The sequence below is a fragment of the Scyliorhinus torazame genome, chromosome 5 (genome assembly GCF_047496885.1).
Source record: "Scyliorhinus torazame isolate Kashiwa2021f chromosome 5, sScyTor2.1, whole genome shotgun sequence".
In the NCBI taxonomy this organism is placed as follows: Eukaryota; Metazoa; Chordata; class Chondrichthyes; order Carcharhiniformes; family Scyliorhinidae; genus Scyliorhinus; species Scyliorhinus torazame.
In genome coordinates, this window is record NC_092711.1 from 295,803,755 (window position 1) to 295,947,933 (window position 144,179).

Below are 144,179 nucleotides of genomic sequence, written 5' to 3' on the forward strand. Positions count from 1 at the left end.
AGTGGGGTGGGTCGAGACGGGGGTATGCCGCTGTGGGGAACGGGCCGGGTGTGGGGTGCGGGCGCGTGGCTGGCCGAGGAGGGGTCATGGCTAGTCAGCGGGGGAGGGGGGTGGGTAGACCCCTGATCCGGCTGGTAACCTGGAATGTAAGGGGACTGAATGGGCCGGTTAAGCGGGCCCGCGTGTTCACGCACCTGAAGGGGCTCAAGGCGGATGTGGTTATGCTCCAGGAGACACACCTGAAGGTGGCAGATCAGGTAAGACTGAGGAAAGGGTGGGTAGGTCAGGTGTTTCACTCGGGGCTAGATGCCAAAAATCGAGGGGTGGCGATCTTGGTGGGAAAGAAGGTGTCATTCGAGGCGTCGAGCATTGTGGCAGATAATGGCGGTAGGTACATAATGGTAAGTGGTAAGTTGCAGGGAGAGAGGGTGGTACTGGTCAATGTGTATGCTCCGAACTGGGACGATGCGGGTTTTATGCGGCGTATGTTGGGTCGGATCCCAGACTTGGAAGTGGGGGGGCCTGATAATGGGGGGGAGACGTTAACACGGTGTTGGATCCTGCACTGGATCACTCCAGGTCTAGGACGGGTAGGAAGCCGGCGGCGGCTAGAGTGTTGAGGGGATTTATGGACCAAATGGGAGGGGTGGACCCTTGGAGATTTGCAAGGCCAGGGGCTAGGGAATTTTCATTCTTCTCACATGTCCATAAGGCTTATTCTCGAATCGACTTTTTCATTTTGAGTAGGGCGCTGATAGCGAGAGTAGAGGATACCGAGTATTCGGCAATAGCCATTTCGGACCACGCCCTGCATTGGGTGGACTTGGAGATGGGGGAGGAGAGGGACCAGCGCCCGCTGTGGCGCTTGGAGGTGGGGCTGTTGGCGGACGAGCAGGTCCGAGGAAGTATAGAGAGGTACTTGGAGACCAACGACAACGGGGAGGTCCGAGTGGGGATGGTATGGGAGGCACTGAAGGCGGTGGTGAGGGGAGAGCTGATCTCCATCAGGGCCCACAAGGAGAGGAGGGAGCGGGGGGAGAGGGAGAGGCTGGTGGGGGAGATGGTAAGGGTAGACAGGAGGTATGCGGAAGAACCTGAGGAAGGATTGTTGAGGAAGAGGCGCAGCTCCAGGCCGTATTCGACCTGGTGACCACCAGGAAGGCGGAGGTGCAGTGGAGGAAGGCCCAGGGGGCGATCTACGAGTATGGGGAAAAGGCAAGCCGGATGCTGGCGCATCAGCTTCGGAAGCGGGACGCAGCTAGGGAGATTGGGGGAGTTAAGGACAGGGGAGGGAGCGTGGTGCGGAGTGGGGTTTGCATCAATGGGGTCTTCAGGGACTTCTACGAGGAATTGTACCGATCCGAGCCCCCACGGGAGGAGGGAGGGATGGGCTGTTTCCTGGACCAATTGAGGTTTCCAAAGGTGGAAGAGGGACTGGTGGCAGGACTGGGGGCCCCGATTGGGCTGGAGGAGCTGATCAAAGGGATAGGAAGCATGGAGGCGGGGAAGGCACCGGGGCCGGACGGTTTCCCGGTCGAGTTCTATAAAAAAATATATGGACCTGTTGGGCCCGCTGTTAGTTAGGACCTTCAATGAGGCAAGGGAGGGGGGGCGTTACCCCCGACGATGTCCTGGGCACTGATCTCCTTGATCCTGAAGCGGGACAAGGATCCCCTGCAATGTGGGTCTGACAGACCGATTTCCTTGCTAAATATAGATGCCAAGGTGCTGGCGAAGGTCTTAGCCACGAGGATTGAGGATTGTGTGCTGCAGATCATCCATGAAGACCAGACGGGGTTTGTGAAGGGGAGACAGTTGAACGCGAATGTGCGGAGACTTTTGAACGTTATCATGATGCCGGCGAGGGAGGGGTAGGCGGAGATAGTGGTGGCGATGGACGCTGAGAAAGCCTTCGATAGGGTAGAGTGGGGGTACCTGTGGGAGGTGCTGAAGAGGTTCGGGTTTGGGGAGGGGTTTGTCAGGTGGGTTAGGCTGTTGTATGAGGTCCCGATGCCGAGTGTGGCCACAAATAGGAGGAGGTCCGAGTACTTTCGGTTGCCCCGAGGGACGAGACAGGGGTGTCCCCCGTCCCCCCCTGCTCTTCGCACTGGCGATTGAAGCCCTGGCTATGGCACTGAGAGAGTCGAGGAACTGGAAGGGGTTGGTGCGGGGTGGGGAGGAGCATAGGGTGTCGCTTTATGCGGACGACCTGCTGCTGTATGTGGCGGACCCGGTGGGAGGAATGCCAGAGGTAATGAGGATCCTTAGGGAATTCGGGGACTTTTTGGGGTACAAGCTCAATATGGGGAAGAGCGAGCTGTTCGTAGTTCAGCTAGGGGACCAGGAGAGGGGGATTGGCGAGCTCCCACTAAAAAGGACGGAGAGGAGTTTCAGATATTTGGGGGTCCAGGTGGCCAGGAGCTGGGGTGCCCTGCATAGGCTTAACTTTACAAGGCTGGTGGAGCAAATGGAGGAGGAGTTCAAGAGGTGGGGTGCGTTGCCGCTGTCCCTGGCGGGTAGGGTGCAGTCAATCAAAATGACGGTGCTCCCAAGGTTTTTGTTCCTGTTCCAGTGCTTCCCCGTGTTTATCCCGAAGGTTTTTTTCAGGCGGGTTAACAGGAGTATAATGGGGTTTGTGTGGGCGCGAGGGACTCCGAGGGTGAGAAGGGTGTTCCTAGAGTGGAGTAGAGATAGGGGGGGGGCTGGCGCTGCCCAACCTCTGTGGGTACTACTGGGCCGCCAATGCGACAATGGTGCGCAAGTGGGTGATGGAGGGGGAGGGGGCTGCATGGAAGAGGCTGGAGACGGCGTCCTGTGTGGGTACGAGTCTGGGGGCGCTGGCAACGGCGCCGCTGCCGCTCCCTCCAAGGAGGTGTACCACGAGCCCGGTGGTGGTGGCGGCCCTCAAAATTTGGGGGCAGTGGAGGCGGCATCGGGGGGAAGTTAGGGCCTCGGCGTGGACCCCATTACGGGGGAACCACCGGTTCGCCCCAGGAAGAACAGGTGGAGGGTTTTCGGGGTGGCACAGGGCAGGCATATGAAAGTTGGGGGACCTGTTTGTGGACGGGTCGTTCGCGAGCTTGGGTGAGCTGAAGGAGAAGTACGGGCTCCCCCCGGGGAACACCTTCAGGTACTTACAGTAAGGGCATTTGCCAGACGGCAGGTGATGGAATTCCCACGGCTACTGCCACACACAGTACAGGGCAGGGTGCTCTCGGGGGGGAGTGGGTGGGAGTGGGGAAGATCTCGGAAACTTACCAGGTGATGCAGGAGGAGGAGGAGGAGGCCTCGGTGGTGGAGTTGAAAGGTAAGTGGGAGGAGGAGTTGGGAGAGGAGATCGAAGAGGGGACGTGGGCAGATGCCCTAGGGAGGGTGAACTCTTCCTCTTCATGCGCGAGGCTCAGCCTCATACAGTTTAAGGTGCTGCACAGGGCACACATGACCGGGACAAGGATGAGCAGGTTCTTTGGGGGTGAGGACAGGTGTGTTAGGTGCTCAGGGAGCCCAGCAAATCACACCCATATGTTCTGGGCATGCCCAGCGCTGGAGGAATTTTGGAAGGGCATAGCGAGGACGGTGTCGAGGGTGCTAGGATCCAGGGTCAAACCGGGCTGGGGGCTCGCAATATTTGGGGTGGCAGAGGAGCCGGGAGTGCAGGAGGCGAAAGAGGCCGGAATTCAGGCCTTTGCGTCCCTGGTAGCCCGGCGAAGGATTCCCCTTCAGTGGAAAGATACGAGGCCCCCAAGCGTGGAATCCTGGATCAGCAATATGGCAGGGTTCATTAAATTGGAGAGGGTGAAATTCGCCTTGAGAGGGTCGGTACAAGGGTTCTTTAGGCAGTGGCAACCGTTCTTAGACTTTCTGGCAGAACGATAGACATTGGTCAATGGCAGCAGCAGCTCGGGGGGTGGGGTTTACTTTATTTTTGTTTATGTTATTTACACTGGAAGGGTCTGAGGGGGTGTATACACCTGTTGTCTTAAGTCGGGGTGTTAATGTTAATTTATTATTTAGGTACGGGGGGGGGGGGAGGGGTTTGGGGGGTTGCTTTTTTAGATTGTGTTTTGTACTTAACCCTGTTGGGTTCTTTTTTCTTTCTCATTTTGTTATTGATATTTTATGAAAACCTTTAATAAAAATTATTGTTTTTAAAAACACTGTAAAGCTATTCTCCATCTAAAAATTCTTCACCATCTCTTCACTTGTATCTTTGCTGATGCACTTTTTGTTCACCACCCAAAGCTCAGATTACTGCCCCCTATTAGGACAGTTTGGTACAGCACCTCTATTGTACATGGAGTTAGCACTAAACTCTGTTCTTGACTTTAGTCACTGCCAGACATAAACTTAGAAGCTGGTTCAATGTCCTGAACTGTTTGTCCATTCTTAGTGTCAGCTTTGACAAAAAGTCATCCAGGCTCGAAACGTTAGTTTCCTTTTATCTCCACAGATGGTGTCAGACCTGCTGGGATTGTCCAGTATTTTCTGTTTTTGTTTCAGATTCCAGCATCCACAGTAATTTGCTTTTATCTTAGTGTTTTCAGCTTCACTTTACTCCTTCAGTGTTCTGTCGGTACATCCTGTAGCCATCTGGGATGGCCATTCCAACTAAGTACAGAGCAACTCACAAAGACTGATGGGTAAAATGGACAAGCCAAGAGTCAGGCAAGCTCAGAGCCTGAAATGCATATTTGTCAGCAAAGTCCAGACGGCATCGAAACTCCGTCCCATTAGCATGGTGAATCAGGCCGATTAGCAGGTGATGGCCCATCTCCCCCAACACAAAGGACTGGTACTCCAGCAACCAGGACAGTCCCAGACATTTCGGCACCACTCCCCGTCCAAGGTAAACGCAAACAACGGGGTCAATGACCGTTTGAGACACGCCCAGTCATCCAGATCCCCGCCCACTTATTGGTTAAGGAATCGAACGGAGTGATCAGGGATCACCCAATTAGTAAGGTCCAAATCGAAGGACCGCCCAAAAGAGCGTGAAACCCCCCCTCCCCCCCAGAGTATAAAGGAAGAGTTTGCCATATGTTCGCTCTCTTTTGGCCTTGGTACCCCGGTCACGGCCATCGCCAACTGCAGCAACACCAGAAGCAAGTTTGAGTTAAACGCCCACTACCAGACGGATGAGCCTAGCTGAGCAGCAGTTACCCCTTCGAACCCAAGAGATCCAGAATTGAACAGTGGCCACTGTTTCCTGACCTAAACTGGGTGCCCAAAATTAAGTACAGCTTGTCTTAGTAATAGGTGTAGTTAACTAGCAGTGTTTATGTTGCATGATGGATTGTTTGTAAATAAAGTACCCTTGACCTTGAACTAACTGGTGTTTGGCTCTTTGATCGATAGACGGTTGAAACTTGTGGTGGTATCATTCGATACCTGTCGACTCTAAGCATTCGGACATAGGCAATATAGAAAGGCAAATCCACTGATTGCCCTAATTGGAACAGAGCCACAGAAAAGACCAAGCTGAAGAGATAAATCGACAAGTTATGTATGTACTCTCAATACTTGTACAGCCCATTCATTTCACGACCCTGTTGTCCGCTCATCGCACTCTCCAAACTAACACTCCATGACCATACACCCCAACAGACCACAAACCTCTTGGGTATAGCTAGCTAGTTCTTCAGTCCACTCAAATGTCTCTAGCTCCCACCCACCCATGATCTCAGCTTTCAAATCCCATATGTTCTCATGGTCTTGAGAGTAACACGCTACAAGGCATAAGTCAAGAGTGTAATGGAATACTCTCCACTTGCCTGGATGAGTCCAGCTCCAACAAGACTCAAGACGCTCGACACCATCCAGGACAAAGCAGCCCGCTTGATTGTTACCGCTTCCTCAAACATTCAAACCTTCCACCACCGACGAACAGTGGCAGCCGTCTGTACCATCTATAAGATGCACTACAGTAACTCGCCTTCTAAACCCACAACCAGTGCCATCGAGAAGGACAAGGGCAGCAAATATCTGGGAACCCCACTACCTGGATGGTCCCCTCCAAGTCACTCATCACTCTGATTTGGAAATATATCGCCGTTCCTTCACTGTCGTTGGGGCAAAATCGTGGAACTCCCTCCCTAACAGCACATATTATGCCTACGCATCAGGGACTGCAGCGGTTCAAGAAGGCAACTCACCACCACCTTCTGAAGGGCAACTAGGGATCGGCAATTAATGCTGGCCTAGCCAGCGATGCCCACATCCCGTAAATGAATTAACAAAAAATGTTCCAGATCCAAACACTCCCACTTCACTATGATTAATCTAAGCTCCAGCCTTCACCATTCTTTCAGGTATCACCCCTCTTCATTGCACCCCTCTTCATTGAATTACAAGCTTTTGTTTCCTCCATGCTTAACTCCTCACATGTCAATCCCGCCTCTCACCACCCATTTGCTTGCACCATTGCAGCAGCATCTTCTTACCCCCACTACCTTATCTCCAATCTCTCTTTCCTCTACATGTCCAAACAAGATGGAAAAAAGAGAGGCTGTGATTTTTTTTTTTTTTTTTAATTTAAAAAGCAAAAATGCTTTGTTTTAAGACTATTTTATTTCCAAGAGCAATGCCATGCAGCATCAGCTTTAATTCAATCACATTAAAATGGCTCAAAGAAAAGCAAAGCCAGTTCCAAAGAACTCATAATGGACTCAAAACATTAATTCTGTTTTTCTCCACAGATGCTGCCAGACCTGCTGAGTTTGTCCAGCACTTTGTTTACATTAATATAAATTTCCTCCAATCACTGAACAACTCAGCAGGTGAAACACTAATATACATATTATCTATCCGTTTTTATTAAAATTCTTAGATCTGCAAGCACTTTTGCTCTACAAAACTACTTGCCTGTTGTTGCACTTTTGTCTCGGTTTGTAAATTCCTTTATCCACAATTATAATGGAAACTGTATTTCTGACACTCAGTAATTGCATAATCTGATCTCTGGGTGGGACTGTATTATTTATCTTTTCTATCAAGTTCTAGAATGTTTGCCATTCCCATTTTTCCTTAGTAACTGAAATTTCTAAAAAGTGCAAACTTAAAGTTTAAACAAAGTTTAAGTTACATGTTCCACCATAACATGGTCTCCTTTGTCCACTGAATTTCCTTTTATAGCAGATATACCTTCGATAAATATTTTATGCGGAGGCTCACCTTCTCTGAAAGCCTTAGCTTGGAATTCATATTTTTTCCAGGAGCACTGATGCTATTAGCTGAATGTTAAGTGTGCAGCCTGGACAGGTGATGATTCTAGAATGATTCCAGCAGATTAGAAGTTAGCAAATGTAACACCGCTATTCAAGAAAGGATGCAGAGAGAAACACAGGCTAGTCAGCATGACATCAGTCAATGTGAAAATGTTGGAATCTATTATGAAGGAAGTCTTATAATCATATTTTGTTTTTTTATTGAAGAAACACGTTTGTAGCTCGAAGGCTAAATTTCAGTGTAACCTACATCTAAATATATATGGACTAACAATTCAAGTTAAAATCATGCAAGAATGTAACAATCATGTGATAACAAAAGTAGACAAACAATTTCAGGTGACAGGGAAGTGTGGACAAGATATTAAAAAGGTAATGTTCAGTTGAAATTATATTCAAATTACAAATACACCATTTCAACATTACTGAAGTACATATATCATTTGCGTACTTCATTAAGGACCCAAACCACGTAAGGAATATGGTTGCATCGGTTCCTTTCCGAACTGCATCTTACGGATTGAATTTAGTTGAAATACTGAATTGCACTGGGCTTGGTGGTGGTAACCAGTTCCAAAACTTGGTAGGTTGCAGAAGGGATTTTCCAAACTTTGCACTAATTTTAACTCTTCTTGTTTATAGAGTTTCAGATAGGTGTTATCATACAACTGGTACTGAGGGCCTTAGATCAATCTCAACACATGCTTCTGTAATCTTCTGGGCAGTTTGTGCGTGTGTGGGGCCAGGTTTGGCATAGTCAACCAAGGGATTGGTGTAGCCAGTATAGATCAACAACAGGTTATTAACAATGCAATTAGAAAATCATAGTATGATCAAAGTCAGCATAGTTTTACAAAAGGGAAATTGTGTTGAGCAAATTTAAAGAGTATTTTGAGGCTTAACTAGTTGGGTAAAGTGGAACCAGTAGATGTGGAAGACAGTAGTTGGATTTCAAAAATACATAGTACTACAAAAGGCAATCATGCAAGAGTACATGGAGTTGGGGGTAATATATTAGCATGGATGGACATTTCATTAACAGACATAAAACAAAGAAATGGTTTAAACAGTGCATTTTCAAGTTGGCAGGAGGTAACTAGTGGAGTATCACGAGGATCAGTGCTGGGGCCTGAACTATTTACAATCTATAATAATGACTTTGACAAAGACATTGAGAGTAACGTAACTAGGTTTGCTGACAATACAAAGCCAGGTGAAAATGCATGCTGTGAGGACATAGAGAAGCTATAAAGAGATATGGACAGGTTAAACAAATGGACGAGATGGCAGATGGAGCATAATGTAGGAAAGTGGTGGCAAGAATGGAAAGGGAGATTTTTAAGAAGGTGTGAAACTTGTAAATGTTCATGTTTAGAGGGACTGTGTACTTGCACAAGGAACACCGAAAGATGGCACACAGGTACAGCAAGCAATTTGGAATGCAGTGACATTTTTGCCTCTATTGCAAGTACAAGGTTAAGGAAGTCTTGCTGCATTATACAGGGCTTGAGAGTGGTCACAGCCAGGGCATTGTATGCAATGTTGGTTTCCATATTTAATGAAGGATATACTTGCATTGGAAGAGGTACAACAAACCTAGATTGGTTCCTGGGCTGAGTAAATTGGACCTTTACTTTCTGGAGTTTAGAAGAACGAGGTGATCTCATTGAAAGATACAAAATTCTGAAAGGACTTGAGAAGGTAGACACCAAGAGGTCGTCGCACCTGACCAGAGAATCTAGTGGTAGTAATCCTGTAATCTGTTACTAGTAATCCAGAGACCCAGGGTAATGCACTAGGGTCCCGAGTTCAAACCCCACCATGGCAGATGGTGACATTTGAATTCAATAAAAAATCTGAAATTAAATGTCTAATGATGACCGTGAAACTATTTCCAATTGTCGTAAAAAAGTCATCTGGTTCATTAATGTCCTTCAGGAAAGGAAATCTGCTGTCCTTATCCTGTCTGGTCTACATGTGACTCCAGATCCACACAGTGATGTGGTTGACTTTTAACTGCCCCCACTGAAGTGGCCTAGCAAGCCACTCAGTTCAAGGGCAATTAGGGATCGGCAACAAATGCTGGCCCAGCAATTTTATTTTAAAGTGGTTCCTGGACTGAGTAAGCTGGACATTTACTTTCTGGAGTTTAGTAGAACGAGAGGTGATCTCATTGAAAGATACAAAATTCTGAAAGGACTGGAGAAGGTAGACACCAAGAGGTTGTTGCCCCTGACTAGGGAATCCAGAACAAGTGGGCACAGTCTCAGGATAAGGGGTAAATCATTAAGAACTAAACTGATAATATATTTCACTCTAAGGGTTGTAACTGTTTGAAATGTCCTACTCCAGAGTATTATGGATGCTCCAACGATGAATATATTCAAGGCCAAGGTTGACAGACTTTTGGGCCCTCCAAGAATCAAGGGTTAAAGGGAGTGGACAGGAAAGTGAGTACGAACGGGATATGGCACTCGACTCATCGATCGACAGTTCCAACGCGCCACAGCGAAAAACCGGACCGACCTCCTCAGAAGACAAACATGGGACACAACCGACAGAATACCCTTCGTCGTCCAGTACTTCCCCGGAGCGGAGAAACTACGTAATCTTCTTCACAGCCTTCAACACGTCATTGATGACGATGAACATCTTGCCAAGGTCATCGCACACCCCCACTACTTGCCTTCAAACAACCGCGCAACCTCAAACGAACCATTGTTTGCAGCAAACTACCCAGTCTTCAGAACAGTGACCACGACACCACACAACCCTGTCATGGCAATCTCTGCAAGACGTGCCAGATCATTGACATGGATACCACTATTACACGTGAGAACACCACCCACCAGGTACGCGGTACATACTCGTGCGACTCGGCCAACGTTGTCTACCTCATACGCTGCAGGAAAGGATGTCCCGAAGCGTGGTACATTGGCGAGACCATGCAGACGCTGCGACAACGAATGAACGGACATCGCGCAACAATCACCAGGCAGGAATGTTCCCTTCCAGTCGGGGAACACTTCAGCAGTCAAGGGCATTCAGCCTCTGATCTCCGGGTAAGCGTTCTCCAAGGCGGCCTTCAGGACCCGCGACAACGCAGAATCGCCGAGCAGAAACCTATAGCCAAGTTCCGCACACATGAGTGCGGCCTCAACCGGGACCTGGGATTCATGTCGCATTACATTCATCCCCCACCATCTGGCGTGCAAAATCCTACCAACTGTCCTGGCTTGATACAATTTACACCTCTTTAACCTGGGGTTACCCCATCTCTGGATCTGTAAAGATTTAATCACCTACTAATGCTCGCATTCCTAGCATTGTTTGGCATCTTTGAATTTGTCTATATATGTGTTTCTGGAACAGACCTCTGCATTCACCTGAGGAAGGAGCAGCGCTCCGAAAGCAAATTAAAAGGAGCACTGCAGCATGCGTTTTGTGAATTTAAAAATATCAGCACACACTTACCCCAGAAGTAACGCAACATCTTTCACACAATCGCACATACATAAGTAGATACAGGTGAAGAAAAAACAATGATTACAATCTGAAATGATATCAGTCTCTTTTGCAGCAGGCCTGTAGCTTTGTGCGTGAATTTATGCTTTAGCTGGAGTAGAGGTCTTGTAAAAGCAGAGGATTCTCAGTAAGCTGTGCGGCTTATTGCAGTTGAATTGCCAAGCGGTTGGTTCTCAAATGTACTTGAAGTTGGAGGGATGGGGTGGAAAGAGTCCTTCTCCCATTTTCAAAGCATAGCTGGAAATGATCTTGGCTGCATAATTGTGATTGGTTCAATGGCTTAGATGATATCTTACTCTGATGATGTTCTGCTGTTAGGTTTTAAAAAGCAGGAAGCAAACATGGTTGTCTTACAAGTCCAAATCCTTTTCCAAATGAGGTGGTGTGTTTACCAGTTAATATCCGGTGTTGTGGCTTCTCACACCAAGAGTTTCAGACAGCCAAGATCTTTGTGTTTGGGATGAGGAACCATCACAATTTAATGGAAGGTCGATGAAACCCATTTCATATTTGTCTAGCGCCCATTAAGTTTTAAGGTCTCTACTATTGTCCATGGTTATTTCTATCGATGACATATACTCAACAAAGATGCAAATTTCACAAGGAGCCGTGTTTGTCTATATGTAATTAGTGGCAGGATTCTCCGGCTGCATTCGCCCAGCGACCGGAGAATCCCGCCCAAGGTCAATGGATATTTCCATTGTCGGCATCTCGCCAGTGGCATTCTTGAGGCGGGTGGGGCAGTAGAATCTAGCCCTAGGTACTTGTCAGTTTCCAGTCTGCCTGGAGATAATACTATCAAAAGCACATGATTTGCTACAGCCACCTTAAACAGGTTTAGGTGTCCATTCTTAAAATTACAGCTTTAAACTTTGTAATATACGAATACTTGTATTGAATCTGATGGGGTGGGGGGGTGACACAAGATGGTAATCAGCAGGAACATTTGCTGACTTTGGTTAAGCTAAAGTGCAGCTAAACTTGGACTCCTGTAGGTCCTCTTACTTGACTGTTTACCACTATTATTACCGTTCACAGGATCATCTTGCTGGTTACATGGCAAACATGGTATGTCTATGTTGTAACTATTCAGACCTCCTCCTCCCCATAGCTTTTAATCATTCTGAATGTAATTATCTCATTCCTTTTTCAGCCAATTTATGGGATGTGCCAGGGCAGCACAGTGGTTAGCACTATGGCTTCACAGATCCAGGGTCCCAGGTTCAATTTCCTGCTGGGTCGCTGTCTGTGTGGAGTCTGCGCGCTCTCGCGTGTCTGCGCGGGTTTCCTCCGGGTGCTCCGGTTTCCTCCCACTAGTCCTGAAGGACGGGCTTGTTAGGTGAATTGGACATTCTGAATTCTCCGTGTGTACCCGAACAGGCGCCGGAATGTGGCGACTAGGGGCTTTTCACATTAACTTCATTGCAATGTTAATGTAAGCCTACTTGTGACAATAAAGATTATTGTTATAGATTATTTAAACGGCCACTGATTAGTAACAAACTAATATGAAGAAATACAATACACTGATATAAAGGTATGCTTGCAAAATGTCAGAACTCAAATATAGTTGTTACATTACAATTCACATTTTTATGCAACGAAAAACTTCATCTATTTGCAAATTAGCTTCTTCAGAGATTGTTGATGTTGACAGCTGTCCTTGAAGCAAACGAGCGAAGCAGCCTGTTGTAGAATGTAGCATATGTGCATACATTTTGGGAATTAGAAATACAGGCCTCGTTCAATAAGGTAACAACTATTTTTACGAGTCACAGATCTGAAAAATATCCCAGGTTTACTACATGTATTTCATCAACCTGACGTTTTTTTTTAAAGTGGCTTACATGGGAATAACAGCCTATAAACAAGCGCTGTGCAATGCATATTTAAAGTTATCAATGAATCAATCATGTTAGAACAACCCTGGTGAAATAGTCATTCCATCCGCCCTTTCCTCCATTCGTTTGAACGCTAACCATTAAAAAAACACGTCAGAATGTACAATAGGCTGGGGTTAACAATGTAGAAATGATTCATCGTCCTGATTTCCAATAGATTGAAGTACGCTGGGAGGCAACAACATCCCTTTTCATTACATGCAGACACCAAATGCTTATTCATCTCGAATTCTGGTGTAAACAACACATGCGTTGGGGGAGGCGGTGGGAGGGAGGTGCAGGCAGCAGCAGCACGCATGCGTTTGCACGGCTTGTTGGCAAACGCCGTTTTCCTCAAAGGATTCCCTTCCGCGGGAAAAAGAAAACGTGTTTGTCGACTACAACTCTCCTGAGGGTTTAACACAGCGCGTCGTCCTCTTTATCCAAGCTGTGTACCGAAGAAAATTAAACCATCATATGTACCTATTATGGAGCAACTTAAGTAAAGCTGCACCCCCCCCCCCCACGCCCCGCCCGTCGAGACAGATTCCCCTTCAAACCTACATGTTGTGCCCAACTGACAGTTGGCTGTGCATATTATTCACTATTAACTACATTATTCACCTCCCTCCCCCCCCCCCCCCCATCAGTCTTCTTGATGATGGGGTGCGTACTGGATAAATATTAATTAGGGAAGGATTTTTTTTCTCTTGAATATAGAAGCTTCAGCACCGACCATTTGCCTAAAGAGCCAAGAAGTGAAATTGCACAATCAGAGACTGATTTACACAATACCTCGCCTCATCAGCAAAGCTTTGCGGGTCCAGAATGAAAAACACTGAGCCCAACGCACACCAGCAGCAGCAGCAGCAGCTCCCGCCCGCCTGTCACGCCATTGGCGCAGCCGCACGGTAAATATCCCGCCTCCGCCCTGGTCCGATTGGTCGCTGGGGCGTTACTGGCAGCGCACCTGGAGGCTGTCCCGCTGTCCCATTGGCCGGTCCTCCTGTCTGTCAACGGTCGGCCCCGTCCACCCACGTTCGGCTCAGCGAGTACGGTCCAACTCCATTAAGGGTACGTCACAGGTTGTTTTTTTTAATCGTGATTGAGAAGGCAGGTGGGGGGGGAGGGGGCTAGCGACCGGTCCCGTTTGAATGTTTGTTTTCACGACAAGTCAGAGAGATGTTTACGGAGCCGAAATCTTGAGAGGGAGGAAAAAGAAGGGACAGCCGCGTGATTGAGAGGTGGCGGGCTTCCCCTTCCACCAGCAGCAGGAGGAGGAGTGGTGGTGAGGGGAAGCACCCGGTACAATGGCGAGCTCGCCCAATTATTACCACCAGGAGCAGTTACTACTACACCGGCACTACAACAACAGAGGGGACAATGAAAACAACAGACACGCCGGGGAGACAGTAACGAGAAGGACGGCTGCAGCGGCGACAACAACCCCGCTGCCCGTGTTACCACCAGCAGCAGCGGCGGCACCAACGGTCAGAAAGGGACACGCGACGACGGAGAACTCGGTCAACCCCCCGCCAACGGCTCGGCTCGAGCGGGGGGTTTACGCGTCGGCACAGCGCGAGACGGTGCCTTGGAATGCGCGCGAAGCGCCGGCCGCCAGCAGCAGCGGCGGCGACAACAACAGCGGCGGCGGTTGCGCGCGCGAGCCGGCCGTTGGTTGGACCCAGCGCGAGACGGTTGCCCCCGCGGGGCGCGAGGTCTCGGCGGCGCGAGCGGCCACGACAACCGCCGCCACCTCGACGACGATGGACGGTTACCAAGACGTGAAGAAATACGGCTACTTGAGGAAGCAGAAGCACGGCCACAAGCGCTTCTTCGTCCTGAAGGGGCAGAGCCACCTGGGTCCGGCCAGGCTCGAGTACTACGACAGCGAGAAAAAATGGAGAAGCCGGTCGACCGCCCCCAAGAGGGTCATCCTGCTCTGTCAGTGCTTCACGGTCAGCAGGAGAGCAGATGCCAAAAGTAAATACCTCGTAGCCCTGTACACAAAAGATGAATACTTCGCTATGGTCGCAGAGAACGACCAGGAGCAAGAGAGCTGGTACCTGGCCATAAGCGATCTAATGAATGAAGGGAAGACGATACCGCTGGAGCCCGACGAAGCCGAGAGCTACGGCAATTTTACCCCTGGCACCGTTTTCAAAGAAGTGTGGCAGATTAACGTGAAGCCCAAAGGGCTGGGGCAAACCAAGAACCTGACGGGGGTGTACAGATTGTGTCTTTCCAGCAAGATGATCCATTTTGTTAAAATCAATTCTGACGTGCCTTCTGTGCATTTGCAGCTGATGAACATCAGGAGGTGTGGTCATTCTGAGAACTTTTTCTTTATTGAGGTTGGCCGTTCTGCCTCTATTGGCCCTGGTGAGTTGTGGATGCAGGTGGATGACTCGGTGGTGGCTCAGAACATGCATGAGACGATTTTAGAGACAATGCGAGCTCTAAAAGCTTTTGCTGAGTTTCGTCCCCGAAGTAAAAGCCAGTCCTCTGGGACAAACCCCATATCATTTTTAACTCGACGGCACCTTGGTAATCTGCCACCAAGTCAGACTGGATTGCAAAGACGCTCCAGAACTGAGAGCATGACTAGTACCTCTGCATCCAGGAGTGAAGCATATCGTTTTAGAACATCTAGTGAAGGTGAAGGTACAATGACAAGACCCTTTGGATCTGTTACTGGGAGTTTAATCCACTTAAATTCTGCAAGGATGGGATTAAGCAGAGGTGAAGGGTGTGGGAGGTATGTAAAGCCACCCTTTGGTCCCTCAAACCATAGTAGGTCGGTGTCTCTGCCTGTAACCTACTTGCCATCTACTACAAGCCCTGTGAGTGTTTCTTCCAGCAGTGGACATGGTTCTGCATCTGATCCTCTTACACGTCCGTCTAGTTCATCCATTTGTGGTTCTCCAAGTGATGGTGGATTTATTTCCTCTGATGAATATGGGTCTAGTCCTGGGGACTTCAGGTACTTCCGTGTTCGGAGTAATACACCAGATTCACTTGGGAACACCCCACCAATTCAAGAAGAAAATTGCTTGTGCGATTATATTTCAATGGACAAGCATATAAATGCTGCAAATCATGAAAGCAGAACAAGAGATGACAAAGGATACAGAAAGCGGACCCATTCTCTAACCAGCTCCGGTGCTGTAATAATGCATCAAAAAACCACACAGACAACTTCATCTTTGGATGAGTCTAACGTTGATTCAAACTGTGTGGGTATTAATAGCCAGTTATCATGTTCTGCATCACCAAAGTTTACCTGTAATCCTTACCATGAAGATTATAGTCATATTGAGATTGGATCCTCGGTTAACCAAAGCCAAAGCAGAGCAAGAGATGGTTATATGCCAATGATGCCTGGTGTTGCATCTGCTAGCCATAATAGAAACCATGATTATATGCCAATGAATCTTAAAAGCATTTCTGCTCCAAAGCAAATTGGTTCTTTGCCGTTAAGTCAAATGGACTCTAGGGGATACATGGTCATGTCCACCAATGATAGCAACTCTCCAGTGCGAAGCATGTTTACAGAATACAGTTCTAAACTACTAAGCAGCAGCAATGAAAAATTCACTAATAGTGAATATATGGACATGTCCCAGAGAAACCTGAATAGGCGGAAACTATCCAATGATTGCTTCTATAATCTCACTAGTCCTGATGCTCCTAAATCATACAGCTCGTATTATTCACTGCCTCGGTCATTCAAAACACCTTCACAGGAACATGGTGAGCACGATGAATATGTTCCTATGTGTTCACCAGGAAAATTGATGTATGGAGAGGCATCACTGTTTACTGGCAGTATTAGTAACAATGGTTTAGTTCATGAAACTTCTCCAAGGACACAAAACCAGGATGAACATGCTATACAGAAAGGAAGAGTTGAGCGACCCACAAGATTATCCCTAGGTACGCCAGAAGTAAACACTTTACAAAGACTGTTTGAACACAGCTTGCCACCTGAACCAAAAAGTCCAGGCGAATATATTAATATTGCTTTTAGTGACAAAACTAGTAATACACCATATTCTCTATCAGCGGAAGGATCCCCATCTTCACTTGGCTCCAGTGAACACAGAAGGTCTCCATTGTCAGACTACATGAGTGTAGATTTAGATGTACAGTCACCAAAGCCAGCTATTCATTCCTCAAATTCTTTGACTAGTATGACCATTGCTTCAGGTTCTAGCATACCCAGAAGCCAGCCAAATGATGCTTACATCAGCGTTCCTCTCGCTGCCACTTGTGTCAGCAAACCTACTGAAGTGGATGATTACACTGAAATGTCATTTAATTTGACAGCAACAGCCACTCATCCTGCTTTGCCAAAGGCAGACAATGTAGAGGTGACCAGTCCTACAGCCATTGTGAAGAGATTGTGCATTATTGATCAGTATCCTAGCATAAATACCTTTCCTGTCTCTAAACCTCCCTCTGATGCCAGTCAAGGTCCAAAGGTGATCCGAGCTGACCCACAGGGAAGAAGACGACACAGTTCAGAGACATTCTCCTCTACACCCACGGTGACACCTTCTTCTCCCTTTTTTGCTGATGGCGGTAAGAGGCACAGCTCTGCTTCATTTGATAATGTTTGGCTTAAGCCAAATGACTGCCTTAGTGATGAACACAGGAGTACCATGTGCAGAAATACTTCTGCTGGATTTCAGAATGGATTGAACTATATTGCTTTGGACTTGAGGGAAGATCACGGATGTTGTGAATCAAATGAAAGTGTGCAGACTCCAAATCACCTCCAAATCGCTAACAGTACAGATTCTCGAGGCTACGCCAGCATAGACTTCACCAAATCTGATGGGCTGAAATATACCTCTACATCTGAAGGTTTGGTCTATTTTTTGTTTTCCATATTTTGGATGATCTACAAAGTTGTGTGAGGACTGGGTGAAATGGAAGTTGGGAATTTTGTCAGGTTGCAGGAAGTGCAATAGTGATTTAGTGTGCAGTGTGGCATATATATTGCGCGGGTGGGGGGGTGGAAACTAAATTCTGACTTCTTTTAAAACACTCCTCTTTCCAAATCCTTGCCACTTTGCTCATTAAATTAAGCTGTTACTGCAATTTGCTGTAAGGGTATGTATTAACAAATGCATTATTTACAGGTACTTGCTCTGGTTTTAATAGAGGCTTACATGACTAGTGCATTTTTACACTGTGCATATCTGGTAATTGGGACACCGGCAGCCCTATTTAGAATTTACATGCGTAAGCTTTAGTGATCCAGTGATTGTAGACCGTGAATTCCTTGGAAGCAGATAGACTGCTTAGATATTGGTAATTGTGAGCACTATTCTGTTTTCTGCTATTTGTGGAGAGTATGTTTGATTTATTGTTACATGTTTTCCAATATTGTTTATGGTTTAGCACACTGGGCTAAATCGCTGGCTTTTAAAGCAGGCCAGCAGCACGGTTCAATTCCTGTACCAGCCTCCCCGAACAGGCGCCGGAATGTGGCGACTAGGGGCTTTTCACAGTAACTTCATTGAAGCCTGCTTGTGACAAGCGTTTTTCATTTCACCACTATTTGCAGTAGTGAGGAAGAGTTCTCTTAGAGCCGACTGTTGTGAAGTCTGGTAAATGTCATTTATATGCATGCAACTGCTGCAATAGATCATTTTTGTGGTCTAAACTTACTGACACTAGTTTCAAAGACAAATGTTGGTGGTGTGCAGGTCAGTTTATTTTTGTGTGAAGGGAGATGAACACAAATGTTTGACTTTACAGATTTATTCCAGATCAATTGACCATTTTTCTTAAAGGTTGCAGTCATGAGATTAGACTACAATTTTCTTCTGAATAGGCAAGAAGACATTCAATTCAGAATGGGAAGAAGAATTAGTGTGTGATGAGCACTATTCTTGAAAATGTAGATGGGAGAATATTGTCCTGCACTTTTTTTTGTTAAGTGCCCACCTCTTATGGCAGATTTGAGTAAAGTTGTTAATGTAAAAATGATTTGTGGGGGGTGTAAAATGACTATATTCTCGATGGGCTTTTTGGATAACTGCAGCATACGGCTCATGCCACTTGCTGTAAACTTTTTTTTTAAAATGTCTGCTGAATTAATTGTTGTCTAGATCGTGCTGGAAAAGCTGACTTTGCGATCTGTTTGCTTATTGATCCACGAGCTTGAGAACTGCATGAAGAGGTCATAAGCTGTGGATTTAGTGATAAATAAAAAGGGAGCAAATGTTGCACAACAATTTCTCAATGTTATGTACAATGAGTGAAAGAGGGGGGTCACGGTGTGAGATATTTGTATGGAAGTGGTTAAGTCTCCACTTTCCAGCTCCATTTATATTTGGGCACTTTTAATGAAACAAAATTGTACTCTGGTGTTTGATTATTCCTTTATCTGGAACTGTTGACTACTTGGCGCGTCAGCCATGCATCTGTAGAAAGGAGGCAAGCCAATCATATGAAGGTTAATGTGATATTGCTTATATTATGGCCATTTTTAATACATATTTTTTAAGAGGACAAAATACTACTGTTGTAGCGACCTGTTCTCCACTACTTCAAATATTAGCTCCCCAAAATTGAATGTGTGAATGATTTCCTAATTTCAGAACCTTGGATCTAGTAATATCGATGCACTTGAGTGAATCAAACTGCCTACTGGTTAAAGAATATAGTAAGTGGTTTGTCCAGGAATAAAATGGAGAATGCCTGAAAGAGGTCTACCATGCAGATCTAGTGGCACTTGCAACACTAAAACTCAGTAGAAATTTGAGTTAAAACTTCTTTGGTGCAAATAAGAATCGTTCATTGCCTCTATTTGATTACAATTGAGAGTCACTTAAATCGTATTCTCCAGTAAGTCCAGCTAGCAAAAAGGACTTAAAGAGAAGCAACTTATACACAATTTAACTTTCAAAATAATACAGAAATGGTTTGTTGCTTATTGCAAAACAGCTTGCATTTACTTCAAGAGTTAGAGTGGAAAAGTGAAAGTATAGAGACTGCGAATAGTTTAGATCAAAGTATAGATGATTCATGAATAAAGATGGCCGTACAGACCCTCACGGTTATACAAAATCATATCAGTCTTTAGCCATCTATCTACACCCCTATGTAATCCTAATTGGTTTGGGTTAGAATCAAATGAGTTTGATTTGACGGTTAGCTGTCAATCTTCAATGTGCAACATTAGTCTTAAATGTTTCATGCTTGAATACTTGTGCATGTTATGGAATTCGATTCTGTGCCATTATCAAATCCAGTTCAAACTGGACTTCTGCTGACTTCGCTATTATCCACATTGTGGTCAATAGCACCTTGGTGTTGCTATGTATCTGATAAATGTACAACACAAGTATAGTGTCAAACTGTCTTTGCTCATCTTTGCCCAGTAAAAGTGTTGTTTTAATCTCTACTGGAATTATGCTTTGTCATGCTGTTTTGTGTCTCTGTTCTGTTGAAGCTATATGTTTTGAAATGACCTGAGGTTATGAGTGTTGAAATCCTTAATTTAAAATGGGTATTTAAAACTAGAGCTAAATAGCTATCTTTTACCTATCAGGTGTATTAGAAAATAGTTGGTTTCTACAATGCCATTTATCTACAATGCTAGCTTAGAAATTATTACTTAAATAAGGCAATAAATCCTCACTCTCTGGTGGATCATAAATTATCTTTGGTTTTACAGGTCAACTGCATACTATCGAGTGAAACATTTACAAACAATAACAATGCAAAATAGTATGAATTTATATAGTACCTTTAACACTGAAAGCACTTGGCATTTTTCCTGAGTCCTAATCAGATCAAAAGAATGAGATAGGAAGGATAACATTGAGCTTTGTCAAAGAGGTGGGTTGTAAGAGAGGCCTTTAAAGGTCAAGGGAGAGATGGGTGCAGGAAGTGTCCAAGCAGAGCCCCATGTAAGCTTGCTGGTGGTAGTGATGGTAATGGAGGAGGAGGGAAGGAGAAAGGAGGGAAGGAGAAAGCAGTAAGAACAGTGTGTGCTGGGAGACTTTTGGGACTGGGTGGTTGAAAGGAGCGGGAAGGGTACAGTTATGACGAGATGTAGACATGAGTTTTCAATTGGAAGTGTTGGGGCGCAAGAGCCAATGTCGGTCAGCCAGAACAGATTTTGGTGAAACAGGACGTGGGTGTGGAATAGAATACAGGAAGCAGAACTTTTGAACTAAATTCACAATGTGGAGGATGGGAGTTTGAAATTCATTAAATACTTAGATTTTCAATTCTTAGAGCACTGACTTTACAAGAACATGTTACTTATGTGTTTTGTAGCTTATTTTATGAGAATTTCCAATCATACTAAAATTTAGCTTTGATTTCTTGATGTTTATAATTAATACTGTTACTTATATTTTTTTTTTAACCAGGTTTTTTGGGGGGCAAATGTATGTGTCCTACTGTGTCCATTATGGATATGCACATAATATTTTTTGGAAAAGAAAGGAAGGCTATGCAAATTGGATTTTCGGAGAATTCTCTGTGGTTTTGTGATTATCCTTTATATTCATCAATCTTCCTTTCCTAGTTGGTTATGGAGCAAGGAGAACAGTGTACTAGCACAACCTACCACATTGATGCTCCCCTGACCACTGGGGTCATCAATCAAAGGTTGACCAAGTTTCACATCAAGGCATATTCATAGTGTAAACAAGGTTGCAACTGTTCTTCCTTGTATAATTCCCAATGTTTTTTCCGCTACCATAATCTACATGGCTAAAGCCACAACAATAAAGTTGGTTTTCATTTTACTTTGTGCACTTGTAGTGCATTGTCCTTTCAACTTGACTTTCTTAAAAACCTTTTGCTTGTGTTTTGTAGGTTTTATGGATATTCAATGTATTTGTGTTCTCCCCACCACTCCTAAATTGACTTTTTTTGGCTAGAGTTATATTTTGTTCAACACTGATGTTTCCACTATTTATATGCTAAAAGTAAATGAAAAACATATTTTTAAATTAACAAAGTACCTTTTAATGATTATTTCTTGAAATTATCATGGTGTTCACTTCCCCATCTACTCCCTTGCCAATGTAGTCATCACATTCTTCTTTCACACTGATTCATTCTTCACAATGTGCATTCTCCCTTCCTTGGCAACTTAAGTGTGCTGCTCATTTTTCTGATTTTTTTTCTTTTTGAAGTCCGGTGATACAAAATGGTATTTTCCACTCTTGCTTTGTTGATGAATATAAGAATGACCCATCAATAGGAAAGCACTGCTTAGACCTTTCCAAACCTCCAGACCTACAAAGCAGTACGGAATAAAGTGAAGCATAAGCACAAATGAGTCACTGGGCTTTGCTGGCAGGATAGCTACGATTTGCAGGCTGCAATATCGACTTTGTGCTTTAGTTTGGGCATCTCATAAAAGTGCCAGATCATGTTGGTTGCACGTATTCTGAGTTTTGTGTTTGGGTGCTAACCTGTTGTGACTCTTTTAAGGCCTGATCACGTTGTCCAGTGGAAAGTGGTTTAAATAGCCAGTTTGCAACTAGCTGTAGGTGATTATAAACCACGGTTATTGAGAGGGCAGCTGATGCTTTGCAAATGTTAGTTTCCCGATAAATGACTGTCTTTTTTTTGTCTTGTGTTGGTGATGAGGTATCCATCTAGAATTTGCACATGATAAATTCAACTTGGATCCATTTTGTTGCAAGCAAGGCTCTATTTAAAGAAGCCACAACATCCTGCCAGTTATTGGATTCAAATTATGTCTAGAGGGATAAACCCATCCCATGCTTAAGTTGATGTATGGCTCTTTTGCTGTTTTTCACCTCCAAAGGTTGCTACACTTTTTTTCTACATGTACACTTCCCCCATCCCCACCAAGTTGCCATTGTTGTAATTTGTGAACATTGGGTAAATTCATATTTGAGTGGCACATCAGTAGACCAGCACTCTGGGATACTGATGACTTCTGTGTTGATGTCCCCATATTCATAGTTCTTCCTGCACTCAGTCTCATTTTGGTTCTGTTGTAGACTGCTTTCATCATGTCGACCCATTCTTTGTCATGTCTGATTTTGGTGGCTGTGCTTCTTCTTTAATGTGATTTTCATTTTGCTCAGGAGTATGGCTCAGATACGGGTGGTGGGCAGGGACCCAGATACCTTCTTAACCCTGCGTGCACGGTGTGACTGTCTACTGCACAGAATTTTAATTAAATGCTTCATGGCAAAAATATATCTGCATGCAAATACAGTGGCAGCACGGTAGCACAGTGGTTAGCACTGTTGCTTCTCCGCACCAGGGATCCGGGTTCGATTCCCAGCTTGGGTCACTGTGCGGAGTTTGCATGTTCTCCCCATGTCTGCACGGGTTTCCTCTGGGTGCTCTGGTGTCCTGTTGTTGTTATTATTATTATTATTACTCTGGTTACCCCCCCAAACATACAAGGAAAAAACAGGGCACACTGGCCCTCTCCACTTCCGTCGCCGATCCACCCACCCTGTGTGCCCACATTCTATATATAGCACAACTCCAAGGTTCACTGTCCTCTCACTCCTCCCAGTCAAGTCCTTCACTTCCTCCGGAGAATCAAATAGAACTCTTGGTTCTGCTGCGTGACCCACAGATGAGTGGCGTACAGAACCCCAAACTTCACCCCTTATAGAGGTCAGCCTTGAGCCGATTGTAACCGGCCCTCCGCTCCCATGTCCTGGTAAATATGCATCTTGTTCTCCCAGGTGTACTTCTTTGAATGCCTTGCCCACCTTATAATCTTCTTTGTCGAGAAAATGATGCAGCCTCATCGCCCTCGGCGGCTTCCCTGCTTGTAGCCTCCTTCTCCGCACCCTTGCTCGTTACACTCCTCGTCCGGTAAGCCATAAACCGGTCCCACCAGAAGAGTATTATTTTCCCTCTGTACTCGTGCACATTTTACCATCAAACACTCCTCCCAATTTCATTATTTTTTTTAATTCACAGCTTATGTCCATCTTAATGTATTCTGAAAGTGCACAGGTATGGTATCCACCACATTTCCCTCCATTCACCATATTTGTGACCTGCCTTTAAAGAACTCTTTTATCAGGCTGGCCCAGCATAAAATTCCAATTGCAGTTTGCAGGTAAGGGCTTATTTGGCAGTTCTCTTCGCTGCCTCCCCCCTGCCCTCAAAGTCCAGCTCTCCTCTCTACCACCCACTCCGGACTAAAGTGCCTCAATGACTACCGTCTGGTGGCCCTGACTTCAGTCGTAACGAAGTGCTTTGAGAGGTTCGTCATGAAGTGCATCACCTCCATACTCCCAGAATGCCTTGATCCACTGCAATTCGCATATCGCTGCAACCGGTCCACAGCAGACGCTATCTCCCTAGCCCTACACTCATCCCTAGTGCATCTCGACAACAAGGACTCTTACATCAGACTCCTATTTATTGATTACAGCTCCGCCTTCAACACCATAATCCAACCAAGCTCATATCAGAGCTCCAAAACCTAGGACTTGGCTCCTCACTCTGCAACTGGATCCTCTACTTTCTAACCCATAGACCACAATCAGTAAGAATAAACAACAACACCTCCTTCACAATAGTCCTCAATACTGGGGTCCCGCAAGGCTGTATACTTAGCCCCTTACTATACCCACTGTACACACAAGTTTGCTGACGATACGACCATAGTGGGCCAGATCTCGAATAACGACGAGTCAGAATACAGGAGGGAGAGAACTTAGTGGAGTGGTGCAGCGACAACAATCTCCCTCAATGACAACAAAACTAAAGAGCTGGTCATTGACTTCAGAAAGCAAAGTACTGTACACACCCCTGTCAGCATCAACGGGGCCGAGATAGAGATGGTTAGCAGTTTCGAATTCCTACGGTACACATCTCTCAATCTGTCCTGGTCCACGCACGTCGATGCTGCCATGAAGAAACACAACAGCGCCTATACTTCCTCAGGAAACTAAGGAAATTCGGCATATCCGCATTAACTCTGACCAACTTTTACAGATGCACCATAGAAAGCATCCTATCTGGCTGCATCACACCCTGGTATGGCAACTGCTCGGCCCAGGACCGCAAGAAACTTCAGAGATTCGTGAACACAGCCCAGTCCATCACGAACCTGCCTCCCATCCATTGACTCCTGTTGCCTGGGGAAAGCGGGCAGTATAATCAAAGACCCCTCCCACCCGGCTTACTCACACTTCCAACTTCTTCCATCGGGCAGGAAATACAAAAGTCTGAAACCATGCACAAACCGACTCAAAAACAGCTTCCCCACTGTTACCAGACTCCTAAATGACCCGCTTATGGACTAACGTCATTAACACTACACCCCTGAAATGCTTCACCCGATGCCGGTGTTATGTAGTTGCATTGTGTACCTTGTGTTGCCCTATTATGTATTTTTTAAATTTCCTTTTCTTTTCATGTACTTAATGATCTGTTGAGCTGCTCGCAGAAAAATACTTTTCACTGTACCTTGGTACACATGACAATAAACAAAATGTCCAAACCCAGAACCGCTTCCCTTTTTAAATGGGACCTTTAAACTTGCCTGCTTTGTGGCATGCCCTCCACTCTGTTCCTTTTACACTTCGCCACTTCAGCTGGTGACATGCTTCACTTCTTGAGTCTCACCTGGCCTGGGTCACGGTGGTTGGGCGCGGCAAAAGTTCTACAATTTGAGCACATTAAATCGTTATGGAGTATGCTGATTGCCACTCTGGAGGAAGTTACGGCTTGTTTCAAACACCGATGCAATGTTGTTCTTTTGTCTCTTTTACGTTGTTCGAGACTGAAATATGGATTTTGAGTTGAAGATTAGAGAAATTGTGCTGACGAGCATCTTGAAGGTGTAGACTTCCCATAGCCAAGTGCATTTCCTGGAAGCTGTAGTTTAGTAAAGGTGTCCCTTCTATAGTATCTTTTACTTATGCCTGAGTATGCCGCCGGGACCTCTGTTTAATATCTCATTTGAACAAAAGGATAGCGAGTGCCGCACTACAATGTCCGCTTTGACTTTTGTGCTCCAATCTTTTGGTGTGGGACATCAGTTCAATATATTGCCTGGAAGAGAGCCCCACTTGCAGGAGAGCTTTTATATGAAGTTTAATAGCTTGCGTTCCATGCACGCTTTAGATTGATTTAAATTATTAGTTTGGAGCAGCAAAACTTCTATTTTTTTTTTCTGTGGACATGGAGCTTTTGCTTTAGCACTAGCTGGTTTAGTAATTTGTGCAGCATTTCTTTTGTAAGGCCTCTGGGGTCTATATTGGGAAAATATTGTTTAATGGCAACTGGTTAGAATGTTCGAATCTATAAATTGGATGAGACAAACTTCAATTGGATGAGAAGGGTTCTAGTCAAGATACAATGGAACCAAATATTTGACAGTGGATGTGGTGTATATGGATTTCAGCAAGGCATTTGATAAGGTTCCTCATGGTAGGCTCATTCAGAAAGTTAGGGGGCATGGGATACAGGGAAATCTGGCTGTCTGGAGAATTGGCTGGCCGAACGAAGACACCGAGTGGTAGTGGATGGAAAGTATTCCACCTGGAGGTCGGTGACCAGTGGTGTCCTGCAAGGATCTGTTCTGGGGCCTCTGCTCTTTGGGTTTTTATAAATGACTTGGATGAGGAAGTGTAACGATGGATTAGTAAGTTTGCCGATGACACGAAGGTTGGGAGCGTTGTAGATAGTGTTGTGGGTTGTTGCAGGTTCCAACAGGACACTGACAGGATGCAGAGCTCGGCTGAGAAGTGGCAGTTGGAGTTCAACCTTGTTAAATGTGAAGTGATTCATTTTGGAAGGTCGAATTTGAATGCTGAATACAGGGTAAAAGGCAGGATTCTTGGAAGTGTGGAGGAACAGAGGGATCTTTGGGTCCACGTACATAGATCCCTCAAAGTTGCCACCCAGGTTGATAGGGTTATTAAGAAGACGCATGGTGTGTTGGCTTTCATTAACAGGGGGATTGAGTTTAAGAGCCGTGAGGTTTTGCTGCAGCTTTATAAAACCCTAGTTCGACCACACTTGGAATATTGTGTCCAGTTCTGGTCACCTCATTATAGGAAGGATGTGGATGCTTTGGAGAGGGTGCAGAGGGGATTTACCAGGATGCTGCCTGGACTGGAGGGTATGTCTTATGAAGAAACGTTGAGGGAGCTAGGACTTTTCTCACTGGAGCAAAGAAGGCAGGGAGGTGACTTGATAGAGGTGTGCAAGGTGATGAGAGGCGTGGATAGCCAGAAACCTTTCCCCAGGGCGGAAATGGCTGGCACGAGGGGGACATAATTTTAAGGTGATTGGAGGAAGGTATAGGGGAGATGTCAGAGGTAGGTTCTTTACACAGAGAGTGGTGGGTGTGTGGAATGCACTGCCAGCAGAGATGGTGGACAAGCACATGGACAGCAGTAAATTGAAGGGGTGTAGGTTAGGTTGATCTTAGATTAGGATAAATGGTCGGCACAACATCGTGGGCTGAAGGGTCTTTGCTGTGCTGTATTGTTCTATGTTCTATGTCTGGAAAATGCAATAGATTAGAAAGGTTAAAACATTTTTAATTAACACTTTCTTGATCCCTATTTAAAGCCATGCTTTTCTCAGATTTTGATTTTATATGTGCAAATAGCTGCGCTATCATAGGATTTGCAGTGCAGAAGGAGGCCACCTGGCCCATCGAGTCTGCACCGGCTCTTGGAAAGAGCACCCTACCCAAGGTCAACACCTCCACCCTATCTCCATAACCCAGCAACCCCACCCAACACTAAGGGCAATTTTGGACACTGGGCAATTTATCACGGCCAATCCACCTAACCTGCACATCTTTGGACTGTGGGAGGAAACCGGAGCACCCGGAGGAAACCCACGCACACACTGGGAGGACGTGCAGACTCTGCACAGACAGTGACCCAAGCCAGAATTGAACCTGGGACCCTGGAGTTGTGAAGCAATTGTGCTATCCACAATGCTACCGTGCTGCCCCTATATAAGGTTTTTTTTTGTTGTTAATAGTTACAAACAAAAAATTGTAGCAATTCTTTGAAATAAAGTAAAGTGGGTTCGCGCTAATAATTTTTATCCAAGCTAAACTTGAGGATCTGGGAAATGCAAGGCTTAGCAGCTACTGTGTCTACATTGGAAGGAGGGTTTAGTTATATTGTGAAACCTCTTGTGTTGACCATTCCCTTTATAAATGTGAATGTAGAAATTGCTAATAACGTTAATACAAGTGTGATTGAAATTAACAGGAAGCAAGATGTTGTGGATGTAAATTATATGCAGATGTTATATCTATAGTAAAATTCAGGCATATCGCATATAATTTGGCAGGATGGATGTTATGAAAGATTTGCACCGATACTGTTATTTTGCCAAAACATTTCCACAAATTATTGATATGAATAAATAAGCAGTTCACATTAAGAAACTGCTTCGTAAATTCTGTGGAAATATTTAATTGCCAATATCCAGTATTGTGCAGATAAAAGTGCAGTACTTCACAAATGTTAGTACAATATCTGGATGTGGTTTAATAACCTTAAGCAGCTATAGAAAACATAGAACATAGAAAATACAGCACAGAACAGGCCCTTTGGCCCACGATGTTGTGCCGTACCTTTGTCCTAGATTAATCATAGATTATCATTGAATTTACAGTGCAGAAGGAGGCCATTCGGCCCCCTGAGTCTGCACCGGCTCTTGGAAAGAGCACCCTACCCAAACTCAACACCTCCACCCAACATCAAGGGCAATTTTGGACACTAAGGGCAATTTATCATGGCCAATCCACCTACCCTGCACATCTTTGGACTGTGGGAGGAAACCGGAGCACCCGGAGGAAACCCACGCAGACACGGGGAGGACGTGCAGACTCCGCACAGACAGTGACCCAAGCCGGAATCGAACCTGGGACCCTGGAGCTGTGAAGCAATTGTGCTATCCACAATGCTACCGTGCTGCCCTTAAGAACAAATAAATCTACACTATATCATTTTACCGTAATCCATATACCTATCCAATAGCTGCTTGAAGGTCCCTAATGTTTCCGACTCAACTACTTCCACAGGCAGTGCATTCCATGCCCCCACTACTCTCTGGGTAAAGAACCTACCTCTGATATCCCTCCTATATCTTCCACCTTTCACCTTAAATTTATGTCCCCTTGTAATGGTTTGTTCCACCCGGGGAAAAAGTCTCTGACTGTCTACTCTTATCTATTCCCCTGATCATCTTATAAACCTCTATCAAGTCGCCCCTCATCCTTCTCCGTTTCCTTGTAAGACCTCCTCTCCATTCCAGGCAACATCCTGGTAAATCTTCTTTGCACCTTTTCCAAAGCTTCCACATCCTTCCTAAAATGAAGTGACCAGAACTGTACACAGTACTCCAAGTGTGGCCTTACCAAAGTTTTGTACAGCTGCATCATCACCTCACGGCTCTTAAATTCAATCCCTCTGTTAATGAACGCGAGCACACCATAGGCCTTCTTCACAGCTCTATCCACTTGAGTGGCAACTTTCAAAGATGTATGAACATAGATCCCAAGATCTCTCTGCTCCTCCACATTGCCAAGAACTCTACCGTTAACCCTGTATTCCGCATTCATATTTGTCCTTCCAAAATGGACAACCTCACACTTTTCAGGGTTAAACTCCATCTGCCACTTCTCAGCCCAGCTCTGCATCCTATCTATGTCTCTTTGCAGCCGACAACAGCCCTCCTTACTATCCACAACTCCACCAATCTTCGTATCATCTGCAAATTTACTGACCCACCTTTCAACTCCCTCATCCAAGTCATTAATGAAAATCACAAACAGCAGAGGACCCAGAACTGCGGTACGCCACTGGTAACTGGGATCCAGGCTGAATATTTGCCATCCACCACCACTCTCTGACTTCTATCGGTTAGCCAGTTTGTTATCCAACTGGCCAAATTTCCCACTATCCCATGCCTCCTTTCTGCAGAAGCCTACGATGGGGAACCTTATCAAATGCCTTACTAAAATCCATGTACACTACATCCACTGCTTTACCTTCATCCACATGCTTGGTCACCTCCTCAAAGAATTCAGTAAGATTTGTAAGGCACGACCTACCCCTCACAAATCCGTGCTGACTATCCCTAATCAAGCAGTGTCTTTCCAGATGCTCAGAAATCCTATCCTTCAGTACCCTTTCCATTACTTTGCCTACCACCGAAGTAAGACTAACTGGCCTGTAATTCCCAGGGTTATCCCTAGTCCCTTTTTTGAACAGGGGCACGACATTCGCCACTCCAATCCCCTGGTACCACCCCTGTTGACAGTGAGGACGAAAAGATCATTGCCAACGGCTCTGCAATTTCATCTCTTGCTTCCCATAGAATCCTTGGATATATCCCGTCAGGCCCGGGGGACTTGTCTATCCTCAAGTTTTTCAAAATGCCCAACACATCTCCCTTCCTAACAAGTATTTCCTTGAGCTTACCAGTCTGTTTCACACTGTCCTCTCCAACAATATCGCCCCTCTCATTTGTAAATACAGAAGAAAAGTACTCGTTCAAGACCTCTCCTATCTCTTCAGACTCAATACACAATCTCCCGCTACTGTCCTCGATCGGACCTACCCTCGCTCTAGTCATTCTCATATTTCTCACATATGTGTAAAAGGCCTTGGGGTTTTCCTTGATCAACTATCAACTGTTTCTTTCTACCATCCACACTAACCACCAACTGATCTAAACGTTTTCTTCAGTTATTAAACATTTATGCATCTCGGTAATAGATGAACTGCTTTGAATAAGCATATGAAAATTATGTAAATATTTAGTCCTTCAGCACTATTTTTCTTTGTTTCATTAATAGGTCCAAGAGTCCAGTTTCAAAGTTTATTTCAAAATACCATGAATATAGCCTTTCGGAACATAGGAACAGGAAAGGGCCATCCAACCCCTGAGTCTGATTCAGCATTCATTTAAATGTTGGTTGATCTGTATCTCGGCTCCATTTACTTGTCTTGGTTTCGCATTCTTTAATACCCCTTATTCCTTAATATCCCAACTATATTGATCTCTGTTTTGAAAATTTCAATTGACTTAACCTCAGCAGCTCTTGAGACAAAGTTCCGCATATTGCAATATCCTTTGTGTTAAGAAATGCTTCCTGAGCAACTCAACTGTAATGTTAAGGTTATGCCCCTTGTTCTGAACTTTCCCACTAGAGGAAATAAATTGTTTCTTTCCAACTATTTTGAAGAATGCAAATAACCAAGTAAAACGTTTCTTTCCATCTACCCAATCGGATCCTTTAATAATTTTGTACATCAATTATAACATCAATTTTAGTGTTTTATCCCCAACGGAATGCAAGCCTACCCCTTTACAATCTAGTGCCTTCATTGATCCTGTTTAGCCCTGATATCATTCTGTTGAATCTTTGCTGCACTTCCCCGAGGGAAAAAGATGCATCCTGCCTGAGATTTGTGCCCTGAACTGAATGCTTACCTTTATATCAAGGTAACAGGACAGTTCCTAGCTTCTCAACATCGCATCTATATTTCTCGGGTCCAAAGTAGATAACCGCAAACTTTCCTATGTTGAACTCCATCTGCCACAGTTTTGCTGATTGACTTCAATTTATCATGTCCTTTGCCACTCCTGTCTCTATTCTACACAGGGCTACAAACTGCATATGTGCAGTTCTCTATTCCTTTGTTTAAATAATTTATAAATATAATGAAAAGCTGAAACCGTAGTATAGATTCCTGGGAGCATTATGCATCACATTTTGCCAATTTGACTGTATCCCTGCTCTGTCGTCTACCTCCGAATCCAATTCCTATCCAAGTCATTGTTACCTTCAATTCCAAGTACGCTATTTTTGCTAACAAACACCTTCAACATCCTTATGTGCCAGTTTGGTTACCACCACCAAATTACTAAAAGATTCTACTAGATTCATTCCACATGATTTGTTTTCATACTGTCGTTCCACCAGGGAAGGAGACCATTTGACCCATTGTATCTGCACCACCTCTTTGACCAATTCTCCAAGTGACATTCAACTGCCTTCTCTGCATGACTCTGCACATTTTTCCTTTTCAAATAACATTCTAATTGACTTTTGAATACCTTGATTGATCCTGCCTTCACCACATTCCAGACCATACCATTCACTGCGTAAAACTTTTTCTACATTTCACTTTTGCTCCTAGTTTGGAGAAGTTGGGACTGTTGTGCCCTCTCATTCATTCACGAGTGGGAACAGTTTCTCCCTATCTGGTTTATCCAGACCCCTCATGATTTTGAATACCAGAATCAAATCTCTCCTTTTCAATTCCTCTCTAAGGGATTAAGGGAAAATCATTTTAACTAACTTCCTCAAGTTTTTTCAGGAGGAAAGAGAAACGGTCAAGAAGGACAATGCTGTTGATGTGTATATGGATCTTCAAAAGGCATTTGATACAGTACCACGCAACAGACTTGAGAAAAATTCTAGATCCTGGGATAAAAGGGAAAGTAGGCACTCGGATACGAAATTGGCTGAATGACAGAAAACAGTAGTGATAAATGGTTTTTTTCCAGATTGGAGGAAGGTTTGTAGAGTTTGATCAGTTCAGGGTCCTTGCTCTTCCTGATATATATTAATGATCTAGACTGTGGTGTTCGGGGTATGATTTCAAAATTTGCAGATGACACGAAGATTGAAAATATTGCCAGACATTTTTGAACTTCAAAAAGACTTGCATATGGTGGTGGATTCTGCAGACCAGTGGCAGATGAAGTTCAATGCAGAAAAGTGTGATTAATTTTGGCTATAAGAAACCGATAGTAAAACATAAAGGGAGAAATAAAGGAGGTGCAAGAACAGGTGGGACCTCGGTACATATGTACAAAAATCATTGGCATAGGGTATGTTGAGAGAACAATTAATAATTCATACAGTTCTTTAGGCTTTATTAATAAGGGCATTGACTTCTGGTGGTGGCATTTAGAAAGCAGATGCACACGAGGTGGCTGCTGCCAGAGTCCCTTGATTTTGGCCCTTTTCAACTGGTTTTCGGGTATAATTTGGGGTGGAACTTTGTTTGATGGGATGAGTCCTACGTAAAAGGAATGCCCAATAAAATGAATGAAAATGAAAATCGCTTATTGTCACAAGTAGGCTTCAAATGAAGTTACTGTGAAAAGCCTCTAGTCGGCACATTCCGGCTCCTGTTCGGGGAGGCTGGTACGGGAATTGAACCGTGCTGCTGGCTTGCCTTGGTCTGCTTTCAAAGCCAGCGATTTAGCCCCGTGCTAAACAGCCCAGTAAGTACAAAACCAGGCAGCAGAAAAGTAAAGAATCATCATCTAACTCGGGAGCTTTGTCTGCTGTGAAAATGGTGACGCTCCTGCCAATCTACTTTGGTGTTGTGTATGTACCCTATGCGCCTCCGAGTAACTTACAAATCAAAATATTTTAAATCTTTATAAGTGTCACAAGTAGGCTTGCATTAACACTGCAATGAAGTTACTGTGAAAATGCACTGGAAGAGGCAGGAGCATGGACTGGGTAATGCGGAGCCAGCAGGCAGGGATCTACCCCCGTACCTGTAGTACAGGGGCCTTACCGTAATACCCATATATACAATATAATAACACAGGTGACTACCACATTCACCCCCTGTTAAAAATGAGTCCAGCGGGGGTGGTGGAAAACTATATACATGCAGATTGGTTTTAAAATTACAGAGGTTACAAATTTAGACGATCTGGCGCCTTGATCTGTCGTTGAGAGCGCCGCAGTGCTGGTGGTGGCAGAGGCGTCGGCTTGGTCTTCGGTGACTCCGGGAGCGTGTCGAAATCCTCTTCATTCCCGGTGGGAGCAAGGGGAGGATGGATTGGCCTGGAGTGAGGGCTGCGGTGGGGTGCGCCGGGGGAGGGGATGGTGGCGCCGGGCCGGGGTGTGGGGACCCAGCAGGCGCCAGATCCCTGAGGGAGACTGTGTCTTGGCGGCCGTCGGGGTACGCTACGTAGGTGTACTGTGGGTTTGCATGGAGTCACTGTACTCTCAACCAACGGGTCCGCCTTGTGGAGCTGCACGTGCTTGCGGAGGAGAACGGGTCCTGGAGCTGCCAGCCACGTTGGGAGCGAAACCCCGGAGGTGGACTTCCTGGGGAAGGCAAAGAGACGTTTATGGGGGTTTTGTTAGTCGCGGTGCACAGGCGCGACCGAATGGAGTGAAGTGTGTTGGGGAGGACCTCCTGCCAGCGGGAGGCCGGGAGATATCTGGACCGTAGGGCCAGCTGGACGACCCTCCAGACCGTCCCATTCTCCCGCTCCACCTGCCTGTTTCCCCTGGGGTTGTAGCTGGTCATCCTGCTCTAGGCAATGTCCCTGTTGAGCAGGTACTGGCGCAGCTCCTCGCTCATAAATGAGGATCCCCGGTCGCTGTGGACGTCGGCGGGGAAACCGAACAGAGCGAAGATGGTGTTGAGGGCTTTGATGACGGTGGCAGACGTCATACCGGGGCATGGGACGACGAAGGGGAATCGGGAATACTTGTCGACCACATTAAGAAAATACGTGTTGCGGTCGGTGGAGGGGAGGGGCCTTTTGAAGTCCACGCTGAGGCGTTCAAAGGTCAGGGAGTCCTTCACCAGGCGTGCAAGGTCTGGCCGGTAGAAGTGCGGATAACACTCCGTGTAGACCTGGCAGTCTCTGGTGATAGCCCTGACTTCTTCGATGGAGTAGGCCAGATTGCAGGCCTTAATGAAGTGGTAAAAGCGGGTGACTCCCGGGTGACAGAGATCGTCGTGCAGGGTCCGGAGACGGTCCACTTGTGCGCTGGTACATGTACCTCGGGACAGGGCATCGGGGGGCTCGTTGAGCTTACCGGGGCGATACAAAATCACGTAATTAAAGGCGGAGAGCTCGACCCTTCACCAAGATTTTATCGTTTTTTGATCTTGCCCCGCTGTGTGTTGTTAAACATGAAGGCAACCGACCGTCGGTCATTGAGGAGAGTGAATCTCCTGCCGGCCACGTAATGCCTCCAATGTCGCACAGCTTCAACGATCGCTTGGGCCTCCTTTTCGACGGAGGAGTGCTAAATTTCGGAGATATGGAGGGTGCGGGAAAAGAATGCCACGGGCCTGCCTGCCTGGTTGAGGGTGGCGGCCAGAGCGACGTATGATGCATCGCTCTTAACTTGGAAGGGGAGCGTCTCGTTGACCGCGTGCATCGCGGCCTTGGCGATGTCGGCCTTGATACGGTTGAAGGCCTGGTGAGCCTCGGCCGTCAGTGGGAAAGCGGTGGATTGAATGAGTGGACAGGCCTTGTCTGCATAGTTTGGGACCCACTGGCTGTAATACGAAAAGAACCCCAGGCATTATTTGAGGGCCTTGGGGGAGTTCCATGAGGGGGCGCATGTGATCGGGGCCGGGCCCTAGAGCTCCGTTCTGAACCACATAGCCGAGGATGGCTAATCGGTTCGTGCTGAACACACACTTCTTGTTGTAAGTTAGGTTGAGGAGTGTGGTGGTGTGAAGAAATTTGGAAAGGTTAGTGTCGTGGTCCTGCTGGTCGTGTTCGCAGATGGTGACGTTGTCCAGGTACGGGAAAGTGGCCCGCAGCCCATACCGGTCAACCATTCGGTCCATCTCCTGTTGGAAGACTGAGACCCTTGGTGTCGCCGAAGGAAACCCGAAGGAAATGGTAAAGGCGGCCGTCTGCTTCAAACGCAGTGTATGGGCGTTCCGCCTCACGGGTGGGGAGCTGGTGGTAGGCAGATTTCAGGTCCACTGTCGAGAAGACCTGGTACTGTGCAATCTGATTGACCATATCAGATATGCGTGGGAGGGGGTATGGGTCGAGCTTCGTGTACCGATTGATGGTCTGACTGTAGTCAACGACCATCCTGTTTTTCTCCCCGGTTTTCACCACTACCATTTGGGCTCTCCAGGGACTGTTGCTGGCCTCGATGATATCTTCCCGCAGCAGCCGCTGGACCTCAGACCTGATGAAGGTCCTGTCCTGGGTGCTGTACCGTCTGCTCCTGGTGGTGACGAGTTTTCAATCTGGGGTGAGGTTTGCAAACTGGCAAGGCGGGTCGACCTTGAGGGTCGCGAGGCTGCAAACGGCAAATGGTGGTAGGGGCTTGCCAAATTTCAGGGTTAGGCTCTGGAGGTTGCACTGCAAGTCCAGGCCGAGTAGCAAGGCAGCGCAGAGGTTGGGGAGGACGTAGAGCCGGAAGCCGCTGAACTCTACATCCTGGGCGGTGAGGGTGGCGATGCAGTACCCCCGGATCGCCACTGAGTGGGATCCGGAGGCCAGGGAGATTCTTTGGTTAGCAGGGTGTACCTTGACGGAGCAGCGCCTTACCGTATCGGGGTGGATGAAGCTCTCTGCTCCCGGAGTCCAGAAGGCAGGATATCTCATGCCCGTCGACCTTTACCTTTGTCGAAGCGGTCGCGAGGTTGTGCAGTCGAGACTGGTCGATCGTGACCGAGACGTGGCTGGTCGGCGGCGGTTGCAGGCGATGAGCGGCCCGATGAGGTGCCCGACGGGCAGGGGTCCTGAGGCGGATAAGATGACAGTGCCCAAGGGCCGCACGTGTCCTGGGGCAGGCACGATGGTGGCGCCCTTGGGTCGCACGTGTCCTGGGGCAGGCAAGATGGTGGCACCCTTGGGCCGCACGTGTCCTGGGGCATGCAAGATGGCGGTGCCCGTTGGTTCTGAGGCAAGCAAGATGGCGGCGCTCAAAGGCCGCATGTTTAGAGTGGAACAAGATGGCGGTGCCCACGGGCCACACGTGGTCTGGGGAGAGGAAGATGGCGGCGCCCACTGGCCGCATGTGGAGGGTGCCGGAACAATAGCGGCGATTGAGCGGGCCTGGCACACTGCAGCAAAATGTCCCTTCATACCACAGGCCTTGCAGAGTGCGTTCCGCGCCGGGCAGCGCTGCTGGGGGTGTTTTGTCTGTCTGCAGAAGTAGCACTTGGGTCCCCCGGGGTTGGTTGGCTGCCGCGCAGCGCAGGCGTGGGGTTGGCTGAGGGCGGTCGCTGATGGGGTCCACGATGGGGTGGCCGCTGGCGGGGTCCACTATGCACTGGGGGGAGGGCCGTGCGGTTGGGGGGCATAAGCCTGTACGTTGCGTCAGGCGACCATGAGCGAAAGCGCTAGTTTCTTGGTCGCCGCTAGGTCAAGCGTGGCCCCTTCTTTTTTTTTAAATAAAATATTTTATTGAAAATTTTTGGCCAACCATCACAATACATTGTGTATCCTTTACACAGTAATATCACAATATAAATAACAATGGCCAGTTTTATAAATAAGAAATAAATAATATATACACAAAAACAAAACTAAATGGCAACTGCCCTGTCCCAGATAAATACTCTCAAAATATATTTTAACCGTCCAATATACAATTATCTATAACAACAACCTATACATATTATACTTATATACTTATATATTAACATCCCTGAGAATCCCTCTGGTTCCTCCCCACTTAATCCGTTCCAGCTTTATAAACCCTGCCATGTCATTTATCCAGGTCTCCACACCCGGGGGCTTGGCTTCCTTCCACATCAACAGTATCCTGCGCCGGGCTACTAGGGACGCAAAGGCCAAAACATCAGCCTCTTTCGCCTCCTGCACTCCCGGCTCTTCTGCAACCCCGAATATAGCCAACCCCCAGCTTGGTTCGACCTGGACCCCCACCACCTTCGAAAGCACCTTTGTCACCCCCACCCAAAACCCCTGTAGTGCCGGACATGACCAGAACATGTGGGTGTGATTCGCTGGGCTTCTCGAGCATCTCGCACACCTATCCACTACTCCAAAAAATGTACTGAGCCGTGCTCCAGTCATATGCGCCCTGTGTAACACCTTAAATTGTATCAGGCTTAGCCTGGCACACGAGGACGATGAGTTTACCCTACGTAGGGCATCAGCCCACAGCCCCTCCTCAATCTCCTCCCCCAGCTCCCCTTCCCACTTCCCTTACAGCTCATCTACCATAATCTCCCCCTCGTCCCTCATTTCCCTGTATATGTCTGACACCTTACCGTCCCCCACCCATGTCTTTGAGATCACTCTGTCCTGCACCTCCTGCGTCGGGAGCTGCGGGAATTCCCTCACCTGTTGCCTCGCAAAAGCCCTCAGTTGCATATACCGGAATGCATTCCCTTGGGGCAACCCATATTTTTCGGCCAGCGATCCCAGACTTGCAAACGTCCCATCTACAAACAGATCTCTCAATTGTGTTACTCCTGCTCTTTGCCATGTTCCAAATCCCCCATCCATTCTCCCCGGAGCAAACCTAGGATTATTTCTTATCGGGGACCACACAGAGGCTCCCGTCTTTCCTCTATGCCGTCTCCATTGCCCCCAAATTTTCAGAGTAGCCACCACCACCGGGCTTGTGGTGTATTTCTTCGGTGAGAACGGCAACGGCGCCGTCACCATGGCTTGTAGGCAAGTCCCCCTACAGGACGCCTTCTCCAATCTCTTCCACGCCGCTCCCTCCTCTTCTCCCATCCACTTACACACCATTGAGATGTTTGCGGCCCAGTAGTACTCACTCAGGCTCGGTATCGTCAGCCCCCCCTATCCCTGCTACGCTGCAAAAATCCCTTCCTCACTCTCGGGGTCTTCCCGGCCCACACACAACTCATGATACTCTTCTCAATCCTTTTGCAAAATGCCTTCGTGATCACCACCGGGAGGCACTGAAACACAAAGAGGAATCTCGGGACGACCACCATTTTAACCGCTTGTACCCTCCCTGCCAGTGACCGGGATACCATGTCCCATCTCTTGAAGTCCTCCTCCATCTGTTCCACCAACCGCGTTAAGTTTAATCTATGCAATGTACTCCAATTCTTGGCCATCTGGATCCCCAAGTAGCGAAAGTCCCTTGTTACCTTCCTCAGCTGTAAGTCCTCTATTTCTCTGCTCTGCTCCCCTGGATGCACCACAAACAGCTCACTTTTCCCCATGTTCAGCTTATATCCTGAAAATTCTCCAAACTCCCCAAGTATCCGCATTATCTCTGGCATCCCCTCCGCCGGGTCCGCCACATACACCAATAAATCGTCCGCGTAAAGAGATACCCGGTGTTCCTCTCCTCCCCTGAGTATTCCCCTCCACTTCCTGGAACCCCTCAATGCTATTGCCAGGGGCTCAATCGCCAGTGCAAACAATAATGGGGACAGAGGACATCCCTGCCTCGTCCCTCTATGGAGCCGAAAATACGCAGACCCCCGTCCATTCGTGACCACGCTCGCCATCGGGACCCTATACAGCAGCTGTACCCATCTAATATACTCATCTCCAAAGCCAAATCTCCTCAACACCTCCCACAAATAATCCCACTCCACTCTATCAAATGCTTTCTTGGCATCCATCGCCACCACTATCTCCGCTTCCCCCTCTGGTGGGGGCATCATCATTATCCCTAGCAGCCTCCGTTTATTCGTATTCAGCTGTCTCCCCTTCGCAAACCCAGTTTGGTCCTCATGGACTACCCCCGGGACACAATCCGCTATCCTCATTGCCATTACCTTGGCCAGAATCTTAGCGTCTACATTTAGGAGGGAAATAGGTCTATAGGACCCGCATTGCAGCGGGTCTTTTTCCTTCTTTAGGAGAAGCGATATCTTTGCCTCCGACATAGTCGGGGGCAGCTGTCCCCTTTCCTTTGCCTCATTAAAGGTTCTCATCCGTATCGGGGCAAGCAAGTCCACATATTTCCTATAAAATTCGACTGGAAATCCATCCGGTCCCGGAGCCTTCCCCGCCTGCATACTCCTAATTCCTTTCACTACTTCCTCTATCTCGATCTGTGCTCCCAGTCCCACCCTCTCCTGCTCCTCCACCTTAGGAAATTCCAGCCAGTCCAGGAAGCACATCATTCTCTCCTTCCCATCCGGGGGCCGAGCTTCGTATAATCTTTTATAGAATGCCTTGAACGCTCCATTCACTCTCTCCGCTCCCCGCTCTATCTCTCCTTCCTCATCCCTCACTCCCCCTATTTCCCTTGCTGCTCCCCTTTTCCTCAATTGATGGGCCAGCAACCTGCTCGCCTTCTCCCCATACTCATACTGTACACCCTGTGCCTTCCTCCACTGTGCTTCTGCAGTACCCATTATCAGCAACTCAAATTCTACGTGTAACCTTTGCCTTTCCCTGTACAGTCCCTCCTCCGGTGCCTCCGCATATTGCCTGTCCACCCTCCGAAGTTCTTGCAGCAACCGCTCCCGTTCCCTACTCTCCTGCTTTCCTTTATGTGCCCTTATTGATATCAGCTCCCCTCTAACCACTGCCTTCAGCGCCTCCCAGACCACTCCCACCTGGACCTCCCCGTTATCATTGAGTTCCAAGTATTTTTCAATGCACCCCCTCACCCTTAGACACACCCCTTCACCTGCCATTAGTCCCATGTCCATTCTCCAGGGTGGACGCCCTTCTGTTTCCTCCCCTATCTCCAAGTCTACCCAATGTGGAGCGTGATCCGAAATGGCTATAGCCGTATACTCCGTCCCCCTCACCTTCGGGATCAACGCCCTTCCCAAGACAAAAAAGTCTATTCGCGAATAAACTTTGTGGACATGGGAGAAAAACGAAAACTCCTTACTCCTAGGTCTGCTAAATCTCCACTGGTCTACTCCTCCCATCTGCTCCATAAAATCTTTAAGCACCTTGGCTACAGCCGGCCCTCCTTCCAGTCCTGGATCTCGACCTATCCAGCCCTGGCTCCAGCACCGTATTAAAATCTCCCCCCATTACCAACTTTCCCACCTCTAGGTCCGGGGTGCGTCCTAGCATGCGCCTCATAAAATTGGCATCATCCCAGTTCGGGGCATATACGTTTACCAAGACCACCACCTCCCCCTGTAATTTGCCACTCACCATCACGTATCTGCCCCCGCTTTCCGCCACTATGGTCTTTGCCTCAAACATAACCCGCTTGCCCACTAGTATTGCCACCCCCCTATTTTTCGCATCTAGCCCCGAATGAAACACCTGCCCCACCCATCCTTTACGTAGTCTAACCTGGTCTATAAGTTTCAAGTGCGTCTCTTGTAACATAACACGTCTGCCTTAAGTTTCTTAAGGTGTGCGAGTACTCGTGCCCTCTTTATCGGCCCGTTCACCCCTCTCTCATTCCACGTGATCAACCGGGTTGGGGGGCTTTTTACCCCCCCCAAGTCGATTAGCCATCCCCTTTTTCCAGCTCCTCACCCGGTTCCCACGCAGCTGTGTCCCCCCCAGGCGGCCCACCCACCCCACCCCATTCCGGCTCCCCCCTCTCCCCAGCAGCAGCAACCCAGTAACTCTCCCCCTCCCCCCTCCCCCCCCCCCCCCCCCCCCCGCTAGATCCCCCACTAGCGTAGTTACACCCCCCATGTTGCTCCCAGAAGTCAGCAAACTCTGGCCGACCTCTGCTTCCCCCCCGTGACCTCGGCTCGCACCGTGCGACGCCCCCCTCCTTCCTGCTTCCCTATTCCCGCCATGATTATCATAGCGCGGGAACAAAGCCCGCGCTTCCCTTTTGGCCCCGCCCCCCATGGCCAACGCCCCATCTCCTCCACCTCCCTTCCTCCCTCCACCTGTGGAAGAGAGAAAAGTTACCGCATCGCAGGATTAATAACATAAGACTCATCTTTCCCCCCCTCTTCGCCCCCCATACTCGCCCCACCACTTTGTTTCAAACGTTCTTTTTTTAGTAACCCGCTTATTCCAGTTTTTCTTCCACAATAAAAGTCCACGCCTCATCCTCCGTCTCAAAGTAGTGGTGCCTCCCTTGATATGTGACCCACAGTCTTGCCGGTTGTAGCATTCCAAATTTTATCATCCTTTTTGTGAAGCACCGCCTTGGCCCGATTAAAGCTCGCTCTCCTTCTCGCCACCTCCGCACTCCAGTCTTGATATACGCGGATCACCGCGCTCTCCCACCTACTGCTCCGAGTTTTCTTTGCCCATCTAAGGACCATCTCTTTGTCCTTAAAACGGAGGAATCTCACCACTATGGCTCTATGAATTTCTCCTGCTCTCGGTCCTCGCGCCATCACTCGGTATGCTCCCTCCACCTCCAGCGGACCCGCCGGGGCCTCCGCTCCCATTAACGAATGCAGCATCGTGCTCACATATGCCCCGACGTCTGCTCCTTCTACACCTTCAGGAAGACCAAGAATCCTTAAATTATTCCTCCTCGCGTTATTCTCCAGCACCTCCAATCTTTCCACACATCGTTTATGGTGTGCCTCGTGCGTCTCCGTCTTCACCACCAGGCCCTGTATATCGTCCTCGTTCTCGGCAGCCTTTGCCTTCACGACCCGAAGCTCCCCGCTCCTGGGTCTTTTGCTCATCCTTTAGCCCTTCTATCGCCTGTAATATTGGGGCCAACAGCTCCTTCTTCATCTCCTTTTTAAGCTCTTCCACGCAGCGTTTCAAAAACTCGTGTTGTTCAGGGCCCCATATTAAACTGCCACCTTCCGACGCCATCTTAGTTTTTGCTTGCCTTCCTTGCCGCTGCTCTAAAGGATCCACCGCAATCCGGCCACTTTCCTTTCCTTTTCCATCCGTATCCAGGGGGGGATTCCCTTCTGGTTTACCGCACAGTGCTTTTAGCCGTTAAAATTGCCGTTGGGGCTCTTATTAAGAGCCCAAAAGTCCGTTCCACCAGGAGCTGCCGAAGACCAGTGCGGCGATGACCAGTTAAGGCAGACTTAACTGGTCATCGCCGCACCCGGAAGCCAAGCGTGGCCCCTTCTAAGAGGCGCTGGCAGATGTTGTCAGACCCTATGCCCGTAACAAATGCGTGTCTCATTAGCAGGTTCGAATGTTCAATGGCCAAAACGGCCTGGCAGTCACAGTCTCTCACCAGGCACGTCCGAAATCCTCCACAGACTCACCGGGAAGTTTGTGCCGCATGGATAGAAGGTGCCTGGAGTAGATCTTGTTGGTCTGCTGATTGTAATTCTCCTTCAGTAGCGCCATGGCCTCTGCGTAGGTAGGCGCGTCCTGGACGAAGGGAAAATTGTTGGAGCTCAGCCGCGTGTACAGAATCTGGAGCTTCTGTGCTTCTGAGATTGGGTCTGGCGCAGACCCGATGTATGCTTCAAAGCAAGCTAGCAATGTTGGAAGTCCTTTTTGGCGTTATCTGCTTGAGGATGCAGCTGCAGGCGATCCGGCTTGATGCAGAGGTCCATCTCTGAAAAATCTCTGTGTAATAAATTGATGCACTATCAATTACAACGAGACGAGAGTAGAATGTAATCGAGGCTTTATTACGCAGAGATGTGTGGCCTCCTACAGCAGCTTACGAAATGGCTGCTGTTTGGCGAGTGCACACATTTATGCTCCGCCTCCTGGGCGGAGCCAGCAGGCTGGGATCTACACTCTTGCCTGTAGTACAGGGGCCTTACCGTAATACCCATGTATACAATATAATACAACTGTGGTGACTACCACACTGGGGTCGAACAAACTGAACTGTATCTGTTGCGAAAAAATGTCTGTTTGGAGGTGGGTGTGTGATATTTGGGATTTGTTGGGGTGCCTGTATGGGCATTTTGGAATTTGCATTTGGATGGGTAAGTTGGATATGGGTGGGGGGCTGGTTTGTATTATGGTTATTTGTTCTGTTTTTACTGAGAGAGGGCCGTCCTGCTAGCTGTATGGTTATTTAATGGAGCAGAATGGTGAGAGTAACTGCAGTTCATACTGTGGGAGGAGGAGGAGGAGGGATATCAGGATGAACTTAAGAGAGTTTTTCTTTTGTTTGTGGTTCAGAATTGGTGGGGGAGGGTAGAGGCGTTTGTTTTCGTTGTTGCTGTTTCTGGTTGATTTGGGTGTGGAATTGATGGGAGGTGAGAAAGGGAGGAGGGAAGGTTAGTTCTCTGACAGTGGCTATAACTTTTTCTTCTGTTCTGATGAGAAATTTGGTGGCCGTTTTGGGTGGGCCTGGTGTCGGCTCTTTTTTAAGTAGTTGCTCGACTGCCCACCTGATTTGAATGGTTGACTCTCGGCGGGGGTGGGGGGGCAGACGGCCTCCTGTTTGGCTGGTCACCTGGAATGTAAGCATGTTAAACAGCCAGTGGAAAGATCTTTGGTGTATGCGCAACTGAAGAGTTTGAATGTTGATGTGGTGTTTTTTGCAGGAGACCCATTTGCGGATCCAGGATCAGGCTAGGTTACGGAAGGGCTAGGTGGGGCAAGATATTTTGGAGATTTTACAGTAGGGCTGGGGGGGGGGGGGGGGGGGGGGGGGGGGGGGGGGGGGGGGGGGGGGGAGGCTGCGTTATTGATGCAATAGTGAGTTTCCTTTTTCGCGGCTAAAAATTTGGTGGATCCAAAAGGGAGGCATGTGATAGTGGCGTGTTGGTAGGTACTCCGGTGGTTCTAGTTAATTTGTATGCACTGAACTAGGATTATACAGTTGTCGAAAACAAGTTGTTGGCTTCTATTCCCAATCTGGACACTCACCAGCTGATTCTTGGGCGGAGGGGTGGAGTGGAGGAGGAGGAACCTTTTAATTGTGTGCTGACCCACACACTGGGCAGATCGAGACCTATGTCCTTGAATCCTTTGGGGTGGCAAAGGCACTGTTGGTCTTTATGGAAAAGATGGGGAGGCAGACCGTGGCCATTTTTGCATCAGAGGGAGAAGGACCTTTCTCATCTGCATCAGGTCTACTCTGAAATTGACTTTTTTGTGGTGGGGTTTGTCTCTCCATCCTGGGGTGGTGGAGGCAGCGTATTCAGCAATAATTATTTTGGATCATGCTCCTCATTGTGTGGATTTGTGGGGTGCGGGGCCCCGCTCAATGCACCACCCTCCTCCCCTCGTTAGGGGGAGATGATCTCCGAGAAGGCACATATGAGTGGAGGGGCAGAGGTTGGTAGGTTCCATCCTTTAGGTGGACTGCCAGTACTCGCATGCCCCGTCGCCGGAGTTGTTGACGAGCAGGAAGAAATTACAAATTGCATTTGGCTGCTTTCCAACGGGCAGTGTCTCACCAGTTGCGACACTTGACGTGGGGGGGGGGCATTTAGGAACATGGTGAGAAGGCCAGTCACCTGTTAGCGCACCAGCTGAAACAGCAGGCTGCCTCATGGGAGATAGCGCAGGTGAAGGACGCGAGTGACAAGTTTGTGTCATCCCCGGATAAGGTCAGTGAGGCTTTTGAGGCCTTTTCCCACAGACTTTATAATTCGGAGCCCCTGGAGGATGGGTTGCCCATGATGGAATTTTTGGATGGTTTGTCTAACCCAGTTGTAGAGCAAGAAAGAAGAGAGGAGTCGGCGTCCCCTTTGAGCTCAGAGGAAATACATGGGTTTGATGCAGCCAAGTAAGGCTCCGGGCCTGGATGAATTCTGATTGAATTTACAAAGAAATTTGCAGGTCAGCTGATCCCATTGTTAGATATTTTAATGATTCCATATCAAAGAGGGTATTGCCGATTTACCTTGGTATAGGCATCGGTTTCCTTGATTTTGAAGAAGGACAAGGATTCAACTGTGGGTCGTGTCGCCATATTTTGTTACTGAACGCAGAAGCTAAGCTGTTGGTGAGTTTTGGCAATGCACTTGCCTTCCGGGGGTGATATCAGACTGGGTTTGTTAGCTTTTGGCCAATTACGGAGACTACTTAATGTTAAATTGTCCCCCAAGTCCCTGAACCAGAGCTGATTATTTCAATGGATGCTGGAAAGGTGCTTGAAAGGGTGGACTGAGAGTATTTGTTCGAGGTCCTTGGAAGTTGCCCCTCTTTTTTCCCCCCCCCCCCCCCCCCTCCCCACCATTGTTTGCCTTGGCATTTGAGCCTCTGGCATTGAGGTCATCACGGGATGAAGGGGAATAGAGAGGGGAGGGAGGAGCATATAAAGCTGTTCTTGTATGCAATGATCTGCTGTTGTATATAATTGGATCCCCTCTCTGATGTAGAGGAGGAGATAATGAAGCTGCTTGGGAGTTTGGACTCCTTCTCTGGGAATAAGTTGAATCTGGACAAAAGCGGTGAACTCCCTGGGAAGGGGTACAGATTTGGGGGTGCTGCACCACCGATTTGTAGGATGTTTCTTCAGAGGGGGAGGCAGTAGGGGAGTCTAGCGCTACCTCATTTGTTATTTCACTATTGGCTGTGAGCTCTGAGAAGGTATGGAGGTGGCTTAAGAATTCTAATTTCATATAGGGGTAAAGGGAGGCGAGTACTTGTAGCGCTACTATGTTTTGAGGGCCTTAGTTACGGCTCCGCATCAGTTCGGCTCCGTATCAGTTTCTCTTCTCTCTTTCCCCCCCCCCCCCCCCCCCCTTGCAAAATTTGCTTCAAGCCTGGTTTGAGGATATGGAGACTGTTCAGGCAACATTTCTAAACTGAGCACCATGTCAATGTTAGCCCCAATCTGCAGAAATCATCGCTTTGTTCTGGCGGTTTTGGACTTGTTGTTTGGGTCATGGGGGAAGAAGGGGTTAGAATTGTTTTGGGGACATGTTTATAGAGGGGCAAGTTCACCAGTTTTGAAGATTTTGTTGGGTAAATTCCAACTTGTAGAGATTAATTATTTAGGTTTTTATCAGGTGCGTGACTTTTTGCGCAAGGAGATTTCTTCCTTTCCTTGGCACCCTCCCCGCAACTCAGCCAGCAAAGGGACCCTGTGCAACAGAGGGTAAGATATCGGATATTTATGGCCGGATTTTGTCAGTGGAGCAAATGGGTCAAATGCTGCCTCCTGCACTGTAAGATTCTGTGAAATCTCCTTTCAATCTTCTCCAAGGAAAAACAGTCCCAACTGGACTATCCATATAAGTTCGCATTCCTGGAACGATTCTTGGGATACTTTTTTTGTGCACTCTTCAATGCATTCATATATTTCCCACCTCATCAAGCATTGGTCAAACCTGTGGCACAGTCTGTGGATACAGGATGGGACTTTTCAGCCACCCCAGAGCAGAAGAGAGTCATCCTTGATGCTGAGGGACTGCCCAAGAAGAAGACGACGACGACTAATGGCATCCTTAATAGAGCTACCGCCACCTACCTTTTTTTAAAGCTTCTTATTGTTTCAAAATGTCAAATATCCTTCAATATTCCGTCCCAGCCTTGGTCAGCCTGCAGCAATGTCTGATGTGTCTCGGGTCATACATATTTATTTGTATCTTTTTAAAAATTCATTTATAGGATGTGGATATCGCTGTTAGGCCAGCATTTTATTGACCATCCCTAGTTGCCCTTCAGAAGGTGGTGGTGAGTTGCCTTCTTGAACTGCTGCAGTCCTTGAGGTGCAGGTACATCCACTGTGCTGTTAGGTAGGGAGTTCCAGGATGTTTCCCCAACGACAGTGAAGGAGTGGCGATATATTTTCCAAGTCACGGTGGTGAGTGACTTGGAGGGAAACCTCCAGATGGTGGGGTCCCAGGTATCTGCGGTTCTTGTCCTTCTAGATGGCAGTGGGTCGTGGGTTTTGAAAGGTGCTGTCTAAGGAACCTTGGTGAGTTACTGCAATGCATCTTCTAGATGGTACACATGGCTGCCACTGTTTATCAGTGGTGGAGGGGGTTTGAATGTTTATGGAAGGGGGAGCAATCAAGCGGGCTGCTTTGTCCTGGATGAGAACAAAGAAACAATATAGCACAGTAACTGGCCGTTCGGTCCTCCAAGCCTGTATTCCACCCTTGGCTAAAACTCTCAGCACTTCCTTGTGCTGTATCCCTCTATACCCATCGTATCCATGTATTTATCGAGATGCCTTTTGAATGCCGTTAATGTATCTGTTTCCATAACCTCCACTGGCAATGATTTCCACGCACATCGCCACCCTCTGTTTAAGAAAAAACCTGTCTCTCACATCTCCACTAAACTGCCCCGCAGACCTTAAACCTATGCCCCCTCCACCCTGGGAAAGAGGTGCCTGCCCATCCACTCTACCCACGCCCTCATAATCTTGTAGACCTTTATCAGGTCACCCCTCAACCACTGGTGTTCTAATGAAAACGTAGAACATTACAGCGCAGTACAGGGCCCTTCGGCCCTCGATGTTGCACCGACCTGTGAAACCACTCTAAAGCCCATCTACACTATTCCCTTATCGGTCCATATGTCTATCCAATGACCATTTGAATGCCCTTGGTGTTGGCGAGTCCACTACTGTTGCAGGCAGGGCATTCCACGCCCTTACTACTTTCTGAGTAAAGAACCTACCTTTGACATCTGTCTTATATCTATCTCCCCTCAATTTAAAGCTATGTCCCCTCGTGCTAGACATCACCATCCGATGAAGAAAGGCTCTCACTGTCCATACCAATCCTCTGATCATCTTGCATGCCTCAATTAAGTCACCTCTTAACCTTCTTCTCTAACGAAAACAGCCTCAAGTCCGTCAGCCTTTCCTCAGATCTTCCCTCCATACCAGGCAACATTCTGGTAAATCTCCTCTGCACCCTTTCCAATGCTTCCACATCCTTCCTATAATGCGGCGACCAGAATTGCACGCAATACTCCAAATGCGGCCGCACCAGAGTTTTGTACAGCTGCAACATGGCCTCATGGCTCTGAAACTCAATCCCTCTACCAATAAAAGCTAACGCACCGTACGCCTTCTTAACAACCCTCTCAACCTGGGTGGCAACTTTCAGGGATCTATGTACATGGACACCGAGATCTCTCTGCTCATTCACACTGCCAAGAATCTTACCATTAGCCCAATACTCGGTCTTCCTGTTGTTCCTTCCAAAATGAATCACCTCACACCTTTTTGCATTAAACTCCATTTGCCACCTCTCAGCCCAGCGCTGCAGCTTATCTATGTCCCTCTGTAACTTGTAACATCCGTCTGCACTGTCCACAACTCCACCGACTTTAGTGTCATCTGTAAATTTACTCACCCATCCTTCTACGCCTTCCTCCAGGTCATTTATAAAAATGACAAACATCAGTGGCCCCAAAACAGATCCTTGTGGTACACCACTAGTAACTGGACTCCAGTCTGAACATTTCCCATCAACCACCACCCTTTGTCTTCTTTCAGCTAGCCAATTTCTGATCCAAACTGCTAAATCACCCTGAATCCCATGCCTCTGTATTTTCTGCAGTAGCCTACCGTGGGAACCTTATCAAACACTTTACTGAAATCCGTATACACCACATCAATTGCTTTACCCTCATCCACCTGTTTGGTCACCTTCTCAAAGAACTCAATAAGGTTTGTGAGGCACGACCTACCCTTCATAAAACCGTGTTGACTATCTCTAATCAAATTATTCCTTTCCGCTGTATAGGGCCCCGATGGCAAGCGCGGTCACGAATGGAGGTCTGACTATTTTCGGCTCCATAGAGGGACGAGGCAGGGATGTCCTCTGTCCCCGTTATTGCTTGCACTGGCGATTGAACCCCTGGCCATAGCATTGAGGGGTTCCAGGAAGTGGAGGGGAGTACTCGGGGGGGGAGAAGAACACCGGGTATCTCTGTATGCGGATGATTTGTTGCTATATGTGGCGGACCCGGCGGAGGGGATGCCAGAGATAATGCGGATACTTGGGGAGTTTGGGGATTTTTCAGGGTACAAACTGAACATGGGGAAAAGTGAGTTGTTTGTGGTGCATCCAGGGGAGCAGAGCAGAGAGATAGAGGATTTACCGTTGAGGAAGGTAACAAGGGACTTCCGGTACTTGGGTGGTCCTCCCGAGATTCCTTTTTGTGTTTCAGAGCCTCCCGGTGGTGATCACGAAGGCTTTTTTCAAAAGAATCAAGAAGAGTATTATGAGTTTTGTGTGGGCTGGGAAGACCCCGAGAGTGAGGAGGGGATTCTTGCAGCGTAGTAGGGACAGGGGGGGCTGGCACTACCGAGCCTAAGTGAGTACTACTGGGCCGCCAATGTTTCAATGGTGTGTAAGTGGATGGGAGAAGGGGAGGGAGCGGCGTGGAAGAGATTGGCGAGGGCGTCCTGCAGGGGGACTAGCCTACAAGCAATGGTGACGGCACCGTTGCCGTTCTCACCAAAGAAATACACCACAAGCCCGGTGGTGGTGGCTACATTGAAAATTTGGGGGCAGTGGAGACGGCATAGGGGAAGGACGGGAGCTTCGGTGCGGTCCCCGATAAGAAACAATCATAGGTTCGTTCCGGGGAGAATGGATGGGGGATTTGGAGCATGGCAAAGAGCTGGGGTAGTACAACTGAGAGATCTGTTTGTAGATGGGACGTTTGCGAGTCTGGGAGCGCTGACGGAAAAATATGGGTTGCCCCAAGGGAATGCATTTCGGTACATGCAATTGAGGGCTTTCGCGAGGCAACAGGTGAGGGAATTCCCGCAGCTCCCGATGCAGGAGGTGCAAGATAGAGTGATCTCAGAGACATGGGTGGGGGATGGTAAGGTGTCGGACATATACAGGGAAATGAGGGACGAGGGGGAGATCATGGTGGATGAGCTGAAAGGGAAGTGGGAAGGGGAGCTGGGGGAGGAGATTGAGGAGGGGCTGTGGGCTGATGCCCTACGTAGGGTAAACTCATCGTCCTTGTGTGCCAGGCTAAGCCTGATACAATTTAAGGTGTTACACAGGGCGCATATGACTGGAGCACGGCTCAGTAAATTTTTGGGGGTAGAGGATAGGTGTGCGAGATGCTCGAGAGGCCCAGCGAATCACACCCACATGTTCTGGTCATGCCCGGCACTACAGGGGTTCTGGGTGGGGGTGGCAAAGGTGCTTTCGAAGGTGGTGGGGGTCCGGGTCGAACCAAGCTGGGGGTTGGCTATATTTGAGGTTGCAGAAGAGCCGGGAGTGCAGGAGGCGAGAGAGGCTGACGTGTTGGCCTTTGCGTCTCTAGTAGCCCGGCGCAGGATATTGTTAATGTGGAAGGAAGCCAAACCCCCGGGTGTGGAGACCTGGATAAACGACATGGCAGGGTTTATAAAGTTAGAACGGATTAAGTTCGTGTTAAGGGGTTCGGCTCAGGGGTACACCAGGCAGTGGCAACCGTTCGTCGATTACCTCACAGAAAGATAGAGGGAATGGAAAAGAAGTAGACAACAGCATCAACCCAGGGGGGAGGGGGGGGGGCGGGGAAGTGGGGGAGGAATCGAACGGACTCTCAGATGTTATTGTATATGGATAATATGTATCGGTAGTTCCAGGTAATTGTATATTGGATTGTATTTTTGGAGAGTATTTATTTTGGACAAGGCAGTTGCCATTCAGTTTTGTTTTTGTTTGTATATTATTTATTAATGTGTTTAAAACTGGCCACTGTTATTTATATTGCTTTATTGTTGTGTAAAAGAAACACTACGTACTGTTATGTTTGGCCAAAAATCTTGAATAAAATATATATTTTTTTTAAATAAAAAAATTATTCCTTTCCAGATGATTATACGTCCTATCTCTTATAAACCTTTCCAAGATTTTGCCCACAACAGAAGTAAGGCTCACTGGTCTATAGTTACCGGGGTTGTCTCTACTCTCCTTCTTGAACAAGGGTCAACATTTGCTATCCTCCAGTCTTCTGGCACTATTCCTGTAGACAAAGATGACTTAAAGATCAAAGCCAAAGGCTCAGCAATTTCCTCCCTAGCTTCCCAGAGAATCCTAGGATAAATCCCATCCGGCCCAGGAGACTTATCTATTTTCACACTTTCCAGAATTGCTAACACCTCCTCCTTATGAACCTCAAGCTCTTCTAGTCTAGTAGCCTGAATCTCCGTATTCTCCTCGACAACATTGTCTTTTTCCTGTGTGAAAACTGACTAAAAATATTCATTAGCACCTCTCCTATCTCCTTGGACCCCAAGCACAACTTACCGCTACTGTCCTTGACTGGCCCTACTCTTACCCTAGTCATTCTTTTATTCCTGACATATCTATAGAAAGCTTTAGGGTTATCCTTGATCCTACCTGCCAAAGACTTCTCGTGTCTCCTCCTGGCTCTTCTTAGCTCTCTCTTTAGGTCTTTCCTAGCTAACTTGTAACTCTCGAGCGCCCTAATTTAAACTTCATGTCTCATCTTTACATAAGCCTCCTTCATCCTCTTGACAAGTGTTTCGACTGCTTTAGTAAACCACGGTTCCCTTGCTCGACCACTTCCTCCCTGCCAGACCGGTACATACTTATCAAGGACACGTAGTAGCTGTTCCTTGAACAAGCTCCACATTTCCATTGTGCCCATCCCCTGCAGTTTTCCTCTTCATCCGATGCATCCTAAGTCTTGCCTCATCGCATCATAATTGCCTTTCCCCCAGATATAACTCTTGCCCTGTGGTATATACCTATCCCTTTCCATCACTAAAGTAAACGCGATGGAATTGTGGTCACTATCAGCAAAGTGCTCACCTACCTCCCAATCTAACACCTGTCCTGGTTCATTACCCAGTACCAAATCCAATATGGCCTCGCCTCTCGTTGGCCTATCTACATACTGTGTCAGGAAACCGTCCTGCACACATTGGACAAAAACAGACCCATCTAAAGTACTCTAACTACAGCGTTTCCAGTCAATATTTGGCAAGTTAAAGTCCCCCATAACAACTACCCTGTTGCTTTCGCTCCTATCCAGAATCATCTTTGCAATCCTTTCCTCTACATCTCTGGAACTTTTCGGAGGCCTATAGAAAACCCCTAACAGGGTGACCTCTCCTTTCCTGTTTCTAACCTCAGCCCATACTACCTCAGTAGACGAGTCCTCATCAAACGTGCTTTCTGCCACCGTAATACTGTCCTTGACTAACAATGCCACCCCTCCCCCTCTTTTACCACCTTCCCTGAGCTTACTGAAATATTTAAACCCGGCACCTGCAACAACCATTCCTGTCCCTGCTCTATCCATGTCTCCGAAATGGCCACAATATCGAAGTCCCAGGTACCAACCCATGCCGCAAGTTCACCCACCTTATTCCAGATGCTCCTGGCATTGAAGAAGACACACTTTAAACCACCTTCCTGCCTGCTGGTGCACTCCTGCAACTTTGAAACCTTACTCATGACCTCACTACTCTCAACCTCCTGTATACTGGAGCTATAATTCAGGTTCCCAAGCCCCTGCTGAACTAGTTTAAACCCTCCTGAAGAGCATTAGCAAATTTCCCCCCCAGGATATTGGTACCCCTCTGGTCCAGGTGTAGACCATCCTGTTTGTATAGGTCCCACCGGCCCCAGAATGAGCCCCAATTATCCAGAAATCTGAAACCTCCCTCCTGCACCATCCCTGTAGCCACGTGTTCAACTCCTCTCTCTCCCTATTCCTCGTCTCGCTATCACGTGGCATGTGTAACAACAGTCCGCGTCTATTAAGCCTCTCCGCATAACTAACACCCTCCAGACCAGGCAACATCCTGGTAAGCCTTCTTTGCACTCTCTCCAAAATCTCCACATCCTTCCTTCTGGTAGTGTGACGACCAGAATTGAGGGCAATATTCCAAGTGTGGCTTACGAAGGTTCCGGACATCTGTGGGATGGTGTCGTGCTTCTTGAGTGTTGTTGAAGCTGCACTCATCCAGGCAAGTGGAGAGTATTCCATTACACTCCTGACGTGTGCCTTGTAGATGGTGGACAGGCTTTGGGGGGTCAGGAGGTGAGTTACTCGTCATAGGGTTCCTAGCCTTTGACCTGCCCTGGTAGCCACCGTATTAAGGTGGCTAGCCCAGTTCAGTTTCTGATCAATGGTAATCCCAGGATATTGATTGTGGGGGATTCAGCGGTGGTACTGCCATTGAATGTCATTGGGCAGTGGTTAGATCCTCTCTTGTAGAAGATGGTTATTGAGGGGTGGCATGTGGTGCAGTGGTTAGCACTGGGATTGCGGCGCTGAGGACCCGAGTTCGAATCCGGCCCTGGGTCACTGTCTGTGTGGAGTTCTCCCTATGTCTGCGTGGGTTTCACCCCCACAACCCAAAGATGTGTAGGTTAGGTGGATTGGCCATGCTAAATTGCCCCTTAACTGGAAACAAAATAATTGGGTACTCTAAAGTTATGAAAAAAGATCAGAAGATGGTTATTGCCTGGCCCTTGTGTGGCACGAATGTAGCTTGCCAATTGTCAGCCCAAGCCTGGATATTGTCTAGGTCGTGCTGCATTTGGGCATGGACTGCTTCATTATCTGAGGAGTTGCGAATGATGCTGAACATTGCGCAGTCATCCACAAACATTCCACTTTTGACCTTATGATGGAAGGGAGGTCATTGATGAAGCAGCTGAAGATGGTTGGGCCTAGGACACTACCTTGAGAAACTCCTGCAATGATGTCCTGGAGTTGAAATGATTGACCTCCAAACACCACAGCCTTTGTGCCAGGAATGACTCCAACCAGCGGAGAGTTTCCCCCCTGATTCCCATTGACATCAATTTAGCTAGGTCTCCTTGATGCCATACTCGGGAGGCACTATAGCACAGTGGTTAGCACTGTTGCTTCACAGCATCAGGGACCCAGGTTCGATTCCCAGCTTGGGTCACTGTCTGTGCAGAGTCTGCACTTCTCCCCATGTATGCGTGTGTTTCCTCCGGGTGCTCCGGTTTCCTCCCACAGTCCAAAATGTGCGGATTAGGTGAATTGGTCAAGGTAAATTGTCCTGTAGTGTTTACAAGTTCTGTGGGGTTATGGGGATAGGTGGAGTTGTGGGCTTGGTTCGGGTGCTCTTTCAGGGGCCGGTGTAGATTCTACGATTCTAGGAAATTCTATGAAATGCTGCCTTGGGCAGTCACACTCAATCTCACCTCTGGCGGACCTCCGGTTGCGGCAGGGATGAGCTAGCCGCATGTTTCGGCGGCTCCAGCTCCGACGGAACTTCGGGCTCTTTTAAGAGCCCCAATGGGGACTTTGACGGCCGAAAAACCCGTTGCGAGGCGCGAGGGAAGGGAGTCCCCCCCCCGAACGACGGAGGGAAAAACCGGCGGCGGCGGCTGCAGCCCGAAGAATCTGCAACCAGAAGGTCAGAGGGAGTGGAACAAAATGGCGGCAGAGAAACCACAGGTGACATGGGGGCCTGAGCAGGACGAGGTGGTGAGACGGTGCGTGGACCTGCTGAAGAAGGAGGTAATGACCCCGTTGTTACAGGCAATTGAGGGGCTTAAGGAGACTTTAAAGACCCAGGAGACTGAACTTCGCGTGGTGGAGCAGAAGGTGTCAGGTATTGAGGACGAGGTCCTGGGCCTGGCGGTCAAGACTCAGACGCACGAAGCACTTCATAAAAAGTGTGCTGACAGGATTGAGGCCCTTGAAAATGGAGCGCGAAGGAAGAACCTTAGGATACTCGGTCTCCTGGAGGGTGTGGAAGGAGTGGACTGTGGAGCGTACGCAAGTAAGATGCTGAGCTCACTGATGGGTGCTGAGGCCCCTGCGGGCCCCATGGAGGTGGAGTGGGCAAATCGGATCCCGGCGAGAAGACCAAAAGCGGGAGAACCACCGAGGGCGATAATCGTGCGATTCTACCGCCTTAAGGACAGAGAAGAGGTCCGGAGATGGGCTAAAAAGGTGCGGAGTAGCAGATGGGAGAATGCGGTGGTAAGGATCTACCAGGATTGGAGTGCGGAGGTGGCGAGAAGGAGGGCGAGCTTCAACCGAGCCAAAGAGGTTTTGCACAAAAGGAAGGTGAAGGGGATGCTGCAGCCGGCAAGACTATGGGTCACGCATCAGGAGAGACACTATTATTTCGAGACGGCGGAGGAAGCATGGTCCTTCATCAATGAACAGAAACTGGACAGGAACTGAGGGACTGATGCTGCAGGGAACTGTTATTATTGTTATTATTGTTTTTGTTAATGGGATGGTGAAAGTTAATCGAGAAGTAAACCGGGAAGGAGGGGGACACTGGGGAAATGTGGGCGCCGGTGAGGGGGGAGAGGCGGCACATAGTCGGAGAATGGGGAAGGAGAGGGGGAGGGGAAAGGGAGTTGCGCCATAAGAGGCGGGTCAGGTAAAGGGATGTTCCCGCGCCAGAAAGAATAAGGCGGGAAAACAGGCGCAAGGCGGATGGGAGTTCCCTCACACCGGGGGGGTCGAGGAGCGAGCAGGAGTAGCCGGGGTCAGTTGAAGTCAGCTGACTTACGGAAGTGATATGGGGGGAGCAATCAAGCTAGATAGGGATCTAGTGGGGGGGGGGGGACAACTGGGTTGCTGCTGCGGAAATCCAAAAGGAAATGGCTAAAGAGAGGGTGGTCGGGGGCGGAATGCGACGCTGGGGGAGCGAGCGGGAGCGTGGAGGCGGGATATGGGACTGGCCTAGAGAAGGTAATGGCTAGTTGACACGGGAGGGGGGCAGCTAGCCCCCCAGTGAGGTTGATCACGTGGAACGTGAGAGGCCTGAATGGACCGATTAAAAAGGGCCCGAGCGCTCGCGCATTTGAAAGGACTAAGGGCAGACGTGGCTATGTTCCAAGAGACGCACCTAAAGGTGGCGGACCAAGTTAGGCTAAGGAAAGGATGGGTGGGACAGGTGTTCCACTCAGGACTGGACGCAAAGAACAGAGGGGTGGCCATTTTGGTGGGGAAACGGGTAGCATTTGAAGCAAAGACTATCGTAGCAGATAGTGGAGGTAGATATGTAATGGTGAGTGGTCGGCTGGAGGGAATGGAGGTCGTGTTGGCTAATGTGTATGCCCCAAATTGGGACGATGCGGGGTTCATGAGACGGATGCTGGGGCGTATTCCGGACCTGGAGGCAGGAAATTTGATTTTAGAAGGGGACTTTAATACGGTGCTGGACCCGGGGCGAGATAGATCCAGCTCAAGGACTGGAAGAAGGCCGGCAGCGGCCAAGGTACTTAAGGGGTTTATGGACCAAATGGGGGGAGTGGATCCATGGCGATTTCTTAGACCCAGGGCTCGGGAGTATTCCTTCTTCTCCCACGTCCATAAAGTGTACTCCCGGATAGATTTTTTTGTTTTAGGAAGGTCGTTGATCTCTAGGGTGGAAGAAGCTGAATACTCAGCCATAGCGGTTTCGGATCATGCCCCACATTGGGTGGACCTGGAAGTAGGAGAGGACAGGGAGCAGAGAACACTCTGGCGATTAGATGTGGGACTGATGGCGGATGAGGGAGTGTGTGCAAGAGTGAGGGGGTGTATCGAGAGATACCTGGAGGTCAATGACGACGGCGAGGTCCCTGTGGGAGTGGTCTGGGAAGCACTAAAAGCGGTGGTCAGAGGAGAGCTGATTTCTATTGGGGCCCACAAAAGGAAAACAGGCCAAGGAAAGGGATAGATTACTGGGGGAGATTTTAAGGGTGGACAGGGAATTTGCAGAGACCCCGGAGGAGGAGCTGTACAGGGAGAGGAGACGACTCCAGACCGAGTTTGACCTTCTGACCACCAGAAAGGCGGAGGTACTGTGGAGGAAGGCACAGGGGAGGAGGTATGAATATGGGGAAAAGGCTAGTCGCCTGTTGGCGCACCAACTGCGAAAGAGGGCAGCAGCGAGGGAGATGGGAGGAATTAGGGATGAAAGGGGAGACACTGTGCGAAGGGCAGGAAAGATAAATGAGGTGTTTAAGACCTTTTATGAAGAACTGTATAGGTCTCAGCCCCCAGAGGGAGAGGAGGGGATGCGGCAGTTCCTGGACCAGTTGAGGTTCCTGAAAGTGGAGGAGCAGGCGGTGGCAGGCCTGGGGGCGCCGATTGAGGTGGACGAGGTTATTAAGGGACTGGGAAGCATGCAAGCAGGGAAGGCCCCGGGGCCGGACGGGTTCCCGGTGGAATTCTACAGAAAATATGTGGACTTGTTGGCCCCGTTGTTGGCGAGGACGTTCAATGAGGCCAGGGAAGGGGGGACACTACCCCCGACAATGTCGGAGGCGACGATATCGCTAATTTTGAAGAGGGACAAAGATCCGATGCAGTGTGGGTCCTATAGACCTATTTCACTATTGAACGTGGACGCCAAACTGCTAGCAAAGGTGCTGGCATCGAGAATAGAGGACTGTGTCCCAGGGGTGGTGCACGAAGACCAGACAGGGTTCGTAAAAGGGAGACAATTGAATATTAACGTGCGACGGCTATTAGGGGTGATAATAATGCCCTCAGTGGAGGGGGAGGCAGAGATAGTGGCGGCAATGGACGCAGAGAAGGCATTTGATAGGGTGGAGTGGGAGTATTTATGGGAAGTGTTAAGGAGGTTTGGGTTTGGGAACGGATTTATTCGCTGGGTTAGACTACTTTATGGGGCACCAACGGCAAGCGTAGTTACAGGTCGACATAGATCGGAGTATTTCCGATTATATAGGGGAGCAAGACAGGGATGCCCGCTGTCTCCATTGTTGTTTGCACTGGCAATTGAACCTCTGGCCATGGCGCTGAGAGACTCCAGGAAATGGAGAGGGGTGACTAGAGGGGGAGAAGAACACCGAGTCTCGTTATACGCGGATGACCTATTGCTATACGTGTCGGACCCAGCGGGGGGGATGATAGAGGTTATGCGAATCTTGAGGAGGTTCGGGGAATTTTCGGGGTATAGGTTAAACATGGGGAAGAGTGAATTATATGTGATACATCCAGGGGACCAGAGTAGAGAGATAGAAGGCTTACCGCTAAGGAAAGTGGAAAGAAACTTCCGATACTTGGGGATTCAGATCGCTAGGAGCTGGGGAACCTTGCACAGACTTAATCTGACACGGCTGGTAGAACAAATGGAGGAGGACTTCAAGAGGTGGGACATGCAGCCTTTATCACTGGCGGGCAGGGTGCAAGCAGTTAAGATGATGGTCCTCCCGAGGTTCTTATTTGTATTTCAATGTCTCCCTATTTTAATGACCAGGACCTTTTTTAATAAAATAGATAGGAGCATTACGAGCTTTGTGTGGGCAGGGAAAGTTCCGAGAGTAAGGAGGGGGCTTCTTCAGCGCAGTAGGGACAGAGGAGGACTGGCACTACCGAACTTGGGAGATTATTATTGGGCCGCCAATGTGGCAATGATACGTAGATGGATGATGGAGGGTGAGGGAGCGGCGTGGAAAAGGCTGGAGAGAAGGTCCTGTAAAGGGACGAGTCTAGAGGCGCTGGTGACGGCGCCGCTACCGTTCTCACCGAAAACGTACACCACGAACCCGGTGGTGGCGGCAACACTGAACATATGGGGACAGTGGAGGCGACAGAGAGGGGTGCGGGGAGCCCTGGTGGGGTCCCCTATCAGGAACAACCATAGGTTCCCCCCAGGAAGAATGGATGGAGGATTTCAGAGCTGGTACCAGTTGGGAATTAGGAAGGTGGGAGATTTATTCATAGATGGGACTTTTGTGAGCTTGGGAGCACTGGAGGAAAAGTATAAGTTACCCCGGGGGAATTTCTTGAGATATATGCAGGTGAGGGCGTTTACTAGACAACAGGTGAGGGAATTTCCGCGGCTCCCGACACAGGGGATACAGGACGGGGTGCTTTCAGGGGTGTGGGTCGGAGAGGGCAAGGTGTCAGAGATTTATAGAGAGATGAGGGAAGAGGGGAGGAGTCGGTGGGCGAACTAAAAAGAAAGTGGGAAGAAGAATTAGGGGAGGAGATAGAGGAGGGTATGTGGGCTGATGCCCTAAGCAGGGTAAATTCCTCTTCCTCATGCGCCAGGCTTAGCCTGATTCAATTTAAGGTGCTACATAGAGCACACACAACGGGGGCAAGATTGAGCAGGTTCTTTGGAGTGGAGGACAAATGTGGGAGGTGTGGCGGGAGCCCGGCAAACCACGCACATATGTTTTGGGCGTGCCCGGCACTGGAAGGGAGTGATGGGAGTGATTTCGCAGGTGGTGAAGGCCCGGGTCAAACCAGGCTGGGGGTTAGCTCTATTTGGAGTTGCGAAAGAGCCGGGAGTGCAGGAGGCGAAAGAGGCCGATGTCGTGGCCTTTGCGTCCCTCGTAGCCCGGCGCAGGATCCTACTCATGTGGAAGGAGGCGAAACCCCCCGGACTGAAGGCCTGAGTAAACGATATGGCGGGGTTTATTAAACTGGAGCAGATAAAGTTTGCCCTGAGAGGATCGGCTCAAGGGTTCACCAGGCGGTGGCAGCCATTTCTCGACTACCTAGGGGAACGTTAGAGGGAAGACAGATGACCAGCAGCAGCAACCCAGGGGGGAGGGAGGGGGGGAGGAGGCTTAGTTGAGTATAGGTCAATAGAGTACGAGGTTTTGTTACTTGTATATTATTATTGTTAAAAAGTTTAAAAATTTCTGTTTTGTTATTGTTATCGTTTCGCTTGTTTTGTAAGCGGGAAAAATGTTGCTCAGGGAAAAAACATTTCAATAAAATATATATATTTTTTTAAATCTCACCTCTGGCATTCATCTCTTTTGTCCATGTATCTGTGCTAACAATTCATCCATTTTGTTATGACCACCCCATTATTTAGTTTAAAGCCCTCTCAACCAGTCTAGAACACTGGTTCCAGCACAGTTCAGGTGAAGCCTGTCCCAAAGATATAACTTCCACTTTTTCCATTACTGGTGCCACTGTCCATGACTCAACCCATTTCTCTCTCGCGACTTTGAACCACATATTCCTCTCTCTAATGTTATTACCCTGCACCCATTTGCTCGTCGTTCAGGTAATAATCCAGAGAAAACCTTGAGGTGCTTCACTTAATTTGGCCCCTATCTGCTCAAAATCCCTAAGCAGACCCTCTTTCCTAGTTCTATCTATGTCATCGGTACCAATGTGGACCACAAGAACTGGATCCTCCCATCCCACTACAGGTTGCTCTCCAGCCCTGAGCAGATGTCCTGAACCCTGGCACCGTGGTAGGCCACACAGCTGTCAGGACTCACATTTTCAGCTGCAGAGAACTGTCAACACCTCTGGCTATACGGTCTTCTGCTACCACTATATTCCCATTAACTCACCCACTTGAATAATTTCCTGTACAGGTAATAATTTTCTTCAATTACAAGACAAAGTGATTGGTTGGTAAATATTTTTGCTCCTGCTGTGATCAGACCCTTTATCCACCCAGCAACCCCTGCTTTCAGCTCCACAAGTTGCAAGAGCATCTATTGGGCAAGAGCTGACGCTACCCACGTCTACCTTCTCAACCCCCTTACTGGCCTCACTTCTGTCTCTGACCACAGACTGAATCGGATGACCCTAACCTAAGGAGTGTGACTGCCTCCTGAAACAAAGTGTCCAGGTAACTTTCCCTCTCCCTGGTGAATCACAGAATCTGCAGCTCGGTTTCTAACTCAGTGACTGAGCCGAATTCCTCAAACCGCTGGCGCTTGCTGCAGACCTGTTTGCCCTGAACTTGTGTCCAGGCACTACCACATTTTGTACTTGCAACATATCACCCACCCTGCCATCTTTTTTGTTATTTTATTCTTTATTATTAATAAGCTCTGCTATTACTATTGCTAGTAAACCTTGCTGCTGCTAACCAAACCTTACTAATTACTAATTTACGTGGGTTTTGAAAGATAATTTACATGGGATTAGAAAGATAATGAACAAAATACTCACCAACTAATCACTAACCTGTTTTCCTTCTCCCTCACTTCAAATTTGCTCAATTCCCAAGTTCACACACTTGACTAGTTACACTTGGTGATGAGCTGCTTTATTTGTGCTTACTTATTGAATGTAAAAGCTGCATGTGCATTTGCTTGTAATTTACCTTGTAATTGGAGAAAATTATTACAGAGTACGCTTGCTGATTTTGCAAAGTGCAATATAGAGCATGATTATATGACCAAACTGTTATGGGGTCATTCCTGTAGCTAGCTCAGCACTTCAGAATTCAATATTGTTCTTTCTCCGAATGAAAATGGGTATTTATTTCTATAGTTAACCTAAAGTCAGTTTAGTAGTCACCAATTCATTGCTAAATCATTCCGATTCTTCAAGGATATCAAGAGCCATGGACACTGCTAGTTCTTAATGTATAGAGAAGTGTGCAGTGCAACTTCAGTTTTTCAGAGATCCTTTATGATCTGAATTGCAAGACAATGAGAAGTTAACCAGATTGCCAGCAATTGTACAGTGAATATTGGGACTTGAATCCTAGGGTATGAAAACATAGTAATGACCTTATTATCTGACATGTAAATCAGGCTGAACATGTAAACCAGGCTGAAATAAAAAGTAAAATGTTGGAATTGCACAGCAGGGTCTTTTTATTTCAGATGCTGACGGATCACTGTTTCACCTGACCTTTTCATCAAGATTGTAAGCCGTGTTGCTTGATCATCTTCATTGCCTCTTGGTCCCAAAGTGGCTGCTATATATCTTTTGAATGGAGTTTCTACCTTTCTATCAGATTCGATTTGGGGGATTTCAGCAAGGAATTACTGCCACCTTGAACAGCCAAAAGTGCACTGTTTAGTTTGTTTACTTGTAATTTCTTCTATGTTGCCTGGATCATTGTTCTGTAATTGTTTTAGGGGTAATGTTCTCGGACTCGTAATCTCTAGGCCGAAATAATCTTGCAGTCTCAACCATAGTGATTTGATAATTTGAATTTTGTTTCTGGAAATTGGCAGTCACTTTACTGATAACATCCATGAAGCTGTAAAAACACAATTGATTTCTTGACATCAAAAGTCTGTGTGTGACTCTTAACTGTTCTCTGAAGCAGGCCAACAAGCCATTCTGCTGTGCCAAACCATTGCAAAGAAGGCAACCCACCATCACCGTCTCTGGCAACGAGATGAGCAGTAAATGTCAATCTTGCTAACAACACAGATATTCTGAGAATTAATTACAGAAAACTTCAATGAGCTTCACAAGCGTGACTTAATTATCATTTTTTCTTCCCTCCTTTCTCTCAGTCCTTTAGAGAGTGTCTCTTGCTATGTAGAAAGGAGAGTTGATGCTTATCTTAAAAAATCACAAATTTCATACCATTTAGTCCCACTTTTACTTCCTGTAGGTTTACTCCACAGCACGTGTACTTCATAGAATGGGGCACCAAGAGTTGTTGGCAGCACCCAATGTCTATGTTTATGTATTTACATTGTGTATTTATCGTATATTCTATGTTTTCATGTATGGAGCGATCTGCCTGAACTATATGCAGAACAATATTTTTCACTACCTCAGTACACATGATAAATCTAAAACTAAATATCCTTTGATCCTCAAATAACAATATAGAATGTATTGGAATATTCAGTAGCACAACTGATCAGTTATACGATTGGTACAATATTGGTAATACTTCTGGAGTGATCCAGATGCAATCATTTTGTCATATTGTTGCTGTTGCCATGCTAGTATATGAAATTTGCAGCCTTTAGGACTCTACATTGAATTCAACAACTTCAGACCATGAACTCTGTTCTCCATTTTGAATGTTTTCCCCCAGTTGCCAGTCTGTATTTGTCCTCATGGTTTTGCTTTCACACTGTGCTGACCTACTATTAAAATTTAAGGTAAGGGGCAGGATAGTAAGAGGAAATTTGAGGGAAAACATTTTCATCCAGCGGAAGGTTGGAATCTGAAACTCACTGCCTGAAAGAGTAGTAGAGGCGGGAAAGATGAGCACTTGGTCCGTAGCCTTGTATGCTATGACGTTTCAAGTGCTGGAAAATGGGTTTAGAATAGATGGGTGCTTGATGACTGGTGCAGACACGATGGGCTGGCAGCAAGGTGGCACAACGGTTAGCACTACTGCCAGCGCCCAGGTTCGATTCCGGCCTTGGGTGACTGTGTGGAGTTTGCATGTTCTCTGTGTCTGGGTGGGTTTTCTCTTGGTTATCCAGTTTTCTCCCCCAGTCCAAAGATATGCAGTTGAGGTGGATTGACCATGCTAAAATTGCCCCTTAGATGTGCACATTAGGTGGGGTTTCAGGAATAGCGTGGGGGTGTGGGCCTAGGTAGGGTGCTTTTCAGAGGGTTGGTGTAGACGCGATAGACCGAATGGCTTCCTTCTGCACTGTATTCTGCACTATAGTGATTCTGTGGATCAAAGGCCTCTTTGTGTGCTGTAAAACTCTGACTTTACTATGATTACCCAGGAGTTGGAGCTGGCCTAACCCTTTTAACTTTTCCTAGGTTATATTTCTGTTAAGTAGGTCGGAACCATCCAAAGTCTGAGTTTCGGAGGGTTCCAGACAGTCCAGACAGAACTTGAAACTTTCTAAGCAAGTCCTGTGCACTGGGAAGTCTGGAGGTGTGCCCCAGCACATCTTCCAGGTATCTTGTGTGTGATTCTTTTGGAGACCGTAAGTTCTGGGCTGATGGTCCTTCGCTTAGTGGTAAATTTACAGACCGGTGTAGTAGCAGTACAACCAACTATAGAACTTTAATGAAATGAGCGATATAGAAATTCCCGCATTTTGCAAAGTAGATATATTTTCCTTGAGATTGTTTATCAGGGTATGAAATTAGGTTAATTTCAGGGTAGCTATAAAAAGTAAATAACTTGCCAGAATCAGTGACAGATTACAGACAACGTGCCAGAATCGGTGACAGATTGCAGACAATGGTTTACTGTTTGGTGACTTTGCTGCTCTGTTTATAGTTTTAAACAGTGTATATTTGATGACCAAGGGAAGACATGTGAGGAGTTCTAAACAACCTAATTTGGACTTGCAGAGCTAAGATATTTAATAGATATATTCAATTTGAGGGGTTTTGAAACTGGAATTCCTTTGGATCAGTATTTAAATTACCAGAATAATTGTAACTGCTACAGTGGTAATTGATCAGAACTTTATTTTTATTCTCAAATTTTCATTCGTTTTGAGAGCTAAATTGGAAAGGCTGGGATTGTTTTCCTGAGAAGAACCGGTTGAGAGGAGATTAGATACAGGTGCTCAAAATCATGAGGGGTCTAGATCAGTGTTGTCCAATGCACTTGCCACAGATGACACATGGGTACAGATGTGCCACAAAAATGAGGATCCAGAGAGGGAGGGTGAACTCAGAGGGAGAAACTGCTGAGAGAAGGGCAGAAGAAGCAGCTCCAGGCAGCAAAGTGCTGCTGATGCTGGCAGGCTCCAGGTAATGAAGACTTTGAGAAGCCCTAGGGAGCAAAGAGAATGGTGGAAGGTTGCTGATTCTGTGGTGGAAGATGTTACAGCTCAAATGAAACCCTGGAGCCGCTCAATGCAGTTGGGAGAACAGGGGTCCAGAGAAACCCAGTGGCAGCACCTGTAGTGAAGCTAGTAGTCTGCCAAAGAGCTGAAATTGTGACAGCAATTAGATGCTGGAATGAAACTTTTTGAATCCCCGAGGAGCAATTGCACCATTGGGAGGTGTGCAATTGTTATGGCAGTACAAATTAGAGTGGTTTTTGAGGGATGTCGGAGTTTAAATCTTCAAAAGTAGAAACTTGCACTCCCTTGAGAGAGACCGCTTTAACAAGATTGTGTAACTAAGTGGCTGCTGATGTTTGGGTGGGTCGATCTTCGTTGCATCTGTCATTAATTTGCCTGTTAATTCATATTTACTTCTATGTTAATTTTGAATGTCACTAGAAGTTGACCTATCATAGATGAAATTCTGACATCCAAGCGTACAATGTGTAATATTGACCCAGATCGGAGTAAGAAATGGAACCTCTAATCTTAAATTTGGATATTTTAATCGTAGGATTTGTTTTTAAATTGTAATTTGTTTTACTTTTCTGACTTTGTGTAGTAAATTTTATTTTGTTTGTTTGAAATTGGAATATTGTGGCTTTATTCTTAGTAAGTACCTGGCATTTCAGACTTTGTCTTTTTGATTTGAAAACCATTCATAACAGAGTACCAATGCATTAATCACTAAAACAAATGCCTGCAAGTTAGTGAGGCTGTTTTTTTCTAATAGCAAACCAGACACTGGCTTTATTTTAAGAATATAATTGAAAAGTAAGGAAGTTACACCAAACCTGTATGAAAATTGTTAGCTCACACTCAAAAATACTTCTTGCAGTTCCGGTCAACATGTTATAAAAAGGATACAGAGACAGAAAGGAAGCTGAGAAGATTAACCAGAATAATACCAGAAATGTGTGGGTATACATATCAGAAAGAATTGACAAGCTGCTTCTCTTCTCTCCTGACAAAAGAAAGCTAAGGGATGACCTACCAGAGGTCTTAAAATTATGAATTATTTTAATAGAATGGACACAGAGAAAATGTTTGTTGTTTGAGGTAAGAGTCGAGAAGCCACCAATATAAGATTGTCACCAAGAAATACAATAGGAATTCAGAAGAAACTTCAGTTTACCAAAGAGTGGTAAGAAAAGTGGAACTTGCTACCACAGGAAGTGTTTAAACCAAATAGGATTGATGCATTTACGTGGAAACCAGACGAGCATTTGAGGGGGGAGGAATAGATTGTTACAGCGGGGAAGAGCCTTTTGAGTGAAGCATATACACTTGCATGGACTGGTTAGGCAGAGTGGCCGTATATCCTATGCAATCCCATGTAGATTTGTGAGACCGCTCTGTGAAGCACTGTGAAAGCAGGGCTGGCCTTTGAATGACTGCATTCAAGGTTTTTTTTGAGAATCTAGTGACTGTCAACTGGAGAATTTGGTTTTGTTACGCTCCTAGTTGGTTTTCACAGAACTATTGAGGCACATGAGCAGTGGACAGCAATGCATGGCTGCCAATAAGGCGTGAAATATGCAACCTGATGAATAGTCATTGACCTAAAACGTTATCTCTGTTTCTTAATCCACAGGTACTGCCAGACCACATTGTCTCAAGCATTTTCTGTTTTTATTTCAGATTTTCAGCATCTGCAGATTTCTGCATTTTGAAATGCAGTTTTGGTAAGCTGGAGCAGTGTAGCAACATCCAAATGTGTTCAACCTTCATTTTAGTAGATCTGTTGAAACAGCAATTGAAAGGAATAGTGTGCTATTTGCATAGAGATTACAGGGAGTTGACCATGAGTGACCTGGGCAAAAATCTGTGATGAAGCCAATATGTAAAGGTTTGTCTCCTAATTTAGCAATTCTGATAAAATAGCAACAGTTTATTCTTGAAGAAATCTGGTTCATTTATACTATTAGAAACCAAACACCTCAATTAACAGATTGTCACTCAGCTTTGAGACTCAATAGAACAGGCTTGCTCTGTGGAACAGTTGGATTGCAAGCCCCTTTTGAAGTTATTCTCCTGGCTCTGGCAATGAGTTTATAGTGTTGTGATTGCTGATGGATTAAAACCATCCTATTTTCAAAAGATTGCACCATAATTTTATTAATATTGAATATATTTTTTATCATGTGGCAAACATGGTGAGGATTGGAAGTTTGGTGAGCATAGAAATCCTAGTGGACAACCCTGGTCTAGGCAGAGTCGATAGAGAGAAACTGTTTCCATTAGTGAAAAAGGTTGAGCATCAGATTTAGGGTGATTGCATGATTAAGATCCAAATGCGCTACCTGAAAATCTGGTGCAAAACTAAGCATATTAAACGGGTTTTTCAAAGGGAATCGGATAAGCGCCTGGAGAGAAATATGCATGGCCAAGGGGAAAGGGTGGAAGAATTTGGATTAGCCGAGTTCTCTCGCAATGAGCTAGCATGGACATATGTGCTATAACGATTCTATGATTCTAACTGCTGCCTCTCCTGGTACCGGATGATGTATTATCATCAGGTTATGTGGGGCAAGTACACGCCTTACTTTCAAACATCTCGTGCTGAACCAGCTGTTATGAATCACATCAAACAAGAACAAATTGGATTTTTTTTTCCATTTTTATTTTTGTCTTTCATTTGTCACAATGATTAGCATTGCTACCTCATAGCACCAGAGACCCGGGTTCGATTACGGCCTTGGGTGACTATCTGCATGGTTTTCCTCCGGGTGCTTCGGTTTCCTCCCACCATCCAAAAATGTGCAGGTTAAGTGGATTGGCCATGCTAAATTGCCCGTTAGTGTCCAAAGGTTAGGTGGGTTATGGGGATAGGTTGGGGCATGAGCCAGGTAGGGTGCTCTTTCAGAGGGCCGGTGCAGACTCAATGGGCCAAATGGCTTCCTGCATGGGAAGGGATTCTATGATTTGGTTGCTCTGGATGAGAGAGCACTCCTATGAGGAGATTTTTTTGAGAAAATACAGTATACAACAAAAATACACTCCCTGCTTAACGAAACATCTGTATATAGTATCTCAAGAATAGTAACCCAGCAGTGAGTTACTTATAACCTGCTTTGACACATTCACCATCCATTGAATTGAAAATACAGTATACAACAAAACTATTTTACCTGCTCATCGCAACATCTGTTCATAGTATCTCAAGAATAGTAACCTAGCAGTGGGTTACTCTTAACCTGCTTTGACACTTTCACATTCCATGGAATCATGTTACTGATAGAATTTAGAAATAATGCAAATTCCATTTATATTGGCATTCGTCCTGTTCCGGTTAAATGTAACCACTATGTTAAGTTCCGGGTCTGGGGAGATGAGCATAGATTTGCAAAGCAACAGCGGTGTAGGATTTTAGTGGTAAAGGAATTCAAATAGTGAATGATAGTCAAACCCTTTACTCTCAATCCTTCAGTATTCTCTTAAGGGCATGAAGAAAACCGTTTTGAAGGGAACAGGAACAGTGCCTATAGAAAAGGTATAATTTACAATCTGAGCTATCATGGAATGTTGGTAAGCTTGGGAGTTCAAGAGTGATATTCGTCTAAATTTGAATTGGGTATGGAAGGGATATAGGGAGCAGATAGGCTACTGGAAAAGATGACTTTGACGAGGTCGAAATGGGGGTGAAAATAGGAGCTGATGGGTTGGAATTGAAATGGTGGCAGTACAACTCGAGACTAGGAAAGGGGAGGAAGCAGCAGAAATATTTCCATGAATAGTTTTGATTTTGGAGACAAATGTTCCTTCTACTTGATATTGGTGGTGGGACTGAAGGGCAAAAGAGATGGTCTGTCATGAGGATAACTTGGTGTTCGTATCCTTCCAGAATGCTTCTAGAATAGTAGGTAGTTTCAGTGTAGATTGAGACATGGTAAAACATTTAAATGTTTTAAATTAGATCTGGTGATCAATTATGAATGAGCCAAGCACAGCTATGTTTGTGCACTCATATTTAGGTGTAGGTATGTGATGTACTGGGCAAAAGGTCAGGATTATTTTGCTGCAGACAAAGATACCAAAGGTGGAAAAGTGGGAATAGTTCCCTAGCTTGATGGCAACCAACACATCCTAACTGGTGGAGGGAGGGATAAAAGAGTTGTACGGTAGGGGGGAAAGAAAGCTCACAAAAAGCTTTTGTTTCGCCAGGTGAATGGTGAAAGCATTGTGGGAAGGGAATGTGGTTGGTAAGAGAGATGAGAAAATGGTTAGAGATAACCTCTAAGACTTGATGTTTGGGTTGGCTACTGTTATTTCCATCCAGGATAATGATTTGGAAATATGCTGCAAATTAGTGAAATTACAGATCATATCGAGCTAGGAATGACAATAGAATGAGTTGGACAAACAGTGGTGGATTAAATTTAATGTCGACCAATGCAAAATAGTGCATATAGAAAGGAAAATTTGGTGACACGCGAATGGTGTAGATGTAACTGAGGATGAAGTTAAAAGAAATCTTAGAGTCTTGGTAGATTTGGCATCCAGCAGATCTAACCAATGAAGAGCAGCAATCAAAACATCCAATAGAATGTTATTGTCCTCCCTTGATTTGCCTTTACCAGGGCTGTAGACCACTGTCAATGTTAAGCTACATAGTCAAAGAGTAGAATACAAATTGGAGGAAATACTCATTAAACAGTGCAATCTTCTAGTCGTTGAACATTTTCAGTACCGTGGGGCAGCACGGTAGCATAGTGGTTAGCACAATTGCTTCACAGCTCCAGGGTCCCAGGTTCGATTCCAGCTTGGGTCACTGTCTGTGCGGAGTCTGCACATCCTCCCTGTGTGTGCGTGGGTTTCCTCCGGGTGCTCCGGTTTCCTCCCACAGTCCAAAGATGTGCAGGTTAGGTGGATTGGCCATGATAAATTGCCATTAGTGTCCAAAATTGCCCTTAGTGTTGGGTGGGGTTACTGGGTTATGGGGATAGGGTGGAGGTGTTGACCTTGGGCGGGGTGCTCTTTCCAAGAGCCGGTGCAGACTCGATGGGCCGAATGGCCTCCTTCTGCACTGTAAATTCTATGATCTATAACCTGGTCACTGAGAAACCAAGGTGGCCGCCAAGCTGGGAAGAAGGGGGTTTTCCCCCATGGGAATAAGGCTTCCGAGTAGTGCATCAGACATCAAGATAACTAATTTGGAAGGAAACCATAAAGTGCCATGGAAGCATTCACTGAGTTAAAGGGGCAACAGACAAAAGCATCATCACAACATTGCGCTAGATGCATTGTGATCAAATGATGATCAACTGCATGCATGCCCACAAAAGGAAGTATTTGACATTTCATACGATCGTCTTGTGTGGAAAAAATCTTTACAGTTTAGTCCTGTAAATATTTTCCACATCCAGGATTTCATGCTGATCAGTTTAAAATGTATTTTTATTTATATCACATTGGAAAATGTGGGGGGTACGGTAGCACAATGGTTAGCTCTGTTGATTCACAGTGCCAGGGTCTCGGGTTTGATTCCCGGCCTGGGGCACAGTCTGTGTGGAGTCTGCATGTTCTCCCCGTGTCTGCGTGGGTTTCCTCCGGGTGCTCCGGTTTCCTCCCACAAGTCCCGAAAGACGTGCTGTTAGGTAATTTGGACATTCTGAATTCTCCCGAACAGGCGCCGGAATGGGGCAACTAGGGGCGTTTCATGGTAACTTCATTGTAGTGTTAATGTAAGCCTACTTGAAAAGAGCGAGATGTTCGTGATCCAGGCACGGGGGCAGGAAAGGAGACTGAAGGAGCTACCTCTAATGTGGTTGGGATGAGCTTTAAGTATCTGGGGATTCAAGTGGCCAAGGATTGGGGGCAGCTTCACAAGTTAAATTTGGGCAAAGCAGTGGATCAAATGAGAAGGGATTTCCGTAGATGTGGCATGCTCCCACTGATGCGGCGGGGAGGGTTCAGACGGTGAAGATGACGGTCCTTCCGAGACTGCTTTTCTTTTTTCAATGTCTCCCGATATTTGTCTAAAGGCTTTTTTCAGACGTATGAATGCGGCGATATTGAGATTTATATGGGCGGGTTAAAACCCCAAGAGTAAAGAGGGCACTCCTGGCACGGATCCGCGGAGAAGGGGGTTTGGCTCTCCTGAGCTTTATCAACTATTACTGAGCTGCCAACATATCGATGGTCAGGAAGTGGGTAGTAGGGGAGGGGTCGGTTTGGGAACGGTTAGAGGCAGCAGCCTGCAACGGGACGAGTTTGGAGATTTTACTGACGGCGCCCCTGCCGTTCTTGCCGGCCCGGTACTCCACAAGTCCGGTGGTGGTGGCAGCCCTAAGGGTGTGGGGGCAATGGAGGCAGCATATGAGACTGGAGGGGGCCAGTGTGGTCACCAATCTGTGACAACCACCGGTTTGTCCCGGGGGGGCTGAGTGGGGGCTTTAAGGTATGGCAGCGGGCAGGGATTGAGCGGTTTGGGGCTCTATTCATCCAGGAGGGCTTTCCGACCTTGGAGACATTAGAGGAGGAGTTTGATTTGCTGGGTGGGAACGGGTTTCGGTACCTTCAAGTGCGGGACTTTGTACGGAGGCAGGTCCCAAGTTTTCCTCGCCTCCCCTTGAGGGGACTACAGGATAAAGTGCTGTCAAAAACGGGGGTTGGAGGTGGGAAGGTTTCTGAGATATACAGGGAATTGTTAGAGTGGGAAGGGCCCCTAACAAAGAGGTGAAGAGGAAGTGGGAAGAGGAGCTAGGAGGGGAGCTGGAAATTGGACTGTGGGAAACAGCCTTGAAAAGGGTAAATGCATCCTCGTCCTGTGCTAGACTTAGCTTGATTCAGTTCAAGGTAGTCCACAGGGCCCACATAACTGTAGCCCGGATAAGTAGGTTCTTCGAGGAGGTGGAGGACAGATATGGACGGTGTGGGGGTAGCCCGGCCTACCATGTTCATATGTTCTGGGCATGTCCGAAACTGAGGGAATTCTGGCAGGGATTTGCAGATGTTATGTCAGAAGTCCCAGAAGGTAGGGTAACTCCGAGTCCAGAATTGGTAATATTTGGGATGTCGGAGGATCTGGGGGCAAAGAGGGGGAGAGAGGCCGATATCCTGGCCTTCTCCTCCCTGGTGTCCTGGAGACGGAGCTTGCTGAGATGGAGGGACTTGGAGCCCCCGAAGTCAGGAGTGTGGGTCAGCGATATGGTAGGGTTTCTCAGTTTGGAGAAAATCAAGTTCGCTCTGAGAGGATCAATTTAGGGATTCGCCCGGAGTTGGCAGCCGTTCATCGATTTCTTTAACAAAAATTGAACGTCAGCAGTAAGGGGGGAAAGGGAAAAGGTGGGATGGAGGAAAACAGGAGGCAGGGTAATGTTAAATAAGAACAGGGAGCTTAGTGTACTGGTAATTGGGGACAGAAGAAGTGGGGGATGTGGTTTATTGTTCTTTTAGGGGGTATTTTGTGTGTCGACCCGCGTGATTGTTTTTGAAAAGTCAATATGTTAAATTGTGATAATTACAAATGCTTCAATAAAATATTTTCTTTTATATAAAAAAAAATGTAAGTCTACTTGTGACAAAGATTATTTAAAAATTTTTTTAATGCATTGCATCAGACGTATGAAAGCTATGAGGAAAAATAGCTGCATGCATGCAGTTGATCATCATTTGATCACAATGCATCTAACGCACTAAAGTGATGATGCTTTTGTCTGTTGCCCGTTTAACTGAGTGAATCAGTCAATGTTAGAGAAACACTATTTTAGCATCATACAAAAAGATTAGATAGAGTTTTTGAGATGCTATTTTTTGGAAGCTAAGCTAAAGAAAATTGCTTGCTGTAAAATTAACTTCTATCGTGTTATTATTCACCTGTAATTATATTTTAAACTTTACAGATGCAGTCTACTGTGGCACGCAACTGCATTTCAAATCAAAATGAAATCTTTGAAGGTGTAGGGCATTTCCTGGCAATATTTCTCAAAGCTAGCCTAGATCAGAAAGCATGGCTAGAGAGACCGGTTTGGGGAGTGAGTCATGTTCACATTTATTTTTAAAAAATCATCTGAATAATGTGATGGTGGTATGCATTCCTTATGCATTATCATAGTTTTCTAATCTCTTAACTTGATCCATTGCCATCCTGTTCTTTAGGGAATGAAGTGTGCACTCCAGAAGATATGAATTTTAGGGGTCATAGTTGATGGCCGTAGGCCTTATGCAATGAGTGAAACAACATTGCTAACCACTGCTACCGTGCGCCCCATATTGTACATTGTAGAATATTAATAATTAGGAAGTCTCTGATTGTCATGTCTTCTCAGAAGTCCATAAATACCCTCCAGTGCAGAAGGAGGCCACTCTGCCCATCACGTCTGCATCGACCCTCTGTGGTCGTGGGATACTGCTAAGAATTCTTTTGCACTTCAAAAGTCAATTCCTGCATAAAGTGAGCAAATGGGCTTTTAAATTACAAAGCCATTGGCTTTGGGGAAATCCTCCTAGTGACTGAACAATTAAGGCTTTAAATTGCAGGACCTTTTCAAAGGTAGGAGCTTCCTATCGCATGTTCCTACACCTTCTCCAGTTGTTTCCCTCACCTTTTCCCACCTTACTGCTCATCTTATTTACTCCCCTCGCATTGCTTCAAATATCTCTGCCTACCTGAACCGGAACTTGCTCTGCCTTTTACTGTGTCCTGTTCCTAGTCAAATTAATCTGTGCCCTGTCCCCAGCATGTTTCCTGCGTTCAACACCTGAAGATGCAACCTGGATCCTTTCTCCAACTGCCAACTGTGACCCAAATGGTGTTCTCATCTCTCTGTAGCACTAGCCGTTTCCATTTTCTGCCATGCTTGTTTTAACTAAAACATACCAAATCTCTGTCCTCTCCTGATTTGCCTTTGCCAGGGCTGTAGACCACTGTCAGAAATCAAGTAAGTGTCTATTAGCATCCAATAATGTTATGAAGTGATGCTGTCAAAATGGTTGCAGTTGGTAAGTGAAATTTCTCAAAAGGGCATTAGCCACATTTGTTAAATCTGCAGGTTAATAATAAGGCACAAAATAGGTCATATGTCCTGAAGGGCCTCCACAGCACCTTGAAACCTCTTCTGTTCTGAACCCCTCAACTCAAATGTAATCTTCTCTGGCTGGAGAAAGTCATACAAGTCCCCCAGCCAGGCTGCCACCTCCGGCGAGGTATCTGACTTCCAATTCAACAAGATCCTTCGGCGGGCAATCTCAAGAGGCGAAGGTCACTACATCGCCACCATAGGGTCTGGCCTGACCTCAGCCCCCACTATCCTCAATAACATTCCAAACACTGCCTCCCAAAAGCTCCCCAGCTTCTCGCAACCCCAGAACACGTGAGCATGATTCTCTACCCCCGCCCACACTGCTCACCCTACGGTCACCCCCTGGCAGAACCCACTCATTCTCACCTGAGTCATATGCAACCAATGCACCACCTTGAACTGAATCAACTCATCCTTGCACAGAAGGAAATTGAGTTCACCTCACGCTAGAGCCACCTGCCTATTTCCTCCCACTTGCGCTTTATCCTCTCCCCTGTCCTTGCCCTGCTCTGCCAACCACCCATTTATGTCCTCCGTCCTACCCTTCTTCCAAATTGTCAGGGAGCAGCAATTTCTCCAACAGCATCTACTCCGGTAACTGAGGGAACGCTTGCCACTCCTTTTGTGCGAAGGCCTCCGCCTGCAGGTACCTAAACTCACTAGCCCTCGGCAGCTCAAACCTCTCCCACAGCTCGTCCAGCGCCACAAACATATCCCCAACATGTTCCAGCCCCACCTCCCTCCACTTTCCACACCTCCGGCTTAACCCTGTGGTTCCCACACAGTGGTGCCAACACCGACATTTTGTCCAACTTAAATTGTCTCCACAGCTGGTTCCATATCCTGATAGTCGACTGCAATACGTGACTCCATATAAGCTCCAAAATCCACTCTCCGGAAGAAGCCCTTGGGCAGAAAGATTGGGAAGGTTTGAAAGACAAACAGGAACCTTGGAAGCACATTCATCTTTACCGCCTGCACCATCCAGTGCAAAGCATCCCACCTCTTGAGATCCCTCTTGACCTCCTCCACTAACACTGCCAAGTTCCACCTGTGCATTGGGGCCCACATGCGTCACCTGAATCCCCAAATACCTAAACCCTTCCCTTGCCACCTTAAATGGTAATACCCCAAATTAGCCCCACGTCCGCCCCATTCACTGGGAATACCTTTCTTCCCTACGTTCAGCTTGTACCCGAAGAAGGCCCCAAACATCTTCCAACAGGCCCATAATTCTGCCCATACTCTCCAGTGGGTCCGAAACAAAACACAGCAGGTTATCTGTGTACGACACCCAATGCTCACTGCCCTCTTCCACCACTCGGCCAAACCCCGAAGGGCCGCTCAATCGCCAGGGCCAATAATAACGGTGACAGCAGGGCACCCCTGCCTCGTTCCCCTGAGAAAGCCAAAATACTCTGAACGCACCTTGTTCGTATGCACACTTGCCACCGGGGACACATACAAAAGCCAATATAATTCATTGATTTTTGAAAACATTTTATCTGTGTTTTGTTATAATTAAAAATGTGTGATATTGGCTCATAACGTCCTCTGACCAATCAGCAACGGATTGCCACTCTGTATCAATTTACCTGCCCTTGAATTCTAAAGTGCCTGTTTTGGCCAACCTTCCTGAGACTCTAGGAGGCACCAGGCTCAAGCAGCAAACTGCAGAAGGAGCAGAGCAGAGGAGGATTATGTCCTATTATGGCCATAAAGCAGGTGAGTGTAAAGGTCCCATGAAAGGGTGGTGGGGCGGGGGGGTATTGAAGAGCGAGAATCTCATGCAGCTGGGATGTTTAGTTCAAGGGGGGAGTGGTGGTGGTGTGTGTGTTTGGGAGGTGGGAGTGCCCTATCTGGGCTCAGTCTAAAATAGTTACGCTGAAGTGGTTTTTTTTCTTCCCCTTCTACCTCATTCAGAATAACTGTAAAACTGGCAGAACCATCCAAGATTAGTGAATTAAATTGCTTTCTCAAATGGTCCCTAGCATAGTGCAATTTCCAGGGGAAGTTGGCCTTTCCGGATAATTGCTGGATGAACCCTTAACTGGGAACGTCCGAGAGGGATTCCCCAGCGCACCTTTGGGGCATCCCACAAATCTGACACTGGGGAGTAAAATAATTAGATGGTTAGCAAATTTACGTAAGTAATGGAGAACAGACGGCGATAGTTCTGCCTGCTGTAAAAATGAAGTGAATTTAAGTTTTTGTGCACTCCGATATGTAGGTTACTCGTGTTCTTGAGGACAATGAATGTCCAGATCCTGGGAAAGAACAAAAAAATGTGCTTCTCGTGCAAGTATAGTCCAATGTTTGGTGTGTGCTCTTTGAAGTGCATGATATCCACTTGAGCAGTAATATCATTATAATAATACTTACTGTTTCTAAGCCACAAAGGAAATACATCCATTTGAAGATCCTTGCCCTTGCTATACAGCGACTCCTGCAAATTCGTAGCTGCCGGATGCTTTTCAAATCAATGTCCATCAAAGGTCACACATGAAATACAACTTTATCACAAACACGACTTGGGTGTACATTTTTATATCAAATTACATTTAAGTGAAATAAAGATAATAGTAAATATGCATACTGATGTCTTTGTAGACTAAAAGACTGACTTGTATTAATTGAACATTGCAGATGTATTTACAAAGATCTTAATTTTCAATTCTGCATAAACTTCAACTTTACATACTTGAGGGACTCCAAACCTGGAGCCCCTTTGTAAAGCTGTTTGAGGTATGTAACTTCAGAACTAGCTGCAGAACTAACTCTAATTCTTGATGATTTGTCTGTAAATCTGAATGCCTTTGTTTTGAACTTGACAGAACAAGAGCTTTTGCCATTATCCCATAGTCTTTGTTGATTCTGACACCACAAAAGATCATTTATGAAGTTGTAGCCAGAAAGACAAATTAACTCTCAACCAAAACTAGGAATATTCAACAGGTGAGGCAACATCTTTGGAGAAACAGAAGTCAATTAGTTGATTTTTCACAACTAAGACTGTACCTCAGCATTATTGGTTTTGGAATCCCAAGTTGTTGAAGCTAAAAGTTATTTGACTCAATCTTTTCACGTCTTAATAATAATCTTTATAGTGTCACAAGTAGGTTTACATTAACACTGCAGTTAAGTTACTGTGAAAACCCCCGAGCTGCCACACGGTGCCAATTCAGGTACACTGAGGGAGAATTCAGAATGTCCAATTCACCGAACAAGCAAGTATTTCGGGACTATGAAAGGAAACCGAAGCACTTGGAACAACCCACGCAGACACGGGTAGAACGTGCAGACTCCACGCAGACAGTGACTCAAGCTGGGAATGGAATCTGGGTGCCTGGCGCTGTGAAGCAACAGCGCTAACCACTGCTAACATGTCGCCCATACATAAATCCGTCTACAATTCTATGTATTTGTGAATACCTTCAGTTCAGCTCAAAATGATGGAGTACGGTGAAATCATTATGCTGATTCATTTTTGTTGTGAGTGAGAAGTAGTGGGGAAAATTGCTCCTTTGCCTGTAGGCGAAGATGCAATATAGTTTCAAGTGTCAGCTCAAGCCCAAGATCGGGTCTTGTCAGCTTGGATCTTATGTCTTTCTTGTAGGACCATGAATTGGATTTAGTTTGAATCTGTTTTTGGAGCAAACAAGCAGATGGATTAAGGGTTTGCCCTGGCTACTCTGTGCATTGGCGTTGTAATTTTAAGAAAGGAGTAAAAAATAATTGAAGTTGAGATTGTCCACTTTGGCAGGAAGAATAGAAAAGCAAACTTGCAGAGTGCTGCAGTACAGCCAGATCTTGGTGTCCTTGTAAATTAATCACAAAGTTACCATGCAGGTACGAGTAATTAGGAAGTCAAATATGTTGCCTTTATTGCAACAGGTTGGAGTATAAAAGTAGGGAAGACTTGCTACAGCTGTATAGAGCATTAGTATGACCACATCTATACAGTTTTGGCTTCCTTCCCTGAGCAGGGAAGCAGTTCAAAGAAGTTTCACGATGTTCAGAGAAAGCTGACATGTGGTAAAGGATTTTCTTATGAGAGCGGCTGAGCAGGTTGGGCCTATGCTCCTGGAAGTCTTGAAGAATGACAGATGATCTTATTGAAACGTAAGATTTTAGGGAGCTTGACGGGGTAAATGTTGGATGGATATTTCCTCCTTGGGGGAATCTAGAACTTGAGGGCATGATTTAAAAATGAATCTCTCATTTAAGACCAGATGAGGAGGAATTTTAGTTCACTTGTGTTTGAAACACTCTTTCCCCAGAAAGCAGTGGAAGCTGGGCCATTAAATATATTCAAAGGTGATTTAGGCAGATTTTTGATTGACATGAGAATTGTGGGTTATAAGCAGGAAAGATTAGTTAAGGATGTAGTCAGATCAGCCGCAATCTTATCAATTGATGGAGCAGGTTGAATGAACTGGATGTCCTACACTCATTTCTCATAATATCATGTCAGACTTTAATTCCTTCCTAACCCTAATTCCTAAACCTATTACCTCCTGCCCATAACCTCCCATGGTATTACAACCCTTCGATCTCTTGCATTACTCCAATTTTGCACGTCCTTACTTTCCATTGATCCATCATTGGCAACCATATCTTCCAGCCCCAAACTGCAGAATTTCCTGGCATGAAAGTCCCGCCTCCTTTCAGATGTTCATCAAAAACTACCTTTGCCACCCCCCTCCCCCACCTAACATGCCTCCTGTGTACTAACATGTCTCCTGTGTGACCCTTGTTCAAATTTGTATAGTAATGCTCCAGTGAAGTGCCTGAAGATGTTGATAGGCAAATAAAGCTTTAAAGGAATTTGTATTGGTAAACATTAAAAACAAAGTGTGTTTAATGTTTCTGTGCCTGGCGGGATAAAACCTATAGTTAGATTTATTCTGGACAGAGGTGTTTGTATGTGTGGGGGTTGGTTTAAATTACAGCTGTGATTTTATTGTGCTTAGAGTGGATTATATTGTGAAGAACAATTCAAACTTTAAACGGTTGCTTAGCAACTAGAGGCCCTTGTAATGTAAGGATTTTTAAAAGATTTAAATTTTAGCTGAATTTATTGGCAGTTGGAGACAGAACGTCGGGGAGTGAACAACTCTCAGCCCTACCAGAGGAAAGACTAGACAGGACGGAAGCTGCAAAGGGGCAGGGTTCCTACAGGACCAGTTGCTGTCCAGAGAAACAAGGAATTGGGACAGAAAGAATGTTTAAGCTTACTGACATTTGGAGAACAGCAACCAAGGTGTATATTAGAGGAAGAGTAAACAAACAGAGTTAAAAAGAAACTATTGCATTAATCAGATTTAGTGAGGCAGCAAACTGAGGTAAATCAATGTCTGATGCCACTTTAATGTAGTCTGAGAATCAAGACTTAAAGCAATTATGATGCGGTTTACACTGAGTGCTGAATTTGAGTGCTATTGTGAGAGTTTAGTGACAGGGAATTAGGTGAGGAGCAAGGTGCTCCTTTCACTTCATTTCTTCAAAGAGAGAGAAGGGAGCCGGGGGTTTACAGAAAGTGCAGCTGACTGGGAGCAGAGTCAGAGGGCGGAGTACCAGTTGGTCCACAGGGCAGCTACGTTCTGTAAGGTAAGAGGGGAAGGAGGCTAGGGCAGTTGCATGCTCCTCCTGTAGGATGTGGTTGGTGAGGGATACCACCGGTGTCCCCGTTGACTACACCTGTGGGAAGTGCACCCAACTCCAGCTCCTCCGAGACCGTGTTAGGGAACTGGAGCCGGATGAACTTCGGATCATCCGGGAGGCAGAGGGGATAATAGAGAAGAGTTGCAGGGAGGTAGCCACACCCAAGGTGCAGGACAAGAGTAGCTGGGTTACAGTCAGGGGAAAGAAAACAGACGGGCAGACAGTGCAGGGATCTCTCGTGGCCGTTCCCCTTCAAAACAAGTATACCGTTTTGGATGCTGTTTGGGGGGGGGGGGGCGGGGGGAGGGGAATGACCTACCGGGGGAAGGCCCTAGCGGCCAGGTCTCCGACACTGAGTCTGGCTCTGTGGCTCGGAAGGAAAGGGGGGAGAATAGAAAAGGAATAGTGATAGGAGACTCAATGGATAGGAGATTCTGTGGTCGCGATTGAGACTCCCGGAAGGTATGTTGCCTCCCAGGGCCAGGGATGACCCAGATCGAGTCTACAGGATTCTTAAGGGGAAGGGGGAGCAACCAGAAGTCGTGGTGCACATAGGCACCAACAACAAAGCTAAGAAAAGGGATGAGATTCTAAAAAGTGATTTTAAGGAGTTAGGTTGGAAGCTAAAGAGCAGGACAAGCAGAGTAGTGATCTCAGGATTGCTACTGGTGCCACGTGCAAGTGAGGCAAGGAACAGAGCGAGTGCAGCTGAACACGTGGCTACAGGGCTGGTGCAGGAGGGAAGGTTTCAGATATGTGGATCACTGGGATAGCTTCTGGGGAAGGTGGGACCTGTACATGAAGGACGGATTGCACCTAAACTGGAGGGGCACCAATATCCTGGGTGGAAAGTTTGCTAGAGCTCTTCGGGAGGGTTTAAACTAGTTTGGCAGGGGGATGGGAACCAGAGCTATGGATCAGAAGCTAGAGTAGTTGTTGAACAGGCAGAAATAATATGCAGGAAGTCTGTGAGGAAGAATAGACAGTTGATAGGGCAACGGTGCACTCAGTGGAATGGGTTAAAGTGTGTCTGTTTAAGTGCAAGGAGTGTCAGGGGTAAAGGAGATGAACTTAAGAGCATGGATCAATACTTGGAACTACGATGTTGTGGCCATTACAGACACATGGATTTCACAGGGGCAGGAATGGTTGTTAATGTTTAGATGCTTTCAGAAGAATAGAAACATAGAACATTACAGCGCAGTACAGGCCCTTCGGCCCTTGATGTTGCGTCGACCTGTGAAACCACTCTAAAGCCCATCGACACTATTCCCTTATCATCCATATGTCTATCCAATGACCATTTGAATGCCCTTCGTGTTGGCGAGTCCACTACTGTTGCAGGCAGGGCATTCCACGACCTTGCTACTCTGAGTAAAGAACCTACCTCTGACATCTGTCCTATATTTATCTCCCCTCAATTTAAAGCTATGTCCCCTCGTGCTAGACATCACCATCCGAGGAAAAAGGCTCTCACTGTCCACCCTATCCGATCCTCTGATCATCTTGTATGCCTCAATTAAGTCACCTCTTAACCTTCTTCTCTCTAACGAAAACAGCCTCAAGTCCCTCAGCCTTTCCTCATAAGATCTTCCCTCCATACCAGGCAACATTCTGGTAAATCTCCTCTGCACCCTTTCCAATGCTTCCACATCCTTTCTATAATGCGGTGACCAGAATTGCACTCAATACTCCAAATGCGGCCGCACCAGAGTTTTGTACAGCTGCAACATGACCTCATGGCTCCGAAACTCAATCCCTCTACCAATAAAAGCTAACACACCATTCTTAACAACCCTCTCAACCTGGGTGGCAACTTTCAGGGATCTATGTACATGGACACCGAGATCTCTGCTCATCCACACTGCCAAGAATCTTACCATTAGCCCAGTACTCGGTCTTCCTGTTGTTCCTTCCAAAATGAATCACCTCACACGTTTTTGCATTAAACTCCATTTGCCACCTCTCAGCCCAGCGCTGCAGCTTATCTATGTCCCTCTGAAACTTGTAACATCCTTCCGCATTGTCCACAACTCCACCGACTTTAGTGTCATCTGCAAATTTACTCACCCATCCTTCTATGCCCCCCTCCAGGTCATTTATAAAAATGACAAACATCAGTGGCCCCAAAACAGATCCTTGTGGTACACCACTAGTAACTGGACTCCAGTCTGAACATTTCCCATCAACCACCACCCTTTGTCTTCTTCCAGCTAGCCAATTTCTGATCCAAACTGCTAAATCACCCTGCATCCCATGCCTCCGTATTTTCTGCAGTAGTCTATCGTGGGGAACCTTATCAAACGCTTTACTGAAATCCATATACACCACATCAACTGCTTTACCCTCGTCCACCTGTTTGATCACCTTCTCAAAGAACTCCAGGTTTGTGAGGCACGACCTACCCATCATAAAACCGTGTTGACTATCTCTAATCAAATTATTCCTTTCTAGATGATTATACATCCTATCTCTTATAAACCTGTCCAAGATTTTGCCCACAACAGAAGTAAGGCTCACTGGTCTAGAGTTACCGGGGTTGTCTCTACTCCCCTTCTTGAACAAGGGGACAACATTTGCTATCCTCCAGTCTTCTGTCACTATCCCTGTAGACAAAGATGAATTAAAGATCAAAGCCAAAGGCTCAGCAATCTCCTCCCTAGCTTCCCAGAGAATCCTAGGATAAATCCCATCCGGCCCAGGGGACTTACCTATTTTCACACTTTCCAGAATTGCAAACACCTCCTCCTTATGAACCTCAAGCCCTTCTCGTCTAGTAGCCCGAATCTCAGTATTCTCCTCGACAACATTATCTTTTTCCTGTGTGAATACTGATGATAAAATATTCATTTAGCACCTCTCCTATCTCCTCTGACTCCACGCACAACTTCCTGCTACTGTCCTTGACTGGCCCTACTCTTACCCTAGTCATTCTTTTATTCCTGACATATCTATGGAAAGCTTTAGGGTTATCCTTGATCCTACCTGCCAAAGACGTCTCATGGCCCTCCTAGCTCTTCTTAGCTCTCTCTTTAGGTCTTTCCTAGCTACCTTTTAACTCTCGAGCGCCCTAACTGAACCTTCATGTCTCATCTTTACATAATCCTCCTTCTTCCTCTTGACAAGTGTTTCAACTGCTTTAGTAAACCACGGTTCCCTTGCTCGACCACTTCCTCCCTGCCTGACAGATACATACTTATCAAGGACACGCAGTCGCTGTTCCTTGAACAAGCTCCACATTTCCATTGTGCCCATCCCCTGCAGTTTTCCTCTCCATCCGATGCATCCTAAGTCTTGTCTCATCGCATCATAATTGCCTTTCCCCCAGATATAACTCTTGCCCTGCGGTATATACCTATCCCTTTCCATCACTAAAGTAAACGCAATGCAATTGTGGTCACTATCAGCAAAGTGCTCACCTACCTCCAAATCTAACACCTGTCCTGGTTCATTACTCAGTACCAAATCCAAAATGGCCTTGCCTCTCGTTGGCCTATCTACATACTGTGTCAGGAAACCCTCCTGCACACATTGGACAAAAACAGACCCATCTAAAGTACTCGAACTACAGCGTTTCCAGTCAATATTTGGCAAGTTAAAGTCCCCCATAACAACTACCCTGTTGCTTTCGCTCCTATCCAGAATCATCTTTGCAATCCTTTCCTCTACATCTCTGGAACTTTTCGGAGGCCTATAGAAAACCCCTAACAGGGTGACCTCTCCTTTCCTGTTTCTAACCTCAGCCCATACTACCTCAGCAGACGAGTCCTCATCAAACGTGCTTTCTGCAACCGTAATACTGTTCTTGACTAACAATGCCACTCCTCCCCCTCTTTTACCACCGTCCCTGAGCTTACTGAAATACCTAAACCCTGGCACCTGCAACAACCATTCCTGTCCCTGCTCTATCCATGTCTCCGAAATGGCCACAACATCGAAGTCCCATGTACCAACCCATGCCGCAAGTTCATCCACCTTATTCCGGATGCTCCTGGCATTGAGAAAGACACACTTTAAACCACCTTCCTGCCTGCCGGTACACTCCTGCAACTTTGAAACCTTACTCATGACCTCACTACCCTCAACCTCCTGTACACTGGAGCTACAATTCAGGTTCCCAAACCCCTGCTGAACTAGTTTAAACCCTCCCGAAGAGCATTAGCAAATTTCCCCCCCAGGATATTGGTACCCCTCTGGTCCAGGTGTAGACCATCCCATTTGTAGAGGTCCCACCGACCCCTGAATGAGCCCCAATTATCCAGAAATCTGAAACCCTCCCTCCTGCACCATCCCTGTAGCCACGTGTTCAACTCCTCTCTCTCCCTATTCCTCGTCTCGCTTGCACGTGGCACGCGTAACAACCCAGAGATAATAACTCGGTTTGTCCTAGATCTAAGTTTCCACCCTAGCTCCCTGAATTCCTGCCTTACATCTCTATCCCTTTTCCTACCTATGTCGTTGGTACCTATGTGGACAACGACTTGGGGCTGCTCCCCCTCCCCCTTAAGGATCCCGAAAACACCATCCGAGACATCACGGACCCTGGCACCTGGGGGACAACACACCAACCGTGAGTCTCTCTCGTTCCCACAGAATCTCCTATCTATCCCCCTAACTATGGAGTCTCCAATGACTAATGCTCTGCTCCTCTTCCCCCCTCTGCCCTTCTGAGCAACAGGGACAGACTCTGTGCCAGAGACCTGCACCCCATGAATAGGGAGGGAGGTAAAAGAGATGGGGGACTGGCACTGTTAATTAGGGAGTGCACCACAGCTGCAGAAAAGGAGGTAGTAGAGGAGGGTTTGTCTACTGAGTCAGTATGGGTGGAAGTCCGAAACAAGAAAGGAGCAGTCACTTTATTAGGAGTTTTCTATAGATCCCCCAATAGCAGCAGAGAGATAGAGAAACAGATTGGGCGGCAGATCTTGGGAAAGTGCAGAAGTAACAGAGTTGTTGTCATGGGTGACTTCAACTTCCCTAATATTGACTGGAACCTCCTTCGTGTAAATGGTTTGGATGGAGCAGATTTTGTCAGGTGTGTACAGGAAGGATTCCTGACTCAATATGTAGATAGGCCGACTGGGGAGGAGGCCATATTGGACTTGGTGCTCGGCAACGAACCAGGCCAGGTGTCAGATGTCTCGGTGGGAGAGCATTTCGGTGACAGTGACCACAACTCCTTGACCTTTACCATAGTCATGGAGAGGGATAGGAACACAGTACGGGAAGGCATTTAATTGGGGATGGGGAAATTATCTATTAGACAGGAGCTGAGGAGCATAAAGTGGGAACAATTGTTCTTGGGGAAATGCACAACAGTGATGTGGGGATTGTTTAAGGAGCACTTGCGAGTGCTGAATAGTTTTGTCTCACTGAGACGAAGGAATGGTAAGATGAAGGAGCCTTGGATGACAAGAGAAGTGGAGCTTCTAGTCAAGAGGAAGAAGGGAGCTTACAGGGTGTTGTTACTAGGGGGGAGATTTGGGCTGAGGGACAGAGAGGAGGTCGGGGGCTGCCTGGGGATGGATCGGTGGACGTGCGGATCACGGGCTGGTGGCGGGCCTAAAAAAGGGGCAATGAGCCCCCCAACTAGGCTGAACACCTGGAATGTTCGAGGGTTAAATGGGCCGTCAAAAGGGCTTGTGTGTTCTCGCTTCTTAGGGGATTGAAGGCGGACGTGGTGATGTTGCAGGAGACGCACCTTAAGGTAACTGACCAGGTTAGACTGAGGAAAGGCTGGGTCAGCCAGGTGTTTCACTCTGGACTAGATTCAAAGACTAGAGGGGTCGCAATCCTGATTAATAAGTGGGTGGTGTTTGAGGCGGGTAGAATAGTCTCGGACGTGGGAGGTTGGTACATTATGGTTAGTGGGAAACTGAGGGGGTGCAGGTGGTATTAGTAAATGTGTATGCGCCAAATTGGGATGATGTGGAGTTCATAGAGGATGCTGGGGAAGATACTGGACCTGGACTCGCACAGATTGGTCATGGGAGGGGACTTCAATGCAGTTATGGACCCGGGCTTAGACCGGTCAAGGTCGAAAACGGGCAGGGTGCCAGCAATGGCAAAGGAGCTTAAGAGGGTTTATGGAGCTGATGGGGGAGGGGAGTGGATCCTTGGAGGTTTGGGCAGCCGAGGGCGAAGAAGTTCTCCTTCTCATATGTGCATAAAGTGTACTCCTGGATTGATTTTTCAAAAAAATTTTGAGCAGGGTCTTCCTGGCTGGGATAGTGGACACTGGGTATTCGGCGATCACAATCTCAGACCATGCACCGCACTGGGTTGACCTGCAGGTTAGTAAAGACAGTAATCAGCGCCCGCACTGGAGATTAGATGTGGGACTTTTGGCAGATGAAGGGGTGTGCGAGCGACTGAGGAAATGCATTCAGAACTACCTGCAGGTCAATGACACGGGGGAAACTTTGGCAGCGGTGGTTTGGGAAGCACTGAAGGCGGTGGTAAGAGAGGGAGCTGATCTCGATCCGGGCTCATTGGGAGAAGGCTGACAGGGCAGAGATGGACAGACTGGTAAAGGGGATACGACAGATTGATGGGAGGTATGTGGAGACCCCAGAGGCAGGGCTATTAAGGGAACGGCGGAGTTTAGTTTGCTGACTACAGGGATGGCGGTGGGGCAGCTGAGAAAGGCGAGGGGGGGGGATTTATGAGCATGGGGCGAAGGCCAGTAGAATGCTCGCCACAGCAGCTTAGGAAGAGGGAGGCAGCTAGGGAGATAGGGAAAGTAAAGGACGGTGAGGGGAACCTGGTTGGTGATTCGGTAGGGGTGAATAAGGTGTTCAGAGATTTTTACAGCAGGCTGCGCAGGTCGGAACCCCCTGCGGGGCTGGAGGGGATGAGGCACTTTTTGGAGGGGCTGAATTTCCCAACGGTGGACCGAGAGCGAGTAGAAGGGCTGGGGGGCCCAATTGGGCTGGAAGAGATAGTGGAGGGCTTGAAGGCCAACAAGCGGGCAAGGCCCCGGGTCTGGACAGGTACCCAGTAGAGTTCTATAAAAAGTTCTCGGGGATTTTGGGGCCAGTGTTGTTGAGGATGTTTAATGAGGCAAGGGAGAGAGGGGTGCTGCCCCCGACGATGTCACAGGCAATGATTTCGCTGATTCTTAAGCGGGACAAGAACCCGGAGCTGTGTGGGTCCTACAGGCTGATCTCCCTGCTGAATGTGGATGCCAAGTTGCTGGCCAGGAATGAGGATTGTGTCCTGGACGTTATTGGGGAGGACCAGACGTGGTTTGTTAAGGGTCGGCAGTTGTGGCCACTGTAAGAAGGCTGTTAAATGTGATCATGATGCCCCTGGAAGGTAGGGAGGTGGAGGTAGTGATCGCAATGGATGCAGTAAAGGCTTTTGATCGGGTAGAATGGGACTATCTGTGGGAGGTACTGGGACGGTTCGGATTTGGGCGGGGCTTTATTGACTGGGTCAGATTACTGTATCAGGCTCCTGCGGCAGGTGTGCGGACGAACAAGACAACTTCAGACTATTTTAGACTGTACTGGGGGATGTGACAGGGATGCCCCCTCTTCCCACTGTTGTTTGCACTGGCTATAGAGCCATTGGCAATTGCTCTGAGAACTTCAAGGGGCTGGAGAGGACTGGTCGCCAGGGGGGGGGGGGGGGATGTAGCACAGGGTTTCGCTCTATGCGGATGATCTGCTTCTGTATGTTTCGGACCCAGTAGAGGGGATGGAGGAAATCATGAAGGTTTTAGGGGAATTCGGCCGGTTTTCAGGGTATAAGCTAAACATGGATAAGAATGAGATGTTTGTGGTTCAGGCGAGGGGACAGGAGGGGCGACTGGAGGAGCTGCCGTTTAGGTCAGCAGTCTTGGGTACCTGGGTATCCAAGTGGCGCGGGAATGGGACCGGCTGCATAAATTGAATCTGGCCCGGCTAGTGGAATAAATGAAGGTCGATTTCTGGAGATGGGACGCTCTCCCATTGTCGCTGGCCGGGAGGGTACAAACGGTGAAAATCATGGTCCTCCCGGGGTTCCTATTTGTATTTCAATGTCTCCCCATTTTTATTCCGCGGTCGTTTTTTAAGCACGTCAATAGGGTGATCACGGGCTTCGGCTGGGCAGGCAAGAACCCGCGGGTAAGGAACGTAATGAGCGGAGCTGCAGAGAGGGCGGGCTGGCGCTGCCAAAATTTAGCAATTATTCCTGGGCGGCTAACATAGCCATAATCAGGAAGTAGGTGGTTTTGGGGGGGGGGGGGGGGGGGTCAGCGTGGGTGCGTATGAAGGTGGCTTCTTGTAAGGGCACCAGTTTGGGGGTGTTGGTAACTGCGCCTCTGCCGCTCCAGCCGGCACGGTACTCCACCAGCCCCATGGTGGTGGCGGCCCTGAGAGTTTTGACCCAGTGGAGGCGGCATGTGGGAGTATCGGTCTGGGCCCCATTTTGTGATAACCACCGGTTTGCACCAGGGAGTATGGATGGGGTGTTCCGGGTATGGTGGAGAGGGATTGAGAGGATGGAGGATGTGTTCAGAGAGGGGAGTTTCCCGAGTATGAGGGCGCTGGAGGAAAAGTTTGGGCTGGCGAGGGGAAACTATTTCAGATATTTGCAGGTGCGGGACCTCCTTCGTAAGCAGATGGCAACCTTCCCGCTCCTATCGCTGAGGGGATTCAGGACGGTAATTTCCAGAGGGTGGGTAGGGGAGGGGCGCGTCTCGGACATCTATAAGGAGCTTATGGTGTCGGAGGAGATGCAGATCGAGGAGCTGAAGCGTAAGTGGGAGGAGGAGTTGGGAGGTGAGACAGGATGGTTTATGAGCAGACACGTTGAGTAGAGGCAACACGTCTGCAACATGTGCCAGGCTCAGGCTGATACAATTTAAGGTTGTGCACCGGGCTCACATGACAGTGGCCCGGATGACCAGATTCTTTGGGGTGGAGGACAGGTGCACAAAATGCCCGGGAGGGCCAGCGAACCATGTCCACATGTTTTGGACGTGTCCAAAGCTTCGGGGATTTTGGCAGGGGTTTGTGGACGTCATGTCACAGAGTTGTTATCTCTGGATTGTTGCCCGTGCCACGTGATAGTGAGATGAGGAATAGGGAGAGAGAGCAATTAAACACGTGGCTACAGGGATGGTGCAGGCGGGAGGGATTCAGATTTCTGGATAACTGGGGCTCTTTCTGGGGAAAGTGGGACCTCTACAGACGGGATGGTCTACATCTGAACCTGAGGGGCACAAATATTCTGGGGGGGAGATTTGTTAGTGCTCTTTGGGGGGGTTTAAACTAATGCAGCAGGGGCATGGGAACCTAGATTGTAGTTTTAGGGTACGGGAGAATGAGAGTATAGCGGTCAGGAGCACAGATTTGACGTCGCAGGAGGGGGCCAGTGTTCAGGTAGGTGGTTTGAAGTGTGTCCACTTCAATGCCAGGAGTATACGAAATAAGGTAGGGGAACTGGCAGCATGGGTTGGTACCTGGGACTTCGATGTTGTGGCCATTTCGGAGACATGGATAGAGCAGGGACAGGAATGGATGTTGCAGGTTCCGGGGTTTAGGTGTTTTAGTAAGCTCAGAGAAGGAGGCAAAAGAGGGGGAGGTGTGGCGCTGCTAGTCAAGAGCAGTATTACGGTGGCGGAGAGGATGCTAGATGGGGACTCATCTTCCGAGGTAGTATGGGCTGAGGTTAGAAACAGGAAAGGAGAGGTCACCCTGTTGGGAGCTTTCTATAGGCCTCCAAATAGTTCTAGGGATGTAGAGGAAAGGATGGCGAGGATGATCCTGGATAAGAGCGCAAGTAACAGGGTAGTTATTATGGGAGACTTTAACTTTCCAAATATTGACTGGAAAAGATATAGTTTGAGTACATTAGATGGGTCGTTTTTTGTACAGTGTGTGCAGGAGGGTTTCCTGACACAATATGTTGACAGGCCAACAAGAGGCGAGGCCACGTTGGATTTGGTTTTGGGTAATGAACCAGGCCAGGTGTTGGATTTGGAGGTAGGAGAGCACTTTGGGGACCGTGACCACAATTTGGTGACGTTTACGGTAATGATGGAAAGGGATAAGTATACACCGCAGGGCAAGAGTTATAGCTGGGGGAAGGGCAATTATGATGCCATTAGACGTGACTTGGGGGGGTGGGGGGGCGGGGGTAGGGTGGAGAAGTAGGCTGCAAGTGTTGGGCACACTGGATAAGTGGAGCTTGTTCAAGGATCAGCTACTGCGTGTTCTTGCTAAGTATGTACCGGTCAGGCAGGGAGGAAGGCGTAGAGCGAGGGAACCGTGGTTTACCAAAGAAGTGGAATCTCTTGTTAAGAGGAAGAAGGAGGCCTATGTGAAGATGAGGTGTGAAGTTTCAGTTGGGGCGATGGATAGTTACAAGGTAGCGAGGAAGGATCTAAAGAGAGAGCTAAGTCGAGCAAGGAGGGGACATGAGAAGTATTTGGCAGGTAGGATCAAGGAAAACCCAAAAGCTTTCTATAGGTATGTCAGGAATAAGCGAATGACTAGGGAAAGAGTAGGACCAGTCAAGGGCAGGGATGGGAAGTTGTGTGTGGAGTCTGAAGAGATAGGCGAGATACTAAATGAATATTTTTCGTCGGTACTCACTCAGGAAAAAGATAATGTTGTGGAGGAGCATGCTGAGACCCAGGCTATTAGAATAGATGGCATTGAGGTACGTAGGGAAGAGGTGTTGGCAATTCTGGACAGGCTGAAAATAGATAAGTCCCCGGGGCCTTATGGGATTTATCCTAGGATTCTCTGGGAGGCCAGGGAAGAGATGGCTAGACCTTTGGCTTTGATTTTTATGTCATCATTGGCTACAGGAATAGTGCCAGAGGACTGGAGGATAGCAACTGTGGTCCCTTTGTTCAAAAAGGGGAGCAGAGACAACCCCGGCAACTATAGACCGGTGAGCCTCACGGCTGTAGTGGGTAAAGTCTTGGAGGGGATTATAAGAGACAAGATTTATAATCATCTCGATAGGAATAATATGATCAGGGATAGTCAGCATGGCTTTGTGAAGGGTAGGTCATGCCTCACAAACCTTATCGAGTTCTTTGAGAAGGTGACTGAACAGGTAGACGAGGGTAGAGCAGTTGATGTGGTGTATATGGATTTCAGTAAAGCGTTTGATAAGGTTCCCCACGGTAGGCTATTGCAGAAAATACGGAGGCTCGGGGATTGAGGGTGATTTAGAGATGTGGATCAGAAATTGGCTAGCTGAAAGAAGACAGAGGGTGGTGGTTGATGGGAAATGTTCAGAATGGAGTTCAGTTACAAGTGGCGTACCACAAGGATCTGTTCTGGGGCCGTTGCTGTTTGTCATTTTTATCAATGACCTAGAGGAAGGCGCAGAAGGGTGGGTGAGTAAATTTGCAGACGACACTAAAGTCGGTGGTGTTGTTGACAGTGTGGAAGGATGTAGCAGGTTACAGAGGGATATAGATAAGCTGCAGAGCTGGGCTGAGAGGTGGCAAATGGAGTTTAATGTAGAGAAGTGTGAGGTGATTCACTTTGGAAGGAATAACAGGAATGCGGAATATTTGACTAATGGTAAAGTTCTTGGAAGTGTGGATGAGCAGAGGGATCTAGGTGTTCATGTACATAGATCCCTGAAAGTTGCCACCCAGGTTGATAGGGTTGTGAAGAAGGCCTATGGAGTATTGGCCTTTATTGGTAGAGGGATTGAGTTCCGGAGTCAGGAGGTCATGTTGCAGCTGTACAGAACTCTGGTACGGCCGCATTTGGAGTATTGCGTACAGTTCTGGTCACCGCATTATAGGAAGGATGTGGAGGCTTTGGAGCGGGTGCAGAGGAGATTTACCAGGATGTTGCCTGGACTGGAGGGCATGTCTTATGAAGAAAGGTTGAGGGAGCTAGGACTTTTCTCACTGGAGCGAAGAAGGCAGTGAGGTGACTTGATAGAGGTGTACAAGGTGATGAGAGGCATGGATAGAGTGGATAGCCAGAGACCTTTCCCCAGGGTGGAAATGGCTGTCACGAGGGGACATAATTTTAAGATGATTGGAGGATGGTATAGGGGAGATGTCCGAGGTAGGTTCTTTATTCAGAGAGTGGTGGGTGTGTGGAATGCACTGCCAGCAGAGATGGTGGACAAGCACATGGACAGCAGTAAATTGAAGGGGTGTAGGTTAGGTTGATCTAAGATTAGGATAAATGGTCGGCACAACATCGTGGGCTGAAGGGCCTGTACTGTTCTATGTTCTATGAACAATTTGTACAGCAGTCAAGACCAGGAAATCCTAAAGGGGGTTGGTGTAAAATCCTGAACTAGATTTGCTGTTAAAATGTGAGTGGAAGCTTTGTTGAAGTGTCATTTGGAAAACGTGGATTGGATTTTGGAATGCAAACCATTAACAGGAAGCATTATTGGGAACAAAGATCTTAAAGCATGTTTTTGGGACAGGAGTTTGGAAACTCCGACGTGGCAATCATCTAGGAAGACTCTAGGAGAAATCCAGAGATTCACTTAAGATTGAGTGGAGAGTATATTTGACCACAGCCACCTCATGTATTTAAAGGAACTTTTGTGTTACAGAGACTGTTGTAGCTTAACATATACTTTGTAACTTGTGTTAATCTTAAAATCTATGTTTATTTGTTAAGCAAAGTGGGGAGGGTGAGGATATGAAGGAATATTGTATAATCAAACTTTTCATATTTAATGGGGTTTTTTCTTACAACTAACAGTCCTGTGACTGTTCCTCCGTGTTTTTTTAAAATATAATAATCTTTATTGTCACAAGTAGGCTTACATTAACACTGCAATGAAGTTATTGTGAAAAGCCCCTAGTCACCACATTCCGGCGCCTGTTCAGGTACACAGAGGGAGAATTCTGACTGTCCAAATTACCTAACAGCACGTCTTTCGGGACTTGTGGGAGGAAACCGAAGCACCCGGAGGAAACCCACGCAGACATGGGGAGAACATATAGACCGGATCCGCACAGACAGTGACCCAAGCCGGGAACCTGGGACCCTGGTGCTGTGAAGCAGCAGTGCTAACCACTGTGCTACCATAGTTCTGTGACTATTGCCCCATGTTTTTTTTTTTAAGTAAAATAATGTCTTTGAGCAACTGCTCTGTTCTGGGATCTTCCTATGCAGTTTACAACTGGTATCAACATGTTTTACTATGTTAAACAGAATTATATAAATTATTTTGTAACGATTTCAATTGCGTTCTTTCAAAACAACAAAGAATTCTTCCCTATGTCTTGGTCAATAGTTATTCCTCAACCGACATCACTTTTTTAAAGAAAAACTTTTGATTATCTTCGTGCTTTTTTTTTGTATTATGTGTGCAAATATACTGCCCTGTTTCCTGTATTACGACAGTTAGTACACTTGACTATAATGTACTTTGGAGCACCATGAAAGGCACTACATTAATACAAGTTCTTTCCTCCTCCTACACTTTCCTCAAAATCTCAAATCTACTGTTTATTGGATTGTGTGGTGCATGTTGTTTAACTGTAATGATGGTAGATATAGCTGCAGATTTTGATGAATAGCTTCTGTTCAATAAACAAAAGGAATATTGTTTCTTTTTCCCCAATCTGGGCAAACAACCACTCATCAGTTATCTATTAGTAAATGTTGTGCAGTTTTATAACACTTAGAAATTTGGTGACAAGATTAAAAGTCTTGGGTATGATACAGAGCATTAATAAAAATAAGTGTATATTGCAAAACTTGCTTGTTTGAGGCAATAAACAAACATTTATCAGGGTTAGGTTGCTGCAGTAACACAAACTAACAAACTAGTTCAGTAAAAATTATTCTCTGGTGAACTGTCAAGTTTGCAGAGCCCTAATTTTTCAATGTGACATTTATTATCTGGGTTCTGAGTAGGACAGTTCCTGCCTAAGAGCAGTATCATGTGCTATTATTTAGTCACACTTTTCTGCCTTACAGTAAATTGCTCCATTTAAATCCTGTTTTACTGTACATAATTTGTGGATTAGCCAGTTCAACATCAATGTGCCAGGATGTGAATCTACTACATTAATGCTATTTTGTTAATTCTAAGTAAAATGTTGAGGTTGTGAACTTGATTCTTTTTGCATTATATCTGTCATGGCATCTGGTTACTGTGTTATGGGAGAGGTGTTTTCAGAACCTCAAAATGTATCATGGAGTTCAACCAACTTTTTAATGGATTGTTGCTTTTGAAGCACACAGCTTGTTCCCCAGGTGTAGTATTACAATTATGGACACGTGGTTTTTAAAACAAAACAATGTATACTGGAAATACGACCATTCTACGATGTCTTGGAATTAAGAAACCCATTTTAACAGAACACTAAAGTTAAAAGAGGCCTGAAAGTAATGAGTTGTTTCCTTCTCAGATGGGGAATGCTGTTAAAATATATGTAACTTCAGGATTTTGCAACTTCCCTTTAAATTCTAATATCCAAAAAAATGATGCAATTTCAATGTTTTTTTTATTGTGAGTGATATCTTGTTGAAAGTGAGCTGTAAATCTGGTAGTTTTAGGACAGTTAGCCAAGCCATTAGTAGTGGACAAAAATGCTTCTGTGCATTCAGCAGTGTTCCAGTTGTCTAATCCGTGATGACCAAATCTTTGGTCAAGAAGTGGAGTGAAGCTGGATCCTGCAGGCAGAGAGGGGGATGAAGAGGCTCTAGAGGCGTGGCAAAATAGGGGCTGCACAAGAGATCTGAGTCAGAAAATGATTTGGGGTAATTGTAGCACTGGGAAGGTTAGTGATGAGCTGGGAGCCAAGGAAGTGAAGAAAGCTTCATAAACAAATGGCAGTTTTAAATTTGAGACATTGAAGGACTAGGAACCTATATAGGTCAGCAGGGGAAGGAAGAATGGAAGCTAATACAGGAGAAGTTACAGGAAGCTGTGTCATGGATGAATTGAAATGTATTAAGACCAAAAGAAGCAAGGTTGAATGGGTGAGTGTTGAAATCATTGAGTCATGAGGAAACAAGGATAATGTTGTGGATGTGGAAATAGTCAGTATTTCTAAAGAGGATGTGGATTGACAGCCCAGCTCAGGATTGAACATGATGTTGATGTTGTAAAAGAGTGATTGAATCTGATGTTGTTGTAGTAGGGGTGAGGGAAGGAATTGACGAGAAAGATGGAGTTTGCAGAAGGAGCCAAAGACTTCTGATTTGGTTTTCCCAATCTTTAATTGATGGAAATCTTGTTCATCCAAAACTGTACTGGGCACACAATCTGGCGACTTTAAAGGCATTGGAAGGGTCGAGAAGTGGTGGAGAGATAAACATTTGTGAAAGCTGACCTCTTCTTTGGATGACATGCTCTAGGGGTAGTATGTAGATGAGGAAAAATAGGGGCTGAGGATAGATCCTTGGGAAAATCTGGAGGCAATGATGCAGGGGGAATGAAGTCTGACCACTGTCACAGATGCTCTGGCTACAGTTAAATATGCAAGATTAATGTTTTGTGTAAATCATGCCTGAGATATTATACATTGGATTAGAAAAGCAAAAAAAACGTACTTGCATTGTACCAAACAGATCTATGAAGGTCTGGGGTGCAATTCTGGGCTTATGCACTATACATCATGCATGCTGGACTGTAATTAGCTTTAATTTTCTGGTTTAAAAGAAAATGGGTGGAAAATTAAACTGGTCTTTTCCACTCTTGGTCAGTATGTATCTGGTAATCCCTGCCACGTGTGTGCATTTGGATGTTGAAATGAGGGGAAATTACACCCTATTTTAGTGCCCTCCATGCTCAAGTCTGCAAATATTATCAAAGCTTCTGCATAAATGCTCTGAGAGAAAAATGTTTCCGATGCCTGTAGAATCCGAGTCCAATAAGAAAGAAATAGGGCTGCCGGTGTGGAGAGGAACCCCATTTTAGGATAGAAGTGCAAAACTGCTGGGGAATAGTAGGTTGTTGGTTCCAAATAACAAGTTATGTAGTTGTAGAGGCATGGACAGAGTTATCCTAGATCAATATTATGCACTTCCTGCGAGCTAGTTGCATAATGTGCAAAAATAGTTGAAAGGCTTTGCTGTATATTTTAATATAAAAGTGATGTTTTGCAAAAGAATAAAATAATGATTGATGATCAGACAGCACTATTTATCCTTCACTCCTAATGGAGCACTTCATAACCAGTCACTTGGCCAGGTTTGTGTTGCAGCTGTGTTTGTCAAATGACTCTATTTTCATGTAATCGGCCAGTGACATACCTGGAATATATTTGATACTCAAAACTAAATTAGATTATTGAACTGGACAAGGCAGAGGTTTGCTGCCTCTTTGGTTTTTTTGGTATTCTGATTTTAACCACTTTGATTTTCTGTTTTCTGCAGACTAGACGCATTGATGTGATTTAAATCCATGCCCAGAGGAAAGGGTTGAATGCACCTTTTCCCAAGGTACCAACCTTGCAATTGTACAGCTCACAGGATGGAACTGGTACTGTCAGATGCAGCAGTCACCTTATTGCAAGAATATACCAGACCTATTTCCTGCATCGGCAAATGGGAAAACAAACACCTGAATCTCAACAGGAACACAAATTGCTGCCTTTTTGGTACTTCCTTCAACAAAAAAAACATTCTTCCTGCAAGTTTCAGCTGAGCAAAAAAGAAAAAAAAGAGCCATAGCTAATGTGAACCTATCTACTGATGTTTTTTGAATCCATTTGAATGTTAACAAGTAACAGTTAAATGTTCATTTTTTTAATACAGCTGTTCACAAAGAAATATCTGCTAAAAATCATCTTTAAAATGTTTCCTAATTTAAACTATTAGGCTTTTTTTTGACTCGTGCTATAAGGTAATCAGCTGTGTGATTGCTACCCCTCCATCATGGAGCATGAAAAACATTTCACAAGTGGTTTGTAAACATTGTTGTAATTAATCATGGAACACCAATGTTCTATGGTGTCCTTAAGTATATTCTGTTTTTCTATGCATTCAAATTGAAGTATTTTGGCTGGGTAGCAGATTTGGAAACTAATCCTTACAAAGGACTGATAGGTTTATGAGACTATTATTTAAGTTCATGCATTACACCTTTTGAAAAACCAAGATGGGGTAGTTGAGCAGATCCCCAAGTTAGGCCAGCTGCACATAGTTTGTTGCTTCTTTCCCTGCTTTAACTTGTGCCTAGTTTGTTGCTTCTTTCCCTGCTTTAACTTGTGCTAAGTTTCAAAGCAATCTTGTTGCAACTCTTGTCTGGTCTGGCCACCAGCCAAGTAGGCCAAATTGTTAAACCTAGTTTGAATACAGCATAGGCTGACCCAAAGTTTAAACGTTTATCGGCAAGCTCCTCCCACACAATGGAAATATTTGTAAATCCATTTAACTCTCTTTATCAGATATTTGATATGTTCGCTGCCAGTTATTACCTCTGAATTTCATTTCAACAAGATACATTTTTGTTTTTTAAAAGCTGCTTAATTTCACGTTAAAACTATGCTATTGTTGGCTCTTGATCTACGTGTGCATTAGTAATTGCAAATTAAAATTCATTTTCAGTACCCACCCCCCCCCCCAAACTGTCTCAACCCTTTATGAATATAAAAATGTTATTCTCCCAGAAGCTCTCATGGTGCACAATTTCAAAAAGTGATCATTAACAGTTACAGAATTTCTTGTTGCTGTCTTCGACGGGGTTAATTGACATCTGTGACACACTGCCTTTGCAATATCATTGATATATCTCCGCATCCTTTCTGCACAGCCGCAGAGTGAATGATGCCAAATATCCATTAGTAGTAATTTTCTTTCCCATATCCCTTCATTGTTCACTGTACACTTCTCATACTTAGTTTGACTAGTGTGTGTGATTACATTTTTTTTTCCTTTTTTTGTAAGAACAATAGCTAACCATTTAAGGTGTATTTATTTTTATGTTGGGTGCTGTCTTGGACAGTTTAATCTGAAGAAATGCTTTTAAATGTATAAAACTTTGAACTGTGAGAAGGCTTAAGCGGTTAATTGTATGTATTTTGAGTAAAGGAAAAATGCAGCTTTAAATGCTGGAGTACAATGAACTATATGAACAAAATACTGCAGATGGTGGAAATCTGAAATAAATACTGAAAAGTCCGGAAATAGTCAGCAGGTTCGCACCATCTGTTGAGCGAAAAACAAAGTTAACATTTCAGTTTGTGACCTTTCATCAGAACTGGGAAATGTTAGAAATGTAACAGTCAAGTAAGTCAAATGGGGGAAGAGCAGAAAAAAGACAAAAAGGAAGGTTTGTGATGGAGTGGATGACTGGAGACATTAAATGATAGTTGATGTGGCAAAGTGTGGCAATAGGTAAAGTGGTAAAGACTGACCCGTGCAAAGAAAAGGCAACAAAGTAGGGCAGAGATTGCAGTCTGAATTGTAGACCATAATCTCTGTCTCCCATTTTGTTTCCTCTTTTGTATTTGTCGGCCTCTAGCTTGTTTTTTCTGGGGAGGGTTTCTTTCAGGTAACAACTGCTCAATATTCTGCTAATCACAACTCCTCAAGAATCATCTTTTATTTCTTTATCTGTTCCATTGCCACCCCACTTGGTCTTCCCTCCCAACTCCTGTTTAATTTCTCCTGTCTTCCACCATATCAGACATATTTTTTTCTGACCCCTGAAACGTGAACTCTGTTTCTCTCTCCTTAGATGGTGCCAGACCTGCTGAGTATTTTCAGCAGTTTTCTGTATGTGTTTGTCCCGTTCAAGGTGTTTACATCAATCTTTGCTGTTTTCATTTGAATGTATTGTTTAGTTCCAAAGAAAGCTGACCTTATTTGAAGTGGAGGACATAGAGGGGGATGCAGAAAGGACATACAGCGAAGGGGAGGGGGGGGGGGGGGGCTTATCTGTTTCATGGCATAAGATAAGTTAGTTTGCCATGCCATAAAGTTATAGGAGTCTAGTTTGCGCTTCATTTTTTTAATACACTTTGTCACAACCCCCCCTCCCAACTACTTCCCTGCGCAGCTGCACTGAAAGTCTATGGTTGCCATTGGATGAGTGTAAAACTTAAGCTGTTCCTCTAGAGGGAATGAAACTGAATTTTGAAGTATGTGAGCCCTTGCACATTTGTTTGACATACATTGTGCACACTCCCTGTTTTTTGCCTCTTGATTTGTTAACAGTGTGTAGGATGAGAGGTAATATTTGGATGATAAGGATTAAGTAACTAGTTTCTATTTATCCACATGCAGAAAATTGGCCATCTTGATTTATTTACCCTTTATAGTATTTACATGATACTGACGGTATTGGTAACTTCTTATCTACTGACCCAATGAACTAAATTGGTGTCACTATTGAGCTATGTTTCAGAATATCACTAACCAAATGTTAATTTAAAATGTCTATTGTAGGGAATACTTTATTAGGATGCAATATGGTTTGTACAGCTAGTCAAATCTGACATGACCTATTTGTATTGGTATATTGTTTAGTTCAAAGTTCATAGCCATGCTACAACATATGCATAACCCCAGTTCCAGGAATCACTTTTTGTATATGTTTTCATGTGGGAACAAATGATCCAAAAACATTTAACTATTATCATTATCATCTTTTGCAGTGATTCCAATAGCTCAAATTAGAAGTTGTTCTACCAAGCTTTACAATTTAAAGGGAATGCTCTAGGAATTGATGCTCCAGTGTGGGTCTTTATTATGTCCGATAGTTTAAATTTTGTTTTAAGAATTTTCCTCTGTTGTATTACATCTATTTTCTAATATTGATCATTTCATGATCTGTTAGTTTCCAGATTGATCACTGCAATCATGCCGCTTGTATTAAGAGGCAGTTGAGTGGTCTGAAAGTGGTCTTGCAATGATATTTTCATTTCAATCTCCATGGCTTGTTAGCCAGCCTGTCCGTGTAAACACTATTGTTTGAAGTCCACAACAGAGGAAATGAAAAGAAAAAATATATGCTGAAAATCTCGGATGGAAACAACACCGCTGCTGAAGAAACAAGTGTTATACATCTCAATCACAACTAGAAATATAAACATGGCCATGAGTATTTGCCTTCCCATTCAAGCCATAATAAACCACCAATAAAGTTGTCATAAAAATGCTATGCATTAATAAGGATTTTATATTGTATATGTATAGTAAAATGTGACCTACATTTAATTGAGTAGTGCAGCTGATATAACAGAAAAGTTGCAGTGAATGTCAGCAGTATCCCAAGTTTTATTTACTTAAACTCCTTGCTGCACATGATGTGTACAATTGACAAGACTGCATGGTAGAGGCAGATCTATGCTGTTGAAGAGATAATAAAGGTGGTTATGGTAATTATGAAGTAGGGAAAACAGTATGTTGCATTGCAAAACAACATTAGTTTATTTTCTCTAGCATCCCATTACTGGTAAACTTTACAGTATATTATTGGTTCAGATAACTGATCCTGGACCTGCACCAGGACAGTGCTGCTCTGTGGCTTGTACCAGTGACTGCAGATTGCACAAGTGGTGGTAAAGGTACGAATATACATACTGGCTTTGTACCACAAGACAGCACTATGTGGATTGTAATAGTGAGGTACAAATTCTAGATACTGACCCATCCCAATGAGTATTTTGCAGTTCAGTGATAATTATAGACACCAGATACTGCATGAATCTAATAATAGAGATAGGAATATCATTCTGTTAGGATATCTATACCAGTTTTTTTAAATGTCAGGGGGAGGGTTTATGGGGTCCATGCTATGCATTCACTGTATGACCACTATAGTTCTAACTTAAGGAGTTTTGAATCCTATTTAGTCTCCTAAATTTAGTATAGCTCAAGATAATATACTGGTACCAGTGGGTACTGAATGAAAAATGTAGCAGATCTGACTGGTACATTTTGGTACTAATGTTTTTTGAGTTATTTTTGATAGTTATGAATTAGTCGACATGTGCTGAGAAAGGACTACCAGCCTCATCATGCAGTTTAGCTAATAAATCAAACACCTGGGTCCTGGAGTCTAATAGTGTACGAAACTGAGCACTGACTATCTGCGTTCTGATTTCATACAGTAACCTCAAAAGCCAATTTCTGGCTAAATAGGTATGGCATACACAATATGCAATTATTTTTTCCTCAGTCTACTTGTAGTTTAAAGATACTAAATTATTCAGTATTGTGCTGGAAGACTATTTCCAGATAAGGATTTACATATCACTTGATAGGTACGGAAAAATAATTTCTAAAAAATAATATTCGTGGTGGATAGCAACATTAAAGCAAATGAGGGTAGGTACCTGCTTCCATGTGGAGGAAAAGGTGGGGGTGATAATTTTTTGATGAAACTTGCAAATTATTTTAATTTTCAATTTTTCTCAGTAAATTGGTCACCTACAGCACAAAAAGGTGCCTTTCCTGCTGCATTTTCCATTATGTTGAAAATTACAGAAATCCTGGAAAAGCAAATGGCTGTGATGGAGTAGAATGAATTAAATTCTTATTAATCACCAGGATCATCATTCAAAAGTGATTGTTCAAAATTACTGTAACTGGCTATAAATGCATTTGATTTTAAAATAAAGAATAATTACGAACAATTAGTGGAGGGGTGCAGAGGGAGAATTACTTATGGATCTTGTGCAGGTATTTTCCCTCATCTCGTACATGCAAAGTAAAAGTTGCATCTTCCAGACAATAGTATGCTGCTGTATAATAAAACAAAGATGGAACAATTGTATTCCTTTTGTAAATTAGTTTGACAAATGGACATAGTTTTTTTTTTGGCTGTACAGAAAAGCAGACAGTTGATACTCTATATATTGTTATTCCTGCACCACACATGACAGAAGGATAAAAATATCTCACTTTATCTTGCTGTGTCTTCCACTGTAAATATTGTTTAGCAGTTTAATGTTAATCCACCATGTCTGTGAATGGGAGACTGGCTTAGAGTTCTGTATAGTGTTTATATTTATCACAAATGCTTTCCATAGAGCTACATGCAATAAAATTGTGTTCATGTTATTGCTTACATCTCTTGTGTAATTTAGCATGTTTTATTCATTTTTGCATTGTTTTTCTTTTCACAAGTTCCAGGAGGTGAGAGTGGACAGCTCTATATCTATCATACCTCTTGTGACACTATTCCTGGTTGACCTTTCCAGTTTGTGCGATAGTAACTCTGGATAGCCTTTCTGCCCTTGTCAGTTATTAATACCCTTTTCTACTCCCTTCATAACAAAAGCCTTTCTATCTCTGACATGTGCAAAGTAAAAACTCATTCATTTTATTGTACAATAGTTGAAGCATCAGCATAGAACATGCTAATGGATTTAGCTCTGCCCTTTTGCATTCCAAATGTTCTGTAGCAAAGTGATAGTAATTTGTACAGGCAACGTTATTTTCATTTGGCGAACAAACTGGCATAGTTGGGTGGTTTGTGTTGATGGGTGATTAGCTGAATTGGAGCTAATGTAACCACACTATTTAAAAAGTGAGGTCGAGGGAAATAATTATAAATCAGTCAGTAGTGGTGAAATGCTAGAGTCCCCACTAAAAGATTCAATAGAAGATCAATTGGATCGGACAGAGTCAGCATGGCTTTACGAAAGGGAAGTCATGTTTGACAAATCCAATGGAATTCTTTGAGGATGTAACTAGCAGAGTTGATGAGGAGGAGCCAGTGGATGTGGTTTATTTGGACTTTCAGAAGGCTTTTGGCAAGGTCCCACATCAGAATTTAGCGTGTAAATTAAAACGCATGGATTAGGAATAGTGTATTAAGATGGATGGAAAACTGGTTGGCTGACAGGAAACAAAGAGTAGGAATAAACAGGTATTTTTCCAAGTGGCAGGCAGCGACTAGTGAGGCACCACTGGGGTCAGTGCTAGGACTCTCGCTATTCACATTACATATTAATGGTTTAGGCGAGGGAACTAAATGAAATCTCTCCAAACGTACAGATGACACAAAGCTGGGTGGGAGGGTGAGCTGTGAGAAGGATGCAGAGATGCTTTAGTGTGATTTGGGCAAGCTGAGTGAGTGGGAAAATGCATAGCAGATGCAATATAATGTAGATAAATGTGAGGTTATCCACTTTGGCAGAAAAAACAGCAAGACAGGTTATTATCTGAATGTCTATATGTTGAGAGAGGAAATGGTGCATTGAGACCTGGATGTCCTTGTACACCAGTTGCTGAAGGTAAGCATGCAGGTTCAGCAGGTAATGAAGAAGGTAAATTGCATTACCAGACTGATTCCTGGGATGGCGGGACTGATATATGAGTCAGTTAGGATTGTATTTGCTTGAGTTTAGAAGAATGAGGGGGGTCTCAAGAGAAACCTATAAAATCCTAACAGGATGAGCTAGGGTAGATGCATGGAGGATGTTTGTCCGATGGCAGGGGAAGTCCAGGACCAGCACTCATCGTCCGAGGATACAGGGTAAACCATTTAGGATAACGATGAGAAGTTTCTTCATCCAAAGTGGTAAGCCTGTGGAATTCCCTAACACGGAAAGCAGTTGAGGTTTTGTATGTTTTTAGAAGTTAGATATAGAGCGCAATCTACCATCTGCGTCCTGCTGGAACCAGGGTGCGACGTGACTGGTAGAGCGCGGGAGAGGTCTCGGATGGGATTTCCATTGGCTGTTATGCTTTGTGAGATCCAACTAGATCTTGCAAGACGTCACAATCTGGGTCCCACCTACAATGGGCGGGACCCAGTCTTGCATGGCTAAGTGAGTTTAAGAACCCACTTGCTGCATCTAACAGCAACCCAGCAACTATTGGCCTCGCTGAGGGGATCCCAGCTGGGCGCCATTCAGTATGGTCCCCACAAACGGGGACCAGGCGGAACAGTAATTTGGGAGGGGTTGGCACTGCTGGTATCGCTTGGGCACCTTGGTACAGCCAGCCTGGCAGTGCTACCCAGGTCCAGCCTAGCACATCCCGGGTGCTCAGGTGATGCTGGCAAGCACACTGTCAGGTTGGCAGTGCCAAGGTGTCAGGCTGGCATTTGCCCCAGGTCATGATTGGGCCAGTGAGTGCCCTGCCGGTGTGGGGAACATCTCAACGACACCCTTGTAGGTGAGTTGGGGTGTTGGTGGGGTCCAGGAGTTTAAAAATGGCATCCCGATCTCTTGCACAGGGGAGTCGGCTCATCGGAGGTCCTCTGTGCAGGAACGCGCAGCCTTGGGGGCGTCCCCCACTGGGACACCAAAAACAGAGTGCTACAAGCAGCAGGAACCACCCTGCTAATCTCGCCCAGGACAGACATTTTCTTTTAGTTAGATCGCACCCATAGTTCTTGAGGCTAAAGGGATCAAAGAAAATGGGAGGAATGCGTGCTCAGGCTATTGAATTGGATGATCAGCCATGATCATAACGAATGGCAGAGCAGGCTTGGGCTGAATGGCCTACTCCTATTTCTATGTTACTATCAGAGCAAGTAGAGGGACTCCTTCAATTTGTAGGCCTCTTGAGGGTCTCCAACACCTTTACCTGATATTGTTGAGTCTCGCGATGACTCCATGAGTTAGATGGCTGATTCCAGAGTTTTGTCATTGGATTCTGACCTCGCAGATGCCTCTTCCCCAACAATTGGAGAACTGAGCTTGGCGGGACCTGCATCCTCCTACTGTGGACCCATGTCCCTGCGGTGAATATCAGATTTTGAGACCCTTCCTAAGCTACAGCAATTACCAAGGTGTGTGTTCCTGGACTGGTGGAGGGTTCAGGTGTCTGCTCTGACATCTCTACTTGTGTGCATCTCTCCTCTTTTCCTTTGCTGGGTTTGAGTGGAGTTGCATGTTGCATCCATTTCAACATTGCAATTTAGATCAATTCTCATACTTCCACGAGTAAGATGGTCCATTGTTGTATGGCAGGGCATATCTGCGCTGCAAGTTGACTAGAAGGGTTGTGGGCCAGCTCCCTCCAAGCACTTGAGCCCAGTCACCTGCGCTGAGCCTTCACTACACCGTCTAGATATCCCTCTATTTGCATTGTTGTCTGAACTATAAAAGTTGCTGGTGCCCTCTGCACCTAATCCCCATTCCACCACCACCTCCCCCGACCCCTACTTCCATACAGTGTTCTCTGTATTTTCAAGGATGAAGGTGGCACTGTGGTCACTCCACCAAAGAGTGATGCAGTGCAGTGGGGCTGTGAGGCATGACTATGCCATTACCACTAAAGCCAATGTACCCTGACATATTGGTCTAGTGGTTTATGCAACCAGCTGAGGAGCTACTTATCCTGAGGTTAGAGGTTGTTCATACTCTTGAGACATTGTGTTGCTGGCCTCTTCCGCTCAGCCTGAGCATCGAAGGCTATTCCCATGCTTGGTTGGTTTAGCTGCTCAGCCTCCTCATGCCTTCAGGTGGGAAAAGTATATTTCTGCGGACCTGGACAGTCCAGATGAATGGGCAAGGGGGCATCACTAAACCTCAACATTGAGCCTTCACTACCCCTTCCAGATATCCCTGTAGTTTGTATTGTCTGAAATGTTGGACATCTCGACCAGTTTATATTAAAACTCGTGAACCCAGGTGCTCTTACTCATGAAACGAACATAGCACAAGAGTGATTCGCGATTAGATCCAGTTTTATTATTGCAGAATCTTAATATCCAAACTCTCAACAAAAACAACTCTTAATCCTTTATTGAACTTATCAGCACTGTGCTGTCTATCGGAGACTCTGGTACTACCCATGCTGTTGAGCTTGACCAGGCTGCTCCGCCGGGTACGACTCTTTGCTGAGCTCTGCCGATTCCGATGACCTTGCCTCTGAACTCAGCGTCTCGTTCGCGAATGTTGATCTCACACCCGTTCTTCCGTCGTCGCCATGTTTTCTCTAGCTGGTTGAATCTTCACTGGGGGTGGCCTCGAGGTGTCTCCTCCCCTCTCTCTTTCACGCCCTTTTACAAAGTGACTGGAAGCCAGAGAAATTAGGTTACGGAGGGGGGGGGGGTTTGCTCAGTACCCAATGGGATTGCTGATTCCATATATGGAACTGAGGTGTCATGGCTGATATTGGGAAACACAAAATAATGTCCTTATTTGGTCAAGGTGGAGCATCTCCGATCCCAGCTTCCAGGATGTCCAGGCTTGCCCTTGCTCACCTCTGACCAGTGTCTTAAACTTGGCTTGTCCGAATTCCCGTTAGACGAGGCTGCTGAAGCTGTTGTCTGCTGTTTAATTTAGATTGTCCAATTTTGTATTTGGCCTAGCTTTTCAGGCCATTGGCCACAGCATTGACATTGAAGATGTCCAAGCAACTTTTAAATATGGCGTCCAGGGCTGAGGGCGGGGTATTTTGAATTACACCGAGGGACGAAGCAAGGATGCCCCCTCTCCCTGTAACTCTGGCCATAGAGCCATTGGCCATGGCGTTAAGAGCCTCTAGGAACTAGAAAGGGCTGGTTCGGGGAGGATGGAGCACCGGGTCTCGCTTTACACAGATGACCTGCCCTTGCATATTTCAAACCCGTTGGAGGGGATGGGGGAAGTAATGCGAACCCTGGGGGAATTTGGCAATTTTTCGGGGTATAAATTGAACATGGGGAAAAGTGAGATGTTCGCGATTCAGGCAAGAGGGCAGGAGAAGAGACTGGGCTTAGAATGGTAAGAAAGAGCTTTCGGTATCAGGGAATCCAGGTGGCCCGGGAATGGGAGGCACTGCACAAGTTAAACATATCTCGGCTGGTAGAACAAATGAAAGAGGACTTTAAGAGATAGGACATGCTCCCGCTATCACTGGCGGGGAGGGTACAGACCGTGAAAATGACGGTCCTCCCCCAGATTTCTGTTTGTCTTTCAGTGCCTCCCCATCTTCATCCCAAGGGCCTTTTTCAAGCGGATGAATAAGGTTATTTTGGGTTTTGTGTGGGCGGGTAAAACCCCATGAGTGAAGAAAGTGTTGCTGGAGCGCAGTCGGGGTGCGGGTGGGTTGGCGCTGCCGAACTTCTGCAATTACTACTGGGCGGCTAATATAGCCATGATTAGAAAGTTGGTAGTGGGGGAGGGGTCGGTATGGGAACGGATAGAGGCGGCGTCATGCAAAGAAACAAGTTTGGGAGCACTGATAACGGCACCTCTTCCGTTCTCGCCGACCCGATACTCCACAAATCCTGTGGTGATGGTGGCTCTGAGAATCTGGGGGCAGTGGAGGAGATATAAGAGAGTGGAGGGAGCATTGGTTTGGACCCCGATTTATAATAATCACCGGTTTGTACCGGTAGGCTGGATGGTGGGTTGCGGAGATGGCAAAGAGCAGGAATTAGAAGGATGGGGGATCTATTTATAGATGGGAGCTTTCCCAGCTTGAAAGCCTTGGAGGATAAATTTGAATTGCCAGCAGGGAATGGGTTTAGGTATTTACAGGTATGAGACTTCTTGAGGAAGCAGGTTCCGGCCTTTCCGCTGCTGCCGCAATGGGGGATACAGGACAGAGTTGTGGGGGAGGGGAAGGTATCAGATATTTACCAGGAGCTTTGGGAGGCGGAGGAAACTCCGGTGGAGGAGCTCAAGGGCAAGTGGGAGGACGAGATAGAGGTGGGTCTGTGGGCGGATGCACTAAGCAGGGTTAATACCTCCTCATCATGTGCCAGGCTTAGCCTGATACAATTCAAGGTAGTCCACCGGGCACACTGACTGTGACCCGGATGAGCAAATTTTTTGGGATAGAGGACAGGTGCGCGGGAAGCCCAGCAAACCATGTCCACATGTTTTGGACATGCCCAAAGCTTAGAGGGTTTTGGTAGGGTTTCGCTAAGGCAATGTCCACGGTATCAAAACACGGGTGGTGCCAAGTCCGGAGGTCGCGATCTTTGGAGGGTCGGAAGAGCCGGGAGTTCAGGGGCCGAAAGAGGCTGACGTCTTGGCCTTTGCCTCCCTGGAGCCCGGAGACGGATCTTATTAATGTGGAGGGACTTGTAGCCCCCGAGTGTAAACACCTGGGTTAGTGACATGGCTGGGTTTCTCAGTCTTGAGAAAATAAAGTTTGCCTTAAGAGGGTCAATGGTCGGGTTCACACGGAGGTGGCAGCCGTTCGTCGACTTTCCCGGGGAAAATTAAAATGTCAGCAGAAGCAGAATTCCAAAGTTGGGGGGGGGGGGGGGGGGGGAAAGAGAGGGCCGGATTGTTGTTTCATGGTTGGGGTGTGTGAAGATTAGGATGGGGGGGGGGGAATGTTTACTGTACCATGTTCATGGCATTGTTATTATAAAAACTTGCAAATACCCTAATAAAAATAAATAAATATGGCGTCCAGATATGACGGTTTGTGTGTGCATTCCAGCCTGCCCCACCAGGGGAGACATTACAAAACCCCAGGCTGCATAATTGATGATGCGGAGGCTGGAAGATACCTCTGCAGGGGAGACATTCTCTGCCCCACCATGGGATTTAGTCCTGGATGGGAGACTTCTGCCCTGAGTCTCAGTAATGATGACCATGTAAATATCATTATCGTAAAAACTCATCTGGTTCACTAATGCCCTTTATGGAAGGCAGTCTGGTCCACATGTGACTCCAGATCCAAGCAATGTGGTTGACTCGCAACTGTCCTCTGACATGACTTATCAAGCCTACTGGTTTGAGGGCAATTTGGGATTGGCAACAAATGTTGCCCTTGCTGATGATACCCATGTTCCATGAAAGAGTAAAATCAGGTAAACTTCCTTTCCACAATCCTGTCATTTTAGTATTTTGTTTAATCGTCACAAGATTTTCTCTGCGCCACCTCTGCCTTTTGATGCTCTCCTCAGCAAAACCCTTAGTGTCTTTCATCCCACTTGTTCCCCAGCTGTGGTCCCTAGTATCATTCCCAAAGTTCACGAGGTGTGAATGCGAACACCTGGCACAAAACTGATCTTGGCTATTCATAGTTATTAAGCCCACAGGTGCTAATTCTGTGTTTCCTGGATGTCCCACTTGTAATGCATGGCTTAAGTGGCCACAATACAGAGTACACCATAGCCATTTTGTAGCAGAAAATCCCTGTTCATGCCTGTCACATGGGTGGGAGCAGTACACAAATGACTGCTTTGCAGTGGTGACTAAGTACAGATTTTATTCTACATAATTTAGGACCGCCAAAGGGTTAAATCAATTCTCAATAAACATTTATGAAGTTGATTAGAAGCACATCTTGTACAGTATGCAATGTTGTGTCCCACTTGTTGTGGCGTTTATGGATCTAAATTTCTCCTTGGTTTGTAGAAGTCATAGTAACAACATGTTATCTAACAACTTTGGTTACCAATAAGGAACTGATGTCATTTCCTATGGAGACAAACATTTTCTTTGTTTCAGCACAAGAAGCAGGGTGAGGATTGGCCTCAAATGTTCTGGAGGAACTGAAGCTATAACATCTCCTTTTATTTTGCCTTCCACAGACGGCAACCGAAAGAAAAACATGTTGCAAAATCACCCCAGTTTGATGACCTAATCGGTTACAGGCAGGTCAGACACTGCAGCTATTGCAAACAATGTATTGTTGCTGCAATTTCCATTTTCCTTAACTCCCGATTATTTTCTTTTTAAATTTTCTATTTCTTTCTTTACATCCTATTCTTTAGCTGACATCCTACACGACTGTGACAGTTAATATACCTTCCCATTTTTCGTCTCACCTGCAGCCTCTGCTGTCTGTCTGGGAACAAATTTCCTGGTCTGATTTTATTTCTATCCAGTTGTAGCCAGAGAATCTCCTACAAAGGCATCTACTTCTCACTCCTGTGCTGTTGCCTTTGGAGAAATTTAAAAAAAGCTTTTTGCTATTTTCCTTCCCAGCAGCTCAATGGTAAAGGAATTGATTTGAGCTCTACAGAGTAAGAAGGTCCCAGATTTTTCACAGAAACTATCATTTGGTGTTTCCAAAGTTCTGGATGTATCCCTCCCTCTTCACTACAAATTACTGTGTGCCTTGATGATATCAATCTCGCCACCTCTTGGTGTTAGCTAGAACTGCAGCAGTAAATTATACTTACGAATAAAATCAAAGGATGTAGTTAAAATTATAATAATATAATAATCTTTATTGTCACAAGTAGGCTTACATTAACACTGCAATGAAGTTACTGTGAAATGCCCCTAGTCGCCACATTCCAGGGCCTAGAAAGGTGGGCATTTTTTTTTTACAGTTTTTCATCACCTAAGTTAAAAAAGGGTAATAATGAGAGCATGGGAATAAATCTGATCAGGTGTAATACTGGCTGATCGCATTGATGAAATGCTTGTTATGCAGTAACTAATTTGAACAATTGAATCTCTATTTATTATTTAGAAGTCATATACATGAGGGGCAGCACGGTAGCATTGTGGATAGCACAATTGCTTCACAGCTCCAGGGTCCCAGGTTCGATTCCGGATTGGGTCACTGTCTGTGCGGAGGCTGCACGTCCTCCCCATGTGTGCGTGGGTTTCCTCCGGGAGCTCCGGTTTTCTCCCACAGTCCAAAGATGTGCAGGTTAGGTGGATTGGCCATGATAAATTGCCCTTGGTGTCCAAAATTGCCCTTGGTGTTGCGTCGGGTTACTGGGTTATGGGGATAGGGTGGAGGTGTTGACATTGGGTAGGGTGCTCTTTCCAAGAGCCGGTGCAGACTCGATGGGCCGAATGGCCTCCTTCTGCACTGTAAATTCTATGATTCTATGTTCGAGTAAACTAAGGGAGAATTCAGCATGTCCAAATTACCTAACAGCTAACAAAATTACCAAAATCGCAATCGGCGCAGGGGCGGAGAATGGGGGTCAAACCCGAAATCCCGTCCAACGCCGCTCCCGCGATTCGCGCGCGAGGTCTATGCAGCGCGGGTCGGGGGCCATTGATGGAGGCCCCGGTGGTGATTCTCCGGCGTAAACTGGCCGAGTTCCTGATGGCGTGGTTCTAACCACGTTTTGCCTGTCGGGAACAGCCAGTAGTGGCTGCGAAGTCAGTCCGTGGCCGCCCTGGTGGAGTGGTGGTGTTAGGGAGGGGGGGGGCTGGGGTGGCTGGCCTCACTGATGGCCAGGCTATTGATCGGTGGCCACGATCTGTGGAGAGGAAACACACGCAGACACAGGGAGAACGTGCAGACTCCGCACAGACAGTGACCCAAGCCGGGAATCGAACCTGGGACCCTGGCGCTGTGAATAAGTTTGTGATTATTTCAGTACTGGCATTGCAGGGATGGTAAGGTATTTCGTTCTAACTATTTCTCTCCAATTCTTTTTGGCATTGGCAATTTATCAAAGGGCTGTAAATTATTCCCCATCCCTCAGGCCACCTCCTGGACTCGATGCCTCTGCTGCCATGTCAGTAGATGGGCCACTGGCAAGGTTGCTGTTCTGTGCCAGTGCTCTTACTAGCCAGCTGATGGCATTACCCCAGTGTTTCACCCCTTTTGCACGAGAGAAGCGATTGCTGCTTGGTACCCCTGCATTTCAAAGCTGGGAACTGAGAAGGATAGGGTTCAAATCTACACCTTGTACACCCTGGCATGTGGATGCTCCAAAACTCAATAACTCTGGCACAAATTACAGCTTCAAATGTGCACCAACCAGAGAAGGGAAAAAAATAATTATGCTTAGGGACATTTTACCCTTTAGAAAATGGGGCCCAAAACACAAAGGTGCTGGCCAACACATAACAGCAATTACTACAGAAATTCTCCCCCTTAGTGAATTGGTTATTGCTTAGCCACGAGGTCAATAGGCCCATCAACACACACATCAATAATTAAGGACAATCTTCCACGTGCCCTCCAATAATAATAATAATAAATTAAAGGAAAATCTTTTGGACTTTCCCTGGTGGAAGACCACAGGCAATAAGCTTCCCATGTAGAAGTACTGTGAATGCTGCCTCATTAGCAAAAATAGTTCAAAAGAAAATGGTGTTTCAAGGAATTCATAGAATCATATCATAGAATTTACAGTGCAGAAGGAGGCCATTCGGCCCATCGGCCCTTGGAAAGAGCACCCTATCAAGGCCCATTGCCCCACCCTACCCCCGTAGCCCCACCTAATCATTGGACGCTAAAGGGCAATTTATCATGGCCTAGCCACCTAACCTGCGCATCTTTGGACTGTGCGAGGAAACCGGAGCACCCGGAGGAAACCAACGCAGACGCGGGGAGAACGTGCAGACTCTGCACAGACAGTGACCCACACCGGGAATCAAACCTGGTACCCTGGAGCTGTGAAGACATAGTGCTAACCACTGTGCTACCGAGCTGCCCTTCGTAACATAAGATCCATAATGAGCTTTTACATGCAATTGCCTTTTGTTTCACAATACACTGTGCGAAGGGGAAGGTAGGTAGATAATGGAATAGAAAGGTATGCTGATACGATGGAAGGAGGCTCATGCAGAGATTTAACAGTGGCATAAGCCAGTTGCACTGAATGAAATGACCTGTATCTGTGCTGTAAATTTAATATAATTCTGTCTGAGGTTAAGGAAAATTTGATAAGTTGCTGTGAAGTGTCTGCACTTCTTCAAATTTTAGGATAGTTCATTCTTGAAAAGGTTCTACCTATTTCACCTCCTGGCTCCCAAAACATGAAGAATGGCCTGTCCATTGCAGGTAGTCTTGTCAAAGTCATCTACAGCACCCAAATGTAAGTCGGGAGCCACAGAGTCCCTTTGTATGGATGACATACTTGTGATAACCACTTGGCCCAAAAGACTGGTCAGTGTGTGTACATCCAGCATTCTACATACACTAACACCTACAGTTCATATTATCCAGCAGTCAGCAAGCAGCATCAGGCTTCAACAGTCCCAAGTCTCATGATACCCTTAAAAAAAGATTGCTATAAAGAAGACCGAACCAGCAGTCTGGTCCTGGCAAAGTTCTCTTGCTAATCTTGTAAAGTGATAATTGTATCCTGTGTTGTGCACTCCACTCCAGATTAGAGCACACAGGGAAGTCATTGAGTCCTGGAACTCCCTTCCTCTTCCCATTTAGCAAATTGAGTCAATCTGATTCGGAAGTTACAGCGTGGCCAAGACTAATTTGATTGTAGTTGGCATTCTGCCTGGAGTCAAGTAAATCAAACCAGATTAGTTTATTTTAGAGGGAAACTATTTTCATTGCTTTAGGATCAAAATCTTCCACTTGTCTACAAAAAAGTAATAAAAAGGAGAATTTCATTTTTTAAACAAACATGCTTCTGCAAAAAATGGAGCAATTTTCAACCATCCCCTTGAGAAAAAAGACTTCTGTGGAGAAAGTGTTGATGGTTTACAAACCAAACTACTTGTGATCAGAAAACAGAGCAAAGCCACACAACAGCGTTTGTTAAATTAAAATCTTTGTAGTTAATTTATTCCCTGCCATTCCTCGTGGAGGCAATGAGCTGTCACCTTAAGGCAGGCTTCTTAAGCAACCTTTGCCAATAAGCAAACTGCAGAAAGATAAGATTTGGCACAACAATAAACTGAATTTTTTTTTCAGGTTGAGGTTTTGACAAATGTAAAGCAATGTCATAGTGATCAACTTTTTAAAAAGATTAAGCAATAAAAATGATCAGAATACTGGAGGATCAATGTATGAGGTGGGGAAGGAAGAGTGTGTGGGTGCATGCGTGTGTATATATACGATCAGGTGTGGTGGAGAGAGTGAGTGAGAAAACTGAAACTGGGCATTGGGCAGACTCGCACTCACCCACGCCCATTCAACCTGTCACACCACGACACACACCACAACACACATGCCATAGCATACACACACGCCACGACACACGACGACACACATGCACCACAACACCCACACGCACCACGATACACACACGCACCACGACACACACACACCATGACACACACACACCACGACACACACACACGCGCACCACGACACACACACGCACCACGACACACACCACGGCACACACAGGCACCATGACACACACACGCACCATGACACACACACGCACCACGACACACACACGCACCACGACACACACACGCACCACGACACACTCGCACCACGACACACGCACCACGACACACACACGCACCACGGCACACACACGCGCCACGGCACACACACGCGCCGCGGCACACAGGCGCCACGACACACACACCACGACACACACACACCATGACACACACACACCACGACACACACACACGCACCACGACACACACACGCACCACGACACACACACGCACCACGACACACACACGCACCACGACACACTCGCACCACGACACACACGCACCACGACACACACACGCACCACGGCACACACACGCGCCACGGCACACACACGCGCCGCGGCACACAGGCGCCACAACACACGCGCCACGACACACACACGCGCCACGACACACACGCGCCATGGCACACACGCGCCACGACACACACACGTGCCACGACACACACGCGCCACGACACACGCGCCACAACACCCACACGCACCACGACGCCCACACGTCACTCACTCACTCCCACCCACAATCACTCACTCACACCCACCCACAGTCACTCACACACAAGCGCCATGACACACACGCGCCATGACACACACGCGCGCCACGGCACACTCACGTGCCACGACACACGCGCGCCACAACACCCACACGCACCACGACGCCCACACGCACCACGACGCCCACACGCACCACGACGCCCACACGCACCACGACACCCACACGCACCACGACACCCACACCACGGCACCCACACCACGACACCCACACGCACCACGACACCCATACGCACCACGACACCCACCACGACACACAAACATGCCACAACATACACACGCCACAGACCATGACACACACACCATGACACACATGCCATAGCATACACACACGCCACGACACACATGCACCACAACACCCACACGCATCACGATACACACACGCACCATGACACACACACACCATGACACACACACACGCGCACCACGACACACACACGCACCACGGCACACACGCACCATGACACACACACGCACCATGACACACACACGCACCACGACCCACACACGCACCACGACACACACGCACCACGACACACACGCACCATGGCGCACACACGCGCCACGGCACACACAGGCGCCACGACACAGAGGCGCCACGACACACACACGCGCCATGACACACACAGGCGCCACGACACAGAGGCGCCACGACACACACACGCGCCATGACACACACGCGCCATGACACTCACTCCCACACACGGTCACTCACTCACTCCCACACAGTCACTCACTCACTCCCACACACAGTCACTCACTCACTCCCACTCACAGTCACTCACTCCCACACACAATCACTCACTCACACCCACCCACAATCACTCACTCACACCCACCCACAGTCACTCACTCACGCCCACACACAGTCACTCACACACACGCGCCATGACACACACGCGCCATGACACACGCGCGCCACGGCACACTCACGTGCCACGACACACGTGCGCCACAACACCCACACGCGCCACGACACCCACACGCACCACGACGCCCACACGCACCACGACGCCCACACGCACCACGACACCCACACGCACCACGACACCCACACGCACCACGACACCCACACCACGACACACAAACATGCCACAACATACACACGCCACAGACCATGACACACACACACCATGACACACATGCCACGACACACACACGCCACAGCACACACACACACACCACGACACGACACAGTCGCTCACTCCCTCTCACACACAGTTGCTCACTCACACAATCACTCATTCATTCACTCCTAGAGATACACCCACACACACACACATTCACTCCCAGTCAGTCACTCACTCACTTTCACACATGCCCACAGTCCCTCACTCCCCCCCACACTCACTCACTCCCACACACACACACCCACAGTCACTAAATCACACCCACCCACTCCCTCCCCCCACACTCACTCACTCCCACACAGTCACTAAATCATACCCACACACTCACTCACTCCCATACACACATACCCACATTTACTAAATCACACCCACACACACCCACCCAGTTACTAAATCACACCCACACACACACACACAGTTACTAAATCACACCCACACACACACCCAGTTACTAAATCACACACACACACACAGTTACTAAATCACACACACACCCACAGTTACTAAATCACACCCACACAGTTACTAAATCACACCCACACACAGACACCCACACAGTCACTCACTCCCCCCCCACACCCACTCACTCCCACACACAGTCACTCCCTCACTCCCACACACAGTCACTCACTCACTCCCACACACAGCCACCAGCCACTCAGACTCCCCCACAGTCACTCACTCCCACACAGTCACTGTTACTAAATAACACCCACACACACCCACCCACACAGTCACTCACTCACTCCCACCCACAGTCACTCACTCACTCCCACACACAGCCACCAGCCACTCACAGACTCCCCCACAGTCACTCACTCCCACACAGTCACTCACTCCCACACAGTCACTGTTACTAAATAACACCCACACACACCTACCCACACAGTCACTCACTCACTCCCACCGACAGTCACTCACTCACACCCATCCACAATCACTCACTCCCACACAAAGTCACTCACTTCCACACAGTCACAGTTACTAAATAACACCCACACACACAGTCACTCACTCACTCCCACACACAGTCACTCACTTACTCCCCCCATACTCACTCACTCCCACACACACCCACCCACAAAGTCACTCACTCACTCCCCCCATACTCACTCACTCCCACACACAGTCACTCACTCCCACACAGTCACAGTTACTAAATAACACCCACACACACAGTCACTCACTCACTCCCACCCACAGTCACTCACTCACTCCCACACACAGTCACTCACTCACTCCCACACACAGTCACTCACTCACTCCCACACACAGTCACTCACTCACTCCCACACACAGTCACTCACTCACTCCCCCATACTCACTCACTCCCACACACACAGTCACTCACTTACTCCCACACACAGTCACACACTCACTCCCCCAGACTCACTCACTCCCACACACACACCCACAGTCACTCATTCACTCCCACACACAGTCACTGACTCACACCCACCCACAGTCACTCACTCACTCCCCCCATACTCACTCACTCCCACACACACACACACACAGTCACTCATTCACGCCCACACACAGTCACTCACTCACACCCACCCACAGTCACCCACACACTCCCACACACAGTCACCTGCCACTCACTCACACCCACACACAGTCATTCACTCACTCCCACACACAGTCACTCACTCACTCTCACCCACAGTCACTCACTCCCACACACAGTCACTCACTCACTCTCACTCACAGTCACTCACTCACTCCCCCCATACTCACTCACTCCCACACACACACCCACACAGTCACTCATTCACTCCCACACACAGTCACTCACTCACACCCACCCACAGTCACCCACACCCTCCCACACACAGTCACTCACTCACTCCCACACACAGTCACTCGCTCACTCTCACCCACAGTCACTCACTCCCACACACAGTCACTCACTCTCACCCAGTCACTCACTCACTCCCACACACAGTCACTCACTCACTCTCACCCACAGTCACTCACTCCCACACACACCCACTCACCCACAGTCACTCACTCACACCCACACACACACAGTCACTCACTCACACCCACACACAGTCACCCACTCACTCCCACACACAGTCACTCACTCACTCCCACACACAGTCACTCACTCACTCCCACACACACACACACCCTCTCACACCCACACACAGTCACTCACTCACTCCCACACACAGTCACTCACTCACACCCACACACAGTCACCCACTCACTCCCACACACAGTCAATCACTCACTCCCACACAGTCACTCACTCACACCCACACACAGTCACCCACTCACACCCACACACAGTCACACACTCACTCGCACACACAGTCACCTGCCACTCACTCACTCCCAGTCACTCACTCACACCCACCCACAGTCACCCACTCACTCCCACACACAGTCACCTGCCACTCACTCACACCCACACACAGTCACTCACTCACACCCACACACAGTCACCCACTCACTCCCACACACAGTCACTCACTCACTCCCACGCACAGTTACTCACTCACTCCCACACACGGTCACTCACTCACTCCCACACAGTCACTCACACCCACCCACAGTCACTCACTCACACCCACCCACAGTCACTCACTCACGCCCACACACAGTCACTCACTCACTCCCACACACAATCACTCACTCACACTCCCCCTCACAGTCACTCACTCACTCTTACACACAGTCACTCACGCCCACCCATAATCACTCAGTCACTCCCCCCATACTCAATCCTTCCCACACACACAGTCACTCACACAGTCACTCACTCACTCCCCCATACTCAATCCTTCCCACACACACACACACCCAGTCACTCACACACACCCACAGTCACCCACTCACTCCCACACAGTCACTCACTCACTCCCACACACAGTCACTCACTCCCCCATACTCACTCACTCCCACACACACCCACCCACACAGTCACTCACTCACTCCCACACACAGTCACTCACTCACTCCCCCCATACTCACTCACTCCCACACACACACACCCACACAGTCACTCACTCACTCCCCCCATACTCACTCACTCCCACACACACCCACCCACCCAGTCACTCACTCACTCCCCCCATACTCACTCACTCCCACACACACGCACCCACACAGTCACTCACTCACTCTTACACACAGTCATGCACTCACTTCCCCCATGCTCAATCCTTCCCACACCTACCCACCCACTCACTCACTCACTCCCCCCATACCCACTCACTCCCACACACACCAGCCCACACAGTCATTCACTCACATTCCCACACACAATCACTCACTCACACTCCCCCTCACAGTCACTCACTCACTCTTACACACAGTCACTCACTCACACCCACCCATAGTCACTCACTCACTCCCCCCCATACTCAATCCTTTCCACACACACACACACACAGAGTCACTCACTCACACAGTCACTCACTCACTCCCCCCATACTCAATCCTTCCCACACACACAAACCCAGTCACTCACACCCACCCACAGTCACCCACTCACTCCCACACACAGTCACTCACTCACTTCCACACACCATCACTCACTCACACCCAACCACAGTCACTCACTCACTCCCCCCATACTCACTCACTCCCACACACACACACCCACACAGTCACTCACTCATACTCCCCCACACAGTCACTCACTCACTCCCACCCACCCAGTCACTCACTCACTCCCCCCATACTCACTCACACCCACCCACAGTCACACACTCACTCCCACACAGAGTCACTCACTCACTCCCCCCATACTCACTCACTCCCACACCCACACAGTCACTCACTCACTCCCCCCATACCCACTCACTCCCACACACACACACACAGTCACTCACTCACATTCCCCCACACAATCACTCACTTACACTCCTCCTCACAGTCACTCGCTCACTCTTACACACAGTCACTCACTCACACCCACCCACATTCACTCACTCACTCCCCCCATACTCAATCCTTCCCAAACACACACAGTCACTCACTCACTCCCCCCATACTCAATCCTTCCCACTCACTCACAACCAGTCACTCACACCCACCCACAGTCACCCACTCACTCCCACACACAGTCACCCACACAGTCACTCACTCACTCCCACACACCATCACTCACTCACACCCACCCACAGTCACTCACTCACTCCCACACAGTCACTCACTCACTCCCACACAGTCACTCACTCCCACACGGTCACTTAACCCCACACAGTCACTGTTACTAAATAACACACATACACACACACCCACACAGTCACTCACTCACTCCCACCCACAGTCACTCACTCACTCCCACACACAGTCACTCACTCACTCCCACACACAGTCACTCACTCACTCCCACACACAGTCACTCATTCACTCCCCCCATACTCACTCCCACACACAGTCACTCACTCACTCCCACACACAGTCACTCACTCACTCCCCCATACTCACTCATTTACACACACACAGTCACTCACTCCCACACACAGTCGCACACTCACTCCCCCATACTCACTCACTCCCACACACACACCCACAGTCACTCACTCACTCCCACACACAGTCACTCACTCACACCCACCCACAGTCATTCACTCACTCCCCCCATACTCACTCACTCCCACACACACACCCACACAGTCACTCATTCACTCCCACACACAGTCACTCACTCACACCCACCCACAGTCACCCACACACTCCCACACACAGTCACCTGCCACTCACTCACACCCACACACAGTCACTCACTCACTCCCACACACAGTCACTCACTCACTCCCACACACAGTCACTCACTCACTCTCACCCACAGTCACTCACTCCCACACACAGTCACTCACTCTCACCCACAGTCACTCACTCACTCCCACACACAGTCACTCACTCACTCTCACCCACAGTCACTCACTCCCACACACAGTCACTCACCCACAGTCACTCACTCACACCCACACACGCACAGTCACTCACTCACACCCACACACAGTCACCCACTCACTCCCACACACAGTCACTCACTCACTCCCACACACAGTCACTCACTCACTCCCACACACACACACCCTCTCACTCCCACACATAGTCACTCACTCACTCCCACACACAGTCACTCACTCACACCCACACACAGTCACACACTCACTCCCACACACAGTCACCTGCCACTCACTCACTCCCAGTCACTCACTCACACCCACCCACAGTCACCCACTCACTCCCACACACAGTCACCTGCCACTCACTCACACCCACACACAGTCACTCACTCACACCCACACACAGTCACCCACTCACTCCCACACACAGTCACTTACTCACTCCCACGCACAGTCACTCACTCACTCCCACACACGGTCACTCACTCACTCCCACACAGTCACTCACTCACTCCCACACACAGTCACTCACTCACTCCCACTCATAGTCACTCACTCCCACACACAGTCACTCACTCACACCCACCCACAGTCACTCACTCACTCTCACCCACAGTCACTCACTCCCACACACAGTCACTCACTCTCACCCACAGTCACTCACTCACTCCCACACACAGTCACTCACTCACTCTCACCCACAGTCACTCACTCCCACACACAGTCACTCACCCACAGTCACTCACTCACACCCACACACGCACAGTCACTCACTCACACCCACACACAGTCACCCACTCACTCCCACACACAGTCACTCACTCACTCCCACACACAGTCACTCACTCACTCCCACACACACACACCCTCTCACACCCACACACAGTCACCCACTCACGCCCACACATAGTCACTCACTCACTCCCACACACAGTCACACACTCACTCCCACACACAGTCACCTGCCACTCACTCACTCCCAGTCACTCACTCACACCCACCCACAGTCACTCACTCACTCCCACACACGGTCACTCACTCACTCCCACACAGTCACTCACTCACTCCCACACACAGTCACTCACTCACTCCCACTCATAGTCACTCATTCCCACACACAGTCACTCACTCACACCCACCCACAGTCACTCACTCACTCTCACCCACAGTCACTCACTCCCACACACAGTCACTCACTCTCACCCACAGTCACTCACTCACTCCCACACACAGTCACTCACTCTCTCTCGCCCACAGTCACTCACTCCCACACACAGTCACTCACCCACAGTCACTCACTCACACCCACACACGCACAGTCACTCACTCACACCCACACACAGTCACCCACTCACTCCCACACACAGTCACTCACTCACTCCCACACACAGTCACTCACTCACTCCCACACACACACACACCCTCTCACACCCACACACAGTCACTCACTCACTCCCACACACAGTCACTCACTCACACCCACACACAGTCACCCACTCACTCCCACACACAGTCAATCACTCACTCCCACACAGTCACTCACTCACACCCACACACAGTCACCCACTCACACCCACACACAGTCACACACTCACTCGCACACACAGTCACCTGCCACTCACTCACTCCCAGTCACTCACTCACACCCACCCACAGTCACCCACTCACTCCCACACACAGTCACCTGCCACTCACTCACACCCACACACAGTCACTCACTCACACCCACACACAGTCACCCACTCACTCCCACACACAGTCACTCACTCACTCCCACGCACAGTTACTCACTCACTCCCACACACGGTCACTCACTCACTCCCACACAGTCACGCACACCCACCCACAGTCACTCACTCACACCCACCCACAGTCACTCACTCACACTCCCCCTCACAGTCACTCACTCACTCTTACACACAGTCACTCACGCCCACCCATAATCACTCAGTCACTCCCCCCATACTCAATCCTTCCCACACACACAGTCACTCACACAGTCACTCACTCACTCCCCCATACTCAATCCTTCCCACACACACACACACCCAGTCACTCACACACACCCACAGTCACCCACTCACTCCCACACAGTCACTCACTCACTCCCACACACAGTCACTCACTCCCCCATACTCACTCACTCCCACACACACCCACCCACACAGTCACTCACTCACTCCCACACACAGTCACTCACTCACTCCCCCCATACTCACTCACTCCCACACACACACACCCACACAGTCACTCACTCACTCCCCCCATACTCACTCACTCCCACACACACCCACCCACCCAGTCACTCACTCACTCCCCCCATACTCACTCACTCCCACACACACGCACCCACACAGTCACTCACTCACTCTTACACACAGTCATGCACTCACTTCCCCCATGCTCAATCCTTCCCACACCTACCCACCCACTCACTCACTCACTCCCCCCATACCCACTCACTCCCACACACACCAGCCCACACAGTCATTCACTCACATTCCCACACACAATCACTCACTCACACTCCCCCTCACAGTCACTCACTCACTCTTACACACAGTCACTCACTCACACCCACCCATAGTCACTCACTCACTCCCCCCCATACTCAATCCTTTCCACACACACACACACACAGAGTCACTCACTCACACAGTCACTCACTCACTCCCCCCATACTCAATCCTTCCCACACACACAAACCCAGTCACTCACACCCACCCACAGTCACCCACTCACTCCCACACACAGTCACTCACTCACTTCCACACACCATCACTCACTCACACCCAACCACAGTCACTCACTCACTCCCCCCATACTCACTCACTCCCACACACACACACCCACACAGTCACTCACTCATACTCCCCCACACAGTCACTCACTCACTCCCACCCACCCAGTCACTCACTCACTCCCCCCATACTCACTCACACCCACCCACAGTCACACACTCACTCCCACACAGAGTCACTCACTCACTCCCCCCATACTCACTCACTCCCACACCCACACAGTCACTCACTCACTCCCCCCATACCCACTCACTCCCACACACACACACACAGTCACTCACTCACATTCCCCCACACAATCACTCACTTACACTCCTCCTCACAGTCACTCGCTCACTCTTACACACAGTCACTCACTCACACCCACCCACATTCACTCACTCACTCCCCCCATACTCAATCCTTCCCAAACACACACAGTCACTCACTCACTCCCCCCATACTCAATCCTTCCCACTCACTCACAACCAGTCACTCACACCCACCCACAGTCACCCACTCACTCCCACACACAGTCACCCACACAGTCACTCACTCACTCCCACACACCATCACTCACTCACACCCACCCACAGTCACTCACTCACTCCCACACAGTCACTCACTCACTCCCACACAGTCACTCACTCCCACACGGTCACTTAACCCCACACAGTCACTGTTACTAAATAACACACATACACACACACCCACACAGTCACTCACTCACTCCCACCCACAGTCACTCACTCACTCCCACACACAGTCACTCACTCACTCCCACACACAGTCACTCACTCACTCCCACACACAGTCACTCATTCACTCCCCCCATACTCACTCCCACACACAGTCACTCACTCACTCCCACACACAGTCACTCACTCACTCCCCCATACTCACTCATTTACACACACACAGTCACTCACTCCCACACACAGTCGCACACTCACTCCCCCATACTCACTCACTCCCACACACACACCCACAGTCACTCACTCACTCCCACACACAGTCACTCACTCACACCCACCCACAGTCATTCACTCACTCCCCCCATACTCACTCACTCCCACACACACACCCACACAGTCACTCATTCACTCCCACACACAGTCACTCACTCACACCCACCCACAGTCACCCACACACTCCCACACACAGTCACCTGCCACTCACTCACACCCACACACAGTCACTCACTCACTCCCACACACAGTCACTCACTCACTCCCACACACAGTCACTCACTCACTCTCACCCACAGTCACTCACTCCCACACACAGTCACTCACTCTCACCCACAGTCACTCACTCACTCCCACACACAGTCACTCACTCACTCTCACCCACAGTCACTCACTCCCACACACAGTCACTCACCCACAGTCACTCACTCACACCCACACACGCACAGTCACTCACTCACACCCACACACAGTCACCCACTCACTCCCACACACAGTCACTCACTCACTCCCACACACAGTCACTCACTCACTCCCACACACACACACCCTCTCACTCCCACACATAGTCACTCACTCACTCCCACACACAGTCACTCACTCACACCCACACACAGTCACCCACTCACGCCCACACATAGTCACTCACTCACTCCCACACAGTCACTCACTCACACCCACACACAGTCACCCACTCACACCCACACACAGTCACACACTCACTCCCACACACAGTCACCTGCCACTCACTCACTCCCAGTCACTCACTCACACCCACCCACAGTCACCCACTCACTCCCACACACAGTCACCTGCCACTCACTCACACCCACACACAGTCACTCACTCACACCGACACACAGTCACCCACTCACTCCCACACACAGTCACTTACTCACTCCCACGCACAGTCACTCACTCACTCCCACACACGGTCACTCACTCACTCCCACACAGTCACTCACTCACTCCCACACACAGTCACTCACTCACTCCCACTCATAGTCACTCACTCCCACACACAGTCACTCACTCACACCCACCCACAGTCACTCACTCACTCTCACCCACAGTCACTCACTCCCACACACAGTCACTCACTCTCACCCACAGTCACTCACTCACTCCCACACACAGTCACTCACTCACTCTCACCCACAGTCACTCACTCCCACACACAGTCACTCACCCACAGTCACTCACTCACACCCACACACGCACAGTCACTCACTCACACCCACACACAGTCACCCACTCACTCCCACACACAGTCACTCACTCACTCCCACACACAGTCACTCACTCACTCCCACACACACACACCCTCTCACACCCACACACAGTCACCCACTCACGCCCACACATAGTCACTCACTCACTCCCACACACAGTCACACACTCACTCCCACACACAGTCACCTGCCACTCACTCACTCCCAGTCACTCACTCACACCCACCCACAGTCACTCACTCACTCCCACACACGGTCACTCACTCACTCCCACACAGTCACTCACTCACTCCCACACACAGTCACTCACTCACTCCCACTCATAGTCACTCATTCCCACACACAGTCACTCACTCACACCCACCCACAGTCACTCACTCACTCTCACCCACAGTCACTCACTCCCACACACAGTCACTCACTCTCACCCACAGTCACTCACTCACTCCCACACACAGTCACTCACTCTCTCTCACCCACAGTCACTCACTCCCACACACAGTCACTCACCCACAGTCACTCACTCACACCCACACACGCACAGTCACTCACTCACACCCACACACAGTCACCCACTCACTCCCACACACAGTCACTCACTCACTCCCACACACAGTCACCTGCCACTCACTCACTCCCAGTCACTCGCTCACACCCACCCACAGTCACCCACTGACTCCCACACACAGTCACCTGCCACTCACTCACACCCACACACAGTCACTCACTCACACCCACACACAGTCACCCACTCACTCCCACACACAGTCACTTACTCACACCCACACACAGTCACCCACTCACACCCACACACAGTCACACACTCACTCCAACACACAGTCACCTGCCACTCACTCACTCCCAGTCACTCACTCACACCCACCCACAGTCACCCACTCACTCCCACACACAGTCACCTGCCACTCACTCACACCCACACACAGTCACTCACTCACACCCATACACAGTCACCCACTCACTCCCACACACAGTCACTTACTCACTCCCACGCACAGTCACTCACTCACTCCCACACACGGTCACTCACTCACTCCCACACAGTCACTCACTCACTCCCACACACAGTCACTCACTCACTCCCACTCATAGTCACTCACTCCCACACACAGTCACTCACTCACACCCACCCACAGTCACTCACTCACTCCCACACACAGTCACTCACTCACTCCCACACAGTCACTCACTCACACCCACCCACAGTCACTCACTCACTCGTACACACAGTCACTCACTCACGCCCACACACAGTCACTCACTCCCACACACAATCACTCACTCACACTCCCCCTCACAGTCACTCACTCACTCTTACACACAGTCACTCACTCACGCCCACCCATCATCACTCAGTCACTCCCCCATACTCAATCCTTCCCACACACACAGTCACTCACACAGTCACTCACTCACTCCCCCATACTCAATCCTTCCCACACACACACACACCCAGTCACTCACACCCATCCACAGTCACCCACTCACTCCCACACAGTCACTCACTCACTCCCATACACAGTCACTCACTCCCCCATACTCACTCACTCCCACACACACCCACCCACACAGTCACTCACTCACTCCCACACACACTCACTCACTCCCCCCATACTCACTCACTCCCACCCACACACACCCACACAGTCACTCACTCACTACCCCCATACTCACTCACTCCCACACACACACAGTCACTCACTCACTCCCCCCATACTCAATCCTTCCCACTCACACACAACCAGTCACTCACACCCACCCACAGTCACCCACTCACTCCCACACACAGTCACCCACACAGTCACTCACTCACTCCCACACACCATCACTCACTCACACCCACCCGCAGTCACTCACTCACTCCCACACAGTCACTCACTCCCAAACGGTCACTCACTCCCGCACAGTCACTGTTACTAAATAACACACACACACCCACACAGTCACTCGCTCACTCCCACCCACAGTCACTCACTCACTCCCACACACAGTCACTCACTCACTCCCACACACAGTCACTCACTCACTCCCACACACAGTCACTCATTCACTCCCCCCATACTCACTCCCACACACAGTCACTCACTCACTCCCACACACAGTCACTCACTCACTCCCCCATACTCACTCATTTTCACACACACAGTCACTCACTCCCACACACAGTCGCACACTCACTCCCCCATACTCACTCACTCCCACACACACACCCACAGTCACTCATTCACTCCCACACACAGTCACTGACTCACACCCACCCACAGTCACTCACTCACTCCCCCCATACTCACTCACTCCCACACACACACACAGTCACTCATTCACTCCCATACACAGTCACTCACTCACACCCACCCACAGTCACCCACACACTCCCACACACAGTCACCTGCCACTCACTCACACCCACACACAGTCACTCACTCACTCCCACACACAGTCACTCACTCACTCTCACCCACAGTCACTCACTCCCACACACAGTCACTCACTCACTCTCACCCACAGTCACTCACTCACTCCCACACACAGTCACTCACTCACACCCACCCACAGTCATTCACTCACCCCCCCATACTCACTCACTCCCACACACACACCCACAAAGTCACTCATTCACTCCCACACACAGTCACTCACTCACACCCACCCACAGTCACCCACACACTCCCACACACAGTCACCTGCCACTCACTCACACCCACACACAGTCACTCACTCACTCCCACACACAGTCACTCACTCACTCCCACACACAGTCACTCACTCACTCTCACCCACAGTCACTCACTCCCACACACAGTCACTCACTCTCACCCACAGTCACTCACTCACTCCCACACACAGTCACTCACTCACTCTCACCCACAGTCACTCACTCCCACACACAGTCACTCACCCACAGTCACTCACTCACATCCACACACGCACAGTCACTCACTCACACCCACACACAGTCACCCACTCACTCCCACACACAGTCACTCACTCACTCCCACACACAGTCACTCACTCACTCCCACACACACACACCCTCTCACTCCCACACACAGTCACTCACTCACTCCCACACACAGTCACTCACTCACACCCACACACAGTCACCCACTCACGCCCACACATAGTCACTCACTCACTCCCACACAGTCACTCACTCACACCCACACACAGTCACCCACTCACACCCACACACAGTCACACACTCACTCCCACACACAGTCACCTGCCACTCACTCACTCCCAGTCACTCACTCACACCCACCCACAGTCACCCACTCACTCCCACACACAGTCACCTGCCACTCACTCACACCCACACACAGTCACCCACTCACTCCCACACACAGTCACTTACTCACTCCCACGCACAGTCACTCACTCACTCCCACACACGGTCACTCACTCACTCCCACACAGTCACTCACTCACTCCCACACACAGTCACTCACTCACTCCCACTCATAGTCACTCATTCCCACACACAGTCACTCACTCACACCCACCCACAGTCACTCACTCACTCTCACCCACAGTCACTCACTCCCACACACAGTCACTCACTCTCACCCACAGTCACTCACTCACTCCCACACACAGTCACTCACTCACTCTCACCCACAGTCACTCACTCCCACACACAGTCACTCACCCACAGTCACTCACTCGCACCCACACACGCACAGTCACTCACTCACACCCACACACAGTCACCCACTCACTCCCACACACAGTCACTCACTCACTCCCACACACAGTCACTCACTCACTCCCACACACACACACCCTCTCACACCCACACACAGTCACCCACTCACGCCCACACATAGTCACTCACTCACTCCCACACAGTCACTCACTCACACCCACACACAGTCACCCACTCACACCCACACACAGTCACACACTCACTCCCACACACAGTCACCTGCCACTCACTCACTCCCAGTCACTCACTCACACCCACCCACAGTCACCCACTCACTCCCACACACAGTCACCTGCCACTCACTCACACCCACACACAGTCACTCACTCACACCCACACACAGTCACCCACTCACTCCCACACACAGTCACTTACTCACTCCCACGCATAGTCACTCACTCACTCCCACACACGGTCACTCACTCACTCCCACACAGTCACTCACTCACTCCCACACACAGTCACTCACTCACTCCCACTCATAGTCACTCACTCCCACACACAGTCACTCACTCACACCCACCCACAGTCACTCACTCACTCCCACACACAGTCACTCACTCACTCCCACACACAGTCACTCACTCACACCCACCCACAGTCACTCACTCACTCCCACACACAATCACTCACTCACACTCCCCCTCACAGTCACTCACTCACTCTTACACACAGTCACTCACTCACGCCCACCCATAATCACTCAGTCACTCCCCCCATACTCAATCCTTCCCACACACACAGTCACTCACACAGTCACTCACTCACTCCCCCATACTCAATCCTTCCCACACACACACACACCCAGTCACTCACACCCACCCACAGTCACCCTCTCACTCCCACACAGTCACTCACTCACTCCCATACACAGTCACTCACTCCCCCATACTCACTCACTCCCACACACACCCACCCACACAGTCACTCACTCACTCCCACACACACTCACTCACTCCCCCCATACTCACTCACTCCCACCCACACACACCCACACAGTCACTCACTCACTACCCCCATACTCACTCACTCCCACACACACCCACCCACACAGTCACTATCTCACTCCCACCCACCCAGTCACTCACTCACTCCCCCCATACTCACTCACTCCCACACACACGCACCCACACAGTCACTCACTCACTCTTACACACAGTCATGCACTCACTCCCCCCATACTCAATCCTTCCCACACCCACCCACCCACTTACTCACTCACTCCCCCCATACCCACTCACTCCCACACACACCAGCCCACACAGTCACTCACTCACATTCCCACACACAAGCACTCACTCACACTCCCCCTCACAGTCACTCACTCACTCTTACACACAGTCACTCACTCACACCCACCCATAGTCACTCACTCACGCTCCCCCTCACAGGCACTCACTCACTCTTACACACAGTCGCTCACTCACACCCACCCATAGTCACTCACTCACTCCCCCCATACTCAATCCTTTCCACACACACACACACACAGTCACTCACTCACTCCCCCCATACTCAATCCTTCCCACACACACAAACCCAGTCACTCACACCCACCCACAGTCACCCACTCACTCCCACACACAGTCACTCACTCACCTCCACACACCATCACTCACCCACACCCACCCACAGTCACTCACTCACTCCCCCCATACTCACTCACTCCCACACACACACACCCACACAGTCACTCACTCACACTCCCCCACACAGTCACTCACTCACTCCCACCCACCCAGTCACTCACTCACTCCCCCCATACTCACTCACACCCACCCACAGTCACACACTCACTCCCACACAGAGTCACTCACTCACTCCCCCCATACTCACTCACTCCCACACACACACACCCACACAGTCACTCACTCACTCCCCCATACCCACTCACTCCCACACACACACACACACAGTCACTCACTCACATTCCCCCACACAATCACTCATTTACACTCCCCCTCACAGTCACTCGCTCACTCTTACACACAGTCACTCACTCACACCCACCCATAGTCACTCACTCACTCCCCCCATACTCAATCCTTCCCACACACACACACACACACACAGTCACTCACTCACTCCCCCCATACTCAATCCTTCCCACACACACACCCAGTCACTCACCCACCCACAGTCACCCACTCACTCCCACACACAGTCACTCACTCACTTCCACACACCATCACTCACTCACACCCACCCACAGTCACTCACTCACTCCCACACACAGTCACTCACTCACTCCCACACACAGTCACCCACACAGTCACTCACTCACTCCCACACACAGTCACTCACTTACTCCCACACACAGTCACTCACTCACACCCATAGTCACTCACTCCCACACACAGTCACTCACTCGCTCCCACACACAGTCACTCACTCACTCCCACACACAGTCACCCACACAGTCACTCACTCACTCCTACACTGTGGTGGTATGTATTAGGGGCCATGTGGGACTGTGAAGCCGTGATGCTACTGGCTGACAGATCCCGTGTCCTGGTTGGCTGCCGACTCCTGGCTCCGCCCTGAAGGCGGAGTATAAGAACCCGAGCTTCTCCCCGCCGCTTCATTCTGTTGCTGAGCTGCTGGGGACAAGTCTCGATTAATAAAGCCTGAATCGACTTCATCACTTCTCGTCTCTCTCGTAAGTCATTCTGCGCTACAATTTATTAAGCGAGCTTAAAAGACTATGGAGCTCCGGATCGCCCCGGAATTCCTGCGGATCAGCCCCCACACAGCCAACTCGGCAGCAGTATTTAAACACTGGCAAGCATGTTTTGAAGGCTACCTCCGAACGGCCCCCGGCCGGATCACAGAAGACCAGAAAATGCAGGTCCTGCATTCGAGGGTAAGCCCGGAAATTTACCCTCTCATAGAAGACGCAGAGGATTTCCCGACGGCGCTTGCATTACTGAAGGGCATCTACGTTCGGCCCGTTAACCAGGTCTACGCGCGCCACCAACTCGCGACGAGACGGCAAAGTCCCGGAGAATCGCTAGAAGAATTCTACGCCGCGCTGCTAATTTTGGGACGGGGCTGCAGCTGCCCGCCGGTGAACGCGATCGAACACACGGACATGCTAATTCGCGATGCATTTGTGGCAGGTATGAACTCTCCCCAAATCCGCCAAAGACTTTTAGAAAGAGAGTCGCTAGGACTCTCAGAGGCACGGGCCCTTGCAGCTTCCCTAGATGTGGCCTCGCAAAACACCCGCGCCTACGGCCCCGACCGCGCGGCAGCTCCTTGGGCTCCGTGGACCCCCGTCGCGACAACCCCCCCCCCCTCGCAGGCTTGCGCGGTTAAAGCGCCAGACCATCCCGGGGGGGCCCGCTGCTATTTCTGCGGGCAAGCGAAACACCCCCGGCAGCGCTGCCCGGCCCGCGCAGCTATTTGTAAAAGCTGCGGCAAGAAGGGCCATTACGCGGCAGTGTGCCGGTCCCGGGGGGTCGCTGCAATCCCCGGAGAAGAACGAGCCCAGCATATCCCAAACGCTCCCCAACCCCCCCCCCCCCAGCGCCCCATGTGCGACCCGCGGGTGCTGCCATTTTGGGTCACGGGCACCACGAGGGGAGGATGGGCGCCGCCATCTTATGACCCCCCAGCCACGTGCGATTCATGGGGGCGGCCATTTTGTCCACCCCCGACCACGTGCGATCCATGGGGGTGGCCATTTTGTCCACCCCGGGCTGTGTGCGATTCATGGACGCCACCATCTTGGTTGACAACAAAGGACCCCAGCATCGACGGCTCCACGGGGTCCGAAGAAGACGCCGCGACACGACTACCACGACTGGCTTCGGTGACACTGGATCAATCGCGGCCCCGGACGCTCCAAACGACGACAACAACGGTGCTGATCAACGGATACGAGACACCATGCCTGATCGACTCCGGGAGCACTGAAAGTTTTATTCACCCAGACACGGTAAGACGCTGTTTTCTGACCATCCATCCAAGCACGCAAAAGATTTCCCTAGCTGCAGGATCCCACTCCGTAGAGATTAAAGGGTTCTGCATCGCGAACCTAATGGTGCAAGGGAGGGAGTTTAAGAACTACAGGCTCTACGTCCTTCCCCAACTCTGCGCGCCCACATTACTGGGATTAGATTTCCAGTGTAACCTGCAGAGCCTAACATTTCAATTCGGCGGCCCAATACCCCCACTCACTATCTGCGGCCTCGCAACTCTCAAGGTTGAACCGCCATCCTTGTTTGCAAACCTCACCCCGGATTGCAAACCCGTCGCCACTAGGAGCAGACGGTACAGCGCCCAGGACCGGATATTTATTCGGTCTGAAGTCCAGCGGTTGCTGAAGGAAGGCATAATCCAGGCCAGCAATAGTCCCTGGAGAGCCCAGGTGGTAGTAGTAAAGACCGGGGAGAAGCAAAGGATGGTCGTAGACTATAGTCAGACCATCAACAGGTACACACAGCTAGATGCGTACCCTCTCCCCCGCATATCCGACATGGTCAATCGGATTGCCCAGTACAAGGTTTTCTCCACAGTTGACCTCAAGTCCGCCTACCACCAGCTCCCCATCCGCCCAGGTGACCGCAAGTACACAGCCTTCGAGGCACACGGGTGGCTATACCACTCCCTAAGGGTCCCATTTGGTGTGACAAACGGGGTCTCGGTCTTCCAACGGGAGATGGACCGAATGGTTGGCCAGCACGGGTTGCAGGCCACGTTCCCGTATCTCGACAACGTAACCATCTGCGGCCACGATCAGCAGGACCACGACGCCAACCTCCAAAAGTTCCTCCAGACCGCTAACGCCCTGAACCTCACATACAACGAGGAAAAGTGCGTTTTTAGCACAAACCGGTTGGCCAACCTGGGATACGTAGTGCGCAATGGGATAATAGGCCCTGACCCCGAACGCATGCGCCCCCTTATGGAATTTCCCCTCCCCCACTGCTCCAAAGCCCTGAAACGTTGCCTGGGTTTCTTTTCATATTATGCCCAGTGGGTCCCCCAGTATGCAGACAAGGCCCGCCCGCTAATACAGTCCACTACCTTCCCCCTGTCGACAGAGGCTCGCCAGGCCTTCAGCCGCATCAAAGCGGATATCGCAAAGGCCACGATGCGCGCCATCGACGAGTCCCTCCCCTTCCAGGTCGAGAGCGACGCATCCGACGTAGCTCTGGCGGCCACCCTTAACCAAGCGGGCAGACCCGTGGCCTTTTTCTCCCGGACTCTCCACGCCTCAGAAATCCACCACTCCTCAGTGGAAAAGGAAGCCCAAGCCATAGTGGAAGCTGTGCGACATTGGAGGCATTACCTGGCCGGCAGGAGATTCACTCTCCTCACCGACCAACGGTCGGTAGCCTTCATGTTCGATAATGCACAGCGGGGCAAAATTAAAAATGACAAGATCTTAAGGTGGAGGATCAAGCTCTCCACCTTCAACTATGAGATCTTGTACCGTCCCGGAAAGCTGAACGAGCCGTCCGATGCCCTATCCCGCGGCACATGTGCCAATGCACAAATAGACTGCCTCCAAGCCCTCCACAAGGACCTCTGCCACCCGGGGGTCACTCGATTCTACCATTTCGTTAAGTCCCGCAACCTCCCCTACTCTGTGGAGGAGGTCCATACAGTCACCAGGAACTGCCACATCTGCGCAGAGTGCAAACCGCACTTTTTCAGGCCGGATAGAGCGCACCTGATCAAGGCTTCCCGCCCCTTTGAACGCCTCAGTTTGGATTTCAAAGGGCCCCTCCCCTCCACTGACCGCAACGCATACTTCCTGAACGTGGTGGACGAGTACTCTCGTTTCCCCTTCGCCATCCCCTGCCCCGACATGACAGCGGCCACAGTCATTAAAGCCCTTGGCACCATATTCACACTGTTCGGTTCCATAGCGACAGGGGGTCCTCCTTCATGAGTGACGAGCTGCGCCAGTTCCTGCTCAGCAAGGGCATAGCCTCGAGCAGGACGACCAGCTATAACCCCCGGGGGAACGGGCAAGTAGAGAGGGAGAACGGCACGGTCTGGAAGACCGTCCTACTGGCCCTACGGTCCAGGGATCTCCCAGTTTCCTGGTGGCAGGAGGTCCTCCCGGATGCTCTCCACTCCATCCGGTCGCTGCTGTGTACCACCACTAACCAAACGCCTCATGAGCGCCTCCTTGTTTTCCCCAGGAAGTCCTCCTCCGGAACGTCGCTGCCGACCTGGCTGGCAGCCCCAGGACCCATCTTGCTCCGGAAACATGTGCGGGCGCACAAATCGGACCCGTTGGTCGAGAGGGTTCACCTTCTCCACGCGAACCCACAGTACGTCTACGTGGCGAACCCCGACGGCCGAGAGGACACGGTCTCCCTGCGGGACCTGGCGCCCGCCGGCAACACACACACACCCCCGATACCAATCATCCCCTCCCTGCCACTGGCGCACCCCGCGACCGCCCCCTTCCCGGGGGGATCGGTCCTCCTCCCGTGCCCGCCCAGGAGTAAAACAGGAACAAACACCGAAACGCTCCCGGAGACGACAACGCCCGAACAAGCACCTGCACCACCACCGGGGCTGAGGCAATCGACGAGGAAGACCAGACCGCCCGCTCGACTCGTGGAATCCACGTGACACCAAGAATGTTGTTGTAACAAAAAAAAAAGAACTATTTTGCTAATATTGTAAATAGTTTTTCACAAACTTGTACATAGCCTAGTGTAGGGCTAAAACTGTAGTAAAATGTCCGAAATTTTCCTTCCAGGGCCAGCCTTGTAAACCCCTACCACCATGCGAACCACCACCCCGCCGGGTTCCTTTTTAACAAGGGGTGAATGTGGTGGTATGTATTAGGGGTCATGTGGGACTGTGATGCCGTGATGCTATTGGCTGACAGATCCCGGGTCCTGGTTGGCTGCCGACTCCTGGCTCTGCCCTGAAGGCGGAGTATAAGAACCCGAGCTTCTCCCCGCCGCTTCATTCTGTTGCTGAGCTGCTGGGGACAAGTCTCACTTAATAAAGCCTGAACCAACTTCATCACTTCTCGTCTCTCTCGTAAGTCATTGTGTCCCACACACAGTCACTCACTCACTCCCACACACAGTCACTCACTCACTCCCACACACAGTCACTCACTCACTCCCACACACAGTCACTCACTCACACCCATAGTCACTCACTCACTCCCACACACAGTCACTCACTCACTCCCACACACAGTCACCCACACAGTCACTCACTCACTCCCACACACAGTCACTCACTCACTCCGACACAGTCACTCACTCCCCATACTCACTCACTCCCACACACAGTCACCCACTGTGGTAGTATGTATTAGGGGTCATGTGGGACTGGAAGCCCTAATGTCATTGGCTGACAGATCCCGGGTCCTGGTTGGCCGTTGACCTCTAGCTCCGCCCTGAAGGCGGAGTATAAGAAGCCGGAGTCCTCCCCCGCAGGCCATTCTACTATCGAGCTGCGGGGGAACAGACACGCTTAATAAAGCCTCATCGACTTCACTCTATTCATCTCACGGAGTCTTTGTGCGCTACAATTTATTAAGCGTGCCTAAAAAGGACTATGGAGCTCAGGATCATTCCGGAATGCCTGAGGATCAGCCCCCACGCAGTGAACGCGGCAGCAGCCTTCAAGCACTGGCAGACTTGTTTCGAGGCCTATCTCAGAACGGCCACCGTCCGGGTCACAGAAGACCAAAAACTACAGGTCCTGCACTCAAGGGTAAACACGGAGATCTTCTCCCTCATCGAAGACTCAGAGGATTTCCAGACGGCGTTCGCAGCACTGAAAAGTCTCTATGTCCGCCCAGTTAACCAAATCTACGCTCGCTACCAGCTCGCGACGAGACGGCAAGGCCCTGGAGAATTGATGGACGAATTCTACGCCGCGCTGCTGATTTTGGGATGAGCCTGCAGCTGCCCTTCGGTGAACGCAAATGAACATACGGACATGTTAATGCGCGATGCTTTTGTGGCAGGTATGAATTCCTCCCAAATCCGCCAAAGACTTCTAGAAAGAGAGTCGGTAGGACTCTCAGAGGCCCGGGCCCTAGCAGCCTCCCTAGACGTGGCCGCGCGTAATACCCGCGCCTACGGCCCCGACCGCGCGGCAGCCCATTGGGCTCCGTACGTACCCGTCGCGACAAACCCACCCCCCCCCGGACACCCCACAGGCTTGCGCGGTCCAAACGCCAAGACGCACCGGGGGCGCCCGCTGCTATTTCTGCGGCCAGGCGAAACACCCCCAACAGCGCTGCCCGGCCCGCGCAGCGATCTGCAAGAGCTGCGGGAAAAAGGGCCATTTCGCGGTTGTGTGCCGGTCCCGCGAGGTCGCCGCTGTCCCGGGAGAACAGGGAGCCCTGCAAGCCGTTTACGTTCCCCAACCCCCCCCAGCGCCCCATGTGCGACCTGCAGGCGCCGCCATTTTGGGTCCCGGCCACCACGAGGGGAGGAAGGACGCCGCCATCTTGGACCACCCCAAACCTGTACGACGCGTGGGGGCAGCCATTTTGTCCACCCCCGCCGCCATCTTGTGACCCCCCAGCCATGTGCGATGTATGGGGGTGGCCATTTTGTTCATCCCCGACGCCATCTTGGACGGCAACAACGGACCCCACTCCGCTACTACAACCACGTCTCGCTTCAATTACGCCACGTCTCGCTTCAATTACGCTCGATCAAGCTCGGCCCCGGACACTCCAGACGACGACGACAACGGTGCTAATAAACAGCCACGAGACACCATGCCTAGTCGACTCCGGGAGCACGGAGAGCTTTATCCACCCCGACACGGTAAGACGCTGTTCCTTGACCACCTATCCCAGCGCACAAAAGATTTCCCTAGCTGCAGGATCCCACTCCGTACAGATCCAAGGATTCTGCATAGTTACCCTAACGGTGCAGGGGAGGGAGTTCAAAAACTACAAACTAAACGTCCTTCCCCAACTCTGCGTCCCCACCTTACTGGGATTAGATTTCCAATGCAATCTACAGAGCCTTACGTTCAAATTCGGCGGCCCAATACCCCCACTCACTATCTGCGGCCTCGCAACCCTCAAGGTGCAACCCCCGTCCTTGTTTGCGAACCTCACCCCGGATTGCAAACCCGTCGCCACTAGGAGCAGACGGTACAGCGCCCAGGACCGGACCTTCATTCGGTCCGAAGTCCAGCGGCTACTAAAGGAAGGCATAATCCAGGCCAGCAATAGTCCCTGGAGAGCGCAGGTGGTAGTAGTGAAGACAGGGGAGAAACAAAGGATGATCATAGACTATAGCCAGACCATCAACAGGTACACACAACTAGACGCGTACCCTCTCCCCCGCATATCCGACATGGTCAATCGGATTGCCCAATATAAAGTCTTCTCCACCGTGGACCTCAAGTCCGCCTACCATCAGCTCCCCATCCGCCCAAGTGACCGCAGGTACACAGCCTTCAAGGCAGACGGGCGATTATACCATTTCCTAAGGGTCCCATTTGGCGTCACAAACGGGGTCTCGGTCTTCCAACGGGAGATGGACCGAATGGTTGATCAACATGGGTTGCGGGCCACGTTCCCGTATCTCGACAATGTAACCATCTGCGGCCACGACCAGCAGGACCACGACGCCAACCTCCAAAAATTCCTCCAGACCGCCAAAGCCTTGAACCTCACGTACAACGAGGACAAGTGCGTTTTTAGCACCAATCGGCTAGCCATTCTGGGCTACGTAGTGCGCAATAGGCCCCGACCCCGAACGTATGCGCGCCCTCATGGAATTTCCCCTCCCGCACTGCTCCAAAGCCCTGAAACGCTGCCTGGGGTTTTTTTCATACTACGCCAAGTGGGTCCCCCAGTACGCAGACAAGGCCCGCCCCCTAATACAGACCACGACCTTCCCTCTGTCGACAGAGGCTTGCCAGGCCTTCAGCCGCATCAAAGCGGATATCGCAAAGGCCACGATGCACGCCATCGACGAGTCCCTCCCCTTCCAGGTCGAGAGCGACGCCTCAGACGTAGCTCTAGCGGCCACCCTTAACCAAGCGGGCAGACACGTGGCCTTTTTCTCCCGGACCCTCCACGCCTCAGAAATCCGCCACTCCTCAGTGGAAAAGGAAGCCCAAGCCATAGTGGAAGCTGTGCGACATTGGAGGCATTACCTGGCCGGCAGGAGATTCACTCTCCTCACTGACCAACGGTCGGTAGCCTTCATGTTCGATAATGCACTGCGGGGCAAAATCAAAAACGACAAGATCTTAAGGTGGAGGATCGAGCTCTCCACCTTCAACTACGAGATTTTGTATCGTCCCGGAAAGCTGAACGAGCCGTCCTATGCCCTATCCCACGGCTAATGTGCCAACGCACAAATTAACCACCTCCAAACCCTCCACGAGGACCTCTGCCACCCGGGGGTCACTCGGTTTTTCCACTTTATCACGTCCCGCAACCTCCCATACTCTTTAGAGGAGGTCCGTACAGTCACAAGGGACTGCCACATCTGCGCGGAATGCAAACCGCATTTTTTCAGGCCGGATGGTGCGCACCTGATTAAGGCTTCCCGCCCCCTTGAACGCCTTAGTCTCGATTTCAAAGGGCCCCTCCCCTCCACCGACCGCAACACATACTTTCTTAATGTGGTGGACGAATACTCCCGCTTCCCATTCGCCATTCCCTGCTCTGACATGACCGCGGCCACAGTCATTAAAGCCCTGAACACCATCTTCACACTGTTCGGTTGCCCCGCATACGTCCACAGCGATAGGGGGTCCTCTTTCATGAGTGACGAGCTGCGCCAGTTCCTGCTCAGCAAGGGCATAGCCTCGAGCAGGATGACCAGCTACAACCCCCGGGGGAACGGGCAAGTAGAGAGGGAGAATGGCACGGTCTGGAAGACCGTCCTACTGGCCCTACGGTCCAGGGACCTCCCAGTTTCACGGTGGCAGGAGGTCCTCCCGGACGCTCTCCACTCCATCCGGTCGCTATTATGTACGAGCACTAATCAAACGCCTCATGAGCGTCTCCTTGTCTTCCCGAGGAGGTCCTCCTCTGGAACGTCGCTGCCGACCTGGTTGGCGGCCCCAAGACCCATCTTGCTCCGGAAGCATGTGCGGGCACATAAGGCGGACCCGTTGGTCGAAAGGGTTCACCTCCTCCACGCGAACCCGCAGTACGCTTACGTGGAGTACCCCGACGGCCGACAGGACACGGTCTCCCTGCGGGATCTGGCGCCCGCCGGCAACACACACACCCCCCCGACACCATTCACCCAACCCCCCCCTTCCTGCCACCGCCGCACCCCGCGACCGCCCCCTTCCCAGGAGGATCGGTTCCCCTCCCCTCAGGCCCGACCAAGAATAAAGCCCAAGCGGAAACCGTAAGGCTCCCGGAGACGACAACACCGGTACAAGCACCACCACCACCACCACCGGGGCCGAGGCGATCGACACGGACGACCAGACCGCCCGACCGACTCGTGGCGTCGATCTAAATCAATATATGGACTTTTCACAAGAACATTTTGCTTTTCTCCCGATACCTTCTGTAAATAGTTGAAACAGGACAAAATTGTACAATGCTGTATTGCCATGTGAATGTTTTTACCTCCCAGGACCAGCCCTGTAAACCCTTACCACCATACGAAGCATCACCCCGCCGGGTTCATTTTTGACAAGGGGTGAATGTGGTAGTATGTATTAGGGGTCATGTGGGACTGGAAGCCCTAATGTCATTGGCTGACAGATCCCGGGTCCTGGTTGGCCGTTGACCTCTAGCTCCGCCCTGAAGGCGGAGTATAAGAAGCCGGAGTCCTCCCCCGCAGGCCATTCTACTATCGAGCTGCGGGGGAACAGACACGCTTAATAAAGCCTCATCGACTTCACTCTATTCGTCTCACGGAGTCTTTGTGCGCTACACCCACACAGTCACTCACTCACTCCCACACACAGTCACTCACTCCCCCATACTCACTCACACCCACACACAGTCACTCACTCACACCCACACACAGTCACTCACCATTCCCACACACCGTCACCAGTCACTCACTCACTCCCACACACAGTCACTCACTCCCACACACAGTCACTCACTCACTCCCACACACAGTCACCAGTCACTCACTCACTCCCACACAGTCACTCACTCACTCCCACCCACCCAGTCACCCACTCACTCCCCCCATACTCACTCAGACCCACCCACAGTCACCCACTCACTCCCACACACAGTCACCTGCCACTCGCTCACTCCCACACACAGTCACCCACTCACTCCCACACACAGCCACCAGCCACTCACTCACTCCCACACAGTCACTCATACCCACACAGTCACACACTCTCACACAGTCACAGTTACTAAATAACACCCACACACACCCACCCACACAGTCACCCACTCACTCCCCCCCATACTCACTCACACCCACCCACAGTCACCCACTCACTCCCACACACAGTCACCTGCCACTCACTCACTCCCACACACAGTCACTCACTCACTCCCACACACAGTCACTCACTCACTCTCACCCACAGTCACTCACTCCCACACACAGTCACTCACTCACTCTCCCCCACAATCACTCACTCACTCCCACACAGTCACTCACTCACTCCCACACAGTCACTCACTCACTCCCACACACAGTCACTCACTCCCACACACAGTCACTCACTCACTCCGACACAGTCACTCACTCCCCATACTCACTCACTCCCACACACAGTCACCCACACAGTCACTCACTCCCCCATACTCACTCACACCCACACACAGTCACCCACACAGTCACTCACTCACTCCCACACACAGTCACTCACTCACTCCCACACAGTCACTCACTCACTCCCACACACAGTCACTCACTCACTCACACCCACACACAGTCACTCATCATTCCCGAACACCGTCACCAGTCACTCACTCACTCCCACACACAGTCACTCACTCCCACACACAGTCACCAGTCACTCACTCACACCCACACACAGTCACTCACTCACTCCCCCTTACTCACTCACTCCCACACACAGTCACCCACACAGTCACTCACTCACTCCCACACACAGTCACTCACTCACTCCCACACACAGTCACTCACTCACTCCCACACACCCAGTGACTCACTCACTCCCCCCATGCTCACACCCACCCACAGTCACTCACTCACTCCCAGTCACTCACTCACTCCCCCCATACTCACTCATTCCACACCCACACAGTCACTCACTCACACTCCCCCACAGTCACTCACTCACTCCCACCCACCCAGTCACCCACTCACTCAGACCCACCCACAGTCACCCACTCAGTCCCACACACAGTCACCTGCCACTCGCTCACTCCCACACACAGTCACTCACTCACACCCACTCACAGTCACCCACTCACTCCCACACACAGCCACCAGCCACTCACTCACTCCCACACAGTCACTCACACCCACACAGTCACACACTCTCACACGGTCACAGTTACTAAATAACACCCACACACACCCACCCACACAGTCACCCACTCACTCCCCCCCATACTCACTCACACCCACCCACAGTCACCCACTCACTCCCACACACAGTCACCTGCCACTCACTCACTCCCACACACAGTCACTCACTCACTCCCACACACAGTCACTCACTCCCACACACAGTCACTCACTCACTCTCACCCACAGTCACTCACTCCCACACACAGTCACTCACTCACTCTCCCCCACAATCACTCACTCACTCCCACACACAGTCACTCACTCACACCCACCCACAGTCACCCACTCACTCCCCCCATACTCATTCACACCCACCCACAGTCACCCACTCACTCCCACACACAGTCACCTGCCACTCACTCACTCCCACACACAGTCACTCACTCACTCCCACACACAGTCACTCACTCCCACACACAGTCACTCACTCACTCTCACCCACAGTCACTCACTCCCACAGACAGTCACTCACTCACTCTCCCCCACAATCACTCACTCACTCCCACACACAGTCACTCACTCACTCTCACCCACAGTCACTCATTCACACCCACACACACACATTCACTCACTCACACCCACACACAGTCACCCACTCACTCCCACACACAGTCACTCACTCACTCCCACACACAGTCACTCACTCACTCCCACACACAGTCACTCACTCACTCGCACACACAGTCACTCACTCACTCCCACACACAGTCACTCACTCACTCCCACACACAGTCACTCACTCACACCCACACACAGTCACCCACTCACTCGCACACACAGTCACTCGCTCACTCCCACACACAGTCACTCACTCACATCCACACACAGTCACCCACTCACACCCACACACAGTCACTCATCCTCACACACAGTCACCTGCCACTCACTCACTCCCACACACAGTCACCTGCCACTCACTCACTCCCACACACAGTCACTCACTCACACCAACACACAGTCACCCACTCACTCCCACACACAGTCACTCACTCACCCCCACACAGTCACTCACTCACTCCCACACAGTCACTCACTCACTCCCACACACAGTCACTCACTCACTCACTCCCACACACAGTCACTCACTCACTCCCACACAGTCACTCGCTCACTCCCACACACAGTCACCCACTCACACCCACGCACAGTCACCCACTCACTCCCACACACAGTCACTCACTCACTCCCACACACAGTCACCCACTCACTCCCACACACAGTCACTCACTCACTCCCACACAGTCACTCATTCACTCCCACACACAGTCACCTGCCACTCACTCACACCCACGCACAGTCACCCACTCACTCCCACACACAGTCACTCACTCACACCCACGCACAGTCACCCACTCACTCCCACACACAGTCACCTGCCACTCACTCACACCCACGCACAGTCACTCACTCACCCCCACACAGTCACTCACTCACTCCCACACAGTCACTCACTCACTCCCACACACAGTCACTCACTCACACCCACACACAGTCACCCACTCACTCCCACACACAGTCACTCACTCACCCCCACACAGTCACTCACTCACTCCCACACAGTCACTCACTCACTCCCACACACAGTCACTCACTCACCCCCACACAGTCACTCACTCACACCCACCCACAGTCACCCACTCGCTCCCACAGACAGTCACCTGCCACTCACTCACACCCACGCACAGTCACTCACTCACTCCCACACACAGTCACTCACTCACTCCCACACAGTCACTCATTCACTCCCACACAGTCACCCACTCACTCCCACCCACAGTCACTCACTCACTCCCACACACAGTCACTCACTCACTCCCACACACAGTCACTCACTCACTCCCACACACAGTCACTCACTCACACCCACACACAGTCACCCACTCACTCCCACACACAGTCACCCACTCACACCCACACACAGTCACTCATCCTCACACACAGTCACCTGCCACTCACTCACTCCCACACACAGTCACTCACTCACACCCACACACAGTCACTCACTCACTCCCACACACAGTCACTCACTCACTCCCACACACAGTCACTCACTCACTCCCACACACAGTCACTCACTCACACCCACACACAGTCACCCACTCACTCGCACACACAGTCACTCACTCACTCCCACACACAGTCACTCACTCACTCCCACACACAGTCACTCACTCACTCCCACACACAGTCACCCACACAGTCACTCACTCACTCCCACACACAGTCACTCACTCACTCCCACACACAGTCACTCACTCACTCCCACACAGTCACTCACTCACTCCCACACAGTCACTCACTCCCACCCACAGTCACCCACTCACTCCCACCCACAGTCACTCAATCACTCCCACACACAGTCACTC

At 48.4% G+C, this 144,179-nt stretch overlaps 1 protein-coding gene and 1 long non-coding RNA gene across 2 annotated transcripts; one reads left to right on the top strand and one right to left on the bottom strand.

Annotated features, from left to right (window-relative positions):
* Positions 1–7,406: 7,406 nt before the first annotated feature.
* On the bottom strand, positions 7,407–13,747 carry LOC140421234 (uncharacterized). Its single transcript, XR_011946695.1, has 2 exons — positions 13,424–13,747; positions 7,407–13,076 (listed from the first exon to the last, which is right to left on the bottom strand). It is a non-coding gene; the product is annotated as an uncharacterized lncRNA (long non-coding RNA).
* A 13-nt stretch (positions 13,748–13,760) lies between these two features.
* LOC140421233 (insulin receptor substrate 2-A-like) lies at positions 13,761–101,201 on the top strand. The gene is made up of 2 exons (XM_072505788.1): positions 13,761–17,497; positions 95,561–101,201. Exons 1-2 carry the CDS (start codon positions 13,939–13,941, stop codon positions 95,563–95,565), a joined length of 3,564 nt encoding a protein of 1,187 aa, XP_072361889.1. The 5' UTR covers positions 13,761–13,938; the 3' UTR covers positions 95,566–101,201.
* Positions 101,202–144,179: the final 42,978 nt, after the last annotated feature.

Excerpts from the sequence above, each read along its gene's own strand:
- LOC140421233 (XM_072505788.1), top strand. The coding sequence starts at position 13,939 with ATGGCGAGCTCGCCCAATTATTACCACCAGGAGCAGTTACTACTACAC.